This window comes from Scleropages formosus, chromosome 3, assembly GCF_900964775.1.
Source record: "Scleropages formosus chromosome 3, fSclFor1.1, whole genome shotgun sequence".
In the NCBI taxonomy this organism is placed as follows: Eukaryota; Metazoa; Chordata; class Actinopteri; order Osteoglossiformes; family Osteoglossidae; genus Scleropages; species Scleropages formosus.
The window spans coordinates 25,247,495-25,386,021 of record NC_041808.1 but is presented as its reverse complement, the minus strand read 5'-3'; the positions used below and the strand labels follow the sequence as shown (position 1 = coordinate 25,386,021).

Here is a 138,527-nt window from a genome sequence, read left to right as displayed (position 1 = left end):
TCTGTTATGCTATACCCATGTTCTCAGGAGGACTTAAAAATGAATAAGAACTGCCTTTTTCACAAGTGTCATGTCTTTGCAACTTCAAGTCCAAGAGGAGCATTTATACTGAAAATGTTGGTCTGGACCTCGTGGTACTATTTATAGACTGCTGAAATCTCAGTACCCGCTACTTTTATGTGTATTAAATTCAGTTTTTTATGCATTCAACTGAATGACAAAAGGTTTAGGAGAATAGCTATAGGACTGACATATACTGCATGAATTTAAACGACAAACATGAAATCATTACTAATTGTGATCTCCAAGAGATCTTTGTGCATTGCAAATTTGAATTTAAAAGCATTAATTTGTTATTAAATACTTTTTGAATTATTTTTTTAAATTTGCAATAGCACACACACACACATTTTCAGAACCGCTTGTCCCATACAGGGTCACGGGGGAACCGGAGCCTGCCCAGCAACACAGGGCGTAAGGCCGGAGGGGGAGGGGACACACCCAGGACGGGATGCCAGTCCATCACAAGGCACCCCAAGTGGGACTCGAACCCCAGACCCTGGCCAAACCTGCTGCGCCACCACACCCCCTCTAAAGTTCAGGTAGTAGATTCAGATATCATTTTAGGAAATAAATTATGTTTTTTTCCCATAAATCATCCATCCTTAGATCCATTTCCATAACAGCTTGCCGAATGCAGAGTCTCAGCGGGAACGAATTTATCTCAGAAACAGGGTGTGAGGCAGTGTTTTCCCTGGATGTGACACCAGTCCATCACAGGGCAATAATACGCACATATTTACTTACAGATACATAGATTGAGGGCAAGTGAGATTCAGCAAATCAGTTGAAACACATGTCTTTGGACTGGGAGGGAACTCGCAAAAACGCAGAGAACCAGCAAACTCCACAAAGACTGAGCCAGATTTGAACCTACATTCAACTCTAGAGCCCAGAAGTTCTAAGGCAGCAGTGTCACATAGTGTTGCCTCAGATTAATTTTTTCTTTTGTTAATATTTAATTTATAACTTGTGTTTTATTAGATATCATTCATTGTTAATTTAATGACCCCCCCATTAAAGGCAATTTAAATAATATGTCTCAGGAGCATTGGCAATGGCTGATTGGTCATTTAGGATTGCTTAGGAATGTTAATGGGGATGATCTGATGGCAAAGTGAACTTAATGTTAATGAGTGTCACCTTGGTAGGAGATCCAGTGCATCCAAATGAGAAATGGGGCTCGTTGCTGCATGTGACCATTGGTGATACCTTTTGCATAAGCTGAATGGAGCCCATTTTAGGACAGATCACATGTGAGAAGGTGACATGAACCATTACGTTTGGGATCCAGGGTGTCTGTGTGGGGCTGTGTATGTGATGTGTAAGTTCAAGCAGTGCATGGATGCTACCTCTGGTGCTTATCCAAACCTGTGGAGGTGCTGCCAGGGAGGGTGGATTGACATAAGTGTAACCACTGTCATACTTGTCAAAACATGGAGCTACAAAACCGCATACAATGGAACTGCTGTTCGGCTGCCCAGATCTGATGGATTAAGCTGCCATCAAGGTCTAAAAAATATCCTTTTCTTTTTCCAAAAGCACAATAAATTTTATTGTGTCTTCAGAAACCTTGTTGAGGCACTCTGTGCATTTATTATTGAGAAATTAATATGTTTGCACTGGGCCGATAATCCCTGTGGATAATGGAGTACAAAGGGTACGGTACAAGCTATTACATTCTTTTAATCACAAAATAACTATTAGCCAGATTAGAAAACATAAGGCAATTTCATGTGAAAAAAATGAAAGTGGTGAATGTAAGCAGGACCCGCAATAAACTGTAAGTACCGTATGAAACAAACTTCATGTGCATATTTTTTTTGGTTTTAGCTCATGAGCATTTTGCACAGCTTAAGACGTGGAATTGCTAAAATTTCTATAAAAGCTACAATGGATGCAGAGCTGCCACACAATTCTCCACGATCCCACATAATATAAATTATGTATTGTTACATTAAACTATTTTAATAACTTTTGAAATTCTTAGATTGCCATATGATGAGAACCCCCTAGTCAAAGATCAAAAGCTGTGAGGTTACTTGCTTATACAGTGAAATGTGAGCATACCAGTTGAAACACATGTACATCTAGAAAATACAGAAAACCGTTATGCAAGAAGTGTAAACAATGAAATATTTTATACAATGAATTTACTTTCTATAAATGCACAAGGCGCAGACTTCCCTAATATTAGCTTCGGTACCGATTGCAAGCCAGGACAACAGATGGTTGTTTCATGACGTCCCTGACAAGTAGATTTGTTCCACAAGGCTGCGCTGAGCTTTTTAAACTGCAGTTTTGATAAATAATAAGGACAAATGCCACAGCTTCAGCTGTCCAGATGTGCAGGGGCTCCTTACATCTAAGTTGTGAGGGTGGGTGGTTGGATGGTAACATCTGCCAGGAAACCTGCGCCGGGGGCTTGAAGGGCTCTCAAGGCCGGGTGAGCAGATGCTCGCTGGGTTGCAGCTCAGGGTCCTGCGCGGTGTCGGTGGGAGCAGCGGCTTGTGGTGCTCTCAAATTCCCACCCCTCTACTGGGATCCCCATTTTCAACTGGAAACGTCCATCACAGTGCTTCATTGGTTTAAATGTTTCAGGAAACCCTCTGAGATCATCTGCACCATGTTACTCTGATTTATTGATTTGTGTGCTTTATTTACTTAGCAGATGCTTCCTCCAAATTGACCAGCTACTTACAGTGATTTACCGTTTTATACAACTCAGTAATTTTTAACCATATTATTTCAGTGGAAGTACCTTGATCAAGGTACTACAGCCAGAGGTGGAATTTGACCCTGGGTCCTTTGAGTGCCTACCAACACCTGTAACCACCACGCGACCTGCTGGCCTAACTTAATTCTATCCTTCTATCTATCTATCTTTCTATCTATCTATCTATCTATCTCATTTCTTTGTTTCTTTGATGTGAACAGCTGAACATCCTTCTGTCTTCGGCACGCCTGGATCTTTTACAAAAGGTTAACTGCAGTACGATGCAGCATACCAAATGACTAAAATGTCTTAGTCCATGTACAATTTATTGGTATGTTTCATATACAATTGAGTTCCAACATTCATGGAGTTAAAGAATTACCACAACAGTAAAGTATACCAGCTGAAAACACACAATGAAATAATATATGAGAGGCTCAGTGGCTCAGTAATGAAAAAATTATCAAAAAAAGAAGAAGAAGTGGTTCCCTCAGAAAAACTGGTTAATTTCCATGTGTCCTATGGTTGGGAATTTAGGCTTCAGTCTCTGCAGTGTCACTGTATCCGTCTGTGTCAAGGAGTCCCATGAAACATGTATTTGTCAATGTTTTCGGGTGGGGGAAAAAGGGCTTAGGGTCAGGGTTATGGTTCGAGATATGGTTCAGGTTAGGCTGGGACACTGTTGTTTACAGAGATGCCTGCGGTCAGCAGGGATCCATGGAGGCTGTTAATAGTGGTCCCTTCAAGAGGGGAAAAATTGGATTATGTTTCATTTAAACAAATGAAGAAGCAGAAATAAAACAGCACTGTTGTGTGAAGTAGCACTCTTCATAGTTTCCAATATGAAAAACAAAGCTAGAACACTTAGCTTTTAAAACGGACTAAGACCATATGTCAGGATTCTTGTAAATTTATCAGGAGTGAGCACATAACCCCATAACATCCTTCTGGCAAAAAGCATCTTCATCTTAGAAGCTGCATAATTTAGTGTTTTTAATGTTGTGACGAAAAATATTACAGCACAGAGGGAATGTTTGCTTCCAAGAAGAACCGGGTGTTGCAAAAACACGTTCCAAGTGCAGAAAGGAGAAGGTTCGCTTGCACTGGCTCACTGCAGTGTAAACAACAGGAAGCATGACGGACAGCTGTTCCGGTCTTCCAGATGGGGTCCAAACTCCTCTTGCGGTCCCTACAGCTGGGTTGCTGTAGACACCCTTTCATTAATCTTATGAATTATTTCAAGTTATTACTGTTGTTACCTGAAGGTGCAGTGCAGCGGTAAGAACCCTTGTTACCTGAAGGTTATTGGTTCATACCCATCAAGCCTCATACCCTGTCAGGGCTGTAGTACCCTTGAAGACTTTTACCATAAATGGTTTTGGTTAAATTGTTCAGCCATATAAATAGGTCAGATATCATAAACTGGTTGAGAGGAGATGGAGATTTTTGCTGAAGTTCAGTCTTTAGTACATGAAGATGCTGTATTGCTGTAAGGAAATGGAATGTCCTGGCAGGCAGTAACATAGACATATGCTGGATAGGCCTCCCTGTTCTTGGTCTGTCTTCCAGACAATTAAAATGCTCGTGACAAATATTCACAGTACATGCCGTGAGTTGAAACTGTTTATAGCAATATTATCAGCTCTAGGAAATGTGAAACTGTCTGGAGCTCAGTCCATGTGTTCACAGTGTTTAAGTACATCTATTTGATAGATGATGTTATAGATACTTTTCCAGTGTTCATCTTACACTTTTCTTGGATGCAAATTACAATGTTAAAACTATTTACTTAATTATTTAGCCACCTATACAGCAGGGTAATTCTGAAAGACCGGTTCAAATTTATCATGCAGCATATTTGCATAACCTGAGGGGTGAGCTACCATAGATGATCATTAGTTCAAGTTCAAGTTGTTTTAATTGTCATTCCACTATATAGCTTATATACAGTGGAATGAAATGTTGTTTCTCCGGAGACCATGGTGCAACACAGAACAGGAGTACAAGACAGTAAATGAATAGACAGGACAGGACGTGAACATGGACACGGACATGGGCTGTGAACTGTAGCCAGTTTGTGGTGTATGGAGTCATGCTGGTTTTACATACTAGTTTAGCTGTTTCACTGTGCCAGGTGAGCGTTGGAGGCAGCAGAGTGTTGAGTAATCTGACTGCCTCAGGGAAGAAACTGTTGTGGAGTCTGCTGGTGGTGGCACGGATGCTCCTGTACCTTCTGCCAGATGGCAAAAGGGTGAAGAATCCATGAGAGGGATGAGAGGTGTCGTCCACAATGCTGGTGGCTTTGTGGATGCAGCGGTTGTTGTATGAGGTGTCGATGGTAGGTAGAGCGACTCCGATGATCTTTTCAGCTTATAGCTGACTGTAGGGTCTTGTGGTCAGAGGCTGTGTGGTTCACATACCACACGGTGAGACAGCTGGTCAGGACGCTCTCTGTTGTCCCTCTGTAGAAAGTGGTGAGGATGGAGGGGGGAGTTTGGCTGTCTTCAGAAATGAAGAGATGTAAGAAATGAAGATGTTGCTGAAATTTCTTGTAAGAAATGAAGACATTGTTGGGCTTTCTTGGCTAGGAAGGTGGTGTTGAGAGTCCAGGGGAGGTCCTCCATCATGCGCACACCAAGAAATTTGGAGATTTTAACTCTCTCCACAGTTGTCCCGTTGATGTACAGTGGTGAGTGGTCTACTCAGGTCCTCCTGAAGTCAACAATCATCTCTTTAGTCTTATCAACATTAAGAGATCGATTGTTGTCTTTACACCATTCTGCGAGCCGGTTCACCTCCTCTCTGTATGCTGACTCATCATTATTGCTGATGAGGCCCACAACTGTAGTGTCGTCAGCAAACTTGATAATACAATTTGAACTGTACTTTGCAGCACAATCGTGAGTCAGTAGGGTGAACAGCAGTGGACTGAGCACACAGCCCTGGGGAGCGCCGGTGTTTGGTGTGGTGGTGCTGGAGGTGGACTTGCCAATCCTAATGAACTGGGGTCTCCCAGTCAAAAAGTCCAGGATCCAGTTGCAGAGGGCGGTGGTCAGACCCAGCAGGCTCAGCTTAGTTATCAATTTCTGAGGGATGATTGTGTTGAATGCTGAACTGAAGTTAATGAACAGCATCCCTACATAGCTGTCCTTTTTATCCAGATGGTTCAGAGAAAGGTGGATGGTAGCAGATATGGCATCTTCTGTTGAATGGTTGGGACAGTAGGCATACTGGAATGGGTCCAGTGTGGTGGGAAGACTGCTCTTTCAAAATCCATCATAAAAAGAACATGTGACTTTGAGCAATTAAAGCAGCCCTTCAGCCTGTGCTTCAGAAACACATCCGGCTTCTTCAAGATAAGATCATTATGATGTAAACAAAACTACATAACTTTAAAGTTATGCTCTCTTCATGCTGGGGATGTTTTGTCTTCCCAAAACCATACTACATTATAAAAATATGATTTAATTTACTGGCTGAGATGTTTATTCAGAGGAAAAAAAACTTGTTAGATTTTCCAAGAATGTGTGGTTTGGAGTAATATCATCCTAATTTTGTGAAGAGTGTGCTTGTACACTTATTTATTAGTGCAATTTAAACAGAAACACATGCTGTCTTCGAAGATGCACATGTGTGATAGGTCGTGTGTGATTTCTCCAGCCATATTTTACTCTACTTTACTGAATAGCAATCAGCAGCATGTATAAATTAGGTAATGCATACATTGAAAGGAAAAGGGAAGGAAACAGTATTGCGTTTTAACAGAGAACAGATGCGTTGGTAGAATGGCCATTGAACACGATTTGAAATATTAGCGAGAGGTTCAGGCCTGGCTTGAGGTGACAGAAAAAATATGAATGTTAGAGCAAAGAGCAGCCTTGAAACCATGTTTGTTGAGGTGGACAGATGGAATTCCTTCACGGCTCTAATAATCAAAACTCTCTCCATTTATGTACGGAAAAGGCATCTGTAGTATATCAAGTAAAACTTTTTTTTTTTTAATTCCTTATGCACCTATTGTACCTTCCTTTTGAAGATCCGTGGGATATGCTATGTAAGAAAATCTAAAGAAATTAAAAATCTGAAAATGATTATACTTGTATGCATGTTCTTGTATGTAAATACACAATTTTTATGTATATTATACTGCTCATCATATCCTACATATGTACACATATTCAATTCTATATGATTCTGAAAATTAGAACAATATAATAGTTATTACAAAAATGGTTTGAACTTAACATCTGAGGAAAGAAGACTGACTACTCTATACTGTGACAATGCAAAAGAAAAAAAACGTGCAGAGAAATATATTGTATAAATACAAGATGGAAGAGATTCTGGAGAAGATACTCTGAAGTAGCGCATAAATATATATATATATATATATATATATATAAAACTCAGGAAAAAATAATAACTTGAAAGCATGAAAAACAGAAGGTTTTAAATCACTAACTTTCATTTTTCACCATCAGCTGAAAATCCTATGTAGCAAATATTTAATCTCTTTTCATATATTTCCACTTGGAAAGGCCAAAAGCTAGTATTTCTGAGAAGAAATCTGCATAGCACAAGTGCCGTTCACAGAAAGTCTTCCCTGGCTTGTGCAATCGTGCTTTTTGGAAATTGCTAAATTACATTATGCTAAACATTTTAGAGAAAAAAAACTTAAAACTTGTTCAAATCCAAACCACTTGATGCTTGTATATGTATATTTGAATACTGGGTATTTGAATGTTATTATTGTTATGATAGTCACACTCCTCAAAAGTCCAAAAATATACACATGTAAATTTCTGCTATTGTCTGAATTAGTAATAGCTCTTAAAAATTAAAAATGAATACCAAAATGTTGTGGAAGTTAAAAATTATAACAAAACTGCACAGACAAAACAGTTTAATTTATCAAATAATAGAAATACACATTTCTTAAAAATTATAAACTATAAGCAGGTCTGTAAAGATGGTGTATGTTTTATAAGTACTATTTTTCTATTAAAAATACTTTGAAACAAATTGATACAACATTTTCAATAAAAAGATCTCTAGAGAACATTTCATATGCTTATTTTTTCTGTGATATCAGTTATATTCTCCAAATATTTATAGCATAAAATACAAAGTCTCTCTGTTGCTAAAATTAGATGTTTAGCAAGAACCTCTTTGAAAAAAACTGATCAGCGCTGCAATTACATGTAATGAAAAAAAATGCTACAAACTAACTAAATTACTATTTGTGTTTTTGGAATGAGTTCTTTAAAAATGTGACATGAAAAAGAAAAAAACCCATAATAGAGCATTATCACTATAAATGTGCTGCACACTGAATATGGTACAAATGCTAGGAAAATGCATGACTGTAGCATCATATAGTATGTGACTGAAAAGAACTAGAATAGTGATGGCAATGTTTGTGCAAATATACATCATACAACTTTAAGACCGAGACTAATCAAAGTATAAATTAAAATTTAAAATGACAAAATTTGTCTTTGCCACATTCGGGCAAAATTAAGGGACATCCTTCATAGGTAATGTGTGAGTCCAATACTCAAATGTGCATTTTTATTTTTTAAAAACATTATGTGATCATTTGATTCTTGATCCACAAGAATTTTCTAGATTGCAAAATGCCCCTTTTGTCATGTGGATACCATTTAGACCAGTTGTTCTGAGAATGATTTATGTTATACTCCAATAAGGCAGGGTAATGTAGCTTTATGTAGACAGTTCCCAAAATTGTAAATAAATAAAAAATAAAATAAACCAAATAATGACATGAGCATCTATGACAAGACAAAGTCTGAACATATAAAGTTCCCAATGAACTTTAAGGACAAAGACAAATTTGTAATTATATTGTAAGGTCAGAGGGACTGCTCGGTAGATTTATTGACTGATTTTTTTATGTGCCTTAAATCGAGACGATCTGTTTTATGTTTGAATTATAATAGTTTCTTCACTGTTTGAAACTTACAACTTTATCTATGGCCTTAAAGAGAAAAAAAATTGTACTTTTCTTCACCTATACATGTTATTGCCTTCATAGCACTGCTGTAACAGGAGATTACAGTTTATGATAAGTGTCCTAAGGTCACTGACATAATGACACCTAGTCATGCTTTCAAAAGTCAGCTTATTACAGTTGCCATACATCTTATGAGAGCCTTTTAAATGTTATGGATTGTTAGACTTAAGATATAGGTAACCATTTTTAATATGCCAGCTTGATATTTTTCTACTTTTCCAATAAACCCAAAAGCGAAGGGTATATCTTCAGGCTGAAAGTTCTGTATTATAAAATGTTTTTTCAAGCTTGTGAGAACAGATATTTCAGAGCAGTCCATGCAGTGTGAAAGACTGAATCCTGTGCGTTCTGTCCTTCACAACGAAATGTGTGCCAAAAACCAAAGGAAAGGAAGCCAGCCTACATCAGTCCTCTTATAGCTAAAACGCCTTTTGTTAATTTATCTTAAGAAGATTAAATGTGAAGGTGCTGAAACGCCATGAGACGTTCCCATCTGAAGTTGGTTTTGATGCTGTACCCTTTCCGTGCTGTGAAGTGCACATATGGCTTAAGACAAAAAAGTCCTTTGAGTAGCAAGTTATAGCTGATGAAAAATTATTTTTGAGTGGATGCCACACAGAATCCGATGGCAGATGCCACAAAGTGTCGACTGCCACCATTCCCCCCCTCAGTCCACCGGGGTCCATTTCTCCTTATGGTCATTTCCTCCCCATCCACAAGCTCTTCTTGTACACCCCTCTGGTCTGTCACTTTTCTGGTCTCGTTGCAGAGAAGAAAAGGGGTGGGGAGAGCATGGATCCGTCATGCCTTCTGGCACACGTGGAGGCGGGACTTGGACGCAGAGGTGGCATCCCTCCACACCTTGCAGGAGAGGCCCTTAGCGCAGTCGCAGCGCTGGAAGAGTTCCAGGCTATGGGAGCCTTTGCGCCGGTGACGGGTGCATACTTCACCCAGTAGCAGCACTGGCTTGCAGATCTTGGTCCAGAAGTGGCGGGCGCAGCAGTGGCCTGGGGAGCAGTCCGAGGAGCGCAGGCAGGGGTCACCCTCGTGGCCTGTCGGACAGAAGAAGCACGATTCCTAAGACTTTTCACAGAGCAGAGGAACTCGGCAAGTGAGCGAGGATGGGGAAAACCATATGCAGTCGATGGAATCCATTTAAATTCAAATCTGCTAAGGGAAATGTGGTGCAGTGCATAATGATAGTGCCTCATAACTCCTAGGCAGCTTGTGTGGGCATAGGTTTGAATTCACCTCAGGGTAAATGTAAGAAGGCAATGGTCAACCACTTCCGTACCTTTTCATACCAAGAAACCCAAGTGGTTGCTACGAGTCAAATTCGACTTGCTGGGACTTACGCTATGAGCAACGGATCTTTGCACTTCGAAAGGGAAAGTGTGCGTTTACCCATGTGAACTGCACGGAAACCATTAAATTTTCCGCCGTACCTCCGGTGCAATGCCGTGTTAAAAAGCTACTCTGCAACACATCAACTGGCATTTAATTGTCCACTGTAGGGACAGGAAAGCTACTGTGCTGGGTGTCCTTTAGAACCCAGAACTCAAGATAACGTTTGTGTAACTGTGTTTACAAAAAGTCTTAGCAAGAATGCTGAACATAAACTAAAACCACAGAAAAGTGATACATGGCTTGCAGGAGCCCTGTCAAAACATGGCCTCTCTACATGACATCGGTTGAGAACGAATTCCAAGGATGTTCTGGTGAACTGGATGTAATAAGTCCGTGTCTAAGTGCTTGCACAAAGGATTTTTTTCCCATTTATTACCTGATTAAATCCTATTTGCGTGGAACTTGATACTCCTGTCAGGTGGTTTACATTACTCCTTCAAAGTAATAATTAGCAGAGAAAACATTTATTACAGATGCTAATCAGCAATGCAGTTTTCCATTGGATTAAATGCTATTCCTGCCTTCCCGGCCAAAGGGTGTTTCACACGCAACCAGAGCCCCAGAATCCTTCACAAAACCCCTGCTTTCCTGTCCATCTTGCTTAGATAAGGCTCAAATCAGCAGCATGCCATACACACAGCTCAGCGTCTCAGATGTAGCTCTTTGCTGCATTTCCGAACGCCCCTAAACCCTTAAATTCCAGCTCAAATTATGTTTAGGCTGTGGTAAAGCTCTGAAAATGTTTTATTTTACTTTCTTGTAAGGTTTTCCAATGCTGTTAATGACCGGCGTCCTGTCTGGGGCGTACCCTGCTTTCTAGCACTCGGTGCTTCCAGAATAGCTCTATGCCACTGCGACCCTCGCTAAATTCTTCTTGATAGTGAATGAGTATTAAATTTTCCTCTTTTTTTTTTTTTATTTATTTAAACCTGATATTTTTCCATACAGAATTGGTTACAGTATTTCATATAGTTTTCTGGTTTTTAAAACTTTAGGGCTGCATTCTCAAAAGTAGTACTTTTGTTATTTTTAAGATGTCATTGGCAACATTCTGGTAATGGTTCAGCAAAGTAGTTACTTTCCATTATTTCTATTTTTTTTTTTTTTTTTTTTTTATCTTTTTTGTGATGTTGTGGGATATTTTGCATTTGGTTGGTGGGTATTGAGGTTACAAATATGTCCCCAAACCCTAAAATTCATTGAGCTGAATCTTTCACAATGCCATGTATTGTCTTTGTTCATTAGATCTTGTGCTGCATATTTGAAGACCTAGTGACAAGTGATGTGACTTTAATATGGATTAATGTTTGCAAAATGAGAAAAACAATGGTTATAGCCATTTGCACAGCATGGGGAAATAAAGTTTACCCAAACATAGTAAGTATTTTCATTTTGGACAGTCAGAGATTTTAATTTTCTTTGACAGTTTCATTTTCTCCAGGTGGATTAAATCAGTATGATGTGGCATCTTTCCAAGTGTACTGTTATGCTTTCATGCACATGCAATCCCTGTCTGCTATTGTAAATATGGAGCTGAACATTTCAAGGTGTGAAACAATCAGGCCAATTTTCTAACTGAAATGATTTGGAGGGTCTATTTACAAATTATTCCTGCCATTATTGCTATGGAATTACTTTTTATTCTCAGAGAAATTAGTGTATAAGTGCATTCATATCAATTCAAGACCTGCACTCTGTCCTTCTGTTTCATGATTGTCATGATTAAACATTATCAGACAGTTATAGAACTACTTGTTTCCAGGTAATGGACTCACAACAGTAAGATTTATAATGTACTGTTACTACTAGTGCTGGTCTTGTGCAATCTCAGTGAGATTGAACGTATCCAAAGAATTACTATTTGAATATAACTACTGCTGGAAATCACTTTTGCTTTCTTTAGTGATATATTTTACAAACACATCATACAATTCATTCTGACTTAAGACACACACACACACACACACACACATTTTCTGAACCGCTTGTCCCATATAGGGTTGCGGGGAACCGGAGCCTACCCGGCAACACAGGGCGTAAGGCCGGAGGGGGAGGGGACACACCCAGGACGGGACGCCAGTCCGCCGCAAGGCACCCCAAGCGGGACTCAAACCCCAGACCCACCGGAGAGCAGGACCTGGTCCAACCCACTGCGCCACTGCACCACCCTGACTTAAGACAATTCAGTAATATTCTGCTCAATATTCTCAATCAAAAATAGACATGTGTGACTATCTGTACTATTCATTTTTTAGATTTTTTATCACCTTAATCCTTAAAGACAGAAGTACAGATCGGACCTTTAGCAATGGAAATCTTCGCCTTTCCCGTCTTTTTCCAGCTGGTCCCTTTGGCTGGACGTTTACTCTGGTCCTCAAGGGTGGGAATGAGGGGAGGCAGCACACTGTCCAAGACTGGAACACAGATATCTGTAGACCACAGTGATACAATATGTCACCTTATATGCAATACATTATAAAAAAAAAATCAATTTTAAACAACCTACATCTGTTGATAAAACATAACATGTAAAACAATGGAATTTTTTAATACTACCTATTGCAGCTTCAATGTTTGTTTTGTTAAAAACACCCATTCAATGATTTACCCACTTGATGCAGCAAAGGATATTCTGCTGTAGAATTCAGAGCAAATCCCTCATTCAAGGATACTAGAGCAAGATGTGGGATTCAAACCCCGGAATTTCCGGACACAGGGAATTAACACTATACACTGCCTGTTGCCACATTATGTGCTTAATAAAGTTCTCATGCGTTCATTCATGCTTCTAGATTAACTGTTCTATTGTTTTACAACAGAATAGAAACAGAGCTAAAATTTTAAGTTGATTTGCAGTGATCCCCCTAAAACATGATTCCATTTTCTTCAGCCATACTGTAGTAATCAGGGCTAATGGACCCAAAATACTGCAGAGAGGAATGAAATGGTTCCCATGGTTATCCAAAATAATCATAATGAAGACCAAACAAGCAAGCCTGTTTTAAAGTTTATTTCAAGGTCAGAATCTAGTATTATATTTATTCAAGTAGCCGACACTTCTGCCCAAAGAAAAATGTAGAAATTACCAAACACAAAACTATTGCTGAATCAACATAATTTGCAAACATCTGTAACAGAGAGAGCAGTTGTTGAAGCCATTACATTAAGTTGATACTTTTCTCCAAAGCAACTTACAGTGTTAACATTGCAATTATTTACCTATTTATACAGCTGGGTAATTATTTTTACTGGAGGAATTCAGGGTAAGTACCTTGCTTAAGGATACCACAGCCAGAGGTATGGATCAAACCTGCAACCTTTGGATCCAAAGGCAGTAGCTCTAACTACTATGCTAGCAGCTGTCCCATTATGATTAACACTGGATGTTGATGGTTTGAGACCTGCTTACTATGGTTGAATAATGTAAAAACAACATACAGTGTTAAGGTACTAGATTAACCAATTTATACTGATGAGTAATTTTTTTTTTACTGTATCAGTTCTACTTAAGGTAAGCACATTGATCAAGGGTATTACAGTAGAAGGTGGCAGCTCAAACTACTACACTTGTTGCTTGGGAGATTGATTGTGTGTATATGGCTCAAAAGTATTCTAGTTTTATTTAATTGACTTCTATACGTAAGCACCAAAAGTCAAAATAGTTTCTTTCTTACTATTTTAAACAATGATCTGCAGTTTACATTTCTAGACCCATGTGACAACTTTCAAAAGGGTTTCAGACCATTCAGAACGGTTCTCTCCTGTTCTACTAACTGCTCCATAAACTTATACAATCACCTCTGTATTTCCTATCAATTCTATATGCAGCTACTTGTGTAATGTGTGGTAGGACACACGGTGGTACTAGAGAAAGGAACTATCCTTTGACAGGCATGTGCCTGTATCTAAATCTCTTCATCTGTTGCAAAATGTACTTTTGTTTACTGTGAGTTGTATGTGACTTTTGAGAAAAGTGTAAATGTAATGTAAATGTAAGTACATGTCCTTTCTGGAAATGTGGAAAGCCATAAGGTCCACATACAGTTGCTGCAACGGTTGCCTGGGCAGCACATGTTGTCCCTATGGCAACGTTTCTTCTTCCTCCGGCAGTTGACACACCGTGGCGGGGCCTTCTGGGGGGCGTGACAATAGCTTCCCACGCTGCACTCCTTGTCGCTGCTGCAGGGGTGCACCTGCGAGGACAGCAACAGCAGCATTGAGGAACCACCCAATACACACCTTCACGAGTCTCCGTGTCACACTGGAACAGCCCTGGGAGGCTAGCGATCAGTTACAATGAAATAAATCAATAAAAGCTATAAATCAATAAGCGAGTCCTGCCTTGGGCGAACTGTCAGATGGCAGCCTAACGCTTTTGACTTCTAACCCTTTTATCTCACAGGTTCGCCAAACAAGAGCAGACAGCTCTTCTTGCTTTCCTGAGGTATCCTGACACAGCGCAGTTGATTTAGTGCGGACAGTCCCAGCCTGCACTGCTTCCTCCTCCTGGATTTGCGCGCCCTTCCACCACCGTCTGGCTGGAGAACATGGAATTGTCTCAATTACGGTGCATGTCAAAATTGTGGGCTATATTTCAGAAAAAAAATAATTATAAATCCTCGAAAACTGCATACAGCAGGATATTTCAAAATCACAATCAAGAATAATCTGATTATTTCAAATTTTCCAAGTATAAGTTAAAACGGCTTTGAATCTTTTCTTAATTATTCTTTTCAACATCTTGTTCAGACTAGCCAAAATCGCTCTAAATTTTCCTCGCTGGACTGAGATAAAAAAAAAATAAAAATCTGTTTTTTATTTTCCTGGCATGTGACTAAAATCCGCTTTAAATGGACACCTGGTTCTTGCCTGAAAACTGTACCTCCAGCATAATGATGGGCTGAAAGATCGTACTATCATACCAGCTATGCTTACACTCATTTTTATTCAGAACTACCAACCACTATGCCAGTTCACAGACACACACACAGACACATATCTTAGCACGTTTAGGCAAATCAACCTAAAAATAGTCATAACACTACATGTGATATATATTACATTACATTCCTTCATTTAGGTGATGCTTTTCTCTAAGGTGATTTACAGTGTTAATCTACCTGAAATTATTTATCCATTTATACAGCTGGGAAATTTTACTGGAGCTATTTAGCAGATCACTTTGCTCTAGGGTACTACAGCTGGAGGTGAGACTAAAACCTAGAACCTTTGCGCTTTAACCATTACACTACCAGCCATTCTTGGTATAGAAATATATATTCAAATATAATTGCAGAGAAAAAGAGAAGAAAACTAGATAATCTCACCATCTGTGGACCTGACATAATAAATCATAAATACTGCTTCCAGAGACTATTAACCTGTTCTTTTGGGCTGATTTTTATCAACACTAATACATTACAGCAGTGGAGCACTACATTGAAATAAAAAGATATACAACCTTTTTAACTGTCCTCACAAACAACAGCCAGGATTTAATTCAAACTTGATGATTTTACTTGATTTGGTTCACTTAGCAGTTGGGTCCAGTGTCACTAATGTTAGCGAAGATTTTTCTCCAGCATGAACCTGGTCATCAGATGGACTTTTGCAATGGATGCATGGATAAGAAAACTGGCACAGCAGTATGGTAAAACTGAAGTGAGCAAAATTCAGCAGTGGAATAACCAGAGTGCAAAGTGGTCCTGGAAATACATTTATGACAAAAACGAGAGCAGCTGCTGTAACCAAGAAACTGAATACAGTTCATCCTCACATTACATGACTGAAGGGGGGGCAGTCATGTGATGGGTCCCCATTCCAACATATATCATTCATGTGTGTTTTTCACACATGTTGACCTGACAGCAATCTTGATATAACTACATAAAAAGTTTTGTTTCAACTTTTTTGTCCTTTTTTGTGCTGTGTATTGAGTTGTAACTTAAAATATTGAGAATTTTTTTTTGTGTTAATTTTGGCCAGTATCCTACCACTGGAGGAGAAAAAATGAGCAATGATTTTAACAGGAGGAGGCTGCAGCGAAAAATATAACTCCTTCAAATTCTGCATTTCCAGTAAATAAAGTTATGTATTGTATATTGTACATGTACTGAGAGAAACAACTTTACATATAGAAAACCAGTGATTTTTTTGACAACATGTGGTCTACTTTGCCTTCAAAAGATGACAAAAACATTTAAAAAAAAAAAAAAAAAAAAAAAAAATACTGAGATGTTACCCCGAGGTCTGGTCATATGCGGATGAACAGTACTGAGCAGCCCTTCCCTTTTCTCACTCAAACTGCACAACTTTTCTCCCAACACCAGCCAGCTACTGCTGAAAGAGTCAAAAAAAGAAAAAAAAGCATTCAGCCACAAAGATGGTTCTAATAACTGGCGGGTTTGCTGTTTCGCAGAGAAAAATTCCTTGTATTGTTCAGTGCGGCAAGCATTTCGTACAGACAAACGCATTCACTGATGGAGCAAATAATTTGAGGTACAGGTCAACTCCAGAGACTGAAGGAGACCACAGCGCTGTCAGCCATGGGTCCCCAGAACCGCTGCTCTACAGATCGGCTCCAGTGACTCCCAGTGTGCTGCTTTTTGTTTCAGCTAAAACAGAGTTGTGTTGATGAAGCTGTTCGCTGATTAAGTTGGACATTTCAATTCCCACTTAACTCCAAATGTTACTGTAGACTTTTTCTGTCATGTAAAGCCAAACTCCACGCCATGCTGAAGTACATTTTTAGACTATCATTTCATATATAACAAGGGCCCTAAATAAAACTACTTTTGAACTTTATATAAAGAATTGAATAATATGAATGACACCTAAGAGCAGTGGGGTATACACACACACACACACACACACACACACACACACACACACACACGCTGAAGCCGCTCGTCTCAAGCTTAACCCAGCAACAAAGGATGTAAGGCTGGAGGGGACACACCCAGGACGGGGCACCAGTCTGTCACAAGGCACCCCAAGTGGGACTCGAACCCCAGACCTGCCAGAGAGCAGGACCTGGCCAAGCCTGCTGCACCACTGTGCTCAACGGGGTACATTAGTTATTAATTATGATCATGCTTTTTATATTTATTCGTTTATCTGACGCTTTTCTCCAAAACATCTTACAGTGTTAAGCAACTTACACTGGTTTACCAATTTATGCAGCTGGGTAATTTTACTGTATCAAATGAGTGTAAGTACCTTGGTTGACGGTACTACAGCAGGAGGTGGAATTCGAATTCACATCCTTCCAAGGCAGCATCTCTAACCACTGTCACAACAAAGCCTATTTTGCATTTTAAGAGGTAAAAAAGAAATAGAAAGTTATTCAGTTATGAGTATTTCCAGACTAATACAAAATTAATGTGAAACTCACCACTGTGTGTGATCCCCGATATCTACATGACCCGATCACTCACTACACCCCAACCAGACTGCTACACTCCTCCACCTTTGCCCACTTGGTGGCCCCACACACAGGACATCCAAAAGGTTTTCCAACTCCCTCTCTCAGTCAGAAGGTTCTCAAAACATTTATTTTGGACTCACTTCTCCTCTGATCTTCTACATGCTCAATTAAGGTGTACTGTATTATCTAAAACTCTATATACAGCTTCTTGTGTAATATATACTGGTATGAGACAGTGCTCAGGAGTCACATGTCTGCATCTAGATGTCTTTGTCTATTGGTGTAATGTGCAGTTGTACTCCTTTTTTTGAAATGTATTTTGCTTTGTAAAAAAGTATCTGCAAAATCAATTAATTTCATGTAAATGCAATTTAAGACAGTAAAGTCAAAATAACCAGCAGGTCTCCAGTCAGCAGTGAAATAACTGCTAAATACAAAGGATGATGCTTCATAGTTATTGTCAGCAAGGGCTGGATGACAGGCCAGTGTGGGTGGAAAGTTTCCATTGCATAAAACATCACTGACAACCATGAGTGCAAATCCATCAGATCCCTCACCCAACATCGGAGACTTGTTCTTGCACTTTCATCATAACAACACAGTGGCAAAGGTTTCGGATAGAGTTCTGTGGCTTCTGTGAAATTTGCCTGGCTTCTGTGCTTAATTACACAACATAACCTGCAGGTAGCATAATGGTTACAGTGAATGCCCCACGTTTGCATTAAACATCCTGTTCTAGTACCCTTCATCAATGTATGTACCCTGAAGCAAAACAGTAAAAATTACCCTGTTGTATCAATAAGGAAATCACAGTAAGCCGTGCTGAGAGAACTGTCAGACGAATAAATATGAATGTGACACACTCACAGCATCTCCTAACATAAGTTAATTCACAGATAAAACTAAGATCACTGGAGGCCTAAGCAGTAGATTTATCAAGTCACAGGTGTTTCTGTCCAAATTCTGGAGGCTTATCATTGGTGTCAAAATGTGGACTTTAACGGAAAGGACTGAAGAGGAGATTGCCCCCTTGTGAAAACCTGCAATAGACCCTATTTTGTAAGGCTGTTTTGAGGAATTCCCACTGTCCAAAGCAGCTTTGTGAATGCAGAGGAATGATGTTAACTATACCAAAGCAAATGACTTGTATAAACTTAATTGAAAAAGACTGTCAAGGCAAATTTAAGTTCTAATAAATGTTTACACCAGAGATATTGTATGTGTAACTGTTTTTGACCATGTGGTTCGAGTGAGTTTCTGTTTTCTTTTCTTCTCCTAATTCAACCCAGTATGAAGAGCAGACACCCTCCTGACATAAAGCAAAACAGCATCTGTAATCTCTTGGCATACTCTGGATAATCTCAACCTTATATTGCCCTTTCGTTTCTGCAGTTCACTCTGCCAAATGTGCTGCCTTTTTTCTCTGGTAGCTACAAGCCATTCTATACAATTATAAACATTTGTAACATTGTGAAACAATAGGAATCCTATCGTTAGGCATCATTTTCTGCTTCAGGGAAAGTCTACAACTGTTTTTTTTTTTTTTTTTTCTTCCCTACTAGAGATCAACAGTTGGCAGTTATCAGGTATATGAAATCTGAACACCCATTATTATATTTATTTATTTACATAGTGGGTGGCCGTTTTGCCTTCCGCATTTTGTCATTTTTAAACCAAGCCAGCTGGAGCAATTAATTGGGAGCTTATGTCTTCTGAACATGCTCTGATTTACTTTTCCACTTTCAAAAAGTTTAGGTTTTACTGTACCCAAAGAAAAAAAAGGATTCCACAAATACTTGTCTGGCTTCAATAGATTAAGTAATAGATAATAATGATAAGTAGTAATTCTTTGCTGTGTTACACTTAATTACTATTTATTACTACTTTTTATTTTTCTTGCTTTGTGGCCTTTCTTATCCAAAACAAATCCAGTATACTCAGTATTATACTGTGAATCAGCAGTGTCCCTCTAGGAATGTGGATCTGCAAACTGTCCATTTGTTGAGGATGGCATATTAACCTTACACAAGTAATTCAGTATTAATTCATAAGTTTGCAAGCAGAAGTACTGGAAATGATTGATAATAACAACTGTGGCTATTATTGATATAATGCCATATAAATCTGATAAAGATATTAGTGAAATTAATATAATCAACACCATGTCTCAGACTTGTGGTACAGGTGGATTAATGTAACAATTGTTGATGCAAACTGTTCTTATTTTCTATATTGTGCTGTAAAACAAATTGAGCAGATTACTTTTCTTCTCAAGAGTTGTGAACAGAAATACTGTTATTGCAAGTCCCAGGATTTCAATTGTAATTTTCTTCAGAAAAGCACATCGGCCAAACAATAATACAGTAATAACTATTTTACTTATTAGGAAGCTGAAAAGGCACAAAGGAAGGCAGAACAGCCAGATGGTTACCCTCCTCTCACATGGGCCATGGTGAGGAAGGCATTATGGGCAAGGTGCGCTAAAGAAATTTACTATTTCTACACTGGATAGTAAGCTGGTGTTTCCAACTTCTCACTTAGGGTATAATTTGCTTATCAAAATTGGACAGGGATACACTTACAAATACGTTTATGTTCGAAGAGAAAAGTGAGTCCTAATTGTATGCTCATTATTTCTGTGACTTTTTCATTTTTTTTCCATGTCGCACTGTGTGCAAAATTCTATCATATGTGTAGCACACAGCATAAAGTTCTGATGCATCACACTGACAACCATCAGAAGTACAGTGAGAAATCGCAAGTGGAAACATACAGTACAGTTTTGTACACATGAACTCCTTGAGCAAGAAGACGGAAAAAAAAAATTTCTACAACTAATATTTTCAAATAAATTAAATGCAGTGAAGTACGCTGGCAAATATTCAATACAGCGCTGGGCTGCACCAGAAGTCTGGTGTCCTGGTCATGTAAGAAAAGATTTCCGCGTAAAACGGACTTTAGCCTAGGCTAGGTAAACTCAGGAAAATTGTTGGCAAATTTTTATGATCTGTTAAGGTAAACACAGTAGAAGAATATGCGCAGTGTGTTATGCATGAACTGGAATTTATTTTCTTGAGCAGCCTGCAGTAAATGAAAACCTCCACTATAACCGCACACTAATTGGCACTAATTAGAATCAATCAGAACTCGCACTTCCCTCTATTCATTCCGCATCATTTGCGCGTCGCAGGGATTTTCTCTTAAATAATTAAAGCAACCTGGGCGGCTGCGATTGAAACACATCGGCTCACTCCCTAAACAGCTAATAATAGTTAACGCATCCTCATTAATAACGCGCTCAACTAATCCACGTCACTTCTGTTCAGATGGAAAGTAGGGTTATTCCTCTATTGCCCCGTCTCCCATTCGTTACAGTTTAATTTCTTCTCTTTTGCTTATTTTAACGATACTGGCTTGTCATAAAAAAATAATTATTATAAACTGAATGAGTCTCACTGCAAAGGCAATATGTCGTTTGGGTGTGTTTGCAGCAGGTTCCGAAAGACAGACATGAGGAGGAATACATGTTAATGCAGTTTTACCTGGAGGGGGTTGTTGCCCTTCTTGAGCCCCCCGGGGTGCGAAGAGGCAGCTGGAAGGTCTCCCGTCCCGGGGGTCTTGATGGAGTTGGCCTTGGCTCCCACCTCCCCTATCCTCACCAGGGCCAGCAGCAGGATGAAGAACTGGCAGCATCTAGTCCAAACCAGCACCGGCATCCTTGGAAACCTCGTCTTTTTCTGTTTTTATTATGATTTTAATATAAATTCATGCACGTTATAACTCAACAAAAATGTGCGAATTCAGTGGGCGAGAGTGGCGCGCAAAACCGAGTGCACTGTGTCTGCACGTAGGAAAAAGAGAGGAAAAATGAAACAGAACTGCTTCTGTCATAAATGTCTAGCTCAAAAACGGTCTAAAGAGGTGACATAGTAAGAGTAACCATTCAGCAGATTTCAGCTGAAACGCGCCGGACGCAAGATGTGAAGCCTGCGAGAGCTGGAGAGGTGTCTGCCGCTCTGGCTCCCACTGCATGCGCACATTTTGCGAGGCTGCTGGATGTTTTAGTGTCTCGGACCTTTTCTTTTTATAGCTTCCTAATGGGTCTGTTTCCTCCGCCCCATTCAGATGTGACAAAGAGTGAAACTGATCCCCCACCAGGGCTCTCATTGCCAGGGCTCATTGTGCACAGGAGGACACCCGAGACTCCATACAAAACAGAAAAAAAAAAAAAAAACCTTTGGCTTATGCACTATATATACATATATATCATATTAATGGAGGATTCCACAAAAGGTTTCGCACAGTGCAAGGATTATTGTCTATAAGAGCTGTGTATCCCATAATTACTCTTAATAATTGTGCTTCATTTTCTCAAGTATAATACTTCTCATTTCAGACACCAGGATACACAACAGGACTCTACTCAGGTAAGCATATGACTTAAGCAATAAAGCCAAAAAGAAAAACATACTGTCAAGTCAGATAATATAAAGTTTCACATGCTGATTTTACACTGTTCCCTTTCCCTCTCTGCTCTAAAATACTCTCCTGATACATCCATGCTATATTTTAGCTGAACCAAAGTTTCCATACTTACAAAATGATAAAACTTTTTTGACATCAAATATGTATCAGTAGAAGTCCCACTGCTAATACTCTAATACTATATATTGTGTGCATGAGGGAAAAGCTATGTAGATAAATACATACAGTGAATAAACAGAGATGTAAATTCTGATTTAAATTTAGGTTAAACCTAAATTAAAAGTCAAAACCTTTCAATTTATCACAATTTTGTATAACTGTAATGTGGTAGTCACATAGTGTTTAAATGCAGATGCAATGCCCCACCCCCTGACTAATTTTGGTAGAACAAAGTACTTGATACATTGTGGAACCTGCCAGCTCTTTGACTAATGGAAAAAATAACAGCACAGCAGCAAGTACATAGCGTATTCATCACAAATTGTTTCACCATGGAATGTAATCAAGTTATCAACTTTGTGTGTGTGTGTGTGAACGCGCGCACATGTGTGTGTTTACTGTCAGCATGGCCTGTGTTATTGATATATCTCAGACTGCACAGTTACACTGACAAATATTTTAATGGCCTTCTAAGCAGTGTCAGGCTTAGCCCATGTATTTGAAGCAATACCAGGGGATTCAAACCAAAGTATGGAAAACGTTTCTGCAATTTTCAAAGCTTCCTGATGTGTGGAAAATAAGATTATTGCCTGAAGACAGGAAGAATATATGACCAATGCATAACTGACATATCTTTATGCACTGATATGTTTTATATATTTTCCACAGAATTATTTTAAATGTTCTGTAATTGTAAACTTAGTCAACAACAGACAGACTGCTGCACTGCTGTATTGATGTCTCTAGGAATATCAATGTCTCTAGGAATATAGATGAAGGTTATTAACATTCTGATAAACGTTTCTGTACCACTGGCAAAATGTTAAGCCAAATAACTATTGGCACAGAGAGTAGGTTCACATTGCCAGATTAACATAGAATACAGATGCTCAAGCAAAACGTGCTGTTGTTTAGAGAATAGATGAATGACAGCTGCTTTCATATATAACAATCTTACAACTGGCGCATACTTTTGTAACCACAAAGCAGAGGTGAGGAACCCTGGAGTTTTATTATGCACAGGTGCTTGAAGCGCAGTTGTGATGAAAGTGGATTGGTGATCACAAAAAATGAAAAGTTAGCACATAAGATGAAGGAACAGGTTTTCACAACAATTTTAACAGAACACTGGCTGAAACAATGACAAAAATAAAGCATGCGGTTCAGTATTTGGCAACACAGGAATACTTAACCACAAGGCAATGGTTCTGTTCTTTGCTTCAAATGACAGTTCTCATTGCTGGTGATTCAGGGTCAGTGCATGGGGATGTTGGGTATTCCTCTGGCAGGCCTGATAGTAACTCCTCACAAGCAGGTCCCACTGCCCACTGATGGCAAGAAGGCAGTCATCCTCAGGGCGATCTGGTTGATCTCTGTGAAAGGCAGATATCAGTGATGAGTGAAGAACATCCATGGTAGGTCCTCACAAGCATTCCTCAGGACCATAACTCTCCCAGCCAACCAAGTAATGCCAACTAAGCCAACCAAGTAATGTGTGAAAGAATTTTGCTAACATCTCAGGTTTAATGCAGCTTCACCTTTATTCTTGGGTGGCTACAATGGTGACAAGCAGTGCGTGCTGGGAGACGATTCAGCACAGTGACTCCCCGAGCAGTGCGGACAGCGTTTTTTTATAGAAAAGACAGGGGGCAGCTTATAAGTTTACAGCACACTTTGGGCTGCGGTCCCTTGTTGCACAGAAGGGGTGTCAAATTAGCACAATGTTCTCAGAATTGTATGCAATAACAAAATAACACCTAGACATTGACAGAAACAAGAAATGGTTACTAGGGTATCAGGTGTATATAAGGAAACAAAACATACCGCGTCCTATAGCATAATTCACTTCTTTTACACAGTGGCTCCTGTTGAAGTCAAAATCTGCCCAAGCTAGGAGGATCCCTCCACGTTTAAAGGTGGGGGCAGTTCTGAATGTTTTCACTGTAAAACAGAAGTTGATTGGGTCATATGAGAAAAACATAAAAGTTTGGGTTACTGCGAAGCTGGGCTGGTATCTGCAAATGTTAGGTAACAGAATTGATTCCTCTTTGGATCTTTAAGTTTCCAATGTAGAGGGGGGCGTGGTGGTGCAGTGGGTTGGACCAGGTCCTGCTCTCCGGTGGGTCTGGGGTTCGAATCCCGCTTGGGGTGTTTTGCGATGGACTGGCATCCTGTCTTGGGTGTGTCCCCTCCCCCTCCAGCCTTACACCCTGCCTTGCCGGGTTAGGCTCCAGTTCCCCGCGATCCCGTATGGGACAAGGGGTTCAGAAAATGTGTGTGAGTTTCCAGTGTAACATGGGCTCAGTGTGTGGGAGGGAAGTCTGAGCTTTAGGTCTTCTGTCAAGAGCCAAACTCTGCTCTGAATGGTACATTACGATCCATCATTTGCTATTGTGTTGTTTTTAATTCTGTATTGTTATCTTCAGGTCTGTTGTCCACCACAGTTCACCATTTTGTTGGTATCAATGGTCCCCAGGGATAACACTGGAACTAGGAACCCATGGGAAAAAAGGTGGACATGTGCAAAAAGGAGTTCAGCAGTTTCCATAGCTGTTTGGCAAACCCTTGAGAGGTACAAGTCAACATGACCTGTCAATCACCACTAGAATGGTCACGTATCCAGTGGAACCAGTTAGATCAGTAATGAAGTCTTGCAAGATTTATGAGATCAGGGCTTAAGCAGGGAGACATGGAACATGGGATGAATGTGGAGTCTTGGAGGCAACAGGAGATTATATGTGTTCCATGGAGGATATTGAAGGGTCCAATGTAGCAGGAACAGAGCTTCCTGGACAAGTGGTGTAGTTACAGGTCCCAAGTGGACAGCCAGACTCTCTGTCCAGAGACAAAGGAGAGGGTGCACGAGTGCTGGCCTGCCTGCCACTTGTACAGCTGGGTACTCTGTCGGAGGTGTTCCCGGACTGACCGCCAGGTCTTTCCGCTTTCCCGATAGCAGTTGTCCACAGCAGATACATGGTTAGACTCGGCCTGCCAAGAAAACAAAGCAGGCTGATAGCCCAAGATGCACCAAAATGGAGACATACTGATGAATGAATGGGTAAGGGTGTTGTGTGCATATTCTGCCCATGGTACACTAAAACACATCCATTGACCAGGTCCACGAGGACATGCTTGACAAAGGCCCAGAATGCTGATGGTGCATTTGATAACCCGAATGGCATGATGAGGTGCTCGTAGTGACCCAAGGAGGTGCCAGAAGCAGTCTTTCACTCATCCCTCTTTCCGATCTGGATCAGGTTATATGCACTTCGGAGGTGGAGCTTGGTGAATATCGTGGCAATGTGCACTTGCTCTAAGGCTGCAGTGATCAAAGGTAGGGGATGAGGGTATCTGACCGTGATGGCATTGAGACATCAATAATCTATTCAGGGACATAGGTTCCTGTCCTTCTTCCCGATAAAAAAAGAACCCTGCTGAGGCCAGAGATGTAGAGGGCCGGATGATGCCTGTATTCAACACCTCTGTAACGTGGTCTCTCATGGCTCTCTGTTCTGGGAGGGACGGGGATAGACTCGGCCATGTAGCAGCGAAATGCCCAGTCAGAGGTCAATGGCACAATCCCATGGCTGGTGTGGGGGGAGAGCTGCTGCTTGAGTCTTGCTAAATACTTTGCGAAGCTCATGATACTCGGGAGGAATCACCACTGGTTCGGACCCCTCTGACTTTCGACCGAGGTGGCCAGACAGGGGAAATGCAGGCAAGACCACATGCAAAAGCGAGCTCTTCCTAGTGATAAGTGCTGATCGTTATGTGCAAGACATCAGTACATGACTCCACTACTCCGGTGCCCAATAGTTGCCCATCCAGTGCACTGACCTGTAATGTTACATTGCAGTCTCGCTCCAGATGCTATGAGTTGTTGCTAAACCCCTTGTCCATAAAATAGCCGGCTGCTCCCAGTCCACTAAAGCGCATGTGCATATCTGACTCCCTGCCTAAGCCACAACCACCGGTATGGTTAACTGGGATTTAGAGGGGCACGGTACACTAACCTGGGAGTCCAGGCCGGATTCTCACACAAGGCACACCGAGCAGGAGGCGCGAAAGTGGCCGGGCACCACAATAGGGGCACATCTGTCTTGGAAATGTCGCAATCTCTCATTGGGGGTCAGCCTGCCTTGCCCAATCTGCATCAGTTCCGGGGTTTCTCCCACGCGATCAGGTGCCGGTGCAGTGAGCCACAGCAACGGGGTACACTCCCGGGCCGTGTTATCAATCGTAATCATGGTTTCCATGAACCGATCAAAGATCCACTCTTCCCTGCGATAGGCGAGCTCTTCCTGAATCTGGGGATGCAGCTCATTCCAGAAGCTCACCAGGACTGAAGCAGAGTTCCAGCCGCTGTGCTCAGCAAGGGTCCGGAACTCCATAGAATACTCAGTGACTAAGCAGTTGCCCTGCCAGATTCTCAAAAGGCTATTGCTGGCAGTCCAGGCTGAGAGCAGGTGCTCAAAAACCATCTAAAACTGCTTTTTGAATGTGGCATAGGTGGTCGAGATGTGGGTCTTCTAGCCCACTGTTGCCCAGCGGCACGTAGGACCCGTCAGGAGCGAGACCAGGTAGGCAATCTTGATTTCGTCCACTTGGTAACAATGAGGTATGCTGGTGAAACGAAGCTCGCACTGCATAAGGAAACCTTGGCAATTCTCAGGCGTCCTGTTGTACCTCTCCAGTGTAGCCAAACAGGAGCCTCCAGGTGAGGCACTGGATAGGGGTGCCTGAGAGGACGATGGTGATTCAGGAGGCTCCAGTGCGTTAGGGGCTTCAGCTTCCTGTTTGAGCCTGCTGGCCTGGAGCACTGACACAAGTCCCTGGAGGGTCACTTCGATCGGGCACAGAGACTGTGTGTGGGAACCCAGCATGATGCCCTGGGTCCAGACGGCGTGGTGAAGCTGGTCGAGCACCTCTGAGTCTGTGATAGTACCGGAGCCTTCTGTCATGTTTTAACTCCGGGATCCAGCTGATGGACTCAGATGTGGTAGCATGTTCATTCAGCTGAGGTAGGCAAGACAATCATCAGGGGCAGGCACAGGTCAGAAGATCAGCAAATATCATACAGAGGGGTAGGCAGAAGTCAGGACTGAGAAAACAAGAGCAAAGAGTTAAGAAAGTGAAAAGGAGGAAACACATTGGTGATGAACGATGATGCTAAGTGCTGCGGTTGCTCTACACGAGGTTCCGCATGCAGGAGTGTCTGAGCTGTCTCTTTATGAAGCAGGAGATAAAAGGTCTTCATTTTGAGAAGAAGCAGCTCGTAACAATCACCTGATAACCTCCTTCCCTTTTTCCTGTATTGTTCCCCTCTCCTTCCCTGTCCTGTGCTCCCTCAGTTTTGGTTTCCAGGCTCTTCGACTCTGGGCTCCATGATCTCGACTCTTGTTCTTGTCTACTCCTCGGAACAACGCACAATGACCTATCGATCCTCACCTGTCCCCGACTATTCTCTTGCCTGCCCCACTGAGCCAACATGCACCAGTGTTTGAGTCTGCCTACTGGACCCTCAAGCGTAGCATGACATACAGATTCCAATTTTTCCTTTCTACAAAAAAATAAAACTTGCAGGGGAAGGTGAGGCAGCTGGGCAAATGAGACCAAGACCTCAGGCCTTTGTCATGTACTCTTCCATGGCCCTCTGTTCAGGTAACAAGAGGGGATACAGTCTGCCTCTAGGGAGCGCTGCACCTGCCAATAACTCTGTGGCATCGTTTGGTTTTTGAGGATGTAGTGGAGATGCCTTTGCTTTACAAAACACCTCTGAGAAATTGCTATACTAAGGGAGTATATTAAGAGGCTCAGAAGCATTAGGACTTTCCATCAAAGCAGTCTAACATGGAAGTGAAAAGTATTTAGAAGCATACTGATTTCTTCTTGAAAACAGCTCCTTTTGTTCTCCAAGAGAAAACCGGGTTGTGAGGAGCTATCCGTGGATACCAGAGTATACTAAAATTGGCTGCACTTCCCAGGTGAGTCTGACTAGCAAGAGGAGATTAGACACAAGCTTACGGGTACTACTCATCTCCATCACAGGCACTGGCCGTGAGCTTACCAAAATGGGTAGGTGCCTCTGAAGTAGCCTGCTTTCCTGCAAGAAAGGCATAACCTGCCAGAGGTCCTGCACTGTCTTTCACGCAAAGTGAAGCATCCCCCTCCCGCCTGCTTGGGTTCGATGGGTTTCTGGTTGGCTTGTATTTATGTGTCTTCTAGGGCAGGCAGGTGTCCAGTCCATTTACTGAATAGTTTGTCAAGAAAGATGGTGCTTCCAATAAACGGGTCCCAATTCCAGTTTTTATTGCTGTGGGCTACATCCACTTGTGTCTGAGGATTTAACCCTATGCGGAAGTTGGAGAGGTGCTTCCAGTGCAATCATGGTGTAACAGACGATGTCAGAGACTGCAGGTGTGTTGCTCTTGTGTCTGTTATTTTATTCGATTGATTCACCAAGGATTGACCCTACCCTCTGTCACGGGGAAGGAAGGGGAGAAAAAGGGGAAACTGGGAATGAGTATGGCGGGGATTCTCTGGGGTCGTTCGGGACTGGGGCCAGGGGTCGGTCGCTGCTACACTGTGCTCATGCTCTTGCTTTCCTTCTCCATCTCTCTCCCTCACTGTTAGGCACAGGGGAAGAAATAGGGTACTTCATTAACCCCGGCTGTGGCGACCCCGTCCCTCTCTCTGCCCCCTTCCCTGTCCGCCTGGACATGCCACACATGGGTTTAAAGAACAGAAAATTAACATTGAGGACAAAGGAACTTGATTTCATGACAATGTCAGTGTGAATGCTGACTGGAACAATGACAATGGCATGGAATGAGGTTCAGGACTTTGCAAACAAAGGAGGAACTTAGAATTTCTGTAGGTTCTGCAAGGTGTTAGTTCTCTTCCCTGGCTTTTATAGCAATGCACATTAGTGGTGATTCAGGGCCAGTGCATGAGGGTGGATCCTTGGAGGTTCCGGGTGATCCTCAGGGAGGCATGACACTGTAAAACTATTCATATATTGCTTTTTACAAATTCAGTTAGATGCAATTAGGCCATAGCATGTCTGCAATCTATCATTTGGAATAATCAACAAAAATTAGTGAAAAACAGAGATCCAAGTGCTGATGTATTTCACTGTGTAGTTAAATCATGCTGCAATAGCCTATTTAAGCATTGACTGTGTTCATTGCAGGGCAGCCAAAGTCATCCATCTCTCACCCGGTTGTTTCAAAACCTAGCAGCTGATCACTTTTTTAGGAGTCTTTCCTTCATATTTGCAGTTGTGTGATGTAAACATTACCAGATTAAACAAAACACCACAGTACCTCTGTTTCGGTATTACATTTTGTCTTCTTCTAAATGCTGTGACTGATACATAAAAACGCAGTTATTTTGGTATGGTTGCTATACAGCTGTAAGGCATCAAGGATTATAACAAGAGCATACACTGGTTATCAAAAGATTACACTTTCAAGGCCAAGGTACAGCACTGCCATTATGCCCCTGCACACAATACTCAACCTGAGTTAGTTTTGTAACATATATGCCTCTATTAAAAAACTCAGATAATATTACAGGAGGTGGTGTGCCAGGAAAATGCTCAACAAGCAAAAATAAAAAGAATAACTTTTTATAGTTTAAATAATTTGTTCCTTTTATCAACACTACAGACATACATAAAAATGATCAATTAATGCATAAATCAGCGGGAGACCCAAGCCAGGCAGTGAACTTGCAACCAAGGCTCAAATCAAGGTTAGGCAGTGAATCAAAACTTCCTGTAAGGGTGCAGAAAACAATGGCACTGACCCTAGCTGCATAGTCATCACCACTGCTGTAAGAATTACAAATAAATCATACTGACTAGTCACATAAGTGTGAGGGAAGCCAGTCTTAAAATCAGATTAATGCAGGGTTGCGAGGGATCAAACACGCAGGCTAAGTGATACTTCTCGAGTTCACAGCCTTGCGGTTAGCTTTGGCGCCATTGAGATTTTCCAGTAAGGTAAAAGTCTTTCAGCAAAATGGAGTCAGATATAATTCATCTTGAAAACACTGGAAACATGCAATTTTTTTGATTAAACCAAATATCTGTGGAGAATCAATCCATTACAAAACTGAGAGCTTCCATTTTTTCATAATAGCAGGTATGGCTTTGCGAACTCATGAATTCACTGCTAAAGGAATAGGACTGTGGCCATTAAGGCCAGGGTTTTGATAGCTGAGAAGGACCAAACACCCACTCATTTTTAAAAGCCTAATTTTTTTCTACAAAGTAAAAAGTGCTAAATGTAATAATAATAATAATAATAAGAAGAAGAAGAAGAAGAAGAATAGAATACAAGAAAATAATTTTTTGGGTAGATTTTCTGGAATTAAAAATGAATATGTAATATATAATATCACACACACACACTGTCTGAAACTGCTTATCCCGAGCGGGTTGCGGCAAACCGGAGCCTAACCTGGCAACACAGGGCACAAGGCCAAAGGAGGGGGATACACACCAAGACGGACCACCAGTCCACCACAAGGTACCCCAAGAAGAATTCCAATCCCAGACCCACCCGAGAGTGGGACCCAGCCAAGCCTGCTCTGCCACCCTGCCCCCCCTAAAATATTATATAATATACATAAATATACGTATATATAATATATGTAAAAATGAATACCGTGTATGTATATAGCAGCCAATGAAAACAGCCACCTGGATGACCCCCAAGGGGGTGAGGTGACGATCTCATCAGATGGGAAGGCCGTATGTGGAGGGGAAAAGCAAGGAGAATGGATGATTGGAGAGTGTGTTGTGATCGGCACTTTCTAAACAACAGTTGATGGACCAATCGTTCCAGGGATATATTATATATCATGTCATTGTCCAAACCGCTTGTCCCACATGGGTTCATGGGGAGCCAGAGCTTAACCTGGCAACACACGGCGTAAGGCCGGAGGGGGAGGGGACACACCCAGGACAGGACGCCAGTCCGTCGCAAGGCACCCCAAGCGGGACTCGAACCCCAAACCCACCGAAGAGCAGGACCAGGACCAACCCACTACGCCACCGCACCTATATTTTCTATTATATATATTTTAATTTTCAGTTTTTTTTTTCCTTTTTTTTTAAAGCTGCAAAGACTAAACAACATTGTCGGACGCTTTTGACCCACTTTGAGCATCGTACATTCCTGGCTTTTCTAATAAATGCTTTGTTTTATAAGCTAATTAAATGTAGGCTGTGGAATTAAAACAACAAATGGCAGTTTTTTATTTTCTTATTCCATAATTTCATCTCTTTGAGTCTCATTATGATGTCACAAGGGAACCATGTGTAAAATGTAATTAAATTTCATGCAGTTCCAATTAGATCCACACATGCAACCATAAATGAGCATTTCCTATTTTTTTTACACTCCTGTCAAGAAAATCTAGGATAACAGTGTATTGACAGCATAACGCATTGTTATATTTGTGGTTTTGAAGGCCATTTTTTCTTAGTAAGGAAACAAAAGGGTTCTGAAAAACAGGTGTCAGATTTCCCATTGGCACGACCCAACTTATTCATCCATTGAAAAGTTCATAAGGCAGGATGGGTTCTAACTCAGTTGTGAAATGTGATTCAGTCACAAAAAATGTATATTCATTGGTCCGGACATAGAGCAAAACAGTTGGAATGAATATAAGGTCTTTTTCTTGTTAAGAAATTTGTATTTATCCACATTCCTTCTTAACAAAAACCTCACATTAAAATAATGGGATTTTGAACCATTGCACAATAACATAAAAACTTACGATGCTCAACTCATACATAATATAACATTTTAACAAATCCTTGTGCAACCTAATGCAATTATGAAACTATAAACGTTTGGTATATTTTGTGGTATGAAAAGAGACTATTTACATTTGTAGTGTTACGTCTAGTATTATATGCACAGTGCTATGCATTGTATATGTATTCTTTTAGCCGACACATTCCTCGAAGGTGACATCATTGAAAATTACTGGGTGACCAGCTAACACTCAAGGTGACTTACTTAGAGTCACCCATTCACTTGAAAAATATCTTTAAACTCTTTGAGAAAGCCTACACAAATATAATGTCACTCCTGGCACCCCAGCGCACCTGACGTGCCTGACGACTGCGCGTCTAGCAACCGCGGTTTGACAACCACCTTGACCCTCTTGGGGCGTGTAGCAACCGCATGCTTGACAACCACCTTGACCCCCCCGGTGACAACCCCGGACATGCAGTATAAAAGCACCCGCTCCGATGCACCTCGCCTCGGAACCTCCAGCTGAGAGATGTTCTCCTCACCTATCTCTTCAAGGCTAACTGCTCTGCTCTGTTCTCTGGGTGCAACCCCGTGTGATACAAATAAAGCAAGTTGGCATCAACACTGAGTCTGCTCTCCTGACTCCCTGCACACAGCGTGACAGAAGGTTCTGCCACTTATGCAGACTCAGCAATGCTTGACAAGCCACACCCTGCCATTTCCTCGCATGGCGCCCTGCTAGGTTCACATGACCAGCCCCAGCCCCAGATGGAAGAGACCCTCCAGAAGGTGCTGCAAGCGTTCCGGTCCAATGGAATCGTGCAATCCGCCAGGACCCCCCACCTCGCCAACCCGGATAAGTACGAAGGAGCACCAGACAACTGCCAGGGCTTCCTAATGCATTGCGAGTTCGTATTCGCTAACTCTCCACAAACCTATTAATTAGTTGAAACCAAGATTACCTACCAGATCTCCCTCTTCACGGGCCCCGCGCAGCATTGGGAAACGACCAGGTGGAAGTCCCGCATCTCCTCCACCTACGAAGCTTTCAAGAAACGCTTTGAGGCAGTGTTTGATCATCCACTTCCCACTCATGCTGCCAGTGACCGCCTGATGAAGGTCCAGCAGGATAACCAAATACTGCCTGGAAGCGTGTAGCGTGGAGCATTCCCAGAGTTGAAGAGTCGTTTCATGACAACACTGATATTATGACACCCAGACCCCACACTACCATTCATGGTGAAGGTGGACGCCTCGGAGATCGGAATTGAGGCCGTGCTGTCCCACAGACAGGGCAACCCACCAAAACTGTAGCACTGTGCATACTTTTCATGAAAGCTGTCGCCTGTCAAGTGGAACTATGACACTGGGAATCAAGAGCTCTTAGCCATTAAATCAGCCCTGGAGGAATGGAAGCACTGGTTACAAGGGGCCTCGCACCCCTTCCTGGTACTAACTGACCACCATAACCTAGAGTACCTTCAGACAGCCTGCCGGCTGAACCCACGCCAGGGCCGATGGACCTTGTTCTTTAGCAGATACAATTTCATTGTACCGTGTCGGCCGGGGTCTAAAAACACGACGGCTGACACCCTCTCACAGCTGTCTGCCACTGACGCTTCAACCAAACGCCCAGAGCTGATCCTACCAGAGCACTGTGTTGTGGCCCCAGTACGCTGGCACTTCTTTCAGGAGCTCCAGGACACAAAAACAGCCGAGCCCAGTCCACCCGTGGCACCAGAAGGTAAGGAATAGATGCTCGTGAAAATGCAACCAGCACTCCTGCAGTAGGCCCAGGACTCTCCCACAGCTGGTCACCCCGGCGTGCGCTGAACACTGTCCCTCCTCCAAGGGAGGTTCTGGTGGCCCTCCGCCAGAGGACATCCAGGAGTACGTAGAGGCCTGCACAATCTGTTCCCAAGCTAGAACTCCAACACAGAGACTGCTGGCTTGCTGGAACCGCTGCCAGTACCCTCACAGCCTTGGTCTCATGTAGCAGCAGACTTCCTGGTGGACCTCCCACCTTCAGATGGTAAGAATGTGATACTAACCTTGATTGAGCTGTTTGAGCGCTCCTTGATTCCTTTCGACAGTGAGGGAGCCTGCAGTATCTCCCACCTTCGGATGGTAAGACTGTGATACTAACCTTGATTGACCAATTTTCCAAAGCCTACCGCCTGATCCCTTTATCACAGTTGCCCACAGCCCTGGAGACAGCGGAGGTGTTATTCCAACAGGTCTTCCCCCTATACGGTCTTTCTGAGGAAATTACATCTGACTGTGGGCCCCAATTCACCTTGCGAGCATGGAAGGCATTCTTGGCGAGACTGGGCATCTTGATGAGCCTCACCTCTGGCTACCACATCCAGTCCAACGGACAGGTGGAATGACTGCAGCCATCAGTCGCTTTCTCCGCTGCTACTGCACCCATCAGCAGCACCAGTGGGCCCGGTACATGCCTTGGGCCGAGTATGCCCACAACGCCTTGACCCACTCCTCTACAGGTATGTCACCATTCCAATGTGTTTTAGGGTACCAACCTGCTCTGTCCTCTTGGTGCTCTGGCCCAAGCAACATATCTGCAGTCGATGCCTGGCACCAGGCCAGCAGGGAGACATGACATGACACCAAGGCTCATCTCCGGCATAGCGTCCTCCACTACAAACAGCAGTCAGACTGCCACCAGCATCCCCTCACCATCTAGCCAGGGCAGAAAGTGTGGCTGTCCACCCGGGACCTGAGGTTACACCTCCCCTCCTGGAAGCTCAGCCCCCATTTCGTTGGCCCCTGTGAGATCCTTCGCCAGGTCTCGCCCGTCTCCTATAGGCTCCAGTTGCCCCCAGACTTACGAGTCCATCCCATCTTCCACGTTTCCTTGCTCAAACCCTGCAGGTCCTCTGTTCTCCAGACACCTGGTGATGTTACGCCGAGACCACGGCGGTTGATGGGGACCTGGTCTATGCTGTTTGAATGCTCCTTGATTCCCATCGACGGTGAGGGGGCCTGCAGTACCTGATTGACTGGGAAGGTAATGGCCCAGAGGAACAGTGCTGGGTGCCCGTGCGCGATGTTCTGGACCCTGTTCTTGTTGCCAATTTCCACAGGTCCCAGCTGGACCGGCCCGGTCCTCATCGCAGAGGCCGTCCTCCCTCGCGTAGTAGGGCGGCAGTTTGTGAGCAGTTACGTAATGATGGAAATTGTCTTGTTATGTTGTAGTATGATACCTAATGTTAACTACTGAAGCAACTTAATGCAGTTTAGGTCGAGGATGTCCAAGGGTACTACAGCTGCAGATGGGAATCAGATCTGCGACCTTCAGGTTCAAAGGCAGTAGCTCTAATCGTTACACTACTAGCTGTCCCCACTTTGTGTTTATTTAAATGGATGTTAATTTTGAGGCTCAGGAAATTTTTCAGGAATTTTTAACCATTGAAACTACTGAGATTCACCGTACAAAGTGTTTATCAGGAACAAATTACCTTCATATGGCGGGGGAACACTATTATTTTAAATCAAAGTACTGCATTTTCCTACATGTTAATGACACCAGCAGAATCATTAACTCTGCTGCACAGTTCAATATTATGGCTTAACGCATCAGTTCATGTTTGAGCAACCATCAAGTAAAGAGTCTTTTTAAGAACAACAGTGCCTTGTTAAGGGGTGTCCAATGCACATGATGCTTTGTTGCAACGGAAGCAAATTACCAAGCACTGAATGTGGGCAGAAAACTGATATAAATCTGCAAACAGAAATCAAGCAGTTTAATTAGGCACACGGATTTTTGGCAGATATTGAACTGATAGAAAATTCTTTTATTTTCAGAATGACTGGCTTCACAGGAAAGGACATATCCAACCATTATATTGATTTGTTTTGCTGTGCCAGTGAAACATGGTAATTTGCCACACTGAAACAACCCAGATCACCCAGTGCTGCTTGAATAAAATATAACCAGCATGACCTTTTTTTACTAGTTTTTCTTTATTTTTTAATTTATTTTAGAGAATAACTACCAATACTAATTTATCCAGCAAGATACTGAGACGCAAAAGCCCATGATTGAAATTATTTGCACATGGCTTAAACAAACTAGATCATTTGAAACACCATTGGTATTTGGAAAGCATTTTAGTTAATTTAAAAATTATAGGCTCTCTAATTACATTCTCCCTTTCAAACCAGATCAGTGTTTTGTCCTAACAGAATTTGCAGAATAATTATTTTTGAATGCTTATTTCTACATTGCTTGCTCTAATCACAAACTCTGATTCAGCTATGTACTGTGATCTAAAAAAATAGCAAGTTATGTTAAGCTTATTAATATAAAAGTGTATTTGTAAGTAACTGTGCACTAGCATTAAGTACTTAGTAAGTGCTTGGGATAACTGCTAGAGTAGTGGTTAGAACTCCTGCCATCCAAAGGTTGTTAGTTCAAATCTCACCTACTGCTAGTACCCTTGAGCAAGGTACTTAGCCTAAATTGCTCTATTAAAAATTGCTAGCTGGGTAAATGATTGTCACTTTGGAGAAAAGTGTCAGCTAGGTGAATATATGTAAATGATTCTTGTGAGGGTAAACATTTGAGAACATTTTCATGTTAATCACTGATTGAATTGCAGTATGAAATGCAACATGAATGGAGTACTGTAAGAAATTAGTGAAAGACTTGATTGAAAGGCTAAATAGATACAGGGAATATGGGGTGGTGGGGTGTGGGTGGTGTTCTTTATTTTCTTCAGATTTCATTTCAGATTCACAAGTTGGGAATGCAATTAATGAGTTGTGGTTTCATGCTTTGACGTAAGCCACGCTGTTGTGATCTGCTTCATCACCGCTTGTTTTTTTAATCTATTTATGTATTAATTCAGTTAAGGATATCACAGCCACCCTCCCGCAGATCCACCTCTTTCGGACTTTGCCCACACATCAATCTGCAGTGTCAGTGGCAGATTCTTTGCTTTATAGAGCCCACCCTGATTCAGATTTGCTGCGACTGGGGAGTCGGGAGCAGGGCCTCACAAGTGACTCTGTTTCCCACACTTGGATCATGTCAGAATGTCTTCCATTACTGGGGCCCCTGTCACCAAGCGAGAACGCATGCGGGGACTTTGATGTTAGTCGTAGATGCAGACGGGTTACACCCTCACAAGACGCAGAACAGTGATCCAAACAACATTTTCTTGCCACTATGACTATGGGCTTCCAGATGGGACTCGTTTCATGGCTTGGGTCGTAAAGCAGGTGGCAAAGCGTTCGCATTGCAGTGGGATAAGGACACACTTTGGACATGTGAACAAGGACTCAAACCCTCCCAAGATGTTTTTGCTCTTTGAGATTTCTGATGCCTACAGTTCAACAACAATGCTCTAAGAAGTGTCACATTCTGACTTGTACGACTTTGGCCTTCAGCCTGGTAGGAGAGTCACTATGTGGAATCCAAAGAAGCGAACTCCTCACATCTGCCCAATGCATTTATTTTTTGATTTTTTTGATTTGTAGGGTTTTATTTTGATTGTTCCGCTGAGGAGTGGAGAAAGGGCCGTTCAAATTACTACTGGCACATATGGCTGCCAACAGATTTGATTTACACTTAATTTTGTGCTTGATTCAGGCCAGGTGGCTATCAGTTACAAACAGGAAGAACAATTTTCTCGATAACACCGGGTCACACATAGAAATATATGCATGGTTTACAATTCCAACCAGCAGTACTCTTCATCATGTACACGTAACACGTTTCAAAAAATTCTTTTGAACAAGCTTATGTCAAGGTCTGACACTAAAAGAAGTAAGTGTGTGAAATGGTGATCGTTCTAAAAAAGTAATCAAAGGTTTGATTTGTTCCCCTCTTTTTTTCTGTTTTCTTGTTAAGCTGCACATTCTTTCTTTCTGTCTTTCTTGATAAATAATGATATTTTAGATGAATTTTGGAAAGTCTGGACACCTTTCTGGATCCTTTTAGACAGTGGTACATGATCACACCTTTTAAATGTTGTGAACTTTTGCCACTCTAATGCATGTGGATGTATTTCCATCTTTTCGGTGTACTGTCCCAGTACTTGTGTTTCTGTGGCCTAGTGCAGCGCTGTTAAACAATAACAAAATAGGGATAATATAAATGGTGTCTTCAAATGCGCAGGTCCAGCCATCTTCCCATTGGGGCCACTGGGTTATCAGCTCATAATAAGACTGTGACCTTCACAGGTTATTGACCCCCAAGGTTTATCGTTCTCCATGACTGTATTCTTAACAAACCGCCTGTCTTCCTCCTCTCTGGAATGCTACGTGCTTTATCTTCTCTGACCAGACAAACTAATGGGCACTTTTTGCAGGGGGCATGTTGAGAAACTTGAGTGTGGATTTGGCTGCATTCAAACCCTCTGCAGGCAAATAAATGTCCACACTGTTCACCTTGTCAGATTGTAGATTCAGAAGCACACACACACACACACACAAGAAGCACTTACTGTATTTCACTAATTGCAGTAATATACATCTAATACTCATGAGACCGGGTGGGTGAGGGGAGTAGTAGTTTAGTCATGTGCCTGACCAGTTCTTACAATGTATCATCTTTTTTTTATTATTTTGACACAAGATTAATAGTTGTTATATGGATATAAATAATTTTATTTCACATGTGTTGAGTTGTTAGAAATTGCTTATTTTTTTATTACAGTTTGGTTTAATTTTATCTTTTAATGAACAACTCACAAGAAAAATTGTTAATGATAGTTGTGCAATGCTGGAAGACAGTGCAGTGTTTATTGCAATTCCTTACCAGTGCTCATTTATGAAAATTTTCATGCACGTAAGTGACTTCATGTATTAAAATTACATGATTTTTTTTAAAGAATTAGTTTCATTTTTACTGTTTTTTTTAAACTCTAGAAAATATATTAACAAATAGTTTGTGATGCACTAGACTACCCAATCATTCCGATATCCAGTTATCTGAGTGCATGAATACACTGTAATGCTGAAGTAAATTATAATCAGTGTCGTTTCACAAATAATGATATTAGCTTGAAAGTAAGAAGTTTCTTGCTATGGATGGGACATGCAATTTTTCTATGTAAAACCAAGGGTGAAAAACATATGACTAATTGTTCTGAATCACTGACATTTCATGAAAAGCTAGTCTACAAATCTGTGCAGTGATGCTGCCCTGTCTTTCATTGGTATGAATAAAAAGTATGCACCCTCTACTTCAAAAACACTGAGGGCTCACAAGAATGAAGCAAGACAATGGTGAAAATTTTCACTCTGAGAAGACCAGGAGCAGAAGACATGTGTTTCTCTTCACCACTAAAGATGCTAATGAATGCTGGCTAACAGCTAGAGCGGCAGTTCTTTTAAAACTAATCCATCATAATGTGAATCATATACACAAAAATCTAAGGAAGTGTAAAAGGAAGGCAGCTGAATTAAGGCAGGAGTTCTCATTAAATGTGACATGATGCTCATAGAGTTATTGGTCCCAGCTTATTAGACTGCAGAATAGAGCTTCATAATATTCCTGGGTTTACACCAAGACTGCACCAAGCCAGAAAGCTCCCCATGTTACATGTTTAATAACTCAGATTTATGAACTTATACCACCATTCCCTCCTTAGTAAAATTTGCACCACATGAAAGGAGGAATCTGCAAAGCTTCAGAGGGTCCATGTGAGGTCCTTTCTTGTGTCTTCAACTTATGGCAGCTGGCAGATGTCGTATGTCAAGACTTCGGCCACAAAACCATCAGACGGACTGTCATTGTTGATGTTATTAATTATTCTTCTGGCAACTGCTTTTTGCTGAGCACAGCTAACGATGAACAGTTGTGACTTCCCGTGAAGAGTTTATGTCTAAAGTCAGAAGAACTCAGAAGTAAAAAAAAAACACTTCTAAATAATACAAACGGTGCAAGTCAAATGTGTGTAATTCTAGACTCTCCTTGTTCTTGTGAAATTCTTTTTAGAGAGAGTTCAAAGTACATTTTGCCATGCCTGTATCTACAGAAAGCGATAGCACATGCTTTGCTTTGTTCTCCAGACCCTTTTGACTGCTCTGTCCCCTAAGCGGTACCTATCACTTCCAGAAAAATATTTTCTTAGCAGCAGCCCATGCATCACTGTATGTGTCGCTCATATTTTGTCCCACTGCTTGTGCAAAGACCTGATACTGTGATTTATGGCGTGCCTAACCAGCACCGCCTGTGAAAGCCTTGTTCTCATGAACTGATTTCCCCAAGATTCTTATAAATTGATATGGTAAACCATTATATGGTATGTAATGACCTGTGGTACGGATACATTCAGCTTTTTTTCCAAGTAATGAAGCCCATAAAGAGAATGGGTGGTCAGTGAGATTTAATGAAGGCCAGGTGTCGACACATTTTTTGAGTTTTTAACTTCAAATTTGACTCTGTTTTGTTAGAGGGCAGCAAAACTCATACAGCATAACATACAGTTTACAACTGTTTGTCCTGAGCTGGGTAGCGGAACACTGGAGCCTAACCCAGGAACACAGCGCACAAGGCTAGAGGGGGAGGGGACACACCTCGGATTGGACGCCAGTCCATCAAAAGGCACCCCAAGCAGGACTCGATCCCCAGACCCACCACAGAGCAGGTCCCGGCCAAACCCACTGCACCACCACACCCTCCATGCAGCATAATTTAAAGTAAAATTGTACTAAAGACATAGAAATAAAATGTTATAAGGCCAGCATTCAGAGTCTGAGTGCTGGCCTTATAGCAATTTATTTCTACGTCTTCTGTATATATAATATAATTTAGAATAATTAATAATATACACACACACATTTTCAGAACCGCTTGTCCCATACGGGGTCACGGGGAACCGGAGCCTAACCCGGCAACTCAGGGCGTAAGGCTGGAGGGGGAGGGGACACACCCAGGACGGGACGCCAGTCCGTCACAAGGCACCCCAAGCGGGACTTGAACCCCAGACCCACCGGACAGCAGGACTGTGGTCCAACCCACTGCGCCACCGCACCCCCTAATTAATAATATAATAAAATATAATGCCTATAAAAGTATATAATATATAAGTAACTACAGATTTATAATATATATCAGTGACTACAAAAATAAGGATATAGCAACACATATAGTTACTTTTGTAAGTGCTGGACTTGTAACACTTCATTTCAGTTTTTCCCTGAGCCTTCAGCATCAGTTGTAGCAGTTTCTCCTGCATTTTTTGGTGAGCGCATGTTTATTTAGCTTTCCATTACATTGCAGATATAGATAAATATTTTCTTGTCAACTGTTCAATTCGCTGCCAAAATTTCACAAAATGTTTATCTCATTATTTTTTCTTACATAGCAATAGTAATTGTAAATGTGGTATATTTGTGCCCAGGTGTATAAGGATACCAAAACAAGTCCTTTCAGGTCACTTCTAAACAAAATTAATAAATATTTACATTTACTTGTTTCACTGATTCTTTTCTCAAAAGCAATAAATATTAAGCTACGTACAATGATTTAGCCATTTATATAGCCCACTTAATTATAATAATATATATTGGCATGTATAGAACATATAGATATAAAGCCTTATATCTAGATTTAAATAGGTGATGCTTTCCCCAGACCACCTAATAATGTTAAGCTCCTTGTACTGATTTCCCTGTTTATATGGTAGAGTAATTTTTGCTTTGTCAGTTCAGGATAAGTACCATGATCAACAGTACTACAGCACAAGGTAAGATTTGAACCTGGGTCTTTTCAATGAATAGATAGAGAGTTCTGTATATTCAGTATATGTTGTTTAAATTCTGACAAGGGTAAATATCAATCATAGTAAACACAAGTCTCATTTATTTCATACGGAATGTGGACATCCCAAAACTGTACCTGCACCTGATGTACTGTAAATGCATCTGATGATTGAATCATGGCTAAATCACAGCCTTTTTTAGTGGCTCTTTGTTCTTTTCACAAATAGTGGTGACATCATTTTTATATAATCCCTTGCCGTCCACATTACACTGCATCTGCGTATTGAATTGCTGTCGCACAATGCGGTATTGTACCCAGACCTGTGAGCTAGAAATGAAAAACGTGAGTTAAAGTGAGTCAGTTCCAGTAATCTTCATCCAATTTCAAGCGATCAGGGTACATAAAGAGTTCACACAGATTTCTTTAGATAAAAAAATTTGCTCCATGTATACGTTATAGAAACACTGATAAAAATGTCAGAACTAAGAAAGTTGTGGTAAGTATACCGCTCTGTGCTATTAATCATATGTGCTTATGCATCTCCCTGGGTCTCATCCTCACCTTGCCGAACAACTGGACTGTAAAGCATATCCCAAAGTCCACAGTCCTTCAAAGGTCTGCACCCCCCACTGTATAAATGGATAAATAACTCAAAGCATCTTAACACCATAAGTCACTTTGGAGAAAAGTGTCAAATAAAAAAATGTAAATGTAATGTGTGCAGTGCCACTCTAAACTGTGACAAACAGCTTGACATTACAAAATTCTTACTGAACTTCTGTTATCATTTGCTTAACTTGAGCTCATTGCAGTGTCTTTTAGTGCTTACAGAATGCATTGCTGAAACTGCATGTAAAACCCATCAATGATTCAACAAAATACTCTACACAAATCTTTGTTATCACTGTATGTATGAAATTGCTGTACATATACTAATGTGCTGTCCCATCCAGACCGTGCTCTGCTCAGCCTTGCACTCTGTTGAGTTTCCAAGATAGGCTCTAGACCACCACGACCCTGACTTGGACAAATTGTCAGTGATAGGTAAGATAAATAGATATTCTAACGTCTCAAACAGATAAAGGTAAAACTGCTTTAGAAAACACCCATACACATAAATGTACTGTTAAAAAAAAAAAAAAAAATAAAAATTATTAATTTTTTGGTCACTTCTAATGTTGAGAACACTGTTTTGGGCTAATGTGTTGGTAAGTGATTTATTTTGTTACTTTTCATTAGCCTTTGAATTTAAAAGGAAGGCTGACACATGAAAGATTTTCAGAATTCTTTATTTCATGCAATAAAAGGAACTTTATTCAGTGAAACCAAAAATCCATCTTGAAAGGCAAAACTGCCATCATTTTATTTGACAGCTATAGCACCTTGATGTTTTTATTGGTTTTAAATGATAGGTCCATATGGTTTTAGGTGTTAGGGTAGACACGGTGAGTCTGTTTAGTATTCTCTTGGAGATGACTTTAAGAAGAAACTTGAAAAGATGACGGGTCAAAGCCTAACTTCTGTTTCTAATTTAACGGCGAGAATTGAATAACCATCACCAATTTGTACGTGCTTACTGTTATAATGAGGTGGCGCCCCTCACATGAGACATTTTTTTCAAGCAATTTGAAGCTTTTGTGTTCCAGTGATGGCAAGCAACTATGAAGGGGAACTAAAATCGAACAGAACAAAAAATGTGTATTTGGGTGATTTCGGCTGGAAGGGCAGTTGCCATTTACTGTGCCTTTGGGTCATTTTACATTTATATTCAGCTGGCGCTTTTCGCCAAAGTGACTTAGAATGATTTTACATAGCAGGATATTATTAACATACTTCTACAGATTCCATAGTTGTTGGTCTCACTTGATAGTGGCGCTGTGTAGCCTACATTTACAAATGTTTATTTAGCTGACACTTTTCTCCAAAGTGATGTAAAATCTTAAGCTACTTACAGTGATTTACCCATTTATCCAGATGCCTAATTTTTACTGTATCAGTTCAGGCTAAGTACCTTAGTCAAGCATACCACAGCAGGAGGAGGAATTCAAACCTACAGCCTTTGAGTCCAAAGGTGATGTTGCTAGACACTGCACCACCTGCTGCCCTAAAACAGGTTATAGGGCAGATTTTGTTGCCAGCCCTACAGAACAGTGCAGATCTTTAGCTGTTCATTGTCATGCTGAAAACAAGAAGGTGCATTCTCATCCGCCTGTGTACAGTGGAGTGTCAGGATCCCCTTGACTCAGTCTTTCCAATGCATTCCGCATTTATTACGTTGCTTTCACTAAAACAAAGCTCGCAGACTTGATGCCATCTTGCCCACAGTTCCCTGAGGTCCTACTGGGGTAAAGAAGATGCCGACCAAGCCTGTCTTTATGTGTGCATAAATAGTCAAAGCCCTCCCTACGCTGAACATTTCTAACTCCAGAAAGGGAGTAAAGTGTCTGTGGTCAGCAGAGGAACCCTACAAAGGCCTATTCGCCCGACGGCCATGCAGAACAAAAAAGGGCCTATTTTGCATACAACAGCAGAGCAAAATATTTCCAAGAATTTTCAGACCATATGACCCGTGAGTTTCAGTGATTTTGTGAGGAAAAATGTGCCTTTGAACATAAAAAGCACACACAAACAGAAAAGAACAGCACAGGTAAGAAAAAAGTCACCAGTGAACATACAGCATGGATGGTCTTTTCAGAAAACAGCCATTATAGTGGAATAACTGGATTTGAAATAATGTGCATTTATTTATCTGACACTTTTCTCCCAAGTGACTTAGAATTGCCTTTTTCTTTTTTCCACTGATATTTTTAGGATTACCCTTCTTATTTTACTTTGGTGTGAACTTCTGCAGTCTATTAGCCATGTCTCATAAATTGCTCACAGCAATAAGATCAGGTTAACCCTCCAGTTTAACAGTTACAATCACACACACACACACATTTTCTGAACCGCTTGTCCCATACGGGGTCGCGGGGAACCGGAGCCTACCCGGCAACACAGGGTGTAAGGCCGGATGGGGAGGGGACACACCCAGGACGGGACGCCAGTCCATCGCAAGGCACCCCAAGCGGGACTCGAACCCCAGACCCACCAGAGAGCAGGACCCGGTCCAACCCACCGCGCCTCCCCAGTTATAATTATATTTGTATTATTTATCTGAGACTTCCGCTGGGCAATGTAGTGTTAAGTTGCTTCAGATGGTAATTTTTACACTATCAGTTCAGGGTAAATGACTGATCAAGAGTGCTTGGAGCGCAGTGAGACAGTTCTAACCACAGCATCACCTGCTGTCCTTGATTATAGAGCAATGAATGAATGTGAATGAATGTACTTAACTCTATGCAGAACTTTCTGGAAAATGGTGCTCATTTCATCTGTATTCTAAGCCCAGTCAAGAAATATAATATGTGTCTCTCCGTATTTTTAATACTTCCCATGTTCTCTTCATATCCACTTGCAGCATATTGTGTTTTTCTGGATTTACCACTATTTAGCCTCTAACTGATGGATTCCAGCTGATGATAATGGGCATGACCTTTAACTACAAATCATAATGGCAGTGAAACAGAGAGGCAGATATTGTCAGTGACATAAATAAGTCAACACGCATAATGTCAGCTACATGGTTAGATTGTTGAAGCTGATGAGATGAATGAGCTCATAACTGTGTGCTCATAAAAGCAGAACCCGGTTAAATGTAAAACTGTAAGATTTCAGAAGTGACAGTTTCTCAAGTGTATCCAAGCTTCCTTCACGTTTCTTTCATTCTGTTGGTAATTACTGAAATTTTAGAGATCTTAATCAGATGTAAATGATTGCAAAGTCTCCTGCAGAATGTGTTCACCTTCAGCTTCTTACTAGCAATGACACTGCGAATGGCAGTATGGTACAGTTGGATTCTAAAGTGAAATGTAAAACTGTAATGTTAACCATTAAACAGTGATACATAACATACTCCAAATATACATGTAAGTTTATCTTGAATTACAGATTTTTTTTGTACACTATTGTAATTTTCATTTTGTAATTGCAGCGCAAAACATAAATCTGTAAGAAAACAATGTTATTGCTAATGCAGTTAAAAACATTATTATACTTGTTCTAAGGACTTTCTGCAAAGGAATCAGAGGTTAAATCATGTTCACAGCTGTTGTTTGGTAGTTTCTCAGTCTAATCTGGGGACTATGAAATAAACACTGGGATATAAGGAGGATTAAAATCTTTCCTGCTGTATTTACATGATATTTCCAGGGTTGTTCATTTTTATTCCTGTATACTAATGTGAGCATTTGGTTTTCCACCCTCTGTAACCGTCACTGGGTGTGAAACATCACTGTTATACCCTCCATCGTTGTGTTGTGCTGCATGATGTTTCGGGAGGCTATTGACATAATCCCGTCTTGCTCAATGTGCAAAGTCAAGTCACACCTGGTTCTCATTTCTTCTCGTGATCTCTGAGACCCAAGATCAAAAGCAGGAAATACACATGCACATGGACAAGAATGTGTGTGCTCTAGGTCCTCACACGTGCACCAGTTCATCGATGGACAATGCCCCTGCAGGAATTTAATGGAAAGAGGGCTGTTATTATGTCTTTGGATCACTCTTGTCTAGCCGTCTTACAAAACAGTAAGATTTGTGTCTCCTGAGACCTCTACAAAGAAGTTCTTACACATCTATTTGATATTACATAACAGCTAGTGGCTTAACTAACATCTACAGGCCACAAATGATGTTAATGTCGAATTTTTAAACTGAATCGCTTGTTTTGCTCAGTTTACTGTGTCTTACTACAATACACTCATAAGATTAAAATAAAAGCCATTTTTGAGGAAGTTTATTGCAACCACGCTACTGCATGTCTGGAGATTAAATCAGTGGAACAGTTGTTCACACTTAAGGTTTTTGACAGTACTGTTTTTTTTCCAATAGAAGGAAACTTTTTTGCATTTATGAGATAATGGATATAATGGAGATAAAGAAAACTACCCACATGACATCACTATAAACTATGACAGATGATCTTGGGTGTACACTGTCTTACACCCTATGCTTCTGGGATAGACACCATGACCCTGAATTTCACCAGCAGCTTTTGGTAATGCATGGATGGGATTCTGTAAATTCCTCGGGAAAAAGAAGAAAAGAATTTTCTTTGTCTTGTTTTGTGTTTACTCCTACTGGTACCATGTTTATTTTGGACAGGTTGCCAGCTCAGTCCAAGCAAATGTGTGTCACATCTCATTACATCTCATTACAGTCCTGTATTACTGGACTGGTGTGCTATGAAAACTCAACATTAGAAAGTAATTTTCCATGAAAAATGGCTCTGTATTTAAGCTCATAAAGACATTAATAACCAAATAGTCAGGTCTGCTTCCTTTTCCGATCATTCACTCCTTTTAAAATGCAGCAGTGTACATTATATTTGCTTAACACCATCAAAAATCATTTGAATGCAAATTTTCTTTGATTATTAATGTGGTGAAGGCCAGTAAGAAATCAACATTTGGTCACCATTTATGTATGCAAGAAATGAAAATGGTGACCCATGTGCAGCATATACAACACACACGCACGCACAGCACACGCACGCATTCCTGAACCGCTTGTCCCATTTGGGGTCACGGGGAGCCAGAGCCTAACCCAGCAACACAGGACGTAAGGCTTGAGGGGGAGGGGACACACCCAGAATGGGACGCTAGTCCATCACAAGGCACCCCAAGTGGGACTCAAACCCCAGACCCACCAGAGAGCAGGACTCAGTCCAACCCACTGCGCCACCGCACCCCCCTTATATACAACATAATAATAAGAATACTAATCTTGCCCCCATAATTAATATTATAGATAATGGAGTCCTTTTCAAAGTCCTAAAATGTGTTGAGAAGCCATGCTTTTCTTTCAGTAACAAGGTAATCACAATTAGATTCCTACATTAACCAGTGTGTCTTCGTGAAGCTTTTAAAAATTTTACCACCATCTCAGCTACTTTGAGCAATTTAAAATTTGATTATTAACTGGCAGCCGTGTATTGCTCTTCAATATTTCATCATAATACACTTCATGTGGTTCAAAAAGACACTGGCACCATGGCAAGATTACTTCAGATTACCTCAATCAAAATTTATAAATCATCATTTTAAATCTTAATTTTAACCATAGTTATTTTTATTTGGATGTTGTATTAACTTTGTTAATATTCAATATTTTTCTGGTTTTCTTGATAATGTCCTTAGTATATTCAATTTGTAGGCTAGAAAAATAATCATGATGTTACTTGTTTACACATTTGGTGTGTGTTCTAATGTCCAAACACTAAGTTGGGAGAGCTGAGATCTGGGCTTGGTCTTTTTGAAGAGTTAAATGCTAGCATACTTACATGACACACAAGGCATGACTTCATTTTTACAGCCTTTGATCTCATAAACAGCTGCCTATTTGTTTTTTCTTCCCCCTCCCTCCTTCTTTTATGAAAAAAGTGATGTTAAAACATCTTTATTTTCCAAACCAAATCATGTAATAAATGGCTCCACAAATCATCAAGGTAGTAATTTTTGAAAAACTCCATAGTACACATTTTCCAGAAACAATATTACTCAATCTATATGAATAAATCATAAATAATATTCCATATTAAGGCATTTTTCGTATTTTTGTTAGTATAGCATTGTGAAAAGAGTGGTGAACTCAAGGAACAGCCTTTTTTTCTGGACATGATTTGCCTGGAACATCTCCGGGCCCCTGGGTGCATTACGTGTTCCTCAGGAAGGGTTCGTATCCCCATGTCCCGGCGAAAAAGTCTTGGAGCTGTGTCCACGAGCCAGATGAGTCACTCTCTTGTTGGAATTCTTATTATACTTATGTGCCGGAATCTGTAAATGAACAATCCTTTCCATTCACTTCTCAAGTTTTATTTTGTTTTCTTTCTCCCATTGTTTGGGAATGCTGGGATGAAAGGAGAGAAGGAAAAAGATCTGGTTTGATTTCATCCATTCCGTTTGCATATCCGGACTACTTAGTCTTTTAAAAGAGGCGGCACAATGCAAGTTGATGGCAAAACACGTTGTTGAGGAAAATATAAAAGAGCCATTTAATTGGGCTGTTGATTTTGTACATACTGGTTTGCACTTGCTTAACCATGTGTTCCAATGATTCATGCAATGCTTTCTGGAAGGACTTACACACAACGGACTAATATCTTGTATCACAACAGATGAAAAGCACTGTACTTTACACTAAGTATTAAGCACTATACTGTATTTTATAGTGTTAAATTGCAGGATTTAAGTTACAAGTACAACCTGTACAGTATATTTAGCACCTGGAACTTAAATATCGCTTTCTAAACTTTACCCTCATGATTGCATACTTGGATTGGGATTTTATATTAAGTTTTTCGACCTTGTGTTTCACTGACCTGACACCAGTGCTGTATGTGTTATTGCTCCTAGATGAAAAGTCATTTTACAGCCCAACTGCACGCTTTCACCTTACTGTTTAGTTTTTATTATTTATTACCTGATTATTTTTAATACATTATTTGCTTTTATTTTCTGCTGCTACTGTTGCTGTTTCCATATATTATAGCACATCATTATAATTTCATGTATTGTACTGAGTGTAATCAAAGAAAAGATGTTTTGCTGAATTTGTCTTAATCATACATGATTCATGTTTCCTGTCTATGGCGACATCGGCACCAGAGAATTCATTAGATATGCCACATGGAAAAGGAATGTACTAGACCCAAAATTAACTACATAAGTTCAGTCATATTTTGCAGTGCTTTATTTTGTATGGATGATATTTACATACGCATTTAGATAAATTAATCATTCATAATGCATCTACTTTGGGTTCATTGTGAAGTTTTTCTGAATCCAAAAATTCCTTTATACATATTTCCAAAAAATGCATTTCAATGTATTTTTCATCCCTTTTTGTATGGGATTTTACTAATAATTAATAATTAAGTCAATTCTTTCCTCGGGCTTTAGATCACAATCAATGGTCAACTGAAATTTACTCTACACATTTAGTTGCTTTAAACATGCTCTTCCTATTTTCAGTAATCTTGCATCTTAAATATTTATAGCCACTTCTTAATATTGCGCAACTGTTCAGCACCCTTTGTCACCCTGTTGACAAAGGCATTAACTGAACTGAATTTTACAATTAAACCTTGTGCCGTTTCACTAAAGATGGGTGCTCTGTGCCTTATGCCACCAGCTGAAACAGCCCAAGATCCGTGATGTGAATAATCACACTTAATTCTTGAGACAATCGCGGTAGCTTGCAGGATTCCCTGTCTTCCAGGGATTATTCAGGCTCCGCTTCCACATGGAGCAACCACCACCCAGCGCTACTGTGTAGCGGCGGGTACTGTCAGACGCATGTCTTCTTTGGGAACTTTCCAGAGATATTTGAGATGGGCTCCCTCCTCCCCATCTCTCCCGCTCCTCTCGCCTCTGTCTGCACTTCACTGGTGCAGAAAAGGTGTGAAAACCAAGCAGCTGCTTTTATTGTTTGCCTTACTGCTATTTCTGGGACATTCGCATGTTCTAATGCAGACCCTGACAGGGCTGCAAGGCACCTGACTGTAGCATATTTTGCCATCCCAGGTGAAGACCCATGACCCCCCCCCCAGTGACAGGGCATAACCAGCACTAGGGGTTCACTGAACTGTATGTGTTCACAACATTAAACATTTTAATTCTTTGACTTGCTTGTGCTGTGATGTGAAGCCATAGCTTGAATCTCCTTGTTTATGGACGGACTAGAATTTCTCACTCAATGGAAAGATGTAACTCCTTTCCGCCTCTACTGCCCACCAGTGAAGAAACAGGGATATAAACAAGCATTCCTGGCTTTGCAGGGTGTGATATTTTCTGATGATTTGATGTGAATCCTCCGTACACTTGTATGTAATCAAATAGATACTGGATGTGCTTTATTTTTACAGTTGATATGATCCAGGATTTCTCTGTACAGGTGGTCTCCAATTAATCACGATTGGACTTATGATTTTTTCAACTTTACGATGGTGAGCTGGCAATAGACATTCAGTAGAAACCGTACTTTGAATTTTTAACTTAGATTTTTTTCCTGGGCGAGCAATACGTGGAGCGATGCTCTCTCACGATACTGGGCAACGGCAGCGATCCACATCTCCCGGTCTGCCACTCAGAGGTGTGTATTTGGTGTATTAAATGCATTTTCGACTTAAGATGTTTTAAACTTTCAATGGGTTTTGCGGAACGTAATCCCATCATAAATCAGGGACTACCTGTATACGTGGAAAGGGAAACAACACCACAGAAAAGTGTGAGTCCACCAGAGCAACCTGGGCACCCCCTATATGGAACAAACTGCTCAAAAGAGTGGAATCAAAGCAACTCAAAAATGTCCTGTATCTCTGGGGAGTGCTGTAGAAGAGCTAGGGAGACATGGCATGTGACCTTCTGCTGAAACTTCTTAACTCAATGCCAAAGGTGAAAATAACTGGTCTCAAGCAAATGTACGCAAGCTTTTGACTTTTAACAAACTTTTGACCGCACCTAGATGAGTGTGAACATTTACTCGTCCATTGCTGTGCATCACTTTGGAGAGAAGCGTCTGCTAAATGTGTAAATGGAAATGGAAACATCATGAAACATTAAGGTAATGAAAATCAAAAATGACCAAAGGACACTGACGGTATTTCAACTGACAAAGTGGAAACAAGTGTTTCAGGATTTTTGGATCTTAGAGGGTACCCTTTTTCAATAAGGAAACCTTCCAAAAGTTCGTAAATGGGCAAATCATTGTAAAAACCATAGTACACAAATATTGCATTGTACTGTATGCTGCGTTGCACAAAAGCATCAACTAAATGAACAGCTTAAAATGTAGCACAACCATAAAATTACATCTTTATTATAATGTCTCCAATATGGTACGAAGTACAGAATTCATTAAATCTAAAAGTAATCAGATTATTTCCATACTTTCTTGGTCTTGAGAAAATATGTTATTTGGTCTTTATACAGTAATATCCCAACCACCACCAGGAATTTTTTATTTTTTTTTTTATTTTCCAGAAATTGAAACATCTTTTGCCTAAGTTAAAAATGGGAATGTATGTTAACAATCATAATAACAAAAGTTTGGGATTAGTGACAATGCTTTTAAACTGACACTTGAGAGGTGAAGAAAAGACTTAGGGTTTGAGTCTCACATCTCAGCAGTTTGGGCACGTGATTCTGATGAAATAAAGAACTCTTGTTTGTCCTCTCTGTTTAGGCCTCTGCACAAAGTGTGTTGCAGGTGTTCACAACCCCATACACAACCTCCTTTGTTGAGAAGTACACTATATTCCTGCTCTTCCTGGAGACAGACAGGTCTCCCAGTCTGAGCAAAGCGTTGCTCTCCTGATCTAAAGTGTATAAATTACAGACATGTCTTTTCAGTGCACCTTTTAAAACCCTAATTGCGCAAAGTGCACAGATCAGCATCATATAACACTGTGTTGAGACTAAAGCAGTCAAAATGTGACAGGGAATGAAGGTCTCATTGTAAAAAAGAACATAAAAGTAAAAATGGGTCTTTCAGTGCTTCGCGTTGCAAGCTGCTCATCACTATACCAGGGAATTTATGAAACGGTAAAGACTGTGCACCAGCAAAGACAACTTACATGAAATGCTCCATATGCTTCTGTTGGAAAGTGGGTGAATCTCACAGCTCCTCTAGGGAAATAAGATGCTGGTGTGATAAGTGGACGGTCCGGTAGCAGAGTGCTTTTACGAGAAATGCGATCAACGTTTGCTGCAGCACGTGGTTTGTTTGGGCTTGGGCAGCAACCACAAGACATTTCAACAGCTCTCTCATGTCTGTTACATGTCTGATTACCCGCACCACACATTCTACACGAAGCCAGCACTGCAGTCCATAATGGTATGGACTTCATTTAAATCAAGTATGGAGATCATGTCCATTCAGGCAAAATATTGTAAGACCTCATCTTGTTTTCTTTGATTTTCTCCTTTTCTCCTTCTTTCGGGTCCAGACATCCTGGTATGTACCACTGTATTTTATTTTGCCTAAGAAGTCTCTTTTTATCATGAGTCGCTTTGAAAGAAATTCAAACCAGATGGAGGAAAATTGGAGATAAATGCAGCTGGAGTCCATGTAAGCCCCTGAAAATCTATAAGGGGAGGGATGATGTCACCGAGTGTCCCACACGTGGTTTGCGCTGCAAGTGCATGGACAGTATTCTCATAGGTAGCCAAGGACCTAGAACTACAGTGGAAATGGAACTGGGCAGCCTGGAAATGGGAACAGCGTTGGGCTCCTCCCCAAAAGGGACAGACCTTTCAACAAATGGATTCAAAATCAGGTAAACGCAACAGACAGATGCATGCTCAGAGGTTCAAATGAGCTTGTTCGTGCCTGCTCTGTGCTAAGCCACTGTGTGGTCTGAACTCTTCATCACAATCACCCAGCACTCTCACGCTCTAATGAGCAACTGTTGACATAAACTGTAAGCGAAGGCTCTCAATTAACGCTTCTGTATATAGATGAGCTGTGGCTGAAAGTGACTGCAGCTAAGCGCAAATTACAGCGTGCCGGGCGTGCACACAACCATGTTTGTTTTCTTTAAAGCACAATTAAAGCAAATTTTTCCATTACTTAAAGTCTCATTATAATCATTTATGGCCTTCAGAAAGGATTTATTTTCCTTAAAATCCTTTGAACTGAATAAGTGTGGCCCTTTGTCCCTTGATTCATCTCTGTTCTCTTCGGGTTCCAGTAAAAGCTGTTTTGTCAAGTGATGGCGAACAAAGTGTCCAAAAAACATAATTGGCAAAATTAATGTTTGTCCACTTTACTAGCCAGCGCATAGCCCACACATTGTACTGTTTTCCACAGTTTAAGAGAACAGCTAACGAAAGAAGAGCAGTTTAAGCATAAGAGCTCATTTTTAGCAAATTATACATGTTTTCATTTATCCAACACTTTTCTCCAAGGAAGCTTAGAACGTTAAGCTATGTGGGTCATTTATTTATTTATTTCTTTATTTGGGGGGTGCGGTGGCGCAGTGGATTGGACCGGGTCCTGCTCTCTGCTGGGTCTGGGGTTTGATTCCCGCTTGGGGTGCCTTGTGAGGGACTGGCGTCCCGTCCTGGGTGTGTCCCCTCCCCCTCCGGCCTTACGCCCTGTGTTGCCGGGTAGGCTCCGGTTCCCCATGACCCCGTATGGGATGAGCAGTTCAGAAAATGTGTGTGTGTGTGTGTGTGTGTATTTCTTTATTTATTATCAGTTTAAGGTAAGTACCTTAATCTAGATTACTACAACAATAAGTGGGACTTGAACTCGGGTTCTTCAAGTCTAAAAGTAGGAGCTGCTTATCATTAAATCTCACTATTTATGTCTCTTTATTTCTTATTACATCTCCGTTTTTTTCCTCCGTCTTTTTTTTGAGTGTTGCATTTCCAAGGACATATTCACATACAATATAAAAGCCTAAAAATTTTTAATTTCCAGGTGTTTAGGGAACATTTGTGTCTACTTCCTCAGTCAAAGCTGTCTGCCCCTCATGCAATGTATATCATAACTGAATCAAGGCACAGTTAGTGAGACCCAGGGGTGACAGGAGGCTTTCTCAATCCTCCCACAAAGAAGGAGCTAAACATACACAGCGCCAAAGAATTCCTCCGCATTCAGCGCACAGCACACTTCTACCCAAGTGGCGGTCAGATTCATACTTTGACTACGATCTGATGTTCAGTGGACTTGTGGTATCAGTCCCTCCTGGCTGGTTCCTGTGTAACATCAAAAACTAGTTTTAAAGGACACAGGGGCAGCTAACAACACCACAGTGTTTGCCAAAGAGACCATATTAACCCTGTGTGCCCCACTGACATGCAACAGCTGTGCTAGGGGACCAGCTGTGATGGGTTAGCACCCCTGCCTTCCTGTGTATAGCAGATGAAATCTCATACGCTGGACATGGCTTTTGCAGTTGGACAGAACAACTTTCCTGACTGGCAAGACCTATTACAAGTGTTGTGTTACCCACCAGCATTGCTGTGATTTTATTGTACTTGGCAGCACAGTGGCACAATGTGTTGTGCTGGTACTCCATAACACTTGGGCTATGCAACTGGACATGGGTTTGAGTCCAGTCATTCATTGTGAAGTCTCCATGTTTTCCCTGTGTTCGTGTGGATTTCTTCTGTTTGCTCTAGTTTCTTCCCTTGGTAAAGAGACGTGTAAAAAAAATATTACTGTAAAGAAAACTTGTGCCTTAAAACTGGTTTAGTAACTCTTGTAATGTTTAGCACTGTTTGCACTTTATGTAGTCTGTATATTCTGTGTCGCTAACTGTGTTGTTTTATGTAGCACCATGGTCCTGGAGGAATGTTGTTTCATTTCACTGTGTACTGTTGACAGGGGACACAGTGGCGCAGCGGGTTTGCCCGGGTCCTGCTGTCTGGCAGGCTTGGGGTTCGAGTTTTGCTTGGAGTGCCCTGCGATGGACTGGTGTCCCGTCCTCTGTGTGTGTGTGTGTGTCCCCTTCCCCCTCCAGCCTTGCGCCCTGTGTTGCCAGGTTAGGCTCCGGTTCGCCGCAACCCCACTTGGGACGAGCAGCTTCAGCCAGTGTGTGTGTGTGTACTGTTGTATATGGTTGAAATGACAATAAAGCCTCTCTTGGCTCTCATTTCAGGTGAATTGGTGACTCCAAAAAATGCCCTTATTATGTGTATGTGTGTGTTATACTGTCAGAGCAGTGCATCTAACACTGTAAATTGCCTTAAATAAAGCTGTCAGATAAATATTAGTTAATAGTCATTGAACATCACTTTTGAGAACATTGGACTGTTAATTGGATGACTACATTTGATGTATTTCTTCTCCATTTACACAAAGAAAAACAAGTGAAAGCTGTACAAAAGAACTATTCCTGTTAGCTTTGTTTTTTAGTTTTTTATGAAAGTAAAGAAAAACATGAACTTACACAAGACTGGTGCATTGTCAAATATAAACAATTTTAAAGAATCTCCACTCATGTGAAGGCTATCAAATAGTACATCACCAAGCAGATTTTGCATTACATCATGAAACCAGCTGATGTAAATGCTGTGTGTGCATAAATTAGACCAAAACTGATTATTAAAATTCACAATAAATAAAGTTCATAAAAAAATATGAACTGTTTAAAGCAGAAAGGAAAGCAGTGATTATGGCTTTTATAAGTCTACATTTGGAAGAATTCCCTACATTAACCACAACAAGGCAGTGGAAACAGTAATTGTGTGGTCCCTATTCTAATTCATAAACTGCTGAAAAACTGCTCTACTGCTGCTCCACTTAATAAAAGTGAAATATCTCTCCAAAGTCCTGCTGCAGCCCTTCTGAATCACCTAGGATTTAGGCTGGATAACAGGCAGAGACTCAAGCCTTTGCAATTTTCTTTTTAATAACCTGGGACACTTTCCTGATTCTTTGGGATGATGCTTGGACTTAAGTCTGATGAACTCCACAGCAGTTTTATCTTCAAGAATACAGAACCAGAACATGGTTCAGGTAGAAGGCAAAAGAAAAGGACAATGTGTGGTTGGTGTGTGTATAGACCTGGATGAGGCTGGATGTGGCTAAACCCTGATACAAAGTCCATTCCTCTGGCTAAGAAGCAGGACATACATCAGCCAGTAAGTCTTTGCAGACAAGAAGATGCTCTATGAACAACCCAAACATGAAATAATTACAGGAATAAAAGAATTTGCCTGCAAAATCACCAATAAACACTTTATGAGCACTATAATGGGTCTCGAATTCTACCAGTCTATTTTTACGTTAGAGCAGGGACACAAAAATACCCAAGCATGACATTCTACTGCTGAAGCAAAGAATGAGAAATGCCTTCAGGACACCTGAAAATATTAATGGGTGACCATAAAATATAAACCTCCTGCTTGACTTGGAAGTTCATACAAGCAGCAATGAGTTAAATGATGGAACTGAATGTTGAATAAACGACAATAACTGGCCTCCTGAATCCAAGCTTAAAACCTGAACTATATAACATTCTACCCATTTTTTGTAAAGCCATCCTGTGTGGACATGTTCACAGAGATAAATTAAGAAAATATATTTGTTCAGAGAGAAAAAACATGTTTCTGAAATCACATATGAACACACAGCATTGCATTGCATTATTGTAGAACTGTACTTAAAAATCCAAAGTCAGACCTTGTAAATTGTAGGTTTAAAACTTGAATATTACTTTAATTAAGGAAATTAAAGTAAATTGTTTTATTTTTATGGGGGTGCAGTGGCGCAGTGGGTTGGACCGCAGTCCTGCTCTCCGGTGGGTCTGGGGTTCGAGTCCCACTTGGGGTGCCTTGCGACGGACTGGTGTCCCGTCCTGGGTGTGTCCCCTCCCCCTCCGGCCTTATGCCCTGTGTTACTGGGTAGGCTCCGGTTCCCCGCGACCCTGTCTGGGACAAGCGGTTCTGAAAGTGTGTGTGTGTTTTATTTTACGGATTCTATACCAATCCATACTAATGTTCTATAGTACAAACTGTAAAAAGTTTGAACTTTGCTGTGAACTGACAAGCTGAGAAGCCTGCATCCTGTAAGTCCATTCGTTTTCCATCAAATATTACACCTGACTGTTAGTTCATTTTGCTCTTTTCAACTGCTTTCCTCAAAGCCGGTAAACTTTCTCTCCATGTGGACTTCAGCAGAAAGCTGCCAGCTGTGTGCAGTTTATAGCTTTCATCCAAGATCAGCTTTGTCTTCTACATCCACCTTAGCAGAGCCACATGCAGAGGTCACATCATTGGAGCTTCACAGCACAGGCTGTGGGCAGAAAGATCCATAACCATACATAAGTATAAACCATAACTATGGGGTAGTTCATACCACTGTCAGTGTAGATGAGCCTCTTCTGGTCACAGAAATAAAGCTGTTTCAGCAAAAAAGGTTAATGTATAAAATGTATAGAAAACAGCATAACCAAGGATATCAGTTTCCCTGCATACTGAATTCCCATTTAATCAAACAGGGTCAGTGACACATTGTATAATATAGCATTGTAGTGTTCTGGGGCAAATAGAAAAAATCCCTCTCAAGGATTTGGAGGGCTGAAAGACCATAGAAAGCTACCAGCTGCTCACAAATCTGTAGTAACCTCTTGACTAGTTCCAAATTTGCTATTACTATAGACAGCACATCGTAGAATTCTGTTTACTAATAGATAATGCTTTTTGACAGCTTTATTGCATTAGTCTAAATTTGTAGTAGGACATATATTTCCACTAGCAGGATTTATGAGAGTAATACTGTAAATAAGTTAGGAATCAAAGTTTTCAGTTCCAAGGGCTTCAAGCACACGTGTGTTACTGCCCCAGTGCTCCCACGCCCATGTGACTAAGATCCAAGGATGAGCAGCTCTCCTGCTCTTTCTTTTCATAATCATACGGGCTAATCGTTTATTTTCCTATGGAGCATTAGTCCAACAGAAACAAAATCTGGTCCCAATGATTTCCAAATGATTAAAGGACAACAGACTTCAAAACGCCCCAAGCCTTTACTGCCAAAGGTCTTTGTCAGTAGAGATGCTGGAGCAGGAGCCAGAATCAAAGAACTCTATCAATCAGATTGAAACCGTGTTTTTTATTATTTTTCTCTATCTAAAAAAATGTTATGTTTGACTACATAGTGGGAGTCAGCTGTGCAAGCTGGTTCTGCTTTTGAAATTTCAGGGCTTTCAAAGGTGTACAAATTATATTTGTGATGGAGGACCACCAGCTTGGTAGATCGATGCCCCTTAACAGCACAGTCTTTGGCTTCTAGGTGTCTCATCTGGAGGTAACACTGACATGGACATGTGTTATTGTAAGGTTTAAACATGGACAAAAAGGGTGAGGATCTCAAATGCAAAGTGGAAATATTCAAGTACACAACGTAAATTAGGAAGTGACGTGTAAAGTTAATACAGGGAACACGGAACAAAAGGACGTAAGGACTGTTCTTACAAGAACTGTATGTAGAACAATAGTCCTGGACACAAACTGGTGTACAACAGTGAGACATGGAAACCTGGACAGGAGAACAAAGGACTTGTGCAGACAGAACAGGAGTTTGGAACTTGTGATAGAAACACACTGGAAATGAAACTTTGGAAACAACTGAGGGAATAAGAAAGAAATATTGCGAAGTGATCACAGTTGAAAGCTGATTAAGAATCCTAAAAACAGTGACCTGTCTTCAGCCCTTTTATAAAGCTGGGAAATGGTCTTGTGGTCATTTGAGGCCAGGTATGACGATGCAGTTGCATGGTTCTAGAGTGGCACCTCTGGTGGGCATCGGGAATTTAACCCCCAGGTCGTAACACTAGACGTTGTTATATGTGAATAAAGAGAAATTTACTTTGCAAATTTGTTCTGTTGACTAGTTATTGCAACAAGACAATAATCAGAAAAAATTCAAGGAAAGCAACACTTGCTGAAAGAAACAAATTAAAAGACAAGGAAAGGCCTGGTTAATGTCCTGAATTGAATTAGACTCAGATGTTGTGGCTGTTCATATTCAAAATCCCTGAAGTGTTGCTGAGCTACAGCAGTTTTGCATGGTGTAGTAGGGCAAAATTCCTCCACAGTAATGTGAGACCCTGGTCAACAGATACAGGAAAAGTTGAGTTGCAGTCATTGTCGCTAAAGGTACTGAAATCAGATATTGACTGCTGAAATCTCCATCTATGATTGCATACTTCATTAGCAAAATATGCTTCAAAATATGTTTCTGTGGAAAATAATAATATGGGAGAATGTGGACCCATTACTTCAAGTCATAGAATTTGAGACTAGGAAGCAAAGGACAAATGTGAGTACAATGTAAAGATACATTTATTCAGTTTACACACACACACACACACACATACACACACACACACACACACACACACACACACACACACACACACACACACACATTTTCTGAACCGCTTGTCCCATACAGGGTCGCGGGGAACCGGAGCCTAACCCGGCAACTCAGGGCGAAAGGCCGGAGGAGGAGGGGACACACCCAGGACGGGTTATTCAGTTTACATCACATTAATTTATTTAGCAGACAATTTTCTCCAGAGCAACTTCCCATGAACACTATGTAGTGTTATGAGTCCACACACCTTATTCACCGTGGTGACTTACACTGCTAGATACATTACTTACACTGGGTCACTCACCCATACATCAGTGAAACACACTCTCTCTGTCACTCACACACTATGGGGAACCTGAAAAGCATGTCTTTAGACTGTGTGAGGAAACCAGAGCATTCTGAGGAAACCCCTGCAGACACAGGGAGAACATGAAAACTCCACACAGACTGAGTGGGGATCTTCTCACACCACCCAGGTACTGTGAGGCAGCAGAGCTACTCGCTGTGCCACCATTGCCTCCCAGTTAGCTGATTGTTTTCTCCAAAGCAGTTTACAATGTTAAGCTAACTACATCTAACCTTTTATACAGTTGAATAATCTTTACTGAAATAATTTATAGTAAGTACCTTGCTCAAGGGTACTACAGTGATGTAACCATCTTTGACTGTTGAATTAGTTCACCATATTGTTTTTCCTTAATATTCAAATCTCACAATTTATGCATAAAAGATTAAGTACTGAAGATAACCATGAGACATAACAGTATGTGTAAAAGTGCTTGTATTCACTGTGTTCTGCATGAACTCCTTTTGCTTTCTAAAACTAAAAATCTGACAAAATATAAATTTAAAATTGAACCACAAATATGAAAAATAGAATAGAATAGAATAGAATAGAATAGAAAAATATGTCCTAAGTCTACAATGATTGCTCTAAATACTACACAAACAATGTTCTATTGATTTTTTTTTTTTTTGAGTTTTTAATGACACTATTTAAATGGCATATTACACATATAAACTAGAATTTCTCAAAAAAAAAAATGAAAAGGCTACAGAATACGTTTAGAATAATACAACTTCTCAAATAAAATTAAATAGTAAAAAAAATTAATTTCCATCCCTAAGAAGTGAGATTTATTTTTTAAATTTTTAGTTGAATAGTTTTGATTGGTGATATTGTTTAGTTCACATAAATTTGTTTTGTTTATTTTTTTGTTTTTTAAACCAATTTTTCCATGTACTCTAGTCAGAAATAATAAAGGGGTGAATCAAGTTTTCAAAGATCACTAAAAGTTTTTGTTTGGAATAATGTAGGTTTCAGTATAATCAGAACATGAAGACCACTTTCTGGACAAATACTACTTCTTAATATATAGTGCAAATATTTAATCTCTAATAGGGGCAACTAACAGAATAATGCTATAAGAATGCATCAAGTTGGTCTGTTCACAATTGTATGTGTCCTTGATCTGCTTTGAGTCATGTCTGATTGAGTCAAGGTAACTAAATTTTCTCTAAATAATTAGAGATCATGCAGATGTAAGTAGTATAGAAATTCACAAAAAATAATAAATCTCGGAGTCTGACTGTCTGAATATGGCCGTAATTACTAATGTAATTACATTTGGGAGTTTCAAAACAAATTGTTCTCCTTAACAGCTGTTGTTCTTGGCTCATGAAAACAGTGTTGTACAATACATTCCATGGCATTTTCCTTCAGAGCTGAGAGAGTCCGCTGAAGAGGAAATTTCTCGTAAGATATATAGGGCCCACACCGTGGTCATGACCCATTCTGATCTTTTTTGAAAACAAAAAACAAAAAACCTACATGGTAGGCACATTCCAAGTGAATAAACAGTGTTGAGGTACAAACATAAATGGAAGGAGGCAAAAAGTTGGAAGATGAACAGTTGGGATGTGGCTGAAAAACCCCCTTATTGTTCATTAACATGATTTAAAGAACATATAGATAATAAACTTGGCCTAGGATGACTGACATGATTGGAAACCAGCAAAACTTCAGATGTTGGAAGTAACTAATCCTTTATTTTTTATTGTATTAATTAATTAAATCAATTTAAATTAATTAAACCAAGTTAACATACAATTTCAAACATATGTGGAAAATAGGAAGATAGTTTTTAATGCAGAATAGGAACCGTAATAAACGTTTCAAGTCTGCACCTGAAGTCTGAAACAAAAACAAACTATTCAGCATAATTCTAAAACCATGATTTCAAGACCGCACTGAAGACCAAAGTTTTCCCAGAGCTCTTTTAATCTGTCAGATGGCATTTATTACTCCATAATGTAATTCTCATCCACCTATAACAACATTTATAAGCTCTTAATTGGCGCCCTCCAAACCATTACAGCCTGTTGGAGCATTGAAGTTTACAAAAAATACCACAGCTTCAGCCTCAGATTATGCATGTGTCAGAAGTTGGGTTTTTAATGTACCACAATGGAAAAATACATTCAGCATACACATTTCTATGTATACATAGAGTAAATCTGGTCATGGTTCAAGCTAGGTGTGGTAAAAGGATCTGGTCATTGGGTTTATGCTTGTTTTTAGCTACTCGGAGCGGATTTCTTATGTCGTTTGATAAATTTGTGTGAAGTTGGTGGCAAAAGCACGCTAAAGACGTTGCCCTGAAACAACCACCAGTTATATTCCAGCATGCATGTAGAGTATAAAAGTAAAAACAGAAAACTCCATTTGCATTATGGCTTTCCAGCAATGGTTACGTGATTGTGTGTGCATGCGTGTTATTCTGCCATTCCCTCATATGTGTTACAGTAATTTACACTACAGAAGCTGATTATCTTCAGCTACCTCTGTGTTATGAATAAATGTGCCCAGCCAAACCAACTCAACTTCAGCGTTGTAGTGCAAACTGGCCTCTCTGCTTCAGAGATCCAACTTGTCCAACGCTGGCACGAGATCAGACGCAAACTTGATTAATAGTCATATGTTCTGAGGTATCAAGATAAACAGTGCATGGAAATTTGGAATGTATTAAGAAGGAAAATGACTGTACCCCGTTCCTCTGAATAACCTGCAGCAGTGTTTAGGAGAGATACATATGTAGAGGATTTACACGCATAACTTGGCCATTTACAATCTCCTGTGGCACTGTCACTGGATAAAGGGCTTTCTTTATGGAAATATTTAGACACCTGTTTCCAGGTAAATGGTGTCTCTTACTTTGACTGACCAATAAATGGGAAAATGGATACTGCACAAAAATGTACTGAATAGGTCGGTCACTGGAACCATGTGTTATAATGGTGAGTCCAGCATGATTGAGCAGATCTCATGATACCTCATAAGGCGTTTTATAGCTGTCAGTCATAATTTATCCCTGAATGGGTTGGATGAAGTTCAACATCTCATCACAAACACTGGTAAAACAAAAAGATAATACTGCTGTGTAAATCAGCCTTCTACAGTGCTTCCACAACATCCTGGTATATCATCATCTATCAAGCCTTCCATCCTTTTTCAGACTCTCTGCGATACTTTGGAACTCCCAGTCTGCTATAAGGAAGGGTGACTTCATCTACGCCTACCACCTCTCACTGAATCTCCTGGCCCTGACAGAAACTCGGATCACCCCGGATATCACAGAAACACCTGTAGCCCTCTTCACCAACTTCTCCTTCTCCCACACCCATCGTCCCTCTGGCAGAGGTGAATGTACAGGTCTGCCCGTCTCTCCCCAGTGGGAATATTCTGTTCTTCCTCTTCAACTGCCTGACCTTTCCTCTTTCGTATTCCGTGCTGTCCTCATCAATGCCTCAACCACCCTTATGGTGGTTGTTCTCTTTTACCCTCCTGGCCCTCCCAGCCGCTTCCAGGATGATCTTGTGATCTTGTTGAGCTCTCTTCTAGAAGACAACGCTCCATTGATTCTCCAGAGTGATTTCAATCTGTTTGCAGAGGCTGTTGCTCCTGCAGTCCTTCAGCTGCTCTCTGTCCCAGTCCTCTGCTACTTACAAGGCAATCACCTTGACCTTGTCTTCTCTCAAAACTGTGGCTATGCTGTTCTCCCTGCTACTCCACTGAATGCCTCTGATCATTTCGTAATCTCCTTGCAGCCCTGCATCACTGCTATAAACCTCTCTCGTGCTGCTGCACCTTCTGTCACTTTCCACCAGAACCTAAAATCTTTTTTGCCCTCTTACCACTCCTCTGCTGGACTATCCTCCCTGTCTTCTGCTGCACAGTTCTCTGAGCTGTCCACAGACAATGCTATCAAATTCTTCCTCTCAGTCCTATCCTCCTCTCTAGACTCTGTGATCCAGACCAGAATGACCAAACTCCGAGCAGCAGAACGATGATTGTGGAAATCAGAGACTCTCATGGACCTGGAAGTTTACAAGGACCTTCCACTCTGCTATTTCCTTGGTTAAGACTCTCCACCTTCTTATCTCTACACTGCTCTCCTCGTCCTCCTCCTCCATTCTCTCTCACTGCTGACAACTTTGCCTTGTTTAGAGACAAAGTCAACTCCATCATGGACAAATTCTCATCATCTACCTGCCCCAATCATGCTGGATCTCCCTCCAAAGTCACGTTCTCTGCATTTAATCCCTTGTCAGAAATTGAACTCTCTAACCTCCTGCTGTCACACAGGACAACCACCTGCTGCCTCTGATCTACTCCCTTTGCTACTCGTGCATGACATTTTCCCACAACTTATCTCTTTTATCTCCAACATGATTAAATCCTTGCTTTCCTCTGGTTGCTTCTCATCCACAACATTTGACATTGTCAACCACTGGATTCTACATTCCTGACAGCTTAACATGAAAGGAACTGCTCTAAAATGGTTTGAGTCCTACCTATCAGGTAGATCCTAGCAAGGAGTCTGGTGGGGCTTCTGATCATCCCCTCAGCCTCTCACAACTAGCATTCCACAGGGTTTGGTACTGGGCGCCTTTCTGTTCTCAATCTACACCTCTTCCTTCAGCTCTCTCATCACCTCCTATGGATTCTCCTAACATTGCTACACAGATGATACCAGATTTTCTACTCCTTTCCCTCTTGAGCTACAGACATTTCCTCTGTCTGCTTCTTAGACATCTCTGCCTGGATGTCTAATCACCACTGCTCTGCCCTCCTGTTGAGAATAATCTAACTGGGCAACTGCTCATTTTGCCTACCTTATCAACTTAGAGCCTGGGAGTAATGGCTGATTCAAGTTTGTCTTTCTCTCAACATTTTGAAGCCATAACCCAATCTTACAGATATATCCAGCATAACATCCACAGGATCTGCCCCTATTCAGCAAAAAACTCCTGGACCAGGCCATGGTGATATCCCTCCCAGACTACTGCAAGTCTCTCCTGTCTGGCCTTCTGGCCTCTGCCATCAAACCTCCCCAGTTCATTCATAAAGAAAGCTGCTGAATGAGCCATGTTGGACCTACCAAAGGATTCCCATGTATCCCTCTCCTCATCTCTCTGGATCGGCTTCCTACAGCTGCCAGGATCAAATTCAATACTCCAGTTACAGCCTACAAATTCGTCAATGGATCTGCTCCCCAACATCTACAAGACCTGATCACTCACGACACCTCAACCAGACTACAACACTCCTCCACCTCTGTCTTCTTGGTGGTCCAATGTACAAGAGGTCCAAAATCAAAAGCACAAAGGTTTGCGGTTCTGGCTCCAATGTGGTGGAATGACCACCTCCTCTCACTCAGAACTGCTCGATCTCTCTATACATTTAAGAAGGGTCTCAAGCTCACCTCTTTCTGACTCACTTCAATCCTGATCTGTTAAGTGCTGGATAAACAGCTACATGTTTGTTATGTATATATGATAATTGTTAACAATATTTTTTGTTTAATAATGGAAAAGTCTATATGCACCTCCTGTGTGTATATGTATTGGTTCATATGTTTGCATGTGACAAATTGACTGTACTCAGTCCCATGTCTGCATCCAATTCTCTCTTTCTGTTGATGTAATGGACTTTTTGTGCTTTTCTCTGTGATTTAGATCACTAAAAGTGTCTGCTAAATTAATACATTTAAATATAAAAGCATGCAGGGGTGCAGTGGCGCAGTGGCGCAGTGAGTTTGGCTGGGTTCTGTTTTCTGGCAGGTCTGGGGTTCGAGTCCTGCATGGGGTGCCTTGTGACGGACTGACATCCTGTCCAGGGTGTGTCCCCTCTCCCTCCAGTCTTGCACCCTGCATTGCCAGGTTAACCTCCAGCTCACCACAACCCCCCTTGGGACAAGCGTTTCAGACAGTGTGTGTGTATAAACGTATCCTTCACGGGGAAGTGTAATAAAGACATTTGGCAGCTGTGCAATGCTTACATTAAACAGACATTTTTCTCCAAAGTGATGTAAAGCTCAGAGAAAACAAAAGAGCATTTCACATCACATGACTAGCTTTAGATACACATATGCGGTCATCACATACATACAATCAGTTTGTCCAATGCCACGAGCAGAGTCAGTTTGCTGCACACGTTACACAAAAAGCAGCATATACAATTGACAGGTAATACAGAGCTGATCATGACAGATGGTGTGATGTCAGTTTACGGAGCAGCTAGGAGATCAAGAGGCAAGTGGATCTAAAACAGATGGGTTTGAGACCCTTCTTGAAAGTTGTAAGTAATTCAGCAGCTCTGAGGGACAGAGGAAGTTCATTCCACCACACTGGAGCCAGAACTTCAGATTTTGGACCCCTTGTGCTGAAGTTTATACTCTTGAGTTTACACTAATACTGGACAATTACAGTTGTCATCTGTCAAAAGAAGCTGTATGCAAGTGGCCTTGATTTTGGACCTACTCTGAAACCACCCACAGCGGAGGGCATTTCAGTCAACTACTGTGTGACCTTCCCTTCTGCAGCTGTGCTGAGGTCGTTGTACAATAACAAGTTGCTCCCACTCATGCGCTGCATGGCTTTAACTGCTCAGCTGCAGTCCAAAATCCCTTTAGATAAAGGCACCAAATAAATGAAGAAAAGGAGATGTTGGGCAGGCTCCTGTCGGTAACTTTTCTCTCCCAGCCTGTGGAAAACAGCCTAAATCTTCAAAAAAATGTACTTTGCTTAATCATGATGAGTGATAAATTTTATGAATGCTTCTTAAAATGTGATTTGTTAGATAAAAGCGTGAAAGAATTAAAGACTGAAAAACTGAATTTCCTCGTTGTTTCTATAAGTAGCAAGAGAAATACAGATAATATACTACAAATAATATTTGATACTGTATTGCATACTTTTCTAAATCATAATAAATACCCTAAAAGTAGAAATCATTATTTGATGAGATATTTTCCTTTTCCCAAACTACACTAAAGTATTGTAAAGAGATCTCAAATTTCCGCTCATCACTATTTTGAAGTGCTACTTTATCTAAAAACAGCTTTCACAGCAGAGCTATGCTGCGTTTTAACGACTAGTGTCTAAATGGCTGAAATTAACCCAGCAAAAACTTAAAAAGGTTACAATCTTCTAACCTCTGCAATGAACAGTGTTGAAAATTGATCATTGTCATCACCAGCTTCATTTATGTATAAAATTGCAGCAATTAGGGATGCTCCTACTGTAGCTGTTCCCCCAAATGTGCTGCATCTGGAGTCACACACCTAGAGCTCTGAGTTAATGGTGCCATCTGCTGAGCCATTGTCACAAGGTTACGTGGTCATATGCCTGATCACATGAGAATTGAAACATTTCTGTATGTATTTACTTCTGTTCATTTAGCAGGCGCTTTTCTTCAAAGCCATGTACAAGTCGGCGAAAACAAATAATTGTAGCATTACTGAAATTATTTCAGAAAAGCATGCTGTGTAGGACTACAGCCCTGTTTCTCTAATTCCTAATACCTTCATATGACTGAACATGTTATACTCAAAACTTTTTACTGTGGTTCTTGCTACATCTTTATAGATTTTTTTGAATGAAGACTGCCTGCGATCAGTCTTTTCTGTGGAATAATTCTTCTGGTATGCTGGACCTGATTGCTAATGCTGCTCCAGAGGTCAGCCAAAGTGAAGGGCTGGAGGACACGAGAGAGATTAATTACAGCGCAGAGACTGGTTCTCGATAAGAATGTTTCCATTTCCATTTCAAAGAAGACAATTTAATAACACAAACATACTTTTTGCATCTTTAATTTGACTTAAAACATACAATGGCATTCTAATTTTTCACTGCCAGTGGGTAGTACAATAGTTGACATTGACCGGAAGGTTCAGAACCTTCTGCCATCATTGCAACCCCACCTTTGTTCAAAGTGCTTACTCTAAACTTTTGAGCAAGAGTATCTTATTGCACAAATTGGCAAGTAATTGCAATTCCCTTTAGATATAAAGGTGTTCTCAAAATAATAGAATAATCATAATATCATTCATCAAGTTTTATACATAAACCACTTCACCTGGAGGTCTGACTTTATATGTATAGTTATTGAAATTATAAGATACATTAGTTGCTAAATAAATGAAAACTAAAGAAAAGATTATAGTCTGCTCGGAATTACTCCTATTTATCGGACATTTTTGCACAAGGCAACTTAAAGTGTCAGGTTTGTACATTAAGCTACTTGGAATAATTTAACAATTTATGCAGCTGGATGATTTTTACCAGTAATTCAGGAGTAATTCAGGGTAAGTACCATGATCAAGGGTAAAACAGCAAAAAGAGGGATTAAAACTCCTGTCTTCTGAGTGCAAGGCAACATTTCTATCCACTGCACTACCCATTGACCCCAATGAATAGTCACAATCAGCTTAGACTATTTAAAACATACTGTGGAGCACAGCACTGTGGGTTTGGATAGGGAGAAGAAGGCAGCGTTCATGATAAACATTTTTTTAGAGAACTGGCACACAGAGAAATAATGCCCTTGGTCCAAGGACCCTGTTTCCTCAAGGAGCTGCACCTCAAGCCAGCCTTCCCACCCTGCTTAGCGCTCCCAGGCTTTCTCTTCTTTCTCTCCCCTGGCAAACACAGTCATCCCCTTATATTCCCTGTACGTCACCCAAATCCAGCCAATTACAAAAACATATTTCCCGCTCAAACACAGTAACGCTGGTCATTACAATACCTTTATCCAGAAATTTGTCAATACTATATATATAGTGCCATTGCTGACCATCCCACTGTCACATTTAAAACATTTGTTCAGTTAGCATATTAATCATTGCAAGCTGCTTTGGAGAAAAGTGTCTGCTAAATAAATAAATAATGTAAAGTAATCAACAAAATAATTAACATTAGCAGAGATTTCATAACTTTCCAGACTTAAGCTCTACAAGTAGATGTTCATGTGAATCTCCCCAGGAGCAGTTATAAGCATGCTAAAATACTGTGTTCAGTACTGAGTGTATTGAAATTAGTCCATATTTTTTCTTTACAAACACACATATTTTCAGAGCCGCTTGTCCCATTTGGGGTCGCGGGGAACCAGAGCCTACCCAGTAACACAGGGTGTAAGGCCGGAGGGGGAGAGGACACGCCCAGGACGGGACACCAATCCGTCGCAAGGCAGTCCAAGCGGGACTCGAACCCCAGACCCACCGGAAAGCAGGACTGTGGTGCAACCCACTGCGCCACCACACCCCCCTCTTTACAAACACACTCAGGTAAAATCAAAAATTACTTTGAAAAATATTATTTCTTCAGAAATGTGTTAAGTGCACATTATAGAGTAAATGTTACTACACACCTGTTAGCTGGAATATGTTATTGAAAGTGGGGCTACTTGTCAAGTACTCGTTTACATGAACATTTATTCCTTTTTTCATCTATTAATTTAGCTGACACTCTTAAACTGATGAACAACTCAGAGAAAACAGCATTTCACCAACATATGAAACACAGAGACACAGATGCAGACACATGACTATACATTTGGTATGAGGTTTATGGTAAGAACCATACTTTTCCAATGTAAAAGGTAAATGAAAGGGATATAGAAGGAATGTATTAAAAGATATTAAATCAAAGCCTTTCATTTTCATCCTCTCTTTATATGACAGTTTGTTGGCTCAGAAGATAGTGTTGCATTTTTTCTTCTTTTTTCTTTCTTGACTTGTTTTGACTTGTTCCTTTAGAACTATCATTGCCACAGTCGTGTGTCTTTTATGATCTCATGTCGCCCCCCTCTGGGCTGCATGAATTTATTCCAAACCTTGTTTTGAGACCTACTACCTCTCATCCAGTCTTGTAGCACAGCGGGTTGGGCCTGCACTTGCTTTCTGGTGGGTGTGGGGTTCAAGTCCTCCTTGGGGTGCTTTGTAATGGACTGGCCCCCTGTTGTGGGTGTGTCCCCTCCCTAGCCAGGTTAGACTCTGGCTTGCCCTGACTGCCCCCCCCTTGGGACAAGAAGTTTCTGTGTGTGTGTCCCTCCCTCATCCTTTGGGATAGAGTACTGTAGAGATGTTTCCCCCAGTATTTAAGCCAGAACTCATAGTCCACATTAATAAAAGTACCATCACTGCTACAAAGTCAACCATTTACTCTATGTCAAAATCATAATGGAAAAGTAATATTTGAAGTGTCTAATGTCTGCTTATTTTCAGGAAATAATGCATCAGAAGCCAGGTTAACTTCTCTCTAACTCATACTGCCAATATTTTTCACAAAACAGAGCATTTTGGTTGTTTACTTACCTCACTACTGACTCCGGCCAACAACTTGTCCAGGCCATGGTGACTTGCCGTCTGGACTACTGCAGCTCTCTGCTGTGCGGCCTTCCTGCTACTGCCATCAAACCTCTACAGCTGATACAGAATGCTGCTGCAGGAATTGTGTTTGATTTGCGAAAGCGTTCCCATGTATCTCCTCTACTCATTTCTCTGCACTGGCTTCCTATAGCTGCCAGAATCAAATTCAAGACCCTAGTTACTGTCTACAAATGCATCAATAGAACTGCTCCCAGCTATTTACAAGACTTAATCATCCGCTACACCCCAGCCAGACCCCTTCGTTCGTCTACTTCAGCTCGCTTGGTGGTCCCTCGCACAAAAGGTAGAGCACGGAGGTTCTCGGTTCTGGCTCCGTTGTGGTGGAATGACCTTCCCCTCTCACTCAGAACTGCTGAAACTCTGTCTACATTCAAGAAGGGTCTGAAAACTCACCTTTTCCAGATCCACTTCACGCAAGATCTCTCCAGCTCATTTACAGTGTAACCGTTCACGCATCGTAATTCCATAAGCATCCTCAAATACAACCTTTATTCAGCCACTACTCTGGCATTGTACTTGCTTATTTCTGTATCTTATTTTAAAAAGAAAAAAAAAAAAAATTGGTGGGAGGGTATCAGGATTTGTCTATCCTGTGTTTTATGCACCTACTCGAATGATGAACCTCGATGCAGCAAGTGGTAGGTAACAAACTAGGTTTACTTGAGACTCATGCCTGCAGCTATGTCTCTTTCTCTCAATGTAATGCATAAATCGTACTTTTGCTGAGATGTACGTCACTTTGGACAAAAGTGTCTGCTAAATGAATAAATGTAAACGTAAATGAATAAATGTAAATGTGATGTAAATTCTTATGAATTTTAAAAAAGGTCTCCTTTTTGATTCAAAGTATGCATAAGTAGTGTTATAGTATTTCTATAATAAATATATGTTTGGTTGGCAAGTGAATCATACCTCATACATTGCAATGAAAGTTGCAAAATTAGATTTTTTTTTTTTTTAAATGGAATACTGACTCTTCAAGCAGCATAAATCCAGTCCTAGAAGTTACATTTTGGTATGTATCAGACTTGACTCCAGAAGTCGCACTTGATGTTAACCCTACTTAGCATCTATTTAAACTGCTTAACTAACTGTGAAACAACTCCACCGCTCGTGCTCCTGCCTTTCATTGCAAACAATAAACCCTAAATTAATCTGAGGCTTAGGCTCCGGCTCCCCGCGACCCCATACGGGACAAGCGGTTCAGATAGTGTGTGTGTGTGTGTGTGTGTGTGTGTGTGTGTGTGTGTGTGTGTGTGTGTGTGTGTGTGTGCTTTGTCTATGAACTGACACATTCTGTCAATCTGCATTGTTCACAGCCAAATCATTCAGAACAGGAAGTGACTTTTATAATGGCAATCTTAAGTAAGGTTAAGTAATCAATTCATTAATGAAAAAAATACATATTAGTTTATAGCCTTTGAAAAAAAATATCCACAGTGTTGGTGTAGTATTGCTACATTTTTATCTTGGACAGACTGTCCTGATAAATCAGTGATATTAACAGTGGATCGTATGAAGGGTATGAATGATTCTGTATGGATGTGAAGTTTTCAGGATGATCAGTGGGAGAGAGAATAAAAGAAAGGCATGAATATGTCAAAGTCCAGTTCTCTGAGTCTGACAGATTTGTCAAAATAATTACCATGGTGAATTTATCCTGTAAATTTTATATGCACACCACAGATAAATGGTATCAGTCAATCTGGTGTAGGATACATGTGAAATAATTCTGCATATTTTGAGATGTGCTATTAGCTCCAGATATATTAATATGTCATCACCCAGTATTTTGTACAACTGATGCAAGTTGGTGTGCAGCAGGTAGAAAATGGGACTCTGCTTGAAGCCCTGACATGACAGCTATTAAGGATAAGTAAAAATGTGCTTAAAATCCTCTGCAAACATATACATAAGGCATTACCTACATTTATATACATTAGGTATTTAATTTTTACACTAACATAAGATTCTTACTTTTTTATCCTGCATTTCAGAAAGCAGTTAGATTGCCACATGCCCCGTAACAATTTTATCACAGTAGCATTATTAATCAGCGGTTTGAATTCTGTCAAATAATGCAAAGTTATGTTATCCAAAGTTAATATAAAGAGTTCAGTGGTGTTCTAAACATTTGCATACACCCTTGCATTTGTTTATGTGAAAGCATTTGCAGGTTGCTCCATATTTACATCAAATATGCCTAAAGCCAACAGCTCCACATATTTTTGTCTGCATTTCACTACGTAATGCCAGCCTTATGATGTGAAACATAGCAACTGTTGCTTTCAGTGTTACAGTTTTAAAAAAGGGTTTGGGAAATATTAATTTTCTTCTGCTTTTTTCATACAGATGGCTCTGTCTGCAGGTACAGTTTCATTATTGAGAGAAAGAAAGAAGTTAAGATTATTGAGATGACAGGCATCTCAAAGGTGCCCTGGTGTCTCAATGACAGCTTCAACAGACAAACGGTGCGAACAAAAGGCCTCGCCCGTAGCACTGTTAACACCTGTATCCCCCAGGACAATGTGGGCACAGCTGCCTGCCCACAGGGTGTTACATAACCATCGCCCTTTTTTAATTCCTATAATTGTTATTTCATGCTGAAAGTGTAGAACGAGTCATGATCACTGAAATTAACTTTGCTGAATTTTTAACTATTTTTCATGCAACAGAAGGTGAAAAGGGTACAGTTGTGCTGTATGCATATACAGTTTTTGTGTGTTCCTTCAAATGTTTTTGTATTCTGCTATGCCCTTTGCTGGACATATTTAATTTGTCATGCAGTGTAGAATTCTTTGAATGTAAACACACACACTTTCTGAACCGCTTGTCCCATACGGGGTCAAGGGGAACCGGAGCCCAACCCGGCAACACAGGGCGTAAGGCCGGAGGAAGAGGGGACACAACCAGGACGGGACGCCAGTTCGTCGCAAGGCACGCCAAGCAGGACTCGAATCCCAGACCCACTGGAAAGCAGGACCCGGTCTTACCCACTGCACCACCGCGCTCCCTGAATGTAAACACCCTCTCTTTTAATTTTGCACTGTACTAATAGCGGTGAAAGAAGACCATATAGTTACTGTTAACATTTTTACTCTTTTTTTCAGTGCCTTTCTTGAAATCAGCTGACCATGATTTACCCTTTTATACAATAGGGTATCCTTACTCTGTCAATTCAGGCTAAGTACCTTGATCATGGGAACTACAACATAGGTGAGACTCAAACCAAAAACTTTTATATTACAAGGCAGCAACCATAAATCCATGTATGTTATTTTATATAAAATATAATTGCTGTGTTTATACATACTTATATTACAAGACATCTAAAAAAAGGTTGCAGGTTCAAATTCCACCGTACTCTGTAGTATGCTTGAGTGAGGTACTTACCCTAAACTGCTCCAGTAAAATTACCCAGCAGCATAAATGGGTAAAGAATTGTAGGTAACATAACACTGTAAGTCACTTTGGAGAAAAGTCTCAGCTAAGTGAATAAATATAAAGGTAAGATAGAGGTGAAAAACTGGAAATAGAAAAAAAACGTAGTCCTAGGTGATATAGCAGGAGGGGGGGTGTGGTGGTGCAGCAGGTTTGGCTGGGTCCTGCTCTCTGGCAGGTCTGGGGTTTGAGTCCTGCCTGGGGTGCCTTGCGATGGACTGGCGTCCCGTCCTGGGTGTGTCCCCTCCCCCTCCAGCCTTGCACCCTGTGTTGCCGGGGTAGGCTCCGGTTCGCCACGGCCCCCACTCGGGACAAACGGTTTCAGTCAATGTGTGTGTGTGATATAACAGTACACAAGTTATTGTGGCAGCAGGTAGTGCAGTAATTAAGACTCTTCCCTTGGAACACGAGGTGTCCCGATGCCAATTCAAACCCCTTCGCATGACATAGCAGTTAGTGTGGAGTGTGGAGTTGCTGGTTCAAATCCCCCCTCCTGCTGCAGTACCTGCTTGAACAAGTACTTACTCTGCATTGATATAGTAAAAAATACCCAGCTTTATATGGGTAAATTATTATAAATTTGATTGTGTAACATGATAGTGAGATCCATGGAACAAAGGTGTCACATAACAGAGGCTGAGTAGCATTACGAATAGCGAATATCTATAACATAGGTGTCGCTCTGCAGAAAACAAAAGTTTCTGCTAATGAATACATGACATCATTTAGACATCCGACGAAGAGCTTCGCAAATATTTCAGCGCTAGATGTACATGATCATGTAGTAGACACAGCTCGGTGCTTCAATTAGAAGAGACAAATGAAAGGAGAGTGGGATTTTATTCGTGTGTTCGCAATGTGGCAGTGCCAGTCAGCCCAGCTAAACGAATTACACACACGGCAGCTGCGTGAAAGTGAAGTGTCGCGCGCTCGTCCAGCGCTCCGTGATGCGCCGCGCGAGGAGGAGCGCCGGGCCACCAGGAGGCAGGTCTTACAGAGCACCTCACAAGAGCAGGAAACCTCTCAGGCCAGGGCGCCGTGGGAACCGAGGTACGGACTTGTTTTACCTCTCTTTTTCTCTCCCAACCTCCCCCCTGCTCTGCCGCGTGTCGTTTGCGCGTTTCCCAGTAAAAGTGGTCGTCAACTCTGTGTGTGAGTGTGACGTGGAGTATCACTCTCCGGCGTGGAGCGCACCTGGGCGCCGTGTGTGGGCTTTCAACGCGAACGTCGTTGTTGAACCTTACTGACTAGTTACTTACTAAATAATGAGTACTAAGTAAGTAATATTACCCGTATGTCTCGTGTGGCAGTGGTTATCGGCGCGTTTTGCCGAGCGCGCGCGCTCGGACGCCGCGCACCGCACCGCCTGAGAGTTTTTCACGCTCCTTACGAGCTGCTTGTTAGGCGGAAAACTTTGGTTTTTCGCCTTTCACTTGCGTTCCTTCGGGTTTTCCTTGCATTGAGGCGCAATTTCCACGACCTTAGAGACAGAATGAGGCGTTTTAAAAGACTTTTAAAGTGAAAAGTGACAGGAAACGACCGCGACGACTCGACCCCAGAGCAGACTATTTGCACACAACGGACACACAAGTAAAAAAAAAAAAATACCTTGTTTCTCCTAATTATGCTGTTTACATCGCAAAGGGATGTATGGACCAACTTATCAGCTTCAGTTAGCTGTCATATTTAGTCTTTTTTTAATTTTAAATTTCAATTTCTGCTTTTACTCGAGTGTCTCCTCAGGCAATCTGCAGGTATGTTGCTCCCAGCTCTAAGACAGTTACATCCACTTTGTTTATTACTGTTTTATATCATTGCCCTCACTTACTTATTGTTATTTGCTACTTATTCCAGCTGTGTGTGTGTGTGATGACTTCACACATGTTAAATAGGAGGAACCCTACTAGAGCAGTTGTTCCCACGATTTTATGTGGCATTCCTTCCTTCTAATAGTTCTATGTTAAGACACAACAGTGACTTTTCCAGTTTTTTGTCAGTAATACATGCATGTTTTGTGGTACTCTATCAACATTCAACCAAGTAAAAGCAGGTGATTCCATGGATAACCTTAAGTAACCCCTGGTTTACAGCAGTTTCATGTGACAGACTGTAGAGCACGCGGTGACACACACAGTGACAAACGGTGATTCACTTCAATGTGAAGCCATGCTGGGGCTACAGAAGTGTGTGAAGGACACGTGTAATCACACTATATGGATTTTTTTATTTATTGGAAATAGCTTTAGGATCCTGGCTCAGCAGTTTTTGTGTCCAGGTCATAGCTTTGGGTAATGGGTTCAATATTGAAAACACTGAATGCAAAGGTTATTCATGGTAACTTTTATCAGTATTTCAGCATAACCTTTGTGTAATTTCAGAAATTTGTGGAGCAGGTGATATGGTGGTAAAGGTTATGACCCTGTAACATAGTTACCACCTCAAAAAATAAAGACACATAAAATGGGTGAAACTGTAAATGAATGAAAGCAATAAGTAAGCAAGAAAACAATAATTGACAAGAAAAGAAGCCAGTAATAAAAAAAATGCTATAAAGCATTGGTTTGTGAAAAGATTAAAACACAGGATATTTGCTTAGGTGACATAAAAAGATCACTGTAGTGTAAAGATAATCACTTTAGTGTACCCGATTTGAATTTGAAGGCATCACAATGTCTTGTATTGAAACATCTCCTGAAAAAGTGCATAACAGCCCAAATATATTTTATAACTCAGCTACATATACAATGATGTGTCACTGCCAGTTTTCCAGCGCAAATCATGTTAAATAAATCCGCACTGGAGTGGTGACAAAATGTGGAATATGTTTCACCTTAAGAGCCCAGAGGTCCTGAGACAGGTTTGACAGTAGGCAGGACATTGCTACTTTATTTTACTAAAGTGACCTGTATTTTATCACTATTTTATATATTTATGAGTAGCATGGTGGTGCGGCTGATGGCCCTGCCACATCATAGCACCTGGGCTGTTTGGGCATATGTTCAAATCCAGTTCAATCTGTGTGGAATGTTCTCTTTGTGTCTGCTTTTGTTTCCTTCCACAGTCCAAAGACATGCAGTTCAGGTTAAATGTTGATTCTAAGTTGCCCTTAATGCGTGCATGTGTGTGTGCGTGCGTGCTCTGTGATGCACTGGTATCTCGTCCGGAGTGTACCCCCATAGCTTGCACAGGTGGTTCTGGAATGGGATCTGGACCGCTGTAAACAGGAGAAGCAGTTAGTGAAAGCGAGTGAATTTATTTATTTAAGTTTGTTCAGGATTTTAAATAAATATATCATTTTTAAAAAATGGAGCTGAATTGCTGCAGCAGTAATTAAAATATATTGCTTTGAGGTTGCCATCGCAAGGCTGTCTAAGATTAAGATAGACTAAGATAATCCTGTCCAGAAATTCCTTTAGTAATGTCTCGGTTTCCACGTTGAATTTAAACAGCAGGTTTCTAAGGTTTTTTGTCATCTCTAGGAGTGATTTGAGATTCTGTCTGCCTGAGCTGTGTTCAGGTGGGTAGCATCAGTGGTAATATTTTGCAGGGAATGGCTGCAGTCCTTTTTAGAGCATGTCCTGCTGAGGAGATGGTGGGCTGCTTGTGTAAATGGTTTGAGGAACTAATGCTGTTGATGCTGATGAAGAGAACATAGATTACTTTTTGAACACATGAAAAGTCTGTGACTGGGCACGGTGAACGTTTGTGTGAGTCACGCTTTCCCACGCCCTGGCTGTCTTCTGACTCGCATCAAATGAGCTTCCCATGGGAGAAGGTGTTTTATTTCAGGAATCTTAAAAGTGCACCATTGACCTTAAATGGTTTCTTGAATTGTCAACAAGTTGGGTCTTTTTTTGAAGGATCTGCTTATGTTTCAGGTTATTGGCTGAAATGCAGTGGGGCAGAACCTCAGTTTGACATAGCTCCAATATTCTCCTCTCAAGGAACTGAAGGTATATCATGGGAGGTATTAGCTCATTCGATCAGTCAGAGCTGTGGATTGATGTTTTCAGCAACACTAGAGACCCATGCTGAGTGTATTGAGTGAACATTAAGATTTGAACTTTTCAAATGACAAAGAACAATGGTCTGTTCAAAAAGATTCAAGGGAAGTTTTTTTGTGGGCACCATTCAAGGACTTTTTGATTTTCTCTCATTACTTGTTGATTTAAAAAATGTGAACCTCAAGAGATGCTCAAATGTTTGGACAAAGATAAGAAAGACAAAGGACCAGCTCACATGGTTGAAAATAAAGCTTTTGGATGAATGGCCTTATTCAGCATTCAGATGGCAATGCATTCATCTTAGTGTTTGATAAGGTGCAGAAATCCATACCACACATACTTTCATGACAGGTTTACGACTCTGGGGAAGAACTTAATGTTTCTTTAGTATGTCTGGTCGCTAGTGTAATCTTGATGTGAATTCACAACTAAGAGAGGAAACTGCTTCTACCGTCAAGGTGTTGTATGGACTAGGGCTGGCACTGGTAGCTACAATTTCAGTAAAATTAGAATTTAGCCTTTGCAACCACTGTAGAATGCTCAGAACAAGAACATTTACTGTCCAAGCCTGATTTTTTTTTTTTTTTTTTTTTTTTTTTCCCCTCCCTCCCTTCACTTCCTTCAGCAGAACCCACCCATATTTGTCTTGCTGTTTCATCACACAGGAAATGCAGCAGGGAGAACTCAAGTATGAGGGTGTGACAACAGGTTTCAGTGGGGTTAGGTGTCTGGTTAATTATTAGCCCAATATTTTCCAGCCTTATGCTGTTTTATCACTATGACTAACTTCCATTTCTTTTTTTAAGTAGTAAGGATTATTATTATTGTAAGTTCTTATTTTTGTCTAGTATTTTACACTCCAGTCTTTTATAAATGCATGTGTCTTTGAGTAAATAGCATTTTGTGTCTGACATTCATCCATCCTATTTGGCACTCCCTTCCTTAAACTAAATAGCCTGCATTGTTACTAAGTGCAGAAGAATTTTACAAAGTGTAGATACAACTTGTAATTTTGTGACGTCCACTGAGCCCGCTGTCCTAAAGGAGTCATTTTAATTAACAGTAAGGAAGAAGCACAAATTGGAGCAATAGCTGTCCATAAAAAACAACCCAAACAAATAGAACCAGAAATATTTAATAGACACTGGCTGGTCCTTAGTTAGAAAAATTGATAATTTTTCCTGAAAGCAAATAGTTATTTGCATGCTAAAGGAAAGCAAAGGTAAGGGTGCAAAAACCCACCAGGAATCATCTGACATTCAGTCTTCTACGTAAGGAGTTTAAAAGAAGCAGCCATCAACCTCTAACTTTATAAAGAATTGCTATTGTTGTTTTTTTCTGTTCTTTAAGAAATGTATATTATACATTAATAGTATGTCAAATTTAAGTTTTCCGTGTGTCAGAATTTATCTGCTCACAGGATATCAGTGTGTGTAGTCATATGAGCACATCGATTCTAAATCTGTTGTAGCAGAAATGGAGTATAAATTGCATAGAGGGCCGCACCTTTTTCTGTGGGGGTCACAGTCGTTGCTCATTGTTGATTCCCTTTGTGCTGGGGTAGAGCTCCTATGAATTGAATGCCTTCTGGCTGGGGTGTAGTTCTTACACTGTCATTTTGGAGACATGTGACACGGGTTTTTCTTTTGGGGTTTGAGGCAGCAAGTGTGTGTTTGTCTTCACATCTTGGGTTAACTGAGGCTTTTCACCTTAGTAATGTTTTTCAAAAAATACAGATTAACATAAGTTTCATATTGAAAAGGTTTTGTGTGTTTCCTGAAGATAGAAAAAGGTAGTTGTACCAATCATAAGTATTATCCGCTTTTATTCTCATTGACAGATTCATTTTTTTAGCTGCTGTTGTTGGCTGTAAAAATTGTTTTATTTTTAGGTCTTGTGAGACACTGCAATTCATCCAGCATTCAAAGATTTCTTGCCAAACCAGCAAGTAAAGAAGTTGTTTCCTGCCACTGGAGAACTTGGCTTCAGCAGACTGTCACCTGTAGAGGACACCATGGAGCGACCGCCGCTCTTGCCCAAGGGCAGTACTGTTAACGGGCATATAGACATCCACATTGAAGAGTCACCTTGCGAATTGTCTGTCAGCCAATCCCAGGACTCACCAGATGGTGAAGCTGGTCACAGAAATGGTGGGCGGAGCTGCCTCTCTCGGGGTTTGTGCCGCACCATCCGGAAGCCCCGGGAGAACATAGTGTCAGTGACAGACTCCGAAAATCATTTGCCGCTGGAATGGTGGAAAACTGGAATCGCCTTCATCTACGCTCTCTTCAACCTGGTCCTCACCACAGTCATGATCACTGTAGTGCACGAGCGGGTCCCGGCCAAGGAGATTTACCCACCCTTACCAGACAAGTTCTTTGACTACGTTGACCGTGTCACATGGGCCTTCTCTGTGACTGAAGTCAATGGGATGGTGCTCGTGGGCCTCTGGTTCCTTCAGTGGCTCTTTCTCAGATACAAGTAAGTGCCTCTGCTGTCGTATGACCTCTTCTCTAGCTTTGTACAGACGGCCTCCCAGAAACAACCTTTCATGCCAAGAAAGACCACAGGCCATTTATGATGACTCAGATATTATATTTTCTGTTGATAGAAAATTAGTACCCTTGAACTTCAACATCCAAACACAACTGGGACTGAAATTCTGTTCCTAAATCAAATTGTACCTAAAGGGAACCACTACATTACAGTCAATAAAATCTTCATAATCCATATTAATCCCTTGATTTAGTCACCGGTTAAGTTTTTTTAAAAAAAAAAAAAAACAGGTAATTCTGTCATGAATTAGATTTGGCATAAAACTTTTAACTTCAGGTAGCATTAAAGTCTACATTAAAATTACTGAAAATAAAAATACATGATCTCCTCAGCCTCCTGTTCAGTGTCTTGTGATCTTCTTCATAAGTGCAAGACTGTGCCATGTTCCTCCTGAGCATCAGCTGGAATAAGAGTGTGATGGAGGGTAGCATGAGGAAAACCTGTTTAAAAATGTTTAACCTTAAATACCATATAGATATCTTATTTGTTACTGAGAACACAACAAAACTGGTAATGAAGATGGGACTCATTCATCACATAAATGTGCAGAGTTTGTCAGCATCTGGTCAAGTAGTTTGGAATCAAAATGCTTAGAAATATGAATGTAACAGTGACAAAGGGAAACTCAGGGTCTTTTTTTTTTTTTGCTCTGCAACACTATGCAATTTTCAGTATAAATATTTGTATCTTGGAAAATTCAGAACTCAAATGGTTGTAACATGAGGTACCCTGGAGCTGGAATTTTTTCTTTCAAAAACTGTGTGTTATATAGATTACAGGCTAACATCTGATTAGAGATGGCCAAACGCCCCTCTAAGTGAGTTTTTATTGTGTTACTGGTGCTTTTCTCAAAAGTAACTTGCAAGCTACTTATAGTGATTTACCCATTTATATAGCTGGATAATTTTTACAGTATAAACTCAAAGTACCTTGCTCAAGAGTACTACAGTAGGAGGCGACATTCAAACATGAGTCCTTGAAATGCGGTTTGAGAGCTCTAACCCCTACACCACCTGCTGCCCACAACAGCCGAGTGGCAAAGTGCCTCAAGTGGTCCTATGACATGGAGTCTCAACCAGGACACACCGTCTATGAGTTTTTAACAGACCCAGGGGACACTACTTGGAGCATGGGTAGGGGTGACAGAAAAGGGTCTTACCACAACAAATGTTTTTCACCAAGAGCTTAAAGCACTAGACACAGTGTGGTAAAGGACAAAGTTGTGAAGAAGAAGCAAAGCTCCTGGTTGGCAGTTTGTCAGCAGCCAGTGCCACGTGACATTGACGGTGATCCACAAAGAGAGACTCTCGTCAAGCTGATCAACATGTACAGACACATTTACTTCTGCAGAGAGAAAGCAAGAGCGCTGCCTAGAAGACCAACAGTGCTGCAAAACCCTACCTTATTTGTTGCAGCTCATGCCTGGAAACATTCACACAACGATATTTGTAATTAAAAATGGTGAAATCTTTGTATTGGGCAATTTATTACTCATTATGGGACCCTTGAAAATAAGTGGATTTTACATATTTTTGCATTCTGTAGGTTAAAAGATATCAAAAATCAAAAGTGGCCCCGTGGAGCTCTATAGGCTGTGCTGTCAATTTTAAAAGGGGAAATATAGAATTCTTCAGTAAAATGTTGTCAAAACATAGTCTGTTGTTTTATCATGATTTGTTTGTCCACCACTTTCATTGTTAAGCTTGATTTAAAGGTTGATGTTCAGGTTGTCAGTACCCAACCACAGAGTTGTGTCTTTTTAGTACTTTGTGATGGAGTCTTTACTATTTATTTATAGCTGCTTGTTATCAATTTATTTATTCTGAGATGTGTCCCTGGGTGGCACAATCCCATGTAGACATGACCTCACAGTCTCCAACAAGCATGCCAGGAACAGCAGCCAGGAAAACTGGTTGCAGGGACATATTGCCAGCAAAAAAAAAAAAAAAAAAAATAGATGGGATAGAGAAGAATACCTGTGGCAATCAGAATAGGTGGCGATCTGCTATGGGACTATGACACCCATAACTAATGCAGTTTCTCTGTTTAACTGTATTAGGAAAAAACCATTTTTTTTTTTAAAAAAAGTATGTAAAAAATTTCCCAACGTGGCAGAGAAGCTATATCACCCTGCTTTCATTTTTAGTATCACTTGTATTACAGTATTTGGTATGCGTCATCATTGCCTTTAGGGCTTTTGTAGGCTGTTTCTCCACTGCCAAAACATGGGTAACCTGTTTTTAATCAGATATAGTATTAAAATGAATGTGTATAGCTGGCACTGATAGCCGAAGATGGTTATGACTTAAAAATGCAAGGAATTTAGCCTTTTTAATCACATTATCAGTTACTACTTCTGTGTATTACACTGGCTCCTCATCAGAATCAGATTTCTTTGGTCAATTATGCACATGCGTACAAGAAATTTTGCTTCAGTTCCCAATGGCTTATACTGTAGAGTAAACAAAGTTGCAGTTTATTCCAAGATACAAATATTTCCCAGTTTGTTTATTTTTAATGGAATTTCCCTCACTGTTCTACTTTTTGTACTCATAGTGAGCTGACCACCTTGCTTGGGTTGTCTCCCCAGGGCCATAGTCGGCCGACGGTTCTTCTTCCTGATGGGAACCTTATACCTGTATCGCTGTGTCACCATGTATGTCACCACACTGCCTGTCCCAGGAATGCACATGACCTGTGCCCCCAAGGTGAGAAGTAATGTTTATTGATTGAAGGTGCTATTCCGACACATTTGAACATTGTAATATAGTGATTGATGCCTACAAGAGTTTGTACATTTCTTTCACATCAGTGTCCTCCATTTGCTCTGGTTTCCTCCCTTAGTCAAAAGATGTATTTCAGGTGAACTGGTGAATTGAATTTAAATTGCCCTTAATTTATATTTGTGTGGGGGGCTTTTCTTGCTCAGCTGTACAGTGACTCGCAGGCCAAAGTGCAACGGATTCTGCGTCTGATCTCTGGAGGAGGCCTGTCCATCACCGGCTCCCACCTCATGTGTGGAGACTTCTTGTACAGTGGTCACACAGTCATGCTCACACTCACCTACCTGTTCATCAAGGAGTGTACGTGCAAAGCTTTGTGTACTTAAGTCACATTGTGAAACTGCCTGAGGTGCCTTCACTCACATTCAGATTCAGATGAAAAAAGATTTAGATATGAGACAATTGCACTTCCATTTTGGAAGGGAAATTAGCATCAGTAAAGTTGTGTTATGTTGTAGTAGTTTGCATGTAAATATGTAATAAATACTTTTTCAAAAAATACTTTTTATATATAAATACTCTTTAAAAAATACAATACTGATAAAATAGTTAATGTACTTTGGTTTGAATCCCACCTCCTGCTCTAGCGCCCTTTATCAAGGGAGTTAACCTGAATTTATACGGTAAGAACTACTTAGCTGTGTAAATACGTAAATAGTGTAAGTTACTTGGGAGAAAAGTGTTAGAAAAATAAATGGGGGGAGAATATACATTTTAAAAAATTTTCCAGGAAAAATACTTACAAGTGGGTGTGGAGGTCTCTTTTAGATGATGGCTCTATAATTGCAAGTGTAATATCTGAATGTTGATTTCCAGATTCGCCGCGCTCTGTGTGGTGGTATCACCTTGTGTGCTGGGTGCTCAGTGTAGTGGGCGTGATTTGTATCCTCCTGGGCCATGAGCACTACAGCGTGGACGTTGTGGTGGCCTACTTCGTCACCTCCCGCCTCTTCTGGTGGTACCACGCCATGGCCAATGAGCAGGTGGGCTTCACAGTACCTCTTTTCACTACTTTTTGGAGACACAAGTTGCACAAGTCCTGGCAAAACAGAATGCCATGGTGTTTAATGCATCATCCACGTTTCAAACCACAGCGACAGAAACAATGGTACACAGGTACTGTATGCACTGTATTATGTCTGCTATGCATTTAGCAAGATTTACTCACTGCTTCTTTGCCTGCAAATGTAGCTGTATGTGACAGCAGGTGGTGTGCCTGCAGCTGCCACTTTGTGCTCGAAGAACATGGGTTCAGATCCCACCTTCTGCTGTGCTTATTCTACATTGATACAGTAAAAAAAAATACCATTCTGTATAAATGGTTAAAAACTGCAAGTAGCTTAATGCTAAGTTACTTCAGTGTTATAGTGTTTACCTTAAATTTAATTACAGTAGGCCTTGACTATAGTTAGGAGGTTCCGAGAAAGGATAGGTACTGCAGTCTCAGCACTTTCAGGCTACTATAGCATTTTCTTTAGATTCATAATGGTATGAAAATAATGGTATTAATGACATCTTGGTATATAACCATAATGACATGTATATAGTACTTTTATTATAATGGAATGGTTGATGGTTTATTTTACCACTAAAGGCAGTGGTCTGCTGCATGTGGAAGTGCAGGATGAAAAACTGTAATGAAATGAAAAGCATGTATTTGAGAATCATGTGACTGCTTGTAGTACATGGTGAACACCAGGCTCAGGTATTTTACCTGAGGTGGTTGGTTTCAGACAGGGGTGGTGCAGTACTCTTCAAATGGTCTTCTGGTGTTTATTACACCGCACATTTTTTCAAATGATTTATTGGAAACCCTTGGGAATGTGCCTCCTTGTCTTTAACACCGTTTTTAACTGCCCCCTACTGGTGTCTAGAAAAACAGTTAGCCCTCATACAACAGGAGTCATAAAACTTAGAACGAAAAAAAACGCTCTAACAGCTTTACCATCAACACTTGAATCACTGTCCCTGTCGCTGCCCTGTTAGTCTGGCTTACTCTCTTTTAATATCAGCACTAGATGGAGACAGAGATTCTTTCACACATTTTTTTAATGCCTGCACTTCTATAACAAAGCCATTGGCATAATACCTCTCTTTCACATGGACAACCAGAACCAATGAAACCTATTGTTCAAGGTAAATGTAAATCACAACTTAATCTATTTACACTGATTTGCCCATTCACACAGCAGTCATTTCTCCTGTATCAGTTCAGGGTAAGTACACACTCAAGTGTCCTACAGCAGGAGCAAGAATTCAAAGTGAGCTCTGACAACTTTTCCACTTGCTGCCTACCATACGTCAGCTGGACACGAGGAAGCGGACTGTAACCTTAGTAATTTTCTAGTTCCATACGCTTGAAATGTAGTGAGAAGTGTTTGAGAAACTGCAGCACTGGACACTCTGCAGTGTCATCTCATCTCACCATTTTCCATGTTGCTGAGTTAACAGGCTATGCAGTTCTCGAGCAACAGCTACCTAAGGAACACCTGGTGGAATCCTGTGTTCAACTTCCTGGAGAAGAACGTGCAGACCCAAGTGCCGTGCACCTTTTGCTGGCCCATCTCCTGGCGGCCCTCCTGCCTCAAGAGTAAATGCAAGAGGTACTCCATAGTGCAGAGCATACGTGAGGAATGACCCCTAAGACGAGCAGTGGCCTAGCATCCTTCTGGATTCACATTTACAGCTCTGCCACCAGAATTTTACAGCACAGCTTCCAACGTCGTCCCAAAGAATACAGATACTTTCACAAGGAAGTAAAACTGGCATGTTGAAACAAACCCCAGCAATTTTCTATGTAGAAAAAGGAACCACACACAGTTCTGACATGTTTTGTGAATTATAAATGTTCTGATAAGTGCAATTACACAGAGTGAATATGAAAGCATTTAAAACATTTATGTTAAGTTTTTTATGAGCACGTTTTGCCAATTTTGGAAACAGTGAAGGGTCACTATTTTGTATAAATAATGAAAACTGAAGTATAAAAGAGATGCTGAGACAATCAGTTGAAGTTGTTACTGGTGAAAGATGTAACTTTGTTTACCTTGGTTCTAATCCTGAACTTAAGCATTACCGTTTACAGTAAAGGTTTTATGTAAATATTTCAGTAATGATCAGGACCAGAAAATAATTGTGTAATTTTGTAGTAATAGTACATCCATATATTTCCAAAATGAATGTTTCTTTTTCTAGTGTTAATGATTGGTGTTTCACTGAAAATATGCCTTACAAATTTTACATTGTTCTTTGATCTTTTTGCCAAATATGCATTATATTTTACAGTGTTACAAATTGCATATTAGACTACTGATTAGAAATAAACAAGGTGACTATATTGTTGGCTAATTTGTATGTTTAAACTTTAATTTCAGAAAAAGTGTCATTGTTTTTTCCTAAATAAGTCCTTCTCTTTTGGTTTTACTCAAATACTTAATACTTTAATTACTTAAAATTAAAACTAGTGACATTTTTTCCCCACAGGACATATCGACTTTATACTCCTTACATGAGCAGTTACTTAGTACAAGCCATGACTACTTAAAAAAAAAAAAAAAAAAAGTCTTGTTTTAACACTGGCTAACATGGAAGTTGTTGGTAAAGTGTACTAAAGAGATGTCATACTCTTTACTGAGTGTATTTTGTAAAATGTATGAGTAAACACAAGTATAGGAGGTTCTCTTTAGATGGTGTTATGAAAGAGCTTGTGGTTTGAAGGGTTTCAAGGCTGGGTAATCTAAAGTGTTACAGAACTCTGGTGTACTGTATATTACAGTGAAGATTGAACTGACAAATTATGCTGAATTGTACAATAGAACGTCAGAAAAGTTTGCACTGTTATACTTCAGAGAAAACATTGGTTTTCCATGAAATCGGATTTTTTTGTCATGTGCCTTCAAATAATACTGTCAGTGATAATTGCATAAATCCAAAGATCACACACTTATAAGATTTAGACTTGAAATGTTGTTTTGTCATTCATTGTTATTTATCTGCCTGTGTAAACTTAATGATTGTTAAAAAGTAAAGTGAGCTATTTAAACAGATTTATCTTGGATGGCTCTGTATTTTCCACTCGCACACCCATCACTGCTAATTCAAAGTATATGCCAGTGTCAGTGATTTTGTTTGTTTTTTCTTTTTTTTTTTTTTTTTTTTTTTGCGCATTCATTTTTTGAACGAGTGCATTAATGAATCACTTTTAAAGTACTTTTTTCAGCGTTTCATACAGCAGATCAGCTGGAGAAAGTACGTCCACAGGGGATGGGGCTTTTATTCTTGGTAACAGAGAAAAATGAGAAACATCAGGACAGTACTGTTAGCTGGGGATCTGCCAACAATTATGCGCTGTAAGCACTATTACCGATAAAGAAAGACGAACTGTGTATTCCCGTGGTTCAAGCGCGTGTTCTCTCAATTCGCGGTATCATGGCGTGACCGGCACTAAATTTAAGGTTTCCAGCTCATACTTTTTTTTTTATTTTAAATTTTAAAATGAATACATCATCATGACGATGTTACTTTATCAAGCGCCAGTATCGCCCTTCCATCGTTCCTCATGCTATGTGCTCATTGGTTAATGGCGCTTGAATTGTGTAGAGCGGTGCTCGCTGTTTCTTCAGTAACTTTGTTTTTATTTGGGGACAGCTGGTAACATAGTAATTATGACTGTTGCCCTTGGCTTGGACCCAAAGGTCGAAGGTTCGATCGATCCCCCGCCTGCGGCTGCAGTAGTTCAGCCTTGAGTAACCTTTATTTTATTTACCAGTAGCGTTACCCAGCTGTATAAACGAGTAAATAACTGTAACCTTGTAATAACTGTGACCTTAACACTGTAAGTCGCTTTGCAGAAAAGCGTCAGCTAAAAGAATAAATGTATTTCAATTAACTTTGCTTTGTTTTCCTCTGTTTTGTTTTGTATTCTTACATTTGTCATCTCTCTCTCGGATTGGTTGAGGCGACCGCTATCTCCCGCCCATATGTAACGTCACAGCTACCGTAACCAATGAGACAATACGTAGGGAGGAGCCGGAATCGCGAAGTCTCGAAACACCGTCAAAATAAACAGTATCTGTGGCACGGGCAGGGAGGAGCTCGCGGCTCCTTCACTGCACCGTGTTCGCCCGTTAACGCTGCTCCTCACGGACTTTTCTCGTCGGCCCGCAGCGAGCAGACGTGATGATGGCGTCCGCGGAGCTGTGGCAGGAGCTTTATTATGGCGTTAAGCTCTCCTCCTTGGGCATCCGGACGGCCATGGTGGCTCTGGCCGTTTTCGTATCTGTGTTGTTGTACGTGGTGCGCCGCCGCCAGAGCAGGAGGTACGCGAACATCCCCCCGGGGCCGAAGCCCCTGCCCCTCATAGGCAACTGCGCATTCTTCCTCCTCCCGGACTACCTTATAACGCGGCTGGGGGGCACTCGGTGGCTGGAGCGCGTGTCCGCGCAGCGCGCGCCGCCCTCGCCGCAGGTGATCCTCATGAAGCAGTCGGAGGTGTACGGCCCCATGTACAGCGTGTTCGTGGGCAGCCAGCTCGTCGTCATCCTCACCGAGTACGAGGCCATCCGGGATGCGCTCACCAACCGGGCCGAGGTGTTTTCCGACAGACCCGACGTGCCCATCGTCACCATCCTGACGAAGCGCAGAGGTGCGCGCCTTGCTGCTCGGCTGCTCCCGCGCGCTCGCGCTTCTGTCTTTGCGTTGCGTCTCGCGCTGCTACGTGACGTGTGCGCGGCAAACAGCGAGTAGCGCTCCAGCCGAATCCCGAAGTGCGGCTGCTTCTCAGGGCATTGTGCTACACTAATGAACATTTATTAATGTAACAGTTCACTGGCGGGTGTTGCAAGGGAACTGAGGACTCTAATTGCCAGCTTTGTGTGTGTGTGTGTGTGTGTGTGTGTGTGTGTGTGTGTGTGTGTGTGTGTGAGAGAGAGAGACTGCTAGGTGTCCAGGGTGTTAACTCTATCAGGGTAAGTACTTTGATCAAGGGAATTGCAGCAGGAAGTGGAGTTCAAACCCTGGTCCTCGACCCGCTGCTGTATGCATTTAGAAAATGGTTTTAAGTAGAGTATGTCCATACTGTACCCTGCTTCACACCCTCTGCTTTAGGAATAGGCCCTGGACCAGCCTGACCCTTCACCACCACTTAATGATAGTGAGGGACTGAGTGACAGCATTCATCATGTCATCTTCGTAACTTAAAACCATTTTCTAAATGCATACAGCAGCGGGTCGAGGACCAGGGTTTGAACCCCACTTCCTGCTGCAGTTCCCTTGATCAAAGTACTTACCGTGAACTGGTACAGTAAGAACTGTGCAGCTCTATAAAAGGGTGGATCGTGTCACTTTGGGGAAACACATCAGTTAAATAAATATGTGTAAATGTCCTTGCGAGGTGCAGCTCGATGTGCTCATGTTTCCGCTTCGCTGCAGGCATTGTGTTTGCGCCCTACGGTCCCGTCTGGAGGCAGCAGCGGAAGTTCTGCCACGCCGCCTTGCGCAGCTTCGGTTTCGGCAAGCTGAGCCTGGAGCCGGTCATCCACGAGGAGCTTGCCTTTGTCAAGCAGGAGCTGCTGCGGCTGAGCGCCGAGGGCGGCGCCATCAATCCGGCTCCTCTCATCAACGGCGCCGTGTCCAACGTCATCTGCTCCATCAGCTTCGGGCGCCGCTTCCAGCACAAGGATGAAGAGTTCCGCCTAATGTTGGACCTCATGTCCCGAGGGCTCGAGGTGGTGATGAACAGCCCGGCCCTGCTCATCAACGCGTTCCCCTGGCTTTACTACTTGCCCTTTGGCGTCTTCAAGGAGGTGCGCAATGTGGAGTCCCGCATCGTAGGCTTCCTGAAGGGAATCATCACCCAGCACAAGAGCACTCTGGACCCCGCGAACCCTCGGGACCTCATCGACATGTATCTCACCGAGGCGACGCAGAATCAGGAGACCGCGAGTTCCGGAGGGAACAGCTTCACTGAGGATTACCTCCTCTATATTATCGGGGACCTCTTCATTGCCGGCACCGACACCACCACCAACACGCTTCTCTGGATCCTGCTCTACATGAGTCTGTACCCAGAAGTGCAAGGTGTCCAAACAGCTCTTCATCTGCTCATCAAAGAGTGTTGCACACAATATTAATAGAAGCATGCAGAGCACACCAAATAATCCTTATCAGCAGTGTGAATTTGTGCCAACACATCTGTGTATATATATATGTGTGTGTGTGTGTGTGTGTGTGTGTGTATATTATGCATAATACATGGTATATGGTTTTTTCCAACCGTTATAATATGCAACCTTTAGCATGGACTGCAGAAAAAAACACAATAGTTCTTTCTAGGCATTATTATTATTATTATTATTATTATTATTATTATTATTATTATTATTATTTTTATGCAACAATGGCCAACAGTGTGTGGGTACATCTTGTATGCCAAGCATTTTCATGTTTTTGGTCAATGTGTTTGCTGCAGAAAAGGTCCAGAAGGAGATTGATTCTGTGGTGCCACCAGACAGGACCCCCTCATTGACTGACAAAGCCAGGCTGCCATTCACAGAGGCCACCCTCATGGAGGTGCAGAGGATGACCGTGGTCGTTCCTCTATCCATACCGCACATGGCTTCGGAGACCACAGGTGAACACTCAGTGTTTGGATCCTGTCCTTAAATGTTATACTAATGCTAATGTGCCCAGATTTGTCCTAGGGAACATTCTTTCAACGTCGAATTGATGCCGTGAACATTTTGATTGGTCTTTTCCAGAGATGGTGTGCTGTGGTATTGATAATCATCCATATATAAGATATGGAAGCATATGACCTAGACAGTCTGTTAACGCCGAGCCTGTCATCACGTGAATTAACATATAAGTTCAGTTGTGCCTCCTTTCTCGAATTTACTTTCAGAGTTTCGTGGATACACAATCCCCAAAGGCACGGTGATTTTCCCACACCTGTGGGCGGTGCACCGGGATCCCACTTTGTGGGAAAAACCGGATGTCTTCAATCCCTACAGGTTCCTTGATGAAAACGGAGAAGTGAATCGAAAAGAGTTCTTCATTCCATTTGGCACAGGTAAATGCCCATGTTTTTCCTGCACCTGAGAACTGGATAAGAGCGAATGTGCTGCTGCTGTAACTTGAGTGTTTTACACTGAACTGTCACCTGCTCTACTTAACAACTGTAATGACCAACAGCTTTGTTCATATACAATTCATATGCGCGTGACCAGATACTGGAATGCCTGGACAGTCCACTGCATCTCAGTGTTATTTTTAATAAGTTTTCTATAATTAAAAATCTGAAAGAAGTGGTTATTAATCAGCAAAATTAATTCAAATATTTAAAGAAAAATCACTTAATTTAGACAAAGTGATTTTCTAAATACGTAACATTGTGAATTGGAAGGAAGCGTTTTGCCCTTTGCACCATCCTCCTCCCTCTTGTTAGGGTCACAGGTTGTTTTTGTCCGCACAGGTAGCATGTGGGGTAAAATTAAACACAGTTTGTTGAAGTGGTAACTTTACTTCAATGTATTTCTGAAAGGATGCCACTGTAAATACACAACATCAATTTTATTAAAATCTGTTACCAATGTGGTTATATATAAATAAAATGTTTTACTTCAAAATTAAGGGGGGGCAGGCGCGACCAAATGTATGATATGTTAGAATGACCGCTCAGATTCTGTTTTTATGTTTGCACCAGTTTTGTTCTCTTTTTAAATTAAATAGATATTATATATTAAATATTATAATAAAATTACTGTTCCAAGAGTAACTTCCGTCAGACCAGGAGCGCAAGAAGAACAGAATGTAGTGCCATCAGTAATGATCAGAATGAGAGAGAGACACACGCTTTGTTGATCCCTGCAGGACAACACAAGCACTTTAATATAGTACATAGTACTTCAGTATAGCACATATGACACATAAGAAGTGTGTAGTTTGCAGAGCGTCACAGACGTGACGAACAGCTGAGCAAGAAGTGCCGTGTTTTATCTTTCCAGGGCGCAGGGTGTGCATGGGCGAGCAGCTGGCCAAGATGGAGCTCTTCCTCATGTTCTCAACCCTGATGCAGGCCTTCAGCTTCAGGCTTCCAGAAGGAGCGCAGCCGCCCCCCATGGACGGCAAGTTCGGCCTCACCCTGGCCCCATGGCCGTTCAACGTGTGCGTGACTGCCCGCTGAACGCTGCCTGTTGCCTGCTGCCCACTAATGGCAGCCTTGTGGCTATGTCATTGTCCCAAAGGGCCTTGGTGCAGATGAGCCAAGGAGTGTTTATTTACCCTTTTGATGCTGCGGTGGACAGTGTCAATGTCCACTGGAGTCACCGCAGGTTATGTGGGCAGGGATCGATCGGAGGCATGTTAAATTGAGTCTTTTAAAAGTGTTGTGCTCTGGAAAATGGTTCTTTATGGGCAACAAGGGAAAAATCCTGTAATATTAAAGTAAAATGTTTACTTGTCTTAATTAAGATAACCAAATCGAGTTGCAGAACAGTTTTGTACTGTTAAGGAAAAGACTATAATTTTTTGAGGGAAATTTAGTTTTTGTGTTCAGGAATCATACCAGAATTTTGTTTAAGTGAATACAGTTCTACTTGTGAAAGGCATTTAATTTGTCTTAGTACTTTACAGGCTAGTTTAAGTAAAGGCATGTAGAACAGCCTTTCATATCTTTATTTTTATCTTTTTAAAAGGGTCTATAAATTTCAGTCTTATTAAATACCAAGGAACATAGTTTCTGAAGTTAAAATAAATATGCTGTACTAAGGACTAAGCAAGTAGTTCCTGGGAATGTGTCTAAAGTACCTGCAAGTACCTCCATTTCTGATTGATTAATATTCCTATACTTAAAAAAAAAAAAAAAAAAGCCTACGATAATTTTACCGTCTTATAACAAGTGTCCTTATATCTGTAAATACGTATATTCAGAAACTGCTCTTAAAGACTTGCAAAAAATATATATAACTTCAAAGGTATCTTTTGAGCACTTTGTGTTAAGAAGTCAGTAAATATGCACCTTAATGATTCTTTAGGTATATGGCATTCAGGATGCAAAGACCTGTGTGTTTTTTTTCTTCATTTCGAGAATCGTTGTGGGGGGACAAACATATCAATGGTGCTCGGGCACTCTGGTAAAATCAGGCTAAACACTGAAGTGCTCTTTGCAGTTGTTCACTTATAAAGATGACAGACGCGTTCTGTTTTTATTGCTTCATCTGCTGCTGTACTACAATAAACAATTAAATTTGACCATCAACGATGTCTGATTTTTCAACATGCGATGCATGATGTTCTTACCACTGGTTGGGAGAAGCCTTGAACACACATGATTTTATTTTGAATGACAGTACAAGGAAAATACCAGAAACATACAATATTATAAACAACTGAAGACAGACAGATAGCTGTTCCTCAGTATCATCTTTTCTTGCTTTTAGAAAGTCAAATAGAAGTAGATGAGCTGCTTTGTTAGAGACTCCACCTGAATTATGGGTTCCGCCTGTGGGGTCACTGATGGCGCCACAGGCAGAACCCATAAGCTCATGGGAGATGTTTGGCTTTAATGGGTCCTTCACATGGGCCCATTGATTGGTCCCTTCCTTCCCACCCCCTAAAGTCCTCCCTGTCTCTGGCTGAGCTCTGGCTTCTCCCTCTACTGATAACCCAGGCGAGTAGGATTCTTGTACATTTTAGGATTAGCAGTATTAGACCGGTTGTGCACTGCAGCGTGTGCTTGGACTTTTCATATGGGTCTAGTCTCTCCTGGAGGGCTCGCACCCAACATCAAGCGACGTTAATGAGACCCTGTTTGCGACCCATTGTACACGGGAGGGGGGTTAGGTGGTTGGTTTGGAGAAAATAGCACACACGGGGCAGTGGGGCGTTTATATTTGTTGAACTGTACTAACAGCTGGTTGTGGCCAGTGGTTCAAGCTAATACCTCGTGTCCCTGTGTGTGTGTGTGTGTGTGTGTGAGTGAGATAAGCAGTTTACAGGGTCAGCATGATCACTTTGCAGACTTTCCACTGCAGCACAGCTGGGTCACATGTCACATGTTGCACTAGCTTTCAGTTCATTTACGAGATGTTCCTCCACTTGAGTTACTCTAGGCTTTTCTGCGCCTCGGGATTCTGTTCGGAAAATGGGTCGGTACAACGATGAGATGGAGACGGCATCTGACGCTGAGCCTAGGAGCGCGATTGTGAAGGAGGACATAAATATGCAGGACTTTGGGGGGGATATGGGCATGTGGGGGAGAGGTGTCCACGGGCTTCTTTTCTGGAACGTACGGTCATCCCCTGAGTTCATCCTTCTGCCCAAAGGTCGCCTTCGCACCTCGAGGGTTCCAGTTACAGCCAAACCGATGCATTCTTCGTGAGCCAGATCACTTGCAGGACATTTACTGATTTCTTACTAGACTTCTGTCTTTCCAGTGTTTATTTTTTATTGTTATGGGAAATAAGGTGGCAACACCTGTCACATAGATGAGGAAAAATCAAACAGGCTGAAATTTTTTTTTGTGCACTACTGTCTGTAGTTAGTAAGTTGATATTGCAGATAATACATGTATGTGCACAGAGTGTAACGTACTGTGTTTTTTTTTTTTTTTGGCTGGGTGATTAATAAGAGAAGAGCACAGGATGTGGAGAAACTGCAAATACATCCATGTGCCTAATAAAATGCAAGGTCATAAGGTTACAGTATTTCACAAGGGTGGCTATGTGATTCCATCTAGGAAAATTCAAGAGGGTTTCCAGGCTTTGCAGAATGGATTTAAATGATCATGCAGATGAAATGTCAGATTTGTGAGAGCAATCAGTAATCAGCAAATCTGAGATATGGTTTAAAAGGAATATAGGAGGAGACGAATGTTTGCGTCAAAAAATTTCCTGAATGGTTGAATGCACACCGTTCCATGAACTTGTATGTTACACTGCACACTTAGCAGGTTTATAAATCTATCCTGCAAAATCACTTTAGGCAGATGACTTTTTCAAACAACTTTAGCATAAAAGCCCACACACACACACAAACCGCTTGTCCCGTGCAGGGTTGTGGGGAGCCGGAGCCTAACCCGACAACACAGGGCGCAAGGCTGGAGGAGGGAGGGGACACACCCAGGAAGGGACACCAGTCCATCACAAGGCACCCCAAGTAGGACTCAAACCCCAGATCCACTGGAGAGCAGGACCCAGTCAAACTCACTGCACCACCGCGCCCCCCCTTCAAAGCCTAAACAGATGTTGGTAATTAAAAATTATATTATATTATGTTATAACAACAACAACAATAATAATAATAATAATAATAATGCAGTGTCCTGTTCCATTGCAAATAAGAGAAAAGTTTTTGAGCATGAAGGAGGTCATGTGGAAAGAAGTGCTTTGGGGCCTCCGAGTGCAGTTGAAACATCTCTACACAAGAAGGCACTATGATGCAACAAATGCAAGAACTGTAATTTGCCATTCTGAGCTTTTTGTTCCCTTATTCTATGAATCAGTGACTGTACTGTAATGTACTTGGTTATTCTCAGTAATGCAGTTGTGCGCAAAACATGTACATGTTCAAACATTTCTTACATTTTTTTCTCCCTTATGCCAGCTGAAGTCACAAAGAAACAAGTAGAATTACAATTACACACTCAGCTGGGTGTTTGTTTTCTACATGTATGTTCTGTAAATTATTATTATTATTATTTATAATAATAATAATAAGAAGAAGAATAGTACAATGTTCTGAGTCCTCTGCTCATGGATAATTCTTCCTTCCTGTCATGGTCCTCAAGAACCTGAAGTTCAGCCCTTCTCTAAATTCTAGTGAGTAACTTTTGGAAGAATTTCAACCGCTTTCTGCATTTGGTTACTGACTGGTTCACACTCTTCAGGCAACTGAAGAATTGCAAAGCATTCATGATGTAATACCATGGTACTACCCCTGTTCCGGAAATTGCCAGTACTCCTGTAATTATCGCACATTGTTCCCCTTGTGAATCTACTGGCAAAACAGTAAATTTGTACATAAAAGTTATGACAGTTTGATCATACAGGACAGTCATGAAAAAGTTTGTTTTCATGTTCATTAAATTTTTCATGTTTAATGTTTACAAATCCTGTTTGTTGACAAGTCCTACTGTAGCTGTTTCTCTTTGAGCATGATGTACTAAACTATGGACTGTATGACGTAACTGCACACAAAGAGCTTCATTCCTGTAGTGGACTGGCTATTTCTATCAGAACTGTATTTATATTAATTTCAAGTTGTTTTAATTAATATATAGTGGAAGGGGAAGAAAAGAAGGCAGGAATGTAAATTAGTAAATTAGTATTTCTTCTTCTTTATACAGCAGCACGTTTGTACCTCCGCTGTAGTTGAGATGCAGGGTCTGGTTCTGGTTGGACTCAGCAGAGCCTGAGAGCAAAAACACGAATCCGCAGAACTCAAAGTCTAGTGAATAATGAAATCATGCATTCTCTTTGAAGGCCAGCTGGAAATTGCCAGAAGAGTGAGCAGTTATGTAATGGTGCAAGTGGGCTGACCACTGCTGATCAAGAATTCTTTCAGTTTTAATATGGCTCTAGTTTACCATGGTACTGGAGGAACTCAGCAACACTTCTATCGTCCCTGACATGAGGAGTGCTTAACATTTTATTTATTAATTTAATGGACATTTTGCACTAAAGCCACTTAAAATGTGAAGCAACTTGTCCATCTATACAGCTGGGTAATTTTTACTCTCACTTCCGAGGCAGTACCTCAGTCAAGGGTGCTATGGCAGGAGGTGGGATTCAAGCCGAAGTCCTTCAGGTACACACGCTCGCCACTGTGCTACCTGCTTAAAATCGCAAAGAAGTACATGATCCCGTATGGATCTACAAGGATCCGCAGTGATGTCATTTAAAATAGAAAACCGCCATCAAAATGAGCGCCAATAATAACTGCAGTCGTGGAATTGCTGGTTTCCTCTAGCAGACACCAATCCTGGTATTCCATAATAGAGGATGTTGTCTGTCTTCTATACATCTTACAGTTTGGGTTGTCCTGCTATTGGCTCTCCTTTTATATAGTTGATAGGACTCTATTCATCTTCTAGATTACTGCTCTCGCTCTCTCCTTATTACCGTCTCTGTGGTGTCCCCCAAGGCTTTGTTTTGGGTCCCTTCATGTATTTTTTTCCTTCTTTACACCTGCTCCCTGGATGTGCTCAATGCATATCATGGGTTCTCTTATCAGTTGTTCGCAGATAATGCACAAGTCTAATTTCCCCCTTATGACTGCATCCCTCTTTGATCTCAGCATGTAGTTTTTCTTTTTTTTTCTCTGAAAGATGCATATACAACGCCGCAGTCCATTTGAGCTTTTTTTTTCTTTTTTACCTCATTTCCACTAATGACTGGTAGCTACGGCAGTCACTCTTCACATTTCTCCTGGTTACACTGGTTAATTTTGATTTCTTCACTTAAAATATTTGTTTGCCACATTTGGAATTAGTCATAACAGTGAACGCACTACCTACTCCAGTTACTTAAACAGTAAAAAAATCTTTTTATGTGACAAAGCTCTATTAAACTCCCTGTCTGAAACTGAAACTTCTGCACCTTATGTTCCTGTCCTGTTGTTACACGTTAAAGGTCAGAAACATAACTGCTATTCAAGAAACGTTTTGTAGATGTTTCATCGAAGGATGGGTGGTTTTTATCGCTTTAAATACACTTGCAATTGTAGCATGTTATGCCTTAACGTGTATTTTAAATTATTACTCAAGGATGTGTGCAAAGCAGGGCTGTTCAGTTACACCCTAAAGAGTCCCAGCTCTTGGGTTATTACCATAATCCTTTGCATTTCCACATTTTTATAGGTTTGTTTGTTTCTTTCTTTGTCAGAAAAGTAGTCCAACAGTTCAAGTGTGGTGATGTTGTTCTCTATCCAAATAATGGTTTAATTAATGAGAAAAATCTAGGGACAAAATAACATTGTGTTATATACTGCGTTCACACTTTTTTCCTGCCTATACTGCATCTTCTGGCATTATTTTAGAACAAAAATAAAGTGAAGAAAAGCCTGAGACATTCTGAGGTCCATTGACTTACCAAGTTTAGTCAAGTTTCAGTCAAAGCAGTTTTTATTTTCTTAAAAAAATCTTTTTTAAAACATTTAAAATGTAACCACTTGGAAGCGAAGTGCAGTGCCAATTTTGACAGTGATGTTAAAAAGGTAAAAGAAGTGATAATATTAAAATCTTACAGAAATGCGGTTTTGGAGTTAAAATGGCCTATGATCACACTGCTCGCTACAAGAAACAAGACATACATGAAAAGAAAGACACCAAGGGCTGGGATAAATATATTTATGTGTAATAGTTTTGCTCATTTATGCATTTGGAACAAGAAAATATAGGCTTTTCAGCACCTACTCTTACAGCTGTGTTCAAATATTGCCTTTAAAAAAATATAAAAAAGGTAGCTAACATATCCTGCAATGGTTTTTTACTGAACTCAATAGTACATTTTGAACAAAACCGGGGGTGTCACCATTTCTTACAAATAGTTATCAAAAGAAGCCTTTTGCTCTTTCCACACATTTTATTGGAAACACAAAAACAATGGCTTTGACCTCTCCAAAGCTTATTTGTTTCATATATATATATATATTTATATATATATTCAAATATAAAAATTAAAAAAACAACCACAAAATATACATCCAAAAATAAAAAATATAAAAAGCATTCAAAATAAATTTTAAAAATTAAGAAAAGGAATTGCTCATGTTGCACCTTCTTGTCCCTGTATAGCAGTTTTGTGTGAGGATCTTTCTTCTGTGACACCCAACTTCCTCAGTGTTCTGCGGTCCAAGAGAGGTAAAACGAGCGTTGGACTTCTTCCTGGATGTGGCGTGTGGCTGTGGAGATCCGTGGGTTCGACAAGAGAAGAGATCAGGGTGAAACAGCAAGTTGGACAAGACCGACGGAACGCTGCTACAGCAAACGGCGACTGCGATGGCTCGATTTTGCGATCCTGTGTTCCTGTTGATGTGTGAAACGCACTGGTGACGAGTGCTGCAGCTCTAACTGTCTCTGTGGCTCGGCTGCCTCCGAAGCGGTGACTGCAAGGCGAAGGATGTTGTCAAGCGCTGGACGTCTCTGCGGACCACGTGCTGGGTGGGGGCTCTGGGGTCTAACAGGCTTCTACCTTCAAAAGAGGCCCTGTAGCTGATGCCTTTGCCTTGTATGCAGACAGAGTGGTTCCTCGTTTGTCTCCTGCACCAGATCGAGGACAAAAAAACACAACAGAAAGGTTTTCGCATGAAGCACGGCTATACCGCAGAAAACGTAATTAAATCAAAAGCGTGCATTTTAATGTGTAAAATCAACCCATCCACACACACACTGACATCTCATGCAGCAAATAATCTCTTTTCTAGTTTCTTTATGTAATTTAGGAGACTCAGTTATGAACAAAGCTCTTGTTGACAGAAAGGTGAGAAAATTAAGTATTTGTGGGGTTCAAACAAATCATTTGAGCTGGATGGATTGTCAGTGATACCAGGAGGGCTACAGATGTTGCAGTAGGTGGTGTGGTGGTTAGAGCTGCTGCCCTGTACTCAGAGAACCCAAGTTTTAAATCACACTTCCAGCTGTAGTGCCCAGGATCAAGTCAATTACCCTGAACTAATATAGTAAAAATTACCCTGCTTTGTCAATGGGCAAGCAACTGTAAGTAGCTGAACACTTTAAGTTGCTTTGGAGAGAAGTGCCAGAAAAATAAATACAATGTAATTAAGGAGCAGTGAATCTGCACCCAGTAAAGTACCAAAAAATAAAACTTTTTCCAACAGTGTGTACAAACTGGAGAGAAAACCACACTGAACTGTTATTAATCTGCAATGATGTAAAATAAAAAATACAGTTAAGACGTGATGTAACTGACATAACATTTAAAGAAAAGAAGACTGTAGAACAAGTTAATTGTCAAATGAATGTTTGCTCTTTAAAAAAAGGCTGATCAAAAGATCTATAATGATCTGGATTCATTAATGATCTGTTCTATACAGAATGTAATATGAACCAAGGATAAAAAGCAATATTGAGTTCAATGCACTTCAAATCAAACAGAACAGTTTATTTATTCAGCTCAATTAACAGTGAGGACAGGCGTGTTTAAAAAAAGTATGAGGAATTATAGCGTAACAAACTGGAAATTCAAGGCCAAAAAAGTAGGTCACAGTTAATACAGTAGGCCAGTGGTTTTCATTCCTGATCCTACAACCCTTGTGTGCTTTTGTTAAATAATTATTTAAATTAATTAATCCTGTATTTAAGTTGAATAGTAACTGCTTTGGTTTTAAATTTTACATTAAAAGCAATGTAAATTATATTAGCACAAACCATCTGCAAGCATTTTGCTAACTGGCTGTCACTTAAAGTGGGTGTTTCTCCACACATTCCTGTAAGGTCTATAGGGACAGCTGGTAGCATAGGAGTTAGCACTACTGCTTTGGGATCCACAGGTTCAAATCTCCCTTGTGGCTGTAGTACCCTTGAGCAAGGTACTCACTCTAAAGTGCTGCAGCTGTGTAAATAGGTAAAAAAAATAGCTCAACTGTGTCTTGGTTTAGCTTTTATAAATTGTTTTGGGGTGGCACAGCAAGTAGTGCTGCAGTCTCACAGCACCTGGGTGGTGTGAGAGAATGTGGGTTCAATCCCCGCTCAGTCAGTGTGGAGTTTGCATGTTCTCTCTGAGTCGGTTTCCTCTGGGTGGTCTGGTTTCCTCCCACACTCCAAAGACATGCTGTTCAGGTTCCCCCATAGTGTGTGAGTGACAGAGAGAGTGTGTGTGTTCTACTGATGTATGGATGAGTGACCCAGTGTAAGTAGTGTATCTAACAGTGTAAGTAACCTTGGTGAATAAGGTATGTGGGCTGATAACCCTACATAGAGTTCATTGGAAGTTGCTTTGGAGAAAAGTGTCTGCTAAACAAATGTATAGAAAATATTATAATTCACTTTTAAACTGTTTTCATGATTTAAACTGTCCAGTTTGTAAGACAATTCAGTTATAAGAAACTGTTCAGTTGTGTACACTTCAGCTGATATTATTTCAAATATCAAAAGCCGTGCATGATTTTTTTATAACCCCACTCAGCTCTCAGCTAGCACCGCCCACATCCTTCCAGACAACGCAGTTAAAAATATGCAATCGAATGCTACGGCTGCGAATCAGCAGTACGTACTGAATTGCATCTCAAGTGTGTCTCAGTTTAGACTTTGAGACCTAAAGATGCTCTTTGGACCAGGATGAGGAGTGTCTACACGTCTTGCCCGAGTCATACTTCTTCCCTTTGACAGCTTTTGTGTATGTGGATGAAACGTGGGGGACCTGGGTGGCTTTCCTGAGGCCAGCTGACCGTGATTCAGGGGGAAAACGTGAGCAGCCTCACTGGTGAGGGCACCCCGCTGCTTTCATGTTCATCCTCGGCCCCTTTTCATCCCAGGAGTTCAAAGCCTCCCCTCGGAGCAGCCCGTCCAGGGCTGGGCTTTCCTCTCGCCGCCGATGAAAAACAGTGCACTTCCTGTCGAGGAAGGGGCTTCGGAGGGGTGGCTTCTCAGCCCAGCTGACACAAACGCCAGGATTCAAGAACTACTCCCCATTAGCGCTCAGGAATGCTGACCGGACGGTCAGGAAATGAAACGCTCCTCTGTTTCAAGGTCCGGCTTCTCCTGGCTGCTGTGCTGGGGGGCCCTCTTTGAAGTGTGGGGGTTAGCGTAGCCTCCCACGCGTCCCTCTATTCCGTCCTTCACCAAAGCACCGCCTCTCGTCTGGGGGCCCGCTGCCCACCTGCCTCGCCACATTCTCCCCAGGAAACACTCCCCAACTGCATAAGGATGACGGAGAACATCACTGCTGAAAACTGAAAGGCCTTCCTCACATCACACCCCTCAGTGAGCCAGATTCTGTCCTGCACAGTTTTTATCAGCAACATTCTGCTTTCACAATCAACGTACCAAACACAAAAAAAGACAACAATCATCACCTCCGGTGCAATTACTCTACAGTTGTTGTAGTATTGCATTTATGCTCATCTACAACGGCTGGTTTACCACGCACGCACAACACACACACAGGCTGTAAATGTCTTTGGTTTGTGGCTTGTTATTCCTTCTTTCTGTTGTTGGCTCCCCCTTTAAGAACCAACCACATCACGTTGAGCCTTATAGCTGCAAGCTGAGCCACTTGTGCTTGATCAGAAAGGACTGCTGCTTTCTCATATTGTTTAAATTTGCAAAAAACAACAACCACCATTTCCATTTTTCCAGGGACCCTTGTGGGAAAAACTTGGATAAAAACAGAATCAAAAGGGAGAAAGAAAGACAATGGGTGGGGAGATCCAGTAAGATGGGCTGGAGCTGGGGGAACATGAGTAAATGGTTGAGGGGTAATACCCATGAGCGCAAGTCCCGTCAGGATCCCTCCGGCAAACCGCAGGCATGCGCTGGAGAGCCTCGAGGGGGACTGCCCACATCTTAGGTGCTGCTGGGGGCCAGGAGGGAGCCAGGGGCCGGGCCAAGTGCAGCGTGCCGCTGCCTGGCCCGAGCTCACGGGCCAAGGGCGGTGAGATCAAAAGAGCGTGACGACTGCTTCCTTCTGCACCGGCTTGGCTTCAAAGCCAGCACTGCCTCTCAAAATGTGTGTGGGGGCAGAGCGAGGGAGGGAGGGAGGGAGGGAGGGAGAGGGATCCTGGTTAGGATGGGGGCTCAGCTTCCACATGCAGCCCTCCGCTGCAAACACCAGAGACACCTCTTGAACATTCCTCCTCTTCTCTTCCTATCCATTGTCCTCCTAGATGGCTACAGTCCTGGGGTTTCTGCTCAAGACCCCTGCTCAAGAGCAGTGCGCACGGATGCAACCCAGGGCACTGGGTACTTGAGCTCTGAAGTGCACATGTACCAGTTCACTGTGGAGCATTATCTCAGTAGCAAAGAGGGCCCTTTGCCTCTCCAACAATACAGTGGAAATAACAGTACTGCTTTTGAATTATGAAGTGAAATAAAGTGAAAAGGTTCACTAGCTCCCATAGAAGGTATAAGCTTTTATTCTCCTTATACAGCAACCTTAAGAGAATCAGTGTCAAAGACTATGATCTACAACAGTCATGCCATGCAGCTGTGTGCTACACCAACATGACTATGCACAAAAACATGCAGTTTTATATATTAAATCTGTCAAAATTGGCACATTTGTAATATGTCTTTGCAAATATACTTTAAAATATGTCATCCTTTGAAGCTATAATAAGTTTCAGTGAAGACACAGAATGTGGCAACAACAGGGAACCTTAGGCAAGGTCCTTATAATGACTAGAGTGACAATAATATAAAGGTAGTGAATCCGAAGGCATATCCAGACAGCTAGCTGAGCACAAACTGAGTGAAACAGACAGCCATGAATGAAGTAATAATATAAACAATTTTAAGAAATTCAACTTTCATTGCTTTTGTAAATAAAAGAAATAAATATTATGGAACAGGATTCATCATAACTTCATAGGTTGGACCAAATCAAATACGACAAGATACAAAAAATTACTGAAAAAAATGACAGAAGATAAATTTACAGATGTTTTCTGAATTCCAAGCCATGATAACCTCAATCCAGTTCAAGGATCTGCAGATAATGCATGCTTTTGAATTGGTCCACAGTTCTTGCTTTTTTGCCTGCTTATTAGTTTAAGGTTGTCACAACCATTCAGTAAGGGCGTCAATCCAAACTCTGCTCGGTGTCATTAATTATCGGATAAGAGTTTTAGTAGATATACTCCTCTTTCCTTGTATTTTGGATTTATGAAAACCTAGCAAAATGGAAAAACCAAAAACAAAACGTGCCAAGCTTTGAATTCAAGTGTTCAAAGAGCCAGACGTGACAAATCATTAAACCGCACATGGAAACAAATAACTTCTCCAAGTATTTGTGCGAACACAGCAAACATCAACTGATTGAGTAGAAACGCATCCAAGAAAATCCAATCACCTCTGACATTTGCATTAGAAAAAAATGTAATTTCTACAAATGTGTTTCTGCTGCAGAGCTGAATAAATGGTTTCTGCAGGTGTTCTGTTGCGTAGTTCTGTTCTTTGGCTAGAAATCACAGCTGAGAAAGCATGTGCTGACACACAAGCGAAGAACCAATGCAATGCACAACACAACACACGGATGGTCCCACAGCAACTGGACTGCCCTTTCACATGAGCCTCTCCTCCGTAATACAGGCTGGGGGCTTCTGGCTCAACCACAAAATGAAGAAAGATGCAAATTAGCCATGAAAGCCATGAAAGCCATGAAAATTAAACAATTGCATCATAAGAGCACATTTCCTGAGACACCCCACCAGAGTTTCAGGCCAGGCCATGGGATTTCTTGGAAATATACAGTATGTGTGCGCTCAGGATAGAGAGGGAGCAGTGGACAACAGAGAGCAAGTGACTGAGAGAGAAATAGAATATTCATGTCTGAACACATAAATATGTGTGTCCTTGTTCACATGTGTTCATCGAGCATATTTCTGCCAAGGCGTCGTCACCAAGGGGAGCACAAACATTACTGAAGACAGCTATGACATCAGTACAGGAACAGTTTAAGGGCAAAGTGACGTTGTCCGAGGCTTTTTTGTCTTTAATTCTTTCATTTTTGATGCTTCAAACACAACAGGGGAATAATGTAATGAACATCTCCTTACCATAATTCAGATGTAAGCTGTTTTCATCCTCTGGCCTGTACCTGCAGGAAATGTGGTCTTTTAATTTTACTTTCTGCTATAATGCATTCTGTGCTCCACACCTGATGCGCCAATGTCAGCCAGCATCGGAGGGTACTTGCTCATTGCGTTCACTGTAAACATTACAGATTGAATACAACAAATATGTGCATACACATCTGCAGAGGTGGGCTGGCTGTGCAGAGTGATGCTAAGGGCAGTGAAGTGCCAGCTGCAAAAGTGTGTCTTTGTCCTGCCTCCTGGCTGACCTCTTTGCCAACTAATCCCAAAGCCATGGTGTGAGAGACAGGGAGGGGCAGGTGGGAGACAGGATGAGCTCGCCAGCAAATAGCCTGCATGTGCCACTGGCTACCTGTACCAGGAGAACCAACCACCTTGTCCATCAGGGCTAAAGTGTGCTGAGCAGCAACCTGGATGTATTGATTTAGGATGGATAACTATGACAAGCAGACTAGAGGCCCAGAATAATAAGATGGGATCTTCTCACCTGGCTGTCTCTATCTATCTATCTATCTATCTATCTATCTATCTATCTATCTATCTATCTATCTATCTATCTATGTTTCATTCTGATTTAAGAAATAAGTTTACTGAAAAGCAACTTTGAGGACAGAGCAAGGAGTTAGCTACCTGATGCAGATTCCTGGAGCTTCTCCCGCTTCCGTTTCTTCCTCTTTCCCTGTAACACACCCAGGTGAACCATGAGTATGTGACTGCACCTCCTCCAACCCCATGACTGCCTTTACGATATTCATTCAACTGCCACTTTCATCAACAGTATACAGCTGTACAGCTGTGTAACTTTTACTGTATCAGTGCAGGGTAAGCACTTTGCTTGAGGATACTGCAACGGGAAGTATGATTCAAATCTGGATCCTTGAAGTCTAACGGCAACAGCTGTAACCACTACACCACCTGGTGCTCATTGTTAGCATGACTGATGCCCTACAGGCTGTTTTGACCCGGACAGAGTCAATTCCTTGATCCTAAGTTTACCTTCCATTTGACAAAACCGAGTATGCGACCTGCAGTAAGTACTGCTCAATATCCAACTGAGAAGTCATTTGCATAATTTGCAGAGCTCACTGAGCTTGGGGCCTGCCGTCTGCTTCTATATAGATTTACAGCTTGCTTAAAACCCCAGGGAAGGGCTATAGGTAATGATAAGTCTGTAAAACGTCATGACTCGTTACATGTGCAGTTCGCTTTGGTTCCCTGCAGTAAACTCTGATAATCCACTTATTGATGAGTTAATCTGGCATAAAGCAGAAAGTCAGTCAGTGCTGAGAGTTGCTACATTATGCGTTTAATACTGAAGAAGAGACATTATATAGCAACTGAAGTCAGCAGTCACTACTATGTGAGACACTATGAAAGAGGAACATTGCATCCTTTCCATTTTCAATGGTGTAACATTTCACTGATGCATATGTTACAGGCTGCTGATGACCAGAACCAAAATATATGTAATTGGATAAAGGTGTCAGTTAAATAATACTTAATAATTGCTAGTGTAACAATAACATGTGGTGTTTGCGGGGCAGCAGGTAATGTAATACTTCTACCTGCCTCCTTTGGGCTCAAATGTTGCTGGTTCAAATACCACCTTCTCCTTTAGTACCCTCCAGCAAGGTGTTCATCCCATAGGAAAAAATATATGTTACAAACACACTCTTTTCCTTTAGTTTCTTTTCTTAGTCGATATACTTTAAAATGTGCTTCTCATGAAAAAGCCGAAAAATGAAAAAACTGTAAAAACCTCAGAACATAAAGGCCAAACAGTTTAACAAGGAAAAACCTGGGAAAAGCTGAAATTATTGAAATAAAGTGTATATATTTTTGTGGTAAAATGCATGTCACATAAATTAAATACTACATTTTAGGATTAGAATAAAGTTCACAGAGGCCATGTTAAGTTTAAGTGGAAAGACATATGCTCTCTGATATAAGCCATAAATCACGACACTCAAAGGGTGAAAGGTAACCCATAACATCTAACCCGACAGCTCTTGTCAGTGATTGCTGCAGTATTTGCTGCATTTGCTACGATGACAAATTAACTCATATTAGCATCCTCTTTGTTTGTACGTCAGTTCAGCTGACAGCAGCCTCTGAAGGATCCACTAAGGAAGCACTCGAGCAGGCGCACTGTCAGTGGGGTAAAGGGGTCATGATGCTGTAGTGGAACGAAGGTGAAAGGTATCAATGTCTTTGCAGAGTTGAGGCAGGCAGACAGAAGGGCCACATTTGAATCTCACCTTCTGCTGAGAAGAAAAATTCCTAAAAAAGGGACTTGCCCCGAACTGATGCAATAAAAATTACCGTTATATGTATACATGGGTAAATCATTGTGAGTACCTTAACTAGCATGGCATGTATGAATAGGTAAATATCATTATGCAACACTGGATAAAGTTGTCAGCTAAGATAATTTACATTACCCATAATAATATCTAATTATATGTGCAACAATGATACAGGGAAGCAGGTAGTGTAGTGGTTAAAACTACATCCTTTGGACTTGAAGGTTGCAGATTCCAATCCTGCTAGTGTAGTACACTTATCCAAGATACTTACCCTGAACTAATAATGTACATATTACCCTGCTGTATGCATGGGTACATCACTTTACATTTATTTACTTAACTGACACTTTTCTCCAACACAGCTTACACTGTTAAGTGACTTTCAGTGACTCACCCAACAGCACAGTAATTCAGGGTAAGTATCTCACTCAGGGATACTACACTAGCTGGTGGGACTTGAACATGCCCCCCTCAGACCCAAAGGCAATGGTTCTAACTACTAAGCTACTTGTTGCCCCTGTGTTGCAGTGAAGTGTCAACTAAAGACAAATAAATGTAAGTAGGAGAGGAAGTCTCTTGTCAACATCAGCTGTTCCTCCACATGTACTCTCTCCAGCAGAAGTATGGGCAGTTCCTCACATTTTTCCGCTCACAAATCAGTAGTTTTGCCATTGTTTATAGATTCTGTTGTGATGCTCACACTGTGTGGGTCACACTAAGCCCAGCCTGCAAGTAGAGGTTCAGGATGGGACTTTTCAAGTGGTGTTAGCTGTGGGGATCTCTCGAGGGATGGATTCCCAGCCGGTGTTTTAGGGAGGTGCTCCTGAGTTTGCACTATCACAACATGCCGCTTCCAGCCTGTGCAGAAGATACTTACATAATTGTCTCTGGCAGACCATCCTGGGTAAAGCTGCATGTGTAGCTGTCGCTCCTTGCGGGCTAATTCGTAATACTTAGCCTGCTCTTCCCGAGATAAAGCATGCCACTGTTTCAGAAAAGAGAGATTTAAAAAAAGCAGTCAACTACTGGCACACACTTTCAAGTTTATCCTAAAGAGAAACATGCTAAAATCTTATTTAACTACAGAAAGAATTTAGGGAAAGGGATGTTGAGGAAAGAGGGAAAAAATATTAAACATGAAGAAATTATCAAGCAGAGGAAAAATATGATCTTATATCACAACAGTGATTCTAACTTAATCCTCTGTTTAATTTACTACATTGTACTGTGAATGCAATTTGGTCAGAGTTCATGGCAGATCACCTTTAATCAGTTCTTAAGAATGTAAATTAGAATATATGACTTTTGCATTCTGGACAAAAAGTCATAGTTTAATTATTGCAGACTAAATTACAGAGACTAATTCTTTATTATGTCTGGATACATAATAGTTTTGTGTAATGGTGAACACAACTTTCAGGTACATAACAACTACCTATGCGCTCACTCGCCCTCTTGGGCTGCTGTGCTTATACCCACCCTCCTGCCCAGGATTTGGTTGATGGCGGCGCTCTCCTTCAACGTGCACTCAGCTACTACATTGGCCCGCATCTCCTTCATGTAGAGCATGAAGGCATTCAGGGGCTTCTTGATGTGAGGTCTCTTGGGCTCTTGCTCCTTCCTCTGCTCTTGATGGGTCTTCCTGGTGATAAAGAAATGGAAAGGAGGGTCAGGGTGGTGTCTAGCCATAGCTAAGGATGGAGACAACACGACTGTGTGCCAGGCTTGTTCCCAGGTGCTGAGAGAGACAGGACTACCAAAGTGGCCCCCATGCACTTCAGGGTGGCCCCCATGCACCCCCATGTAACTACAAACTACTCCAAGCTCTATCTCTACCCTCACAGGTGATCTTTTAGATCTTTGGATTGTCCCAGATAAACATGTGGTCTAATAAAATAAAGAAATTGCAAAAGTAAAATTAAACCAACAGAAATCTATTGTCACACAGAACCTTTGCGCAGGGTTGAAACTCACATGTGCATCAGGTCACTGTCATGCTGGGGCTCATGCTTAATCTGTGGGTTGACAATAGCAGGATGGGGGATTCCCGTAGCGTGCGGCCCTGGGGGTCCCGGCACCATGTGAGGAGAGAACCTGCAAGAAAAACAGAGCTAATGTAAATATAAACCACGCTTGTGAAAATAATCTTTCCTGGCATCATTTCACAGGGCTTCATCAACGCAAAGAGAGGAAACCACAGTTCCACTTACTTCTTGTATGTACAAGGTAAAGAACATCCAAATACCTCATATACTTCAATAATTTTCCCGATTTTACTCTAATAAAATGAAGATCGTGCTTTGATATATTTGTAATTTTTTAAGCTATTTGCAGCAGAACATTCACATGCCCATTTTCTAAATGTCCACATAAGACTAAGCTGTATAAATTAATATAACAAAGGCTCCACACTATAGATATTAATGCAGCGGCAACACCCGTCAGTTGTTTTGATTGCCATGTAGGTTAGTGAAAAGTTCAGGTGAAGTCTCCACCAATACAAGTGCAATTTCTGGTGTGGGCACAGTGTAGGGTCAGTAGAGAAGTAAATAACAATTTGGGAGGTAAGGGTAGGCTGGAGGGGAACAGATCCTCCCTTTGAAAAACAGCTGAGACAGGGTCCACCTACCTGGGAATGGGGCTGTCGCCTGGAAGGGAAGTGGAGTAGGGGTCCCTAAATCCACCTGAGACCTGCCTTCGGTTCCAGAGAGATGAAGGAGTTACGGATCAACAACCGTTTGCTTCACTTTCTTTCTACCTGCCAGCCTGGCCACCCTTTGCAGTGTTCACAACCAAACAGAGGTTCCAGAAAGTACAACATCAACCCAAAATAATTTAAGGTCCAGTGTCAATGATGGGTGCTGTTAAGAATGGTTTTATTGGTGTTTTTATTTAGGTGGGACATGGCACTTGATTTGACTGTCACGTCTGTCCTATTCACTCCGTGACACCTCACCTAAAGGGGGCATGTATAAACTTAGCATGAACTGTGTAAACCCCAGTGACTTACCATCCCATTGGCGGTGTCATCTGACCCACTCCTCCAGGAGAAAGGGGGTAGAAATTAGGAATGTCAGGTCCAGGGTGATGCCTCGGCATGCCTGAAGCAAGACGCAAACCAGTTACATCTTGAGCATTAAAACTGTCTGTAACAATCATAATCATTCAATACATCAGCATGTGTGTTTCAGATCATTTAAAAAGGTGTGTAATAGCTTCATATCTATTAGAGTGTACATTGGGGAATCATAGTGACGAATATTAAATATACACTGGTAAAATGTAAAACGTACAGTTATGTATGCCCTGGTAAATATAGTCAGGAAGAAGGAAGGGTGCATGCAAAATGCCCCGGAGAAGAGAAAATTACCAAGCAACCATTTCAGTAGATTGCCTCCAGGCCACAGAGGGGTTTGAAAATAGTCACCAAAGCGGATCACCAGTTAATTAAGAGTGGTTTCCTCCTCCTGCAATGCTCACACTTGATATGATTCATTTAGCTCATGACTGTCACTCCAGTTTGCACTAAGCTCTTCATCAAGGCCATTCCTCTGGGCTTTGGGGTCAAGAGCTTCTCGCTTGTTGTAGCATTTAGCAGAAAAAAACAGGGCCACCGCTGAATGGATCAGTCCACAAACATACTTCCCATTACAAAGCCCTACAGCTACAGAAGTAGTAACTGACGCACGATTAACACCAAACCATAATCCCAAATGGATCCCCCGCCACCCGCCCCTTTGCAGCCTGATTCAAAAGGGCCTCAACTTAAACAGAGCAAGATGAAGGCCTTTAATCCCCCCAAAAGCCACTGTTGCCACCCAAAATGCCTCCGTATACAACAACTCTCTGCCCATGAATCCCCTGTGCGGTTTCACATCTTCTCTGTGCAGCTGAATGGGGAGAAAGTGGCTCGGCTCTAGACCGCCACTAAATTCCCGCACACAAAACCCCAGTCGCTGTCACAGCATCCGAACACGAGACTTTGCCTCTTTGCGACTGTCATTCTGTTAAAAATCTTGTCACATTTTCTCAGAGGTTTATTACCGCATACTACAGAATTATGAGAATAAATTTTATTTTCTGATAACAAAAAATCTTGAATTACATACTGGAACTGGTACTTACTAAGAACTTTTGAGTGATGGAAGAAAATAAATTAAAAATTAGCAGAAGGCTCCGCTAAAACAAATACACAGACACACACACACGACTGCAATACTAAACCCTGCCAAAAGTGAGTCAGTTTCATTGCGGGGCCAAACGGCTGAAAGAAATCCACTGAAAGCAGTTACAAGCATCACTGAAAGCCTTCAAAACCCATAAAGAGGTTGCAAATAAAGCAAGGCCAGTCCAAGCTGAACAGCCTCTGGGTAACGTCTAATATCAGATGTCTGCTTGGCACACAGCCCTCTATGGTTATTTATATCACATCCAAACTTGAGCTCTCCATCACATCCTGTTTGGGCTCTCCTGCTTTAATGTGGCTGCCTGCTGTGCTGCTGAAGTGCTGTTCCTCACGTATGGCCTTGTCGGAAATATTAACTGCCAATGGTAAAAAATCATTTTAATACAATCAAACTGACTCATCCTGAATCCATAAAAAAATCATAACCACCTGCAAGAAGTGATGCGCATTGTGTTTACCTGGTTTGGAGCTGACATCCTGGGGATGGTGTCCAGAGTGGGGTCCAGGCGCAAAATGCTCGTCGCTGTATGTGATCAGAGGGGTGAGGGGGTGGACTGCGTGTGACGGCTGAACCACTGGAACCTTGTTTGACTGCAAAAGCAGAGATGGGACATGTTGTTAAACAGTCTGCTCTCCCATCAAGACACACATCTGTCAGTCTCACCAAAACACACCTTTCATCTGGATCAGCGACAAAAATGTAAAAATGTCACCCTTTTACCATTTATTCAAATTGAGTTTAAGATATGTCATGAGGGCAAAAGTAGATTTTATTTTTAATTTATCAACTGTTATCTTGAAACCTTGTGAGCTCTGGTTTCTCTTGTATAACCTATCCCTGACATACCAGCGAAATGAAGATCACTAAAAATAGTAATAAAAGTAACAGTACTACTGGTAATAATAATAATAATAATAATAATAATAATAATAAGAAGAAGAAGAAGAAGAAGAAGAAGAAGAAGAAGAACTGGCAAGGTTTGTCAGTTATTTAACTCCAGTGCCACATTCTCCTTTGAAATCAATGTCCTGGTTATCTCATTTGCATTATCAGCATTGAAAAGTGAGTGTGTTACATTGCTCTGCTTTGTAAGTATGCGTTATACTGGTCTTCTAGTGTAAAGAATAGTCATTAATCATTGTATGTCGCTGTAGAGAAAAGCATGTGCTAAATGAATAAATGTAAATGTAGGTGTAGCCTGTCTGAAATTGACAAAATGATGACAATATGCAGAAACGATGCAAAGGCTCCTTTTTCACCTTTTCCCAGTCTGGTATTAAGATCAGAAAGGGTCAAACTGTGGTGCGGGGCTGAGCTTGGAGCTCAATACTTTGCTGCAGGTAGCATTTTATACAGAAGGGGGTCACAGCACTGAGACATATCCATTCCCCATTCGCACAAACACTCAGCCTCCGTTACACAAACCTGGAGGCATTTCACTTGTGTTTCTGAGACAACAGCCACTCTCTGATCCGCGCCTCACTGACTCATCCAGTCTGTGTAGTTATTAAACCATCATTAAATTCCCAGAATTCTTTTAAACAGACCAATTTTCTTTCAGTATTTTGAAAAAGCACAAATGCATCTTGACTCATCCTGGAAAAAGATCAAAGTGAGACCATATAAAAAGTGTAATGATTCTCCCAAATGAACGAATTGGACAAAACAACCACTGTCTTCCACTGTCACTCTACAGTAGTATTAAAGAATCGAAAGATACCGTGAAATAAAGAGAGATGAGGAGAAAAACAAAAGGTCTGCTGGATTTTACTTAATAGTTGTCTTCAGTTCAAATAAATCAGTTTCACATAAACTCTGCAGCTATAGAGCTCTTCTGTTAACTTTGTCTGATACTGAACAATATGCATTATTGTTAGAGATGTATTTAGGTTCATTGGAGTAAATTAACACAAATACACATTGGCCGAAGTCGCTTGTCCCGAGCGGGGTCGCAACAAGCCGGAGCCAAACCCAGCAGCACAGGGCGCAAGGCTGGAGGGGGAGGGGACGCACCCAAAACGGGACGCCAGTCGGTCACAAGGCACCCCAAGCGGGACTCGAAAAAGTTAAAAAAAAAAAAAAAAAGGCAACTTAATCCATGCTGGTGAACACAATCTACTGTGAAGATCACTCTCTAAGCAGTCAGATTCATGCTGACCTGTTATAGGGTGCTGGGTCAAAGCACCAAGAAAGAACCAGAGAAAAATGGGGGGGTAGGGAAATGACTTACGCAGAGAAAGGTCCCACCTTAAAGGAAACTTTGGAGCAAGCCACCTGATGCCAGGCCAAACGCTGCAGCCAAGTGAACAGCCACACAGACATGTCTCTAGTTAGCTAAATGATACTATCCTCACCCTTCTTTCAATTTAACGCTTTTCAACTCAGATTTGCCTTCCTGTGGGAGGCAGATAAGAACCTCGGGGATTTCAATTTAAGCTGCAGTCTTGCCTTTGACTGGGGAAAGAAAGAGTTAGAGAGGGGGAGAGGCTGCTTTGGTTTCCATCACCGCACATGCAAATGAGCTCCAGCGTCGTGCCGCACGTCTGCCAAGGAAGAAGAAGGCGACGGCTGAAATACACACACATATATACACACACACACACCTCTGTCGCTTGCAGGCAGCCTATAAACACCCTACATTGTCCTTCCCCAAATCAAGGAAAATATAATGAAATACCAAACCCAATTGGCCTAAAGCATGTGTAGGGCTTGCCTTGGGGGAAGGGGTAGGATGGGGGCGCTTGAAGATACCCATTCCTCCATCTTCAGAGGGCGTCTTTTGTACTCCGCAGTTGCAGCTGTCAGCCCTCGTTTTCCTCAGGCCCTCAGACTCTCCTCATTGTGCCATATTGAGGGAAAATCCCTCCACGAAACACGACTGTTTCCACTCCCGATGGCGCGTTCAGAAAATACAGTCATGAAAGCACATAAAGCATGTACAAGACGTCAGACGATACCGCTGCAGAGATAACAAATCAAACAAATCAAAAGTAATGCCTGAACCTAAGTAAATTACAAATGGCACGAAAGCCAAATGCTTGCCTTCCCATGAAGCCTGGAACCAGCAGTAGCTGGGAGTAGCTTGCAGGAGCATTCCCACACTAATAAAACACACTACACAGTGAGACTGTGCCAGTGAAAATATGAATCTGGTTTCTGTAAATGAAAATATGAAAAAGACACTAAAATGAAAAAGAGAAAGAAAGCCAACTGGCATGTAGAAAAAAAAGCCAGAATAATGCTGAATTACAGTATTTTTTAGAACATTTTATGCAAAGGTCACAAGACCTTCTCGTGGTCTTTCAGTGAATTAGCAAAGTAGTTCAGCTATTTTTTTTTTATTCTCCTACTGCACTACGATATTAATAATGATAATACATATTTGTGTAGCAGCAGTTAAGTACTAAGGTTAGCAATGTGCCTGCAAATTGCCACATCCAGCAAATTAACAATGTGATTCTGGTGAAATGGATTTTTAAATAAAGCAATGAAACCATAGAAAAATGCTGAGTTGATCTATGTTGCTGCACTGCATTTAGTTAGCAAAAGAAAAAATAAATAAATTCTTGAGGCAACAAAAGTGCTGGAAACACTTAGACTGGCATTTCGATCCTGTCATTAAAAACTCAAAAGAGTACATGTACTAACATATGATTCAACCAGCCGACGGAAATGGGCTATTTCCAAAATCTGTTCAACATTTGGTTTGATGTGACTCTAAAAAAAATCAACTTTTTTTCACTGACTTTGTCAAAATACAGAGCTCAAATTCTGCACATGAGCTTAGAGGTGGAGCGGTGTCATGCCGGAACAAGGGAAGCTGGAGCGAAGATGAGTGGGACCCAATTGCGGGTTCTGTTTAATGAGCAACAATTCCAAAGCACAAGACAAAAGCAGTAGTCGGGGACAGGCGTGGGTCAGGCGATGCGCATTCGGGGTTTCGGGGACAGACAAGGAACGAAGTTGGTGAAATGAAGCAAGGTCAGAAGCCGGGAGAGCAGGACGTAGAACGGACGGGAATTGCTGGAGAGACTGAAGTCGCGGTTGCTCGTGAGAGGTTCTGCAATCAGTCGTGGACTTCAGGTCCTTTTAACCCCTGCCGCCTTGATGAGGGGCAGGTGCGGGCTGGATGCATGTGACAAGCTAAGATGTGGACTCAGTTTAGAATATTCGGGCCAATTTTGATATAACGGTGAGATGGAAAAATCTCAACGTTTCATAGTCATGTTTTTAAACCACTGAATACTGCTGATTCATGCTGTGCTCAACCCAGCAGTCACAATAGTGCTTGAATAAATTCACTCAAATGAATCCCCCCATCAAGCAATTCATGAGTCTTACATTAACGTATTTATTTGATTCTTTTCTTCAAAGCAACTCACTGCATTATGCGATTTACCCATTTATACAACTGGGTAGTTTTTACTGCATCAATTCAGGGTAAGTACCTTGCTTAAGAGTACTACAGTGGGAGGTGGGATTCAAACCTTTGAGTGCAAAGCAGCACCTCTAATGACTACGCCACCTGCTGGCTCTATTGCCAACTCAGTTTTTAGTACTTATAAATAAGTGTTCTCTGATCATAGAAAGATGCAGTATATGTGTAGCAATTTGACAATGTTCCACCAATTAAAATTTTACAAGCAATTGCATGATATTTGTGCGTTCATGTGTGCCTGCAGTGGTCTGTTTTTGTTTCCTGCCACTTGGTCAATGTCTAACAAAAAACACTTAGTCTTTCTTGTACACTTTTGCGTGTTTTGAGCTTTATTGCAGCGGTGTAAGAAATTACAGGAATAAAACGAGAGTCAGTGTAAAATCCCCAGTAAGGTATAAAAACAAACATTGTGTGCATATGCTTTTGTGGGTCATTGTGTTGGATTTATCACGGGAAGCATGTCAGTCCCTCATTGGCTCCACATTTGAGAGACTCTGTGGTGAGGATGGAAAATGTCCATATTGTCACAAAGGAGTAAAAGGATCGCGTCCATTTATCCATATTTTAAGAGAGGTGGCAGCACAGACTGAAAAGAAATGTCCCATTTCATATTCCTTAACAAGGCTTGGCGGAGCATTTTAAAGGGTTCAGATGTGGGTTTTAAGAGAAAATCATTGTGCAGTACTGGGACCTGGAAGACTTCCCACGGAAAACAGTGTGCCACAGAGAAGCCAGTGTTTGCACTGCCATCAGACGGGTGGTGGGGGCGGTCACGCGGGATACCACAGCCCCCAGCGTAGTGAGAAGTCTTTGGCGGGGCCACTCCAGACCTCTGGGCCACATCTGCTCTGTTACAATGAGCATTTTGAAGCCATCACAGGACACCAGTGACTCACTCTGGTTCTTAATATGCAAGCGTGTGCACATTCTCCAGCAGCGATGACCAAAACGGCATGCCTTGGGTAGGAATCAACACCAGCTAGACCTCCAAATGTGAACCAGAATGAGCTCTTAGGATTTTCTTTTTTGAGCTAAAGATGCAGCTATTAAGTGTAGCAGTCACCAAAATAGCAAAAACGCTGTTGTCCCATACACGGCTTCCTTTCTTCAGCACATTATTTCCTCACAATTGACCCAATTAAAATATTCTGCAGAGTAGGAAGTGAGGAGCAAGCTTGTGATAATAATCATTTCCCATTTCAATCACGTACATGCAATGAGGGTTGTGCTGGCCAGTGGTTACAAGGAAGCAAGAGCCGTGCAAAGTGTTTTACAGTTGCATTTTCTACAGTTGGGAAGATGAAAATTATATAAGTAAATAGCAGGAACAGGTCTGAATACCAGGAAATATCCTTTGTTCCTCAATCCTATCATCAACAGGAAGAACAGAACACCTAGCCTCAAATACCGTCATTATTCGGACATATTTCTGCTGCAGGGTAATGTGGCGAGAACGTTTGTAGGAGATGCTTTATCTTAAGAGGATTGAAACAAATTGTACTATCACTACAAGAGGTTAGCAGAATAAAACACACCTTTTGTTCCAGCAAAGAGCGGGAGGATGACGGTTCGGTGGGTACAAGGCCTATGCCCTGTGTACAGGCCCTGTGCTGTTGAGCAACACAGCTTTCGGTTTCTCTGATGTTTATCAGAGAGTGCATGGAGGCTCCGACCTGGCACCGCAGCAGGAACACCCGTGCCCGCTACCCGCCGTCCCCGACTGACACCTTCTGCACCTCAGGCGGGGGGAGGTGCTTCACGCTGCCCTATTCACTGTGTCTAAAGTGCACAAGAACAGGTGGAAGCCAACACCGCGACAGCGCGCAGCACCTTGCTTGCACGTTTCTCACTGCACTAGTTGTTCGGTTAGTTATTTATTCCTGTCGCTGACAGTTTTCTCCAAAATCACTTAAGAACTTATTAGGCTGCTTAAATTGATTTACCATGTGTGTAATTTTTACTGTATCAACTCACGGTGAGTACCTTGACCAAAGCAGCTACAGCAGGAAGTGGGATTCACAACCTGGGTCTTTCTAATGCAAAGCAGCAGCACTAACTACTACGCCTCGATTAGGATTGAAGCCCTCCAAACTAAAAGCTCAAACTAAGGACTTGTCTACTTGTACACTTTTTCTGACTTTACTAGGGTGCATGTTTGTAAAAGTACACCATGTCCTACTTAGCTTGCCCTGTTCATAGGTTTTATACTGACACAAATATCACACACACACACCTTGACCAAAGCCAGTTGTCCCGAGTGGGGCTGCAGCAAGCCGGAGCTTAACCCGGCAACACAGGGCGTAGGGCTGGAGGGGACACACCCAGGATGGGACGCCAGTCTGTCAGAAGGCACCCCCAGTGGAACTTGAACCCCAGACCCACTACAGAGCAGGACCCGGATAAACCAGCTTCGTCACCGCTGACATGAACAGGCTTACTATTATCATTATTTTTTAAAAAAGCTCAAATTTACAGTTTGTTAAACACAAATTATAACTCCTGAAACAAATTAATTCTAACCGTGTTTAAGAAAAGAATGGTTTTGCGGATTCTTTGAAGACACATCCTACTGCTTTGTGGAGGTGAAGGTGCCGCTTTTCTGGCATCCTGGCCTTTAGGCCTTTGGGCATGGGAATGTAGCAAAAGCCAATTAATGCAGACGAACCCAAGCCAGCCGCCACAGCCGTGCGCCCTGGGTAACAGAGAAAGACGAGGGATAGGCATGAAATTTGGCAAATGTGAAGGGAAAAAAGCAGCACAGACTGCCTCAGAGTCATCTTGGTGTGGCCCCATGCCCCCATCAACAAGAATATAATGGGTTTAGACAGAGGCATATCGAAGACACTATTAAAAAATGTATAGGTCTGAAATTGATTGCTCCTGGTCTTAAGATGGTGCACTGAAGTGTCTGTCCTCTGAATGCATGCCATTTTTAAATCCCCCACAGACATTTAAAAGATCATTTTCTATGGAACCCTTAAAACTGAAACAATATTTTGCATTTAATATTTACTCAGCAAATAATGGTTAAAGCCTGTTTTTTCTAGCCGAGAAAAACTACTGGTCCAGGATTAAACGGCTTGTAAAAGGGGTAAAATAGAACGGATAATGTAAAAACCATGTGCGGGCATTATTTAATGTCCATAACACAGTATGTCATTTGGCCATAAGACATGTTAGACTGCACTCAAAGTGCTATATATGTATATATATATAATATATATATAAACTTCTTCCCGTTTTCTTCGGCTGTGACACACATCAGTTTTCAATCAGTTTTCGTTTTTCAATAACTGCATATCCAAGACTAGAGTGATTCAAAAGAAGAACCAGACAAAAGGTTAGGGACATGCACAAACACACACACACACCCACACAAACACAAAGAAGGGAAAATGTAGAGTCAACAAATCACCTGGACAGCATATCTTTGAATCATAGGAAGGAACTGTCATGCTTAAAGGAAACCCATACAAGCACATGGCAAATACGTGTAATCCACGAAAAGTGAGTCATGGTTGGATTTCAATGCACAACCATGAACCATGAAGGAAACAACTTTGTCCACTGATCCACTGTCACCCAACAGTAATCACTTTGTTCCATTCCATTAACGACAGCAAAACTCCTCTAATATTCTTCATTTTTAGAACTGTTTCATATTTACATTTACATTTACATTTATTCATTTAGCAAACGCTTTTGTCCAAAGCGACGTACAACTTAGTTAAATGACAACTTATGCCTTACATTAAGAGAAAGAGACATAGTTGCAGACGTGTGACTCAAGTAAACCTAGTTACCTACCACTTGCTGCACTGAAGTTCATCGTTCAAGTAGGTGCATAAAACACAGGGTAGACAAATCCTGATACCCTCCTAACAATTTTTTTTTTTTTAATATAATATTATAAGATACACAAGCAAGCAAAAACACTGCCGGAGTAGTGGCTGAATAAAGGCTTTATCTGGTGATGCTCATGAAGTTACAGTGCATGAACATTTACTTATTCATTTCAGCATTAGGCATGATCCATTATACTATCCTCAACTACATGAAGGGAGGCTTTAAGAGAGAGGAGCCAAAGGAAGGCATGGTGGCACAGCAGGTAGCACCGGTACTTCACAGTGCCTGAGTTACACATTTCAGCGTACTCCAATTTGGTCTGTGTGTGGTTGCGTGGATTTCTTCCTACAGTAAACAGGTGGCTCTAAATTCCCTTAAGTGTGTGTGAGTTACTTTTCTCTGGTGTACAGATGGGTGAATGATTGGAGGCTATTTAGTATAGTGTATCTAGCACTCTAATCAACTTAGATAAAGGTGTAAGCTAAGTAACAGTTAATAATCATTCTGTGCTGCTTGGGAGAAAAATTTATGCTGATGTAAAGCATAAATGTATGATAGACATTGACAATATACACACACACACACACATCTTCAGAGCCGCTTGTCCCATATGGGGTCACGGGGAACCGGAGCCTACCCGGCAACACAGGGCGTAAGGCCGGAGGGGGAGGGGACACACCCAGGACGGGACGCCAGTCCGTCGCAAGATACCCCAAGCGGGACTCGAACCCCAGACCCACCGGACAGCAGGACCGTGGTCCAACCCACTGCGCCACCGCACCCCCTGTGTGACAATATACAGTAATTCAATTAAAATCACGAAGGATGTGCTTTCTACATGTGTGAGTATGTTTACCTAGTAGACATGGGCACAGAAGGAAGACTCCCAGCAGAACACAGCGCTGCCTGCCCAGGTGGTGGGGTGGGGTGGAGTGGGGTGGGTTGCGAGCTGGCTTCCCGCCCAGCCACTAACTTGCTCTGGGGCTCCCTATCTCAGATAGATCTGGTCTGATCAAAGTCCAGAGAAAGGTCAGGCGTTCCACTGATGTGACACGGGATTGTGAGCAGTCCAGCCGCACTCCAAGCCTGCCTTCCTCTTTGTCTTCACCGGGATGGAAGGCCCAATGAAGCCTTGCACCAAAACACCTTGTGACCTTCTTTTGGGACCAAAGAGTGAAGGCATTGTCTATCTGAAAACAGGATGGAAAAGGTTCATATTGCAGGAGAAAGGGTACAGCAACCTCTGCTGTAGAGATTCATAGAGATCAAATAATTACTATAACATTCCAACTTTGACCCATATGTCACCTGTCTCAAAAAACACAGCTTTAAAAGCAACTGACTACAAACTGAAATATGCTTTGCACAAAGCCATTTCGATTTTCATGCCAAATAACCGGCGATTGTGAACTGGAAGTTAATCGTTCATATATTTAGATCGACCAGGATGACCTCGTTAATCATCCATCATTGGCAGGTCAGTTGTGCCACTCACAATGGTCCAAAATAGAAATCCAGTAGGTTCTCAGTTTTGGCTCCAATGTGCTAGAATGAGTTCCCTCTGCCCCTCAGAGCCGCTGAATCCTTTTCAGCATTCAAGTAGGGTCTGAAAATCCACCGCTTCAGAGGCACTTCTCTCCTGATCTCCTAACTGCTCAACAAAATTGCATCACCCCATCTGTCACAATCGTATTGCAATCACTTTTGTATTCCATATCAATTCTATAAAGAGCTACTGGTGTAATGCCTGCCAGCAAAAATAGTGCTGCTGGACAAACTGACTGTTGTCAGCCTAACATATTTTTTTATTGTGAAAGCAGAGAACAATGTGGTTATAATAGCTGCATAAGTGGTAAGCAACAACAGCCGGGCTGAAAGTGTACTATATACCATCTATTGGGATCATCACATTGAATCACACAGCCTTCTGAGAACCACAGCAGTGGCCTGTAGAGATTTCTACACATTAGAGACTGTTCCTGCACAATGACTGGAATGCAATCAAAAATCTCCTCCATCCCTGGCAGGAAAGGCCACTGCAGCATGTGACAAAATGATGCAAAGTAAAGCCCATGGAGACAACCATTTTTTTCCTTCCCCACCAAGACAAATTTCTCTCGATTCTCAAACAGGTGTTCGCCCTGTAAAATGCCGTCGGTTCGAGTCCGCCACCGAATGCAACGGGAACATGAAAATTGCACTCGCTCTTTGCGGGGTTTACTTGCACAGGGTTGCTCGCACACAGCGGCCTTGTTGTGTCTGTTCAGCACTAGTTTAAAAAAAGCCTCATGAATAAAAGCTGCAAGCTAAATATTTACGCTGACGTTGTGGGAAATACGATGGGGAGGGCAATGCACAAGGGTAGGGGGTTTGAGAGGGTGGGGGGCAGGGCACTGCAAGCTTGCAACATTCAAAATAGGTGTAACAATCGCATATTGAAATGCATACGAGACAAAATTTGAATGGATATTTTTCACGCTGTGTTAAAATGGAGGCAGGTGAGTTGCGGCGCTGCTAGAGAGTGACCTAGTTTCCGACATCCGTGTCTCACTCTCGAGCATCACGTCAAGCAAGCAGAGCTGGGAGATACAGCCACGCGGTAGAATCAGGTTTTTGGGCAAAACTAGAACACTGAGCTCAGGGAAGCTTAGCTAATACAGCTCAAGAAAACATAAATATTATTTTCAAAAAGAAACACAGTCAAACTAGTGTTTTCTCTTTTATGTAACACCCGTAACATTAATTATCCATCGAAATGCCTTCCTATGTTCACTTGCACACAAAAAGTCAGTTAATTTCTGTAAGAATGCTGCCTTCCTCTGTGGTCCATAAAGGAAGTCCAGAGAACAAAAATTGCCCATATACCCTTAGGTTGGTGAAATGGCTGGAGTTCTACAAGGGGTACCAGGTTTTGACCTTCTGCCTTGCACTCAAAGGCCTTGGGTTGAACCCTTCTTCCTGCTGTGGTACCCTTGATCAAGGTGCTTACCCTGAATTGATCCAGTAAAAACTGTACAGCTGTCTAAATGGCTAAATCAGTGTAATTACTCCAACACTATAAGTTGCCTTGGAGAAAAGCATCACATAAATAGATAAATATGAAAATAGGAAATAGATGGATGGGTTCTCTTCCCTTGTTATTCATAACGACACCTGAGGTCACTGCAAGCAGAATTCTGTGAGTAGCGCTTTCCTCCAAGAGAAGATGACATCTTGTCGAGTAAAAAAGAAGCAGGTGGTTAATGATACGGTCGTGGGAGGCGGTGTGGGCTTAAAAGAAACATACAAACTTCATATCTTGTTAAAGTTAAAATTATAGAAAGAAATGTGAATGCAGTTCAGTTAAGTTACCAAGTTATGTATTCAGTTATAAAGGACACTTTTTAACCTGTTAGAGTGTGGTTAAATTCTGCACCTTTGTGTAAATTTCTCATTCATTGGTTTTACATAGCTTTTTTCCTGGACCCCAGGTGGCCAAAAGATTATCTCCGGATATAAATGTTAAAGCAGCTACCTGTTCAAATACAGGGTCTAGTGCCTAGTGTCATGTCACGACTATCATTACAATACCGATACAAAAATCAAAATAATCATCTGAGGATTCCTTTTCCACACAGAGGAAAACGTGAAAAAGCACTTTACTGTTTGACCCAACGGAGAACAGCACCACATCTTGGATTACCTGGTAAAGCAATATGGTTGCTCCGGCGGTAAATTAACAATCGTGGCTTAAGTGTCAGCATTTTTTGCATCTTAGCACATGCGGTCCTTCGTACATCTAAACGAATCCTGATGCTTTGTCGCAGCGCAATCTCCAGTAAACAAATGCCTGTTCATATCACATCATCCCCCCATCTACGGCTGCAGCGCTTCGTCAACCACTTGAGATTCAACCCCTTTACAAGATGGCTCCTCCCCTATTCATTACCGTTGAAGGACTTGAGGCTTACAAACAGCATCCCCATTTGAACGCATCCCTCGCATCCCGTATGGTAAATGGCAGAGATTAATTTTTAAATCGCCAGTGGCATTATCCAGCAGCAGACTCTGGTCTTAGGACTTGAAATGAGACAATTATTTTCGGCAGAAAGGCACGGGAAATGCATCTGCACTGCTGAAGTACACTTTTGTTTGCCCTAAACCATACACATTCTATTAAAAAAGGTACGAAAAATCCAGGATCATATCGAGCTCAGAAGTAGTCACTCCATCTACTCCAATTTTACGTCTTTCTATCCATGCTTTAAGATAATAACGCCAACACCATCTTCTCTGAAACACTTTGTATTGTTCTTCAGGGGAGGCCTCAGATGTTACACCATTCTAATTCACCTACGAATCCTGTTTTTTACTGATGGCTTTTCAACACTCCCTTTTAGCCAGGTGAATAAACTTTCTCAGTAGGTCTGGGAGCGAAACTCGGGAGTTGCTCAGCTCGTCAAGGTCAAATTAAAGCTCGTCTGTTGTTAATGGAAAAGGCTGACTTCCCAAGTCTAGCTTGTCAAGGCTGAGTCTGCAGCTCCACACTGTCTGTGAGAGAGGTACCAGTCGATTTGTGAGCAATCACATTTCCATCTTCACAGCCTCACAGCTTTCGAGAAGAGTAACATTGACAGTGTGCTCATACTTCCAACGAAATGTACAACAAGGGCACATTCATCTGTAATATAATCTGAAGACACCCAGCTGGTGGAAACACATACACTCCCAAACTGTCTTTGTGGTATTTAGAACCTCTGTTATATTCTAGCCATTTTCCTGTATTTCTTATTGAGACTTTTTTTTTTTTTTTTTTCTTTACTTTTTCAGAGTAGTTATGCATGACAACAAATCGTGCCACTCCATGGTGTGTCAAAAGTACAGTGCATCCACGCATGACCAAAACCCAGGCGATCAGATACTGGAATGATGAAAAGTCAAATGTATCACAATATTATTTATTAAATATGCTTTTCAGAAGAAAAAACTTAAGAGAAAAAAATCTGCAAACTAGAATACAAATAGTTAAAAATCCCTTCACTTTAATACTTCAAGTGTTTCAATGGCATTAAAATTTTCAAAGTGATTTAAAAATCATGTACAGTCTATGATACATTGGAATGACCAGTCAATTACAGAACCGGACCTCCTCCCCCGATTCGTCTGGTCATGCGAGGAAGAGTTGTGAATTTTCTTACTGAACAACTTCATGGGCAAGGGCAATGCCTTGAGTATGAAAAAACTGAACCCTTTGACAGTTGTGGACACAGCACAAACGGAAAGCTATGAGGGAATTCTGGAGGGTCGGCATGCAGACCATGATGCTAGACGCACGTGTTCTGGGATGCTGAAGATGAAATCCCAGACTACAGTCCATGTGCTGCCTCACAGACCACTTTGCTCCTGCCTTACTCCTTTTTTTGTCTTGAAGGGTGGTGCATACAAGCACCAGAAAGAATGCTGTTGTTTTTACTTTTCTAACATTATGTTGTATTGTTTGAATGCTGGGAAAGTTAAAGCGGTATGTGGCTGTCTGAAACATGAAAATGTTGTGACCGGGCTGGGCAAGCATTCAGAGAACATCCCTGTTTTTCTGTAAATGCTCCATCTTGGTACCATGGGTTGGTCTTCAAACTCTCTCTCATACATACACCCTGGGTGGTCACAAGAACTTCCAAAGCTAATGACATGACAGATTTACAGCTTTCTTCCCCCAAGTTCCCCTTTTGAGCTCTTTCAAGGCGTGCTGCTTCCTGCCAAGTCATAATTGGATCTTTGACTGAGTACACGAGTCTGACAAACTTGGCATCTTTCCATCCTGTTATCTGCCATTAACCTCACTAAGGTCTTCGCTTTTTGATTGAAACATAAAATTCATTTTTCTGAAGACGAATTAACCATCCAGTCACACTCACAGTCCCAGCAAAACAAGAGTCTGAAGGAAAGTCCAGCAGCATGCCAAGCTGTCTTAACAAAAGGAGGCTGTGAAACGGCAGAGAGTAGTCAACGACTGGTCCAGCAGTGGAGCACCACATCGTGAGATATGGCTAACAACAAACCTGTGGGACTGATGTCTGGCAAGTATGCTGCACCAAAATGAGCACAGGGATAATGTCATGGAAAAGCTAAACATCTATGTATTTAGGTGATGCTTTTTTCTGAAGTGACTTACATTGATTTACCCATTTATACAGCTGAGTAATTCTTTACCGCCTCAGTTCAGGGTCAGTACCCTAATCAAGGGTTCTGCAGCAGCAGGAGGTGGGATTCGAGGCTGGGTCCTTTTGACGGCAGAGCAGCAGCGCTAACCACTGCGCCACCTGCTGCCCCCATTAACAAACAGCAAATCACGGCAGTAAATGCACATGCATCCGCCACAGTAATAACTCCATTGTGAGGTGATTTTCTGCTCTGCTGGATGACATGACTGCCCACATTTCTGACCTCCCTCGGCCCCTCGTGACACCGGCTCCTGCGCAACAGGAGAACGATAGAGTGTCAGTGCCATTACAGGGCCCTGCTCCTCCCTCTCGCACCCACCACACTCGCTCAGGTAACAAACCCCCCTAATCTGGCCTCGCTGAATTACACATAATTGCTTCTGCGCAGTGATTGATTTCTGGCTGGAAAATGGGTGGGGAGGGGGGGCACCCTCTCTTCTTCCTCCCCCCTCTAATTCTATGCTGCCGACTCCCCCCCCAGCTCCAGTGAACAGCAGCCAAGACTTTCCATCTAGTAGGAGGCAGGAGGCTTTGAAGAGATCAAAGGCAGGGCCGCGAGCGGTTGCGCGCCCTGGGAATACGGAGGGGCTTTGTGCTCCCCACAGCCCCCTTCGCCGGCATCATGTCGGATTGCAGCTGGATTGCATTTAGCCCGTTTCCTTAATGCTCTCCGTATTGACTCTGACATCAGCGGCCCTCTGCTTTGTCAGAAATGAGAGCGGAGAAGGAGAGAAAGGGGAGAGAGAGGGGGAGGGTGAGCGAGAGAGACAGAGAGCGAGAAAGAGAGAGACAGAGAGCAGCTACAGGCTGATTTTTATTTTCACAACTCCGTAATTGGCCAGTTCAAAGGCAGACGGGAAAATAGCCCATTTGTTTTCAATTCTGGGCCTGATATGAAAGGAACGGCAAACTTTTACGAGTTTCCTAAAAATTAAAAGCAGGCCGTTTTTTCATACGCAGAAAGCAGCCTTGTCTTTACTGTCTAGACCACACAAAACATGATATGGATTCTGCATGTGCTGTTTCATCCTTTAATGGGCGAAACGCAGCAATTTGGGACAAAAGGAAAACGTTGCAAAACTGTTAAATGTACTCCACATCAAATTAACGTGTACTGTAATATTTGTGGCGCTTCGTTTTACATCTAGACAAATGAATTTAATAGCATTCTACTCTCTCCTGTCATTTACAGCTTTACGTACAATTCCCATACACAAGAGACAGCAAATATTCAGTAACTTTCATCTACTTGAGACTATAATACACCAAAGCTAAGCCCTTCAGATTCAGGTTTATGACCAAGAAAAGTTTTTGTATCCATCAACAGGATGGCTATAAATCGGCTTTGTTAATGGAAGCACATATTTCCGAGTATTAAAACTGAGATTGCGAATTTCCATCACAAATGCAGGAATCCTCCGTTTTTCCTCACATATCCAGTTTGTGTCCCCGATTTCCAACCTCTCCAGATTTAATTTTATCATATGTATCAGTAAAGCCACAATACACCGGCCACTTCAAACACTCAGCTATACATTAGTCTGGGTTCCGACTGTGATGCAGATGCACAGATAACTTTGTGATGCCGGTGTTTTGGTTTACAGTACTGCATGACTGTCTACTGGCACTGTGCTTGCACACATACCGGATCCATGGAGTCCCTTTGAGGGAATGAGGCAGTAGGTGGAATAGTGGCTGGAGATGCTAGTTTGCACTCACAAGACCCAGGTTTGAATCCCGCCCCCTATTGCAGCCACACAGATCAAGGTACTTACCCGCAACTGATACAGTGAAACTTAAAATCAGTCAATTAGTGTAAGAGTTCGAAGTCACTGTGAAGCAAAGTGCTGGTTAAACGCAGATGTTGCGTTCAACTCTTTTCCTGTATAATTCCAACAGTCTCTGAATGCAACACAGGCTGAGACAGTGCTCTCTTGTAGGTCGCCAACTGGAACGAGAGCCATAACATTACTACGGTAGACAAACAATACAAACCCCCACACCGCTTATCTCCAGCTCAGACCACAAGAACACACTCAAACAACGGCCAACACACAGGCCGCCCTTCCCCCTTCAGGTGATGTGCCACTGTGGTTTGGCTGAAGCCCTGCATCTGCTCGCTTGCCCTGTCTCTCTCACTGCCCTACAGCTCGTTGTGGGTACTATGACACGCAGCATAAACCGATCATGTGGGGCCTCCACACACATTTACATTTATTCTTTTAGCAGACACTTCTCTCCAACGCGACTTAGAATGAAAATTGCGTAGTATTTCCCCGACACCGCGATCACCCGAAGTGACTTAACGTGGTAGATACACTACAAACAGTCAATCACTCATCAATACACCAGGGCAGCAAACTTTCTTCCTCGCACACATTATGGGCAATTCGGAGTAACAAATTCACTTGAAACACCTGTCTTCTTTGGAGTGTGGGAGGAAAGCAGAGCACCCAGAGGAAACGCACACAAGCACAGGGAGAAAAAGTAAACTGCATGGACTGAGCGGGAATCAAATGCACAATCTTTCACACGGTGCAGGTGCTGTGACACAGCAGCACTACCCCCTGTGCCCCCATGCCATGCCAAGATCTGTGCACACAAAAACCTGTACGTATCTTTATACAGAAGATACGCGTGCGCGCACACAGAAACACAAACACGTGTGGCACAAAAGTTCTTGGGCGGGATAATATTTACAGTAGATGTATAAATTCTGGCTCAAATTGCTTGAAGAAGAAAATCACCACCAGAGGCAGGGTTTAAACCCAGGTCTTTCAGATGCATGGCAGTAGCTCTAACCTGTACACCACCTCTGCATATTTATTGAACTCATGTCATCTTAATGTTGCTATGATGCTCTTAAGAAATTAACTCCTGATTTGTCTGGGTGCAAACCTGACTACATTTTCCCTCGAATCTAGTTGATGAGAGTAACCAAATAGCCGAGGGAGGCATTTATGCCTGCGGGACCGTATTTCCGTATTTAATTCACGAGGGTCAGGATTCTGACTGTGCTTTGGGAGTGTAGCACTGAGGGCTCACACATGCTGTGTGGTCCAAAACACCTAGGGATGTGTGTCTTGCTTAGGTCCAGTTCCATGAGAGCAGAAACCACATTTGGTGCAAAAAAGGTCCCCCTTCATGTAGAGCACGCCACCAACGTGGGAAATGTGGGAAGTAGCTGACCACCCTCTCTTCAAAACCATCAGAAGTCAACAGTACAATGTAAAAAACGGACACCTGAACTGTGTCCCACAAATCAGGTGTACAAGGGGAATTTTTGGTGGTTTATGAAAGAAAGGCCCATGTAAATACGCCAGTGTATGTTTCTTCATCTGAGCCTGTGGTTCCTAGTTCAGAAAGACACATCTGTGTCGACGTTTAGAGTCAAGGGGCATTACCTACTGAGAAAGTTTATTCAACAATACTGAAATTTCAAACAAGCAAACAAAGCCAAGCAAAACAAAGCAAACAAACAATGTTACAGAGGATGTCATGAAATGTTTTAGCCATTCTCGGAGAACCCTGCTATACTCAAACCAACTGTTAGCAATTAGACTTAAACCCCCCTGGACACAGAAACTCTGGACAAAATGTACTGAATGGAGCAGATGAATGCCGCATGGTGAGGGCAGCAACACGGCGTGTTGGGAGCTGCTGCAAATCCGCCACAGCAAATAGAGAAAAAACACACGGGTCGTGGAAATCCCTTTCCGTAAGACCCGGCATCCGATTCCATGGCAGGCGCACCGCGAACTATCCATCACGTTCCACATCAAAGTGCTGCTGAGGCCGCCCCTGGGCCCGCCCCACCTGCCCCGCAGAGGCTGTCAGGCCTCCCACCCCTGATGGAAAAGAGGATGCACTCCTTCGAGAAAACAGCAAGAGAGAGTACGTACCAATGGTTGAAACCTCCTCATGAGCTCAAAATGAAAATGCACTGGAAAGTTTCATGTTCTCCGTAAATGTAGTTCTACGAATAAAATGTTCTCAATAAAATTTAGGTTGAGCTCTATAGTCACAACTGAAAAAACGGTTCCGTAACTTGGAAAATGCTTATATCCACAAAAAAATTAAAATACCAATTATCAGTACGGGAATCGGGTTCCTTCATCTGACAGGTAGAATGAGGCCGAGGTAACAACGCACCGTGTGCACCCAACACACAAACCATCAGGTAACCGCACACTTATAAAGAGGTGTAGAGAGGATTTTGAAAATCGTGGCTCAATCAACCGTGCAGGCACCCTTGCTTCCTGTAGTGTCAGATTCTGGTCACAGTGTATATATGACCACAGTGGCTGATCTCTGTCTCGGTTAAGGCAAATGTCACTGATGTGCATTTGATTTTGTTCAGTCAGCTTTGACATGGAGTACCTGATGATTTGTCTTAAAAGCCCACAGTGTAATGTGTTTTATTCTGCATACTGGTCTCATCGTTCTATGGGAAATATTTTTATGTTGGTTCTGAAATGAAGCGGATTACAGTTCAGCATAAATATTCCTCTACATGTCAAATTACCCCAGATCAGCAAAAAAAGAGTGTGATAACATTTTAAAGCAAAAAAGTTTCCTTTGAGATGTGTGCTGAAGAGGAATAAGCTGTCTGATTTCGGTACCTCTAAAGCTATGTAAATTCTGGGTGTCTTCCCAACACAAAGAGGGCGAAACAGGATTAGGGTGGGCAGCTGCTGAGGTCCAGATTTTTCCTCTTGCCTTTCATTTGTTGGAATCACATTTACGAAAGCTAAGCAGAACATATTGGAAATGCAAACAATAAACAAGGATAGCAGAGGCGAAGCACAGCTGACATGCAGCTGCCCAAAACAAGTGAGCAGCAGAACTGAGCAACAAGAAATCTGTTCACACTTTGGAGACTTTGGTGACTGCAGAAATGTAAGCTGATTTAATGTGACATAATTCTTTTGCAAATCTGATTGCTGCACCTCGTCTACATGTATTGAATTTTTCTTTGAAGCACAACTTTAGAAAATGATGTGTACCCACTAACAGTAGTTAGTGAGTTTTTTTTGAGTGTGTGTTATATTTGTTATTTCTTATAAAAAGTTATTGGCCAGTGTTTTATTCACTGCACGGTAATACACTGATTAATGAACACTCACAGACACACAACCGTGATATAAAATCTTTGGTGTAGGTACTTACAGGTCTGTGCATGGGTGGAGACAGTGAGCCGTTGTTCATATATGTGTCGCTGTTCACGTTGGTCATCATGACATAGCCCGGGTAGCTTGGATACGAGTGCCCTTTGTACAGGTCATGATGCTTTCCTGCGAAAATTCAAGAAAATGTGACTCAGCCTTACACTGGTGTTTCCTATATGAACTCCTTTGCACGCTGTTCTTATGCTTGCAATATTGGCGAGTAGGACACACATAATAAATCACTGAGACATGGACCTTTATCAATGTCTGTCTATCAACTCTATCTGTCCCACAGAAAGTCATAAGATGACACCCAACTGAAAGCAGGCAAACTAAGAGCTGTCCCGTCTTCATTAGTGGTGGAAGCTATCACGATAGCTTTGGCATGTGGACACTGCTCCTGGGCTCCGAATTCAGACGTGGATTCAAATTTGGCTCAGTCTGTGTGGAGTTTGCATGTTCCCCCCATGTTTGTTAGGGTTTCCTCCTACAGTCCAAAGATGTGTTTCAGATGAACTGGAGATTCTGAACTACCCGAAGTGTTTATATGTGCGTGTTACTTTGCTGTGCTGTACACAGAGGGTAATGAGTATATGGTGCTGAGCATAACATATCTAGAATTATCATTTTATTTCAACTGAGGAGTCAGCCAAGTCGCTTTGGAGAAAAGAGTCTTTGAAATGAATAATTTCAGCATGGGAATATTTGTGACACCCTGGCTAAGGACCCTCGGCTTGACGGTTCTGTTTGTGATCGCTGCCGTTGGACCGTGTCCCACCTGGGGGGTGGTTGTACGGATGCCAGATGTGTCAGAAACATCAGGTTGACTCCCAGCTCCCCTACAGGTGGGGAATGAGACCATTGCCAGCATTGCTGTGTGCCATTTGTTCAGTACTCTGCAGTGGTGTACTCTCCAGTACATGGGGTGAGCTGCAGTTTTGCAGGGGAGGCTGGCATTATCTCAATCACAGCAGTCTCACCAGGGGATCTATTGGTGACGTGGATAAGACTGCTAACATTAGCATGGAGCATTAGGCTTCGATTTATACCATTTTGTACCATGTAAACTCTACAATGCGAGTTTACAATATGACACGGTGCATCAAGACATTGCAAAATCATAAAAGTAAAAATTTATCAATGCCAAGAACACATGCAGACTGCACTGTTAAGCAAAATGTACCAATGAAAATCAAACATTAAATGCACAAAGCCTTTTCAGTCCTTTTCAGTTACTCCCTTGCACATCTTGCGACTGCTGGCCAATGTCACTGTTCAGTTTCTTTATTAAGGAACCCGTTCCATGCTAATCCCGAGCAAAGAGCCAAACGGGGAGGAGATAAACAAACACAACCCGCCACTTGTCGAGCTAGGAGGTTGCTCCCTAATACCGACACGCTCCCCCCCCCCCACCCACCATCACCTCGGCATACAGCTATGGTGTACGAGCATCTTGGATGCTGCGAGCACTAACACACACAGGGAGGATGGACAGCACCAGCTGGGATCTGCCAGGCTTCGATTGGTGCCTGCTGAGAGGAACAGTCGCTGCCGCCCCACTCAAAGGAGCAACAGGGCCATGGCTCGAGGTCTTTTCAAAAGAGAGGACAAAAAGCTGGCACCCTCTGCACCATCTCTGCTGGGACACAGAAGGATTAATGGGAAGGGTTCCGCTTTCTTCATGGAGGCGTTACCAGAGATGGACACTTTGGGTCTTGTGTCTCGCTGCTTTGGAAAGGCAGTCAAGTGATTCTGCTGCGCTGTTGCAACATCCCTGAGTGGCAAGTGCTAAACGAAAGACAAACTCTCTCAGCACATTCCCTGCCAGTTATGAGCAGAGCAGAGTCATACGGAACAACTGCCATTAATCATACTCACAACAAGCAATTGGTTCCTACAAACAAGTGCAGGTCTTTAATATGACAACTTCAGGATACATAAAACCTTTTCTTACTCAATAACAGCCCATTAGATTACCAATAAATTCTACCCTCGAACACTCAGAACACTTGCAGTGATTTCCAACTAAAAATAACAGGAACTGTAAAAACAAGCATGGATTCATTTTACATTGCTTTCTAGAACACAGACTGTGCTATCGACGGAATCCATCTGTAAGTAAACTATCAAAAAATCCTGTATTCCACAAATTCTATTGTACAATTCTTAGCAGAGATTGATGTTTTCCCATCTGTCATTGATTTAGCATCATGGAGGCTGAGTGCTATAAAAAAACGGTATGTAGCTATTGAAATCATCATTCATCTTTCAGTTAGTACTAAGCTCTTTCTCCATACACAGTTCTAAAATAAAGATAAATTTAATCTACGGATATCTGGAGCAAACTCAGCAGCGTACTGGAGCCCTTATACTTACCATCCTCAGAAAGGTCCCTGTGTTTATCATGGTACGAGTCCTGGGGCCGAGCTGCCTAACAGAGAAGAACACAAAGATAATGTACTGAAGGATGTCAGTAATTGCTGCATTTAGGACAAGAAAACTGTTCATTTACAATGTATTCCCCCTGACCACCACTCAAAAACCAGTCACTTGTCCAGATTAATTAACCGAAGGAAAACCTTATTCAAGGCCCAAAAATTTTTTAGAGCATTTTAAAGGAGTAAGTAGCATTCCCCCAAAAAAAACACAAAAAACAAGAAACCACAATGTACAGCGATGTTAAGCGAGAAAAAAACTCTATCACATATAGACTCACGAAAGAGAATTAAAAATTATATATATGTTTGTGTGTGTGTGTGTGTGTGTGTGTGTGTGTGTACAAAATGAAAATGGATGAATTTATTTATTACTATCCCAGGACTAAAATTTTTAACTTACTTTTAATTTAAGATTGAAGAAGTAAATGCGCACCATGTACTCTGTTAAAAGACATGCAGCCGGATAGAAAGCAAACTGACATTGCACTGGCAAGAAATAAACAACAGAATTTGCAAGGTACATTATGGTTTAGACATTCACTAGATTATAACAGTGCAGCACAAAAACATAAAAGTATTACACTATTTGATTTACTATCTATATATCAAAAATCACCATTATCGTTATATTTATAAATATATATATAACTAAATTTGTAAAATATGACATGTTTGCATTATCAGAGTAAATACAATGTTGCACATAATTTGAAATATGAAGGTGTATTATTTCTAACTGTCAGTGCTTGCTTCCTTTGTCATTTCATAGGGTATTGCAGAGTATTTCAATATCCCACAATGCCAGTTCTGCAAAAAGTTTCAGTAAACATTTTGTGAAATAAATATTTCTTTTATCACCTTACCTTATGCAATAAGATAACCTCTAAACATGATTCACATAATGTGTTGATTCTTGACAGCCATTCCTTTTTTATTAAAAAAAATTTAAAAAAAAAAAAACAGGGGTAGGCTAATGAAGTAAGTAATCACCTTTAACAATTTAATTTGTACCATATGTGCATAAACCGCTTGAAATGTGAAAGCAGGTTTCGGTTTGTTCTCAAACACCTGACGTGTCGTGGTTTGTTCTGTTTTTTTGAATAAGAAATAACTGAATTAAACACCAAAACACCATAATAACAACAATTATAAGGAGAGAAATTAATTTAAGGTATTCATCCAAAAATGTTCTATTAAGCGGGTCTGTCAAAACTGCACGTTTGTTAAGATGAACGTGTATTTTGGTGACACTTTTGTCTAAGGCAAATGGCAATGCTGCACGGGCAACTTTGCACTGATTTACCCGTGTAAAGCACAGTCTTTGCTGCACCACCAGTTCAGGGTAAGCAACCTTGATCAAGGGAACTACAGCAGAAATTTGAATAAAAATGTCCTCAACAGAAGAGAAACAGCTCTCAGCACTAACACTCCCTGCCGTCTTATAATAAATCATTTGACGCATGATAGGGAAATAATGTAAAAGTGCTCGAATTGTCTCCAACCCTCAGCCATGAGGATGGAAACAATAAATCATACAAATTAACGTGCGGTATATATTAACATTGCATCAAGACTTCATACATTCCGATGAACAGGGAGACTGTTCACAACCACGTATATGGCAAAAAGGGCTGCTCTGGACTTTTTTCTCACAAATGGGATCTATTCCCAAATCACACGCTGTACTCAGAAAGTACAGCGATCGACCTGATGAAAGGAAGGCTGGAGCAGAAATATACGTACTTCGTGGTTGCCGTGGTTGTTCGGGTTGATCTCCGACTCGTTGACCAGAGAGGACTTGATGTCGGCCAGGTCTCCTTCCTCCTCGGGGCTGTTGATCTCCGCGAAGATCTGCTCCTTCTGGGGGTCTCCTTCGTCCTTGAAGGGGATCATCTCGTCGGGGGCGCAGAGCTCGGGGTCTCCGGCGCCTCCGGCTCCGCCGCCTCCGCCCGCCAGCTGCGGCATGGTGATGTTCCCCTCGCGGCAGTGCGCTCCAGCTGCGCGCGAACGCAGGGGCGCGTGCTGACGCTCACTTTAAAATGAGACTACTCGGATTTACTTCTTTTTCTTTTTCCGAATTGCCGCAGTTGTACTTATTTCAAAAGCGGGTAAGTGCCCCCCGTTGGTGCGTTAGTAGTGAGGGTGTCTGTCTCTCTCACAGCTGCACACACACACACACACACACACACACACAGCAGCAGCACAGGGTTCGCGTCTTCTTTTCCAACACCGACTTGCAAACTTCAGAGAAATAAAAATTTCACAACAAATTATTCACGCCGCGGCGCGTTTAAAAGAAATTAAGCGTTAAAAAAAAATGATAATCTTTTCCTAAGTCCCTCCTCCGTGTCTCGTCTGCGAAGGCGCAGCAGCAGCGTGTGCTCACCTCAAGACTCAGACACCGACTGCTTCGCACACATAGTAACTATAGTCTCTAACAAGTCTCTTTGCTTCCGCTCCCCGGCGAGCGCGCGCCGGCGTTTCCTCTGGCGGAAAGCGACCGACGGGAACCTGCCGAGAACGAGGTGCGGGAAGCGGAACGCTCGCGACCGCCGCGCGCCCGTGGAGTGCCGGAGCCGAGCGCGACTTGCTGAATAGTGTGGCGCGCGTGTGTGTGAGGGCCGGTAAAAAGTAACTCTCCACCCCTCCTCTCCTCTCTTCCGCTCGTCTTCCTCTGACTGGGGGGGTGCAGATGAAAGCCCGGACACGGGTTTGATTGACAGCGCACGCAGAGACGCGCACCGAAGAGGGACGCGTCGGTCCTGCTGCAGAAAGCGAGAGAACACAAGTGTATTTCTTATTTCAAAAACCAAAATGCATTCATTCCTCCATCTCGCGACAAAAGTAAATGTTTACAGACGTTTTGTGGCTAAATTAGGTAGGGATATTCTGCCGAACCATAATTTAAAATTCTTCTGTCTCAAAAACATTTTTGAATGGGTTTATAATTTATCATAATTAATTTCCTAAAGCTAAATAAATAATGTTCAATTGTTAGATCTTCACTGGTCGTATTTTGCGTACAATTATCGGCTACAGGTAATATTGTTCTTATTTTAATAAAGCAATATATTTGTATTTAAAAATAGGAATGGCTCGAGCTTCTGCCTTGCACCTGAAGGACGTTGGTTCGAATCCCGTCTCCTGCTGTAGCAGCCTTGATAAAGGCACTCACTCTGAATTGATAGAGTAAGAATTACCCTGCTGTTTACGCTGTAAGTCGGTTTGGAGAAAACGATAAATAAATCATCAGATAAATTAATTAATGTGAGTTCAGATGTAATTTAGAGCTGAATAAAATCAATATCTCCTCCTCATTCATCAAGATCCAAACGAAACTTGTGAGGATCGCGTTTCTTTTGTTATTTTTCTCATGAACGTCACATGTTTGTATGAATAACTGTTTGGAGGTTTCGTGTTCCTGGACATTACTCAGTTTTTTTTTTCACAATAAAAGCAAATCTTAAAATGCCTTGCTAAAGTAATAAAAAATGAGTACTGATTCAGTCCTGCGAGAAATAACATCACTTAGGCAAAAAACAGTCGACTCGTCAAAAAAAAAAAAAAGCCTCCTCCGCCTAAACCATTGCAAGATGTTCAACAAATCGTCATGTTCAGCGTCAATCAATGTTCCTCCGAATGTTTTACTGTGAATGTTTTGTTTCTCTGGGATTTAGTTAAAATAAGTGACAAGTTAGAGATAATATGGATCATCTTGCAGTCGGTGTTTTGTACGGGATCATATTTTAAAATGTAAATGAGCTAGAATGCGGTGTCGCTGCTTCGGCCTGAACACCTAACAACTTCACCTTCACCTTCACCTTCACCTGCGCTCCAGCCCCACAGCTCGTGCTGTTCCGCCTTCCACGCCGCTGGCCTCGCAGTTCTCCACCAGCACGCGGCAGCCGTGATTTTAGGCCCAGGCATCCCTTAAATTGCTTTGATCTGTGATGCGGGTGAAATTCTAGGTCAAGATTTTGCCGTCATGACGTTGTAAGAATTATCATCAAAAACAGTCCAGTGGGATTAAAAGCGGTTAAACCCACAATAGACACCCCTGACAGGCACGACTGGTTTTGGGAACTGAAACAACAATAGTTCATTTGGAGGTTACCTCGTATTGCCCTACAATATTGTCCACAACCATCAAAGAGAATCCGTCTAATTTAGACGCGTTCTAAATGATGACGCAGCTGGGGTTTAAGCGCGCGCCCGCCCGCGTTTACCGTTATTTCACTCAGCATGGAAGTGTACGGGTTTCGTTCCCCGTTCGATTCGTTCTACGGTCTTAGTGATTTTCCTATTTCCTAAATTGTGTACGTGAAACGACAGAGAAGAGAATTGATTGCAGCATTTCATGACAAAATATTGGTAGTACAGAGTTAGTTGTGAGCAGGCGCCAAATGTGTTGCTTCTTCCCCGTCGAGTAAAATAAATAAAGCGCACTATACAAGCCAAGGACTTAGTTACCAAGTTACTAATAACTTATCATCTTAATGTTTCCTATTCGATATTCTGAAAACTATTTCATTAGTGCAGTTTTGATTGTATAATAAAACATCACATAGATATGAATGATGTTTCATATGGGGACACGTTCTCTGAGAGCAGATTAAGTCTTGCTGTTAAATTACTTCAAATAAATGGATCTTTAGTACATACAAGCATCATTCCTGTTAGGTCTCTTCAACCTTTTGATTTTTTTTTTTTTCCATAAGATCTCGCAAGAGATCTTTTTTTAATACTTCCACGCCGAGATTATTATTTTACGGTGTACATGCAACGGACAGTATGTGAATATGCGTGTTACCTGTGATACAATCATGTATTTCTCTTTCCTCCTGGACAAAATTATGATTTAAGATTTATGGAATTAGGTATCCTGCTCTATATTTAAAAATGTGAGGGAAAAAAAGGCGTGTGTTACCTTTCTTCTGA

The 138,527-nt window shown here is 41.5% G+C and overlaps 4 protein-coding genes across 8 annotated transcripts; 2 read left to right on the top strand and 2 right to left on the bottom strand.

Annotated features, from left to right (window-relative positions):
- Nucleotides 1-7,838: 7,838 nt before the first annotated feature.
- On the bottom strand, nucleotides 7,839-21,683 carry LOC108936690 (dickkopf-related protein 2-like). The gene is made up of 4 exons (XM_018756207.2): nucleotides 21,186-21,683; nucleotides 14,260-14,410; nucleotides 12,518-12,646; nucleotides 7,839-9,862 (listed from the first exon to the last, which is right to left on the bottom strand). Exons 1-4 carry the CDS (start codon nucleotides 21,357-21,359, stop codon nucleotides 9,612-9,614), a joined length of 705 nt encoding a protein of 234 aa, XP_018611723.1. The 5' UTR covers nucleotides 21,360-21,683; the 3' UTR covers nucleotides 7,839-9,611.
- A 53,158-nt stretch (nucleotides 21,684-74,841) lies between these two features.
- On the top strand, nucleotides 74,842-86,384 carry LOC108936681 (phosphatidylcholine:ceramide cholinephosphotransferase 2-like). Of its 3 annotated transcripts, none has more exons than XM_018756192.2 (6): nucleotides 74,842-74,945; nucleotides 79,791-80,380; nucleotides 83,046-83,163; nucleotides 83,385-83,538; nucleotides 84,055-84,221; nucleotides 85,690-86,384. In XM_018756192.2, the coding sequence occupies exons 2-6, from the start codon at nucleotides 79,914-79,916 to the stop codon at nucleotides 85,873-85,875; spliced, it is 1,092 nt and encodes a 363-aa protein (XP_018611708.1). In that variant the 5' UTR covers nucleotides 74,842-74,945; nucleotides 79,791-79,913; the 3' UTR covers nucleotides 85,876-86,384. The 3 variants fall into 3 exon arrangements, with proteins under 3 accessions (XP_018611708.1, XP_018611709.1, XP_018611710.1); XM_018756193.2 differs by lacking the exon at nucleotides 74,842-74,945 and adding an exon at nucleotides 75,095-75,171; XM_018756194.2 differs by lacking the exon at nucleotides 74,842-74,945 and adding an exon at nucleotides 75,555-75,649.
- A 1,900-nt stretch (nucleotides 86,385-88,284) lies between these two features.
- cyp2u1 (cytochrome P450, family 2, subfamily U, polypeptide 1) lies at nucleotides 88,285-93,487 on the top strand. The gene is made up of 5 exons (XM_018756151.2): nucleotides 88,285-88,882; nucleotides 89,668-90,315; nucleotides 90,707-90,868; nucleotides 91,139-91,306; nucleotides 92,241-93,487. The coding sequence occupies exons 1-5, from the start codon at nucleotides 88,417-88,419 to the stop codon at nucleotides 92,417-92,419; spliced, it is 1,623 nt and encodes a 540-aa protein (XP_018611667.1). The 5' UTR covers nucleotides 88,285-88,416; the 3' UTR covers nucleotides 92,420-93,487.
- Nucleotides 93,488-99,003: 5,516 nt separating this feature from the next.
- LOC108936677 (lymphoid enhancer-binding factor 1-like) lies at nucleotides 99,004-136,379 on the bottom strand. 3 transcript variants are annotated; one of them, XM_029250516.1, is made up of 12 exons: nucleotides 135,333-136,377; nucleotides 133,528-133,582; nucleotides 131,153-131,277; nucleotides 111,957-112,089; nucleotides 110,323-110,413; nucleotides 109,942-110,007; nucleotides 109,287-109,406; nucleotides 108,792-108,954; nucleotides 108,190-108,297; nucleotides 105,637-105,685; nucleotides 104,968-105,008; nucleotides 99,416-99,493 (listed from the first exon to the last, which is right to left on the bottom strand). In XM_029250516.1, the coding sequence occupies exons 1-11, from the start codon at nucleotides 135,552-135,554 to the stop codon at nucleotides 104,974-104,976; spliced, it is 1,167 nt and encodes a 388-aa protein (XP_029106349.1). In that variant the 5' UTR covers nucleotides 135,555-136,377; the 3' UTR covers nucleotides 99,416-99,493; nucleotides 104,968-104,973. The 3 variants fall into 3 exon arrangements, with proteins under 3 accessions (XP_029106348.1, XP_029106349.1, XP_029106347.1); XM_029250515.1 differs by lacking the exon at nucleotides 104,968-105,008 and having other exon boundaries at nucleotides 99,004-99,493; XM_029250514.1 differs by lacking the exons at nucleotides 99,416-99,493; nucleotides 104,968-105,008; nucleotides 105,637-105,685 and having other exon boundaries at nucleotides 107,807-108,297; nucleotides 135,333-136,379.
- Nucleotides 136,380-138,527: the final 2,148 nt, after the last annotated feature.

Bases quoted from the DNA above. Each gene is read 5' to 3' on its own strand.
- cyp2u1 (XM_018756151.2), top strand. From the start codon at position 88,417: ATGATGGCGTCCGCGGAGCTGTGGCAGGAGCTTTATTATGGCGTTAAG. The intron at 90,316-90,706 runs GTGTCCAAACAG...TGTTTGCTGCAG, and splicing joins TCTGTACCCAGAAGTGCAAG to AAAAGGTCCAGAAGGAGATT. The intron at 90,869-91,138 runs GTGAACACTCAG...ATTTACTTTCAG, and splicing joins CATGGCTTCGGAGACCACAG to AGTTTCGTGGATACACAATC.
- LOC108936690 (XM_018756207.2), bottom strand. From the start codon at position 21,359: ATGCCGGTGCTGGTTTGGACTAGATGCTGCCAGTTCTTCATCCTGCTG. The intron at 12,647-14,259 runs GTATGTGGACCT...TGTGGTCTACAG, and splicing joins AGGCAACCGTTGCAGCAACT to ATATCTGTGTTCCAGTCTTG. The intron at 9,863-12,517 runs GTCCGATCTGTA...TCTGTCCGACAG, and splicing joins GAAGATTTCCATTGCTAAAG to GCCACGAGGGTGACCCCTGC.
- LOC108936677 (XM_029250514.1), bottom strand. From the start codon at position 135,554: ATGCCGCAGCTGGCGGGCGGAGGCGGCGGAGCCGGAGGCGCCGGAGAC. The intron at 110,008-110,322 runs GTAAGTCACTGG...CTGGAACCGAAG, and splicing joins ATGACACCGCCAATGGGATG to GCAGGTCTCAGGTGGATTTA. The intron at 109,407-109,941 runs GTAGGTGGACCC...TTTTTCTTGCAG, and splicing joins GGCGACAGCCCCATTCCCAG to GTTCTCTCCTCACATGGTGC.
- LOC108936681 (XM_018756192.2), top strand. From the start codon at position 79,914: ATGGAGCGACCGCCGCTCTTGCCCAAGGGCAGTACTGTTAACGGGCAT. The intron at 80,381-83,045 runs GTAAGTGCCTCT...TTGTCTCCCCAG, and splicing joins TGGCTCTTTCTCAGATACAA to GGCCATAGTCGGCCGACGGT. The intron at 83,164-83,384 runs GTGAGAAGTAAT...TTTCTTGCTCAG, and splicing joins ACATGACCTGTGCCCCCAAG to CTGTACAGTGACTCGCAGGC.